We start from the raw sequence: 131,848 nt of genomic DNA on the forward strand, positions 1-131,848 counted from the left end.
CTTTTACCATGAAAATGTCCAATTTAACATACTCTTACCACCTCTCAGTGTGCCATTTTCCAACTGGCCTGGAAGCCAGACATAAAAGAGGGACTTTCCAACCAAGTTTTGGGCCACCTCAATTTCCCAAATTTGCAATTTCCGCATTTTGCAATTTCCAATTTCCGCAATTTGCAATTTCCTCAATTTCCGCAATTTGCAATTTCTCAAATTTGCAATTTCCGCAATTTTCAATTTCCGCAATTTGCAGTTTTTCATTGTCAAATTCATATAGTCACAGACTATTCTGTCAGATGATGGGCCAAAATGCATTGCTATTTCTTTTTAAAAGTTTGACCTAATTCTTATCTGTAAAACTTTAGGTGGACAGGGTTCTTTCAAACATAACCCCCAAATGCTACTTTTCAGGAAACAGGGGGAGAGAGCACCGTCTTCCGATGGTCCTCCAGCACCTTGATGTCATGACATGGGACTTGAACCGGCCAACTGACTGTAGCAGAGGCAACGGGCCAAGCGCTCCACACCATTACACCACGGCACCTTTGGACATTCAGCAGATGTCTCCGGGTGCTTTTGAGTTTTTATTTTTTATTCTAGCCTTGAAATGTTCAAATTACTGCAGCATTAGGCTGTAGGAGGAACTCCCGATGGTCCTCCAGCACCTTGATGTCATGACATGGGACTTGAACCGGCCAACTGACTGTAGCAGAGGCAACGGGCCAAGCGCTCCACACCATTACGCCACGGCACCTTTGGGCATTCAGCAGATGTCTCCGGGTGCTTTTGAGTTTCTATTTTTTATTCTAGCCTTGAAAAGTTCAAATTACTGCAGCATTGAGCTGTAGGAGGAACAGGCCTTGAACATGGAATGTCTGTACTGAAACCCTGATGATTAGACCACTGCACCATCAGTCAGACACTCTCAGGCAAAGTCTCCTGGTAATTTTGAAGTGATCTTTTGTTCGTTAGCCTTCAGTTAGTAAAGTTTAAATAACACAGCATCATATTAATCAGATCTTTCTTAGCGCTGTTGAGGTCTTCTTTTGTATGATAGTGTAACAGCCGGGAATCGAACCCTGGTCTCCCACGTGGAAAGCCAACATCTTAACCACTACTACAATTAGAGTTATCCTCGTTTCTCATCATTTTGGACCATGGGCTATAGCCCATATCGTACGGCATACTATAGCACGCCGTTTTTCATCATTTTTGAGGAGAAAATAATGAAAATATGAAAAAAACGATGGGTTATAGCCCATGTTTTTTGAAATTTAGAAAAAAATAGTTATCCTCGTTTCTCATCATTTTGGACCATGGGCTATAGCCCATATCGTACGGCATACTATAGCACGCCGTTTTTCATCATTTTTGAGGATTTGAAAAAAATGACGAAATGACAAAAACGATGGGTTATAGCCCATGTTTTTTGAAATTTTGAAAAAAAAAGTTAGCCTCTTTTTTCATCATTTTGGACCGTGGGCTATAGCCCATATCGTACGGCAAACTATAGCGCGCAGTTTTTCATCATTTTTGAAGATTCGAAAAAAATGACGAAATGACAAAAACGATGGGTTATAGCCCATGTTTTTTGAAATTTTGAAAAAAAAAGTTATCCTCGTTTCTCATCATTTTGGACCATGGGCTATAGCCCATATCGTACGGCATACTATAGCGCACCGTTTTTCATCCTTTTTGAGGATTTGAAAAAAATGACGAAATGACAAAAACGATGGGTTATAGCCCATGTTTTTTGAAATTTTGAAAAAAACAGTTAGCCTCGTTTCTCATCATTTTGGACCGTGGGCTATAGCCCATATCGTACGGCATACTATAGCGCGCAGTTTTTCATCATTTTTGAAGATTTGAAAAAAATGACGAAATGACAAAAACGATGGGTTATAGCCCATGTTTTTTGAAATTTTGAAAAAAAAGTTAGCCTCGTTTCTCATCATTTTGGACCATGGGCTATAGCCCATATCGTACGGCATACTATAGCGCACCGTTTTTCATCCTTTTTGAGGATTTCAAAAAAATGACGAAATGACAAAAACGATGGGTTATAGCCCATGTTTTTTGAAATTTTGAAAAAAAAAGTTAGCCTCGTTTCTCATCATTTTGGACCGTGGGCTATAGCCCATATCGTACGGCATACTATAGCGCGCAGTTTTTCATCATTTTTGAGGATTTGAAAAAAATGAAAAAATGAAAAAAACGATGGGTTATAGCCCATGTTTTTTGAAATTTTGAAAAAAAAATACGTATCCTCGTTTCTCATCATTTTGGACCATGGGCTATAGCCCATATCGTTCTAGTCAGGGTTCTCCTGAAGAACATTTTCACTGTCCATCTAAATTCTAAAAGGCTGGTTAAATGAGACATGGGCTATAACCCATCGTTTTTTTCATATTTTCATTATTTTCAAATCCTCAAAAACGATGAAAAGCGGCGTGCTATAGTATGCCGTACGATATGGGCTATAGCCCATGGTCCAAAATGATGAGAAATGAGGATAACTGAAATTGTCGTAGTGGTTAAGATGTTGGCTTTCCACGTGGGAGACCAGGGTTCGATTCCCGGCTGTTACACTATCATACAAAAGAAGACCTCAACAGCGCTAAGAAAGATCTGATTAATATGATGCTGTGTTATTTAAACTTTACTAACTGAAGGCTAACGAACAAAAGATCACTTCAAAATTACCAGGAGACTTTGCCTGAGAGTGTCTGACTGATGGTGCAGTGGTCTAATCATCAGGGTTTCAGTACAGACATTCCATGTTCAAGGCCTGTTCCTCCTACAGCTCAATGCTGCAGTAATTTGAACCTTTCAAGGCTAGAATAAAAAATAAAAACTCAAAAGCACCCGGAGACATCTGCTGAATGCCCAAAGGTGCCGTGGCGTAATGGTGTGGAGCGCTTGGCCCGATGCCTCGGCTACAGTCAGTTGGCCGGTTCAAGTCCCATGTCATGACATCAAGGTGCTGGAGGACCATCGGGAGTTCCTCCTACAGCTCAATGCTGCAGTAATTTGAACTTTTCAAGGCTAGAATAAAAAATAAAAACTCAAAAGCACCCGGAGACATCTGCTGAATGCCCAAAGGTGCCGTGGTGTAATGGTGTGGAGCGCTTGGCCCGTTGCCTCTGCTACAGTCAGTTGGCCGGTTCAAGTCCCATGTCATGACATCAAGGTGCTGGAGGACCATCGGGAGACGGTGCTCTCTCCCCCTGTTTCCTGAGATGTAACGGTTGGGGCTTATGTCTGAAAGAACCCTGTCCAGCTAATCTTTTACCATGAAAATGTCCAATTTAACATACTCTTACCACCTCTCAGTGTGCCATTTTCCAACTGGCCTGGAAGCCAGACATAAAAGAGGGACTTTCCAACCAAGTTTTGGGCCACCTCAATTTCCCAAATTTGCAATTTCCGCATTTTGCAATTTCCAATTTCCGCAATTTGCAATTTCCTCAATTTCCGCAATTTGCAATTTCTCAAATTTGCAATTTCCGCAATTTGCAATTTCCGCAATTTCCGCAATTTTCAATTTCCGCAATTTGCAGTTTTTCATTGTCAAATTCATATAGTCACAGACTATTCTGTCAGATGATGGGCCAAAATGCATTGCTATTTCTTTTTAAAAGTTTGACCTAATTCTTATCTGTAAAACTTTAGGTGGACAGGGTTCTTTCAAACATAACCCCCAAATGCTACTTTTCAGGAAACAGGGGGAGAGAGCACCGTCTCCCGATGGTCCTCCAGCACCTTGATGTCATGACATGGGACTTGAACCGGCCGACTGACTGTAGCAGAGGCAACGGGCCAAGCGCTCCACACCATTACACCACGGCACCTTTGGACATTCAGCAGATGTCTCCGGGTGCTTTTGAGTTTTTATTTTTTATTCTAGCCTTGAAAAGTTCAAATTACTGCAGCATTAGGCTGTAGGAGGAACTCCCGATGGTCCTCCAGCACCTTGATGTCATGACATGGGACTTGAACCGGCCAACTGACTGTAGCAGAGGCAACGGGCCAAGCGCTCCACACCATTACGCCACGGCACCTTTGGGCATTCAGCAGATGTCTCCGGGTGCTTTTGAGTTTCTATTTTTTATTCTAGCCTTGAAAAGTTCAAATTACTGCAGCATTGAGCTGTAGGAGGAACAGGCCTTGAACATGGAATGTCTGTACTGAAACCCTGATGATTAGACCACTGCACCATCAGTCAGACACTCTCAGGCAAAGTCTCCTGGTAATTTTGAAGTGATCTTTTGTTCGTTAGCCTTCAGTTAGTAAAGTTTAAATAACACAGCACACAGCGATAGTGTAACAGCCGGGAATCGAACCCTGGTCTCCCACGTGGAAAGCCAACATCTTAACCACTACTACAATTAGAGTTATCCTCATTTCTCATCATTTTGGACCATGGGCTATAGCCCATATCGTACGGCATACTATAGCACGCCGTTTTTCATCATTTTTGAGGAGAAAATAATGAAAATATGAAAAAAACGATGGGTTATAGCCCATGTTTTTTGAAATTTAGAAAAAAAGAGTTATCCTCGTTTCTCATCATTTTGGACCATGGGCTATAGCCCATATCGTACGGCATACTATAGCACGCCGTTTTTCATCATTTTTGAGGATTTGAAAAAAATGACGAAATGACAAAAACGATGGGTTATAGCCCATGTTTTTTGAAATTTTGAAAAAAAAAGTTAGCCTCTTTTTTCATCATTTTGGACCGTGGGCTATAGCCCATATCGTACGGCAAACTATAGCGCGCAGTTTTTCATCATTTTTGAAGATTCGAAAAAAATGACGAAATGACAAAAACGATGGGTTATAGCCCATGTTTTTGGAAATTTTGAAAAAAAAAGTTATCCTCGTTTCTCATCATTTTGGACCATGGGCTATAGCCCATATCGTACGGCATACTATAGCGCACCGTTTTTCATCCTTTTTGAGGATTTGAAAAAAATGACGAAATGACAAAAACGATGGGTTATAGCCCATGTTTTTTGAAATTTTGAAAAAAAAAGTTAGCCTCGTTTCTCATCATTTTGGACCGTGGGCTATAGCCCATATCGTACGGCATACTATAGCGCGCAGTTTTTCATCATTTTTGAAGATTTGAAAAAAATGACGAAATGACAAAAACGATGGGTTATAGCCCATGTTTTTTGAAATTTTGAAAAAAAAAGTTATCCTCGTTTCTCATTATTTTGGACCATGGGCTATAGCCCATATCGTACGGCATACTATAGCGCACCGTTTTTCATCCTTTTTGAGGATTTGAAAAAAATGACGAAATGACAAAAACGATGGGTTATAGCCCATGTTTTTTGAAATTTTGAAAAAAAAAGTTAGCCTCGTTTCTCATCATTTTGGACAGTGGGCTATAGCCCATATCGTACGGCATACTATAGCGCGCCGTTTTTCATCATTTTTGAAGATTTGAAAAAAATGACGAAATGACAAAAACGATGGGTTATAGCCCATGTTTTTTGAAATTTTGAAAAAAAAAGTTATCCTCGTTTCTCATTATTTTGGACCATGGGCTATAGCCCATATCGTACGGCATACTATAGCGCACCGTTTTTCATCCTTTTTGAGGATTTGAAAAAAATGACGAAATGACAAAAACGATGGGTTATAGCCCATGTTTTTTGAAATTTTGAAAAAAAAAGTTAGCCTCGTTTCTCATCATTTTGGACAGTGGGCTATAGCCCATATCGTACGGCATACTATAGCGCGCCGTTTTTCATCATTTTTGAAGATTTGAAAAAAATGACGAAATGACAAAAACGATGGGTTATAGCCCATGTTTTTTGAAATTTTGAAAAAAAAGTTAGCCTCGTTTCTCATCATTTTGGACCGTGGGCTATAGCCCATATCGTACGGCATACTATAGCGCGCAGTTTTTCATCATTTTTGAAGATTTGAAAAAAATGACGAAATGACAAAAACGATGGGTTATAGCCCATGTTTTTTGAAATTTTGAAAAAAAAAGTTATCCTCGTTTCTCATCATTTTGGACCATGGGCTATAGCCCATATCGTACGGCATACTATAGCGCACCGTTTTTCATCCTTTTTGAGGATTTGAAAAAAATGACGAAATGACAAAAACGATGGGTTATAGCCCATGTTTTTTGAAATTTTGAAAAAAAAAGTTATCCTCGTTTCTCATCATTTTGGACCATGGGCTATAGCCCATATCGTACGGCATACTATAGCGCACCGTTTTTCATCCTTTTTGAGGATTTCAAAAAAATGACGAAATGACAAAAACGATGGGTTATAGCCCATGTTTTTTGAAATTTTGAAAAAAAAAGTTAGCCTCGTTTCTCATCATTTTGGACCGTGGGCTATAGCCCATATCGTACGGCATACTATAGCGCGCAGTTTTTCATCATTTTTGAAGATTTGAAAAAAAATGACGAAATGACAAAAACGATGGGTTATAGCCCATGTTTTTTGAAATTTTGAAAAAAAAAGTTATCCTCGTTTCTCATCATTTTGGACCATGGGCTATAGCCCATATCGTACGGCATACTATAGCGCGCAGTTTTTCATCATTTTTGAAGATTTGAAAAAAATGACGAAATGACAAAAACGATGGGTTATAGCCCATGTTTTTTGAAATTTTGAAAAAAAAAGTTATCCTCGTTTCTCATCATTTTGGACCATGGGCTATAGCCCATATCGTACGGCATACTATAGCGCGCAGTTTTTCATCATTTTTGAGGATTTGAAAAAAATGACGAAATGACAAAAACGATGGGTTATAGCCCATGTTTTTTGAAATTTTGAAAAAAAAAGTTAGCCTCGTTTCTCATCATTTTGGACCGTGGGCTATAGCCCATATCGTACGGCATACTATAGCGCGCAGTTTTTCATCATTTTTGAAGATTTGAAAAAAATGACGAAATGACAAAAACGATGGGTTATAGCCCATGTTTTTTGAAATTTTGAAAAAAAAAGTTATCCTCGTTTCTCATCATTTTGGACCATGGGCTATAGCCCATATCGTACGGCATACTATAGCGCGCAGTTTTTCATCATTTTTGAAGATTTGAAAAAAATGACGAAATGACAAAAACGATGGGTTATAGCCCATGTTTTTTGAAATTTTGAAAAAAAAAGTTATCCTCGTTTCTCATCATTTTGGACCATGGGCTATAGCCCATATCGTACGGCATACTATAGCGCACCGTTTTTCATCCTTTTTGAGGATTTGAAAAAAATGACAAAATGACAAAAACGATGGGTTATAGCCCATGTTTTTTGAAATTTTGGAAAAAAAAGTTATCCTCGTTTCTCATCATTTTGGACCATGGGCTATAGCCCATATCGTACGGCATACTATAGCGCGCAGTTTTTCATCATTTTTGAGGATTTGAAAAAAATGACGAAATGACAAAAACGATGGGTTATAGCCCATGTTTTTTGAAATTTTGGAAAAAAAAGTTAGCCTCGTTTCTCATCATTTTGGACCATGGGCTATAGCCCATATCGTACGGCATACTATAGCGCGCAGTTTTTCATCATTTTTGAGGATTTGAAAAAAATGACGAAATGACAAAAACGATGGGTTATAGCCCATGTTTTTTGAAATTTTGAAAAAAAAAGTTAGCCTCGTTTCTCATCATTTTGGACCGTGGGCTATAGCCCATATCGTACGGCATACTATAGCGCGCAGTTTTTCATCATTTTTGAAGATTTGAAAAAAATGACGAAATGACAAAAACGATGGGTTATAGCCCATGTTTTTTGAAATTTTGAAAAAAAAAGTTATCCTCGTTTCTCATCATTTTGGACCATGGGCTTGTTACGAAACGGTTCAAGTCTAGGGGTTTTACTGCCCGTAACATGTATGAAAGAACAACACGGCTCATAAAAGAGTATTTGGTTTAATACTCACAGCAGAATAAATAACAAAGTGGCTTAGTGCATGACAAAATGGCGGACAGAATGATAACCAGAATGGCTCTGTGAGCCCAGAATTATAGAATGACTTACATGATGATGAACAAACGACACAACCTAACACACAGACAAATGGAACTACAACTAAACCTGACATGAAACACATAAGCAGTCGGATGGAGGGAAGGCCACACGCTGGAGTGCTCCCACACCACACGCAGCAGTGTTCCCACCCCGAAGTCCAGACAGAGAGTGAGCTTTATAGTCCAGGAAGCAAGGCCTGAGCTGCCACAGGACCAATCCGAGGGCTGATCAGGCTCCAAGCCAGGCCCTCCTCAGGACGGCAACACATTAGGGACAACAATGCTCAGCACCTGCAGGGGACAGAAGCAACAACCAGTACCATATAATAGGCGCTCCTCCTATAACCTAGTACCTGCTAAACAAGCATACTAATAAATATATAGAGTTATGATAGCATCAGCTCTATATATATTAAATAATCATTAATCAAACATAATCAAAACAGCCAACAGCTGTCACAGGGCTATAGCCCATATCGTACGGCATACTATAGCGCACTGTTTTTCATCCTTTTTGAGGATTTGAAAAAAATGACGAAATGACAAAAACGATGGGTTATAGCCCATGTTTTTTGAAATTTTGAAAAAAAAGTTAGCCTCGTTTCTCATCATTTTGGACCATGGGCTATAGCCCATATCGTACGGCATACTATAGCGCACCGTTTTTCATCCTTTTTGAGGATTTCAAAAAAATGACGAAATGACAAAAACGATGGGTTATAGCCCATGTTTTTTGAAATTTTGAAAAAAAAAGTTAGCCTCGTTTCTCATCATTTTGGACCGTGGGCTATAGCCCATATCGTACGGCATACTATAGCGCGCAGTTTTTCATCATTTTTGAGGATTTGAAAAAAATGAAAAAATGAAAAAAACGATGGGTTATAGCCCATGTTTTTTGAAATTTTGAAAAAAAAATACGTATCCTCGTTTCTCATCATTTTGGACCATGGGCTATAGCCCATATCGTTCTAGTCAGGGTTCTCCTGAAGAACATTTTCACTGTCCATCTAAATTCTAAAAGGCTGGTTAAATGAGACATGGGCTATAACCCATCGTTTTTTTCATATTTTCATTATTTTCAAATCCTCAAAAACGATGAAAAGCGGCGTGCTATAGTATGCCGTACGATATGGGCTATAGCCCATGGTCCAAAATGATGAGAAATGAGGATAACTGAAATTGTCGTAGTGGTTAAGATGTTGGCTTTCCACGTGGGAGACCAGGGTTCGATTCCCGGCTGTTACACTATCATACAAAAGAAGACCTCAACAGCGCTAAGAAAGATCTGATTAATATGATGCTGTGTTATTTAAACTTTACTAACTGAAGGCTAACGAACAAAAGATCACTTCAAAATTACCAGGAGACTTTGCCTGAGAGTGTCTGACTGATGGTGCAGTGGTCTAATCATCAGGGTTTCAGTACAGACATTCCATGTTCAAGGCCTGTTCCTCCTACAGCTCAATGCTGCAGTAATTTGAACCTTTCAAGGCTAGAATAAAAAATAAAAACTCAAAAGCACCCGGAGACATCTGCTGAATGCCCAAAGGTGCCGTGGCGTAATGGTGTGGAGCGCTTGGCCCGATGCCTCGGCTACAGTCAGTTGGCCGGTTCAAGTCCCATGTCATGACATCAAGGTGCTGGAGGACCATCGGGAGTTCCTCCTACAGCTCAATGCTGCAGTAATTTGAACTTTTCAAGGCTAGAATAAAAAATAAAAACTCAAAAGCACCCGGAGACATCTGCTGAATGCCCAAAGGTGCCGTGGTGTAATGGTGTGGAGCGCTTGGCCCGTTACCTCTGCTACAGTCAGTTGGCCGGTTCAAGTCCCATGTCATGACATCAAGGTGCTGGAGGACCATCGGGAGACGGTGCTCTCTCCCCCTGTTTCCTGAGATGTAACGGTTGGGGCTTATGTCTGAAAGAACCCTGTCCAGCTAATCTTTTACCATGAAAATGTCCAATTTAACATACTCTTACCACCTCTCAGTGTGCCATTTTCCAACTGGCCTGGAAGCCAGACATAAAAGAGGGACTTTCCAACCAAGTTTTGGGCCACCTCAATTTCCCAAATTTGCAATTTCCGCATTTTGCAATTTCCAATTTCCGCAATTTGCAATTTCCTCAATTTCCGCAATTTGCAATTTCTCAAATTTGCAATTTCCGCAATTTGCAATTTCCGCAATTTTCAATTTCCGCAATTTCCGCAATTTTCAATTTCCGCAATTTGCAGTTTTTCATTGTCAAATTCATATAGTCACAGACTATTCTGTCAGATGATGGGCCAAAATGCATTGCTATTTCTTTTTAAAAGTTTGACCTAATTCTTATCTGTAAAACTTTAGGTGGACAGGGTTCTTTCAAACATAACCCCCAAATGCTACTTTTCAGGAAACAGGGGGAGAGAGCACCGTCTCCCGATGGTCCTCCAGCACCTTGATGTCATGACATGGGACTTGAACCGGCCAACTGACTGTAGCAGAGGCAACGGGCCAAGCGCTCCACACCATTACACCACGGCACCTTTGGACATTCAGCAGATGTCTCCGGGTGCTTTTGAGTTTTTATTTTTTATTCTAGCCTTGAAAAGTTCAAATTACTGCAGCATTAGGCTGTAGGAGGAACTCCCGATGGTCCTCCAGCACCTTGATGTCATGACATGGGACTTGAACCGGCCAACTGACTGTAGCAGAGGCAACGGGCCAAGCGCTCCACACCATTACGCCACGGCACCTTTGGGCATTCAGCAGATGTCTCCGGGTGCTTTTGAGTTTCTATTTTTTATTCTAGCCTTGAAAAGTTCAAATTACTGCAGCATTGAGCTGTAGGAGGAACAGGCCTTGAACATGGAATGTCTGTACTGAAACCCTGATGATTAGACCACTGCACCATCAGTCAGACACTCTCAGGCAAAGTCTCCTGGTAATTTTGAAGTGATCTTTTGTTCGTTAGCCTTCAGTTAGTAAAGTTTAAATAACACAGCATCATATTAATCAGATCTTTCTTAGCGCTGTTGAGGTCTTCTTTTGTATGATAGTGTAACAGCCGGGAATCGAACCCTGGTCTCCCACGTGGAAAGCCAACATCTTAACCACTACTACAATTAGAGTTATCCTCGTTTCTCATCATTTTGGACCATGGGCTATAGCCCATATCGTACGGCATACTATAGCACGCCGTTTTTCATCATTTTTGAGGAGAAAATAATGAAAATATGAAAAAAACGATGGGTTATAGCCCATGTTTTTTGAAATTTAGAAAAAAATAGTTATCCTCGTTTCTCATCATTTTGGACCATGGGCTATAGCCCATATCGTACGGCATACTATAGCACGCCGTTTTTCATCATTTTTGAGGATTTGAAAAAAATGACGAAATGACAAAAACGATGGGTTATAGCCCATGTTTTTTGAAATTTTGAAAAAAAAAGTTAGCCTCTTTTTTCATCATTTTGGACCGTGGGCTATAGCCCATATCGTACGGCAAACTATAGCGCGCAGTTTTTCATCATTTTTGAAGATTCGAAAAAAATGACGAAATGACAAAAACGATGGGTTATAGCCCATGTTTTTTGAAATTTTGAAAAAAAAAGTTATCCTCGTTTCTCATCATTTTGGACCATGGGCTATAGCCCATATCGTACGGCATACTATAGCGCACCGTTTTTCATCCTTTTTGAGGATTTGAAAAAAATGACGAAATGACAAAAACGATGGGTTATAGCCCATGTTTTTTGAAATTTTGAAAAAAACAGTTAGCCTCGTTTCTCATCATTTTGGACCGTGGGCTATAGCCCATATCGTACGGCATACTATAGCGCGCAGTTTTTCATCATTTTTGAAGATTTGAAAAAAATGACGAAATGACAAAAACGATGGGTTATAGCCCATGTTTTTTGAAATTTTGAAAAAAAAGTTAGCCTCGTTTCTCATCATTTTGGACCATGGGCTATAGCCCATATCGTACGGCATACTATAGCGCACCGTTTTTCATCCTTTTTGAGGATTTCAAAAAAATGACGAAATGACAAAAACGATGGGTTATAGCCCATGTTTTTTGAAATTTTGAAAAAAAAAGTTAGCCTCGTTTCTCATCATTTTGGACCGTGGGCTATAGCCCATATCGTACGGCATACTATAGCGCGCAGTTTTTCATCATTTTTGAGGATTTGAAAAAAATGAAAAAATGAAAAAAACGATGGGTTATAGCCCATGTTTTTTGAAATTTTGAAAAAAAAATACGTATCCTCGTTTCTCATCATTTTGGACCATGGGCTATAGCCCATATCGTTCTAGTCAGGGTTCTCCTGAAGAACATTTTCACTGTCCATCTAAATTCTAAAAGGCTGGTTAAATGAGACATGGGCTATAACCCATCGTTTTTTTCATATTTTCATTATTTTCAAATCCTCAAAAACGATGAAAAGCGGCGTGCTATAGTATGCCGTACGATATGGGCTATAGCCCATGGTCCAAAATGATGAGAAATGAGGATAACTGAAATTGTCGTAGTGGTTAAGATGTTGGCTTTCCACGTGGGAGACCAGGGTTCGATTCCCGGCTGTTACACTATCATACAAAAGAAGACCTCAACAGCGCTAAGAAAGATCTGATTAATATGATGCTGTGTTATTTAAACTTTACTAACTGAAGGCTAACGAACAAAAGATCACTTCAAAATTACCAGGAGACTTTGCCTGAGAGTGTCTGACTGATGGTGCAGTGGTCTAATCATCAGGGTTTCAGTACAGACATTCCATGTTCAAGGCCTGTTCCTCCTACAGCTCAATGCTGCAGTAATTTGAACCTTTCAAGGCTAGAATAAAAAATAAAAACTCAAAAGCACCCGGAGACATCTGCTGAATGCCCAAAGGTGCCGTGGCGTAATGGTGTGGAGCGCTTGGCCCGATGCCTCGGCTACAGTCAGTTGGCCGGTTCAAGTCCCATGTCATGACATCAAGGTGCTGGAGGACCATCGGGAGTTCCTCCTACAGCTCAATGCTGCAGTAATTTGAACTTTTCAAGGCTAGAATAAAAAATAAAAACTCAAAAGCACCCGGAGACATCTGCTGAATGCCCAAAGGTGCCGTGGTGTAATGGTGTGGAGCGCTTGGCCCGTTGCCTCTGCTACAGTCAGTTGGCCGGTTCAAGTCCCATGTCATGACATCAAGGTGCTGGAGGACCATCGGGAGACGGTGCTCTCTCCCCCTGTTTCCTGAGATGTAACGGTTGGGGCTTATGTCTGAAAGAACCCTGTCCAGCTAATCTTTTACCATGAAAATGTCCAATTTAACATACTCTTACCACCTCTCAGTGTGCCATTTTCCAACTGGCCTGGAAGCCAGACATAAAAGAGGGACTTTCCAACCAAGTTTTGGGCCACCTCAATTTCCCAAATTTCCAATTTCCGCAATTTGCAATTTCCTCAATTTCCGCAATTTGCAATTTCTCAAATTTGCAATTTCCGCAATTTGCAATTTCCGCAATTTCCGCAATTTTCAATTTCCGCAATTTGCAGTTTTTCATTGTCAAATTCATATAGTCACAGACTATTCTGTCAGATGATGGGCCAAAATGCATTGCTATTTGTTTTTAAAAGTTTGACCTAATTCTTATCTGTAAAACTTTAGGTGGACAGGGTTCTTTCAAACATAACCCCCAAATGCTACTTTTCAGGAAACAGGGGGAGAGAGCACCGTCTCCCGATGGTCCTCCAGCACCTTGATGTCATGACATGGGACTTGAACCGGCCGACTGACTGTAGCAGAGGCAACGGGCCAAGCGCTCCACACCATTACACCACGGCACCTTTGGACATTCAGCAGATGTCTCCGGGTGCTTTTGAGTTTTTATTTTTTATTCTAGCCTTGAAAAGTTCAAATTACTGCAGCATTAGGCTGTAGGAGGAACTCCCGATGGTCCTCCAGCACCTTGATGTCATGACATGGGACTTGAACCGGCCAACTGACTGTAGCAGAGGCAACGGGCCAAGCGCTCCACACCATTACGCCACGGCACCTTTGGGCATTCAGCAGATGTCTCCGGGTGCTTTTGAGTTTCTATTTTTTATTCTAGCCTTGAAAAGTTCAAATTACTGCAGCATTGAGCTGTAGGAGGAACAGGCCTTGAACATGGAATGTCTGTACTGAAACCCTGATGATTAGACCACTGCACCATCAGTCAGACACTCTCAGGCAAAGTCTCCTGGTAATTTTGAAGTGATCTTTTGTTCGTTAGCCTTCAGTTAGTAAAGTTTAAATAACACAGCACACAGCGATAGTGTAACAGGCGGGAATCGAACCCTGGTCTCCCACGTGGAAAGCCAACATCTTAACCACTACTACAATTAGAGTTATCCTCATTTCTCATCATTTTGGACCATGGGCTATAGCCCATATCGTACGGCATACTATAGCACGCCGTTTTTCATCATTTTTGAGGAGAAAATAATGAAAATATGAAAAAAACGATGGGTTATAGCCCATGTTTTTTGAAATTTAGAAAAAAAGAGTTATCCTCGTTTCTCATCATTTTGGACCATGGGCTATAGCCCATATCGTACGGCATACTATAGCACGCCGTTTTTCATCATTTTTGAGGATTTGAAAAAAATGACGAAATGACAAAAACGATGGGTTATAGCCCATGTTTTTTGAAATTTTGAAAAAAAAAGTTAGCCTCTTTTTTCATCATTTTGGACCGTGGGCTATAGCCCATATCGTACGGCAAACTATAGCGCGCAGTTTTTCATCATTTTTGAAGATTCGAAAAAAATGACGAAATGACAAAAACGATGGGTTATAGCCCATGTTTTTTGAAATTTTGAAAAAAAAAGTTATCCTCGTTTCTCATCATTTTGGACCATGGGCTATAGCCCATATCGTACGGCATACTATAGCGCACCGTTTTTCATCCTTTTTGAGGATTTGAAAAAAATGACGAAATGACAAAAACGATGGGTTATAGCCCATGTTTTTTGAAATTTTGAAAAAAAAAGTTAGCCTCGTTTCTCATCATTTTGGACCGTGGGCTATAGCCCATATCGTACGGCATACTATAGCGCGCAGTTTTTCATCATTTTTGAAGATTTGAAAAAAATGACGAAATGACAAAAACGATGGGTTATAGCCCATGTTTTTTGAAATTTTGAAAAAAAAAGTTATCCTCGTTTCTCATTATTTTGGACCATGGGCTATAGCCCATATCGTACGGCATACTATAGCGCACCGTTTTTCATCCTTTTTGAGGATTTGAAAAAAATGACGAAATGACAAAAACGATGGGTTATAGCCCATGTTTTTTGAAATTTTGAAAAAAAAAGTTAGCCTCGTTTCTCATCATTTTGGACAGTGGGCTATAGCCCATATCGTACGGCATACTATAGCGCGCCGTTTTTCATCATTTTTGAAGATTTGAAAAAAATGACGAAATGACAAAAACGATGGGTTATAGCCCATGTTTTTTGAAATTTTGAAAAAAAAAGTTATCCTCGTTTCTCATTATTTTGGACCATGGGCTATAGCCCATATCGTACGGCATACTATAGCGCACCGTTTTTCATCCTTTTTGAGGATTTGAAAAAAATGACGAAATGACAAAAACGATGGGTTATAGCCCATGTTTTTTGAAATTTTGAAAAAAAAAGTTAGCCTCGTTTCTCATCATTTTGGACAGTGGGCTATAGCCCATATCGTACGGCATACTATAGCGCGCCGTTTTTCATCATTTTTGAAGATTTGAAAAAAATGACGAAATGACAAAAACGATGGGTTATAGCCCATGTTTTTTGAAATTTTGAAAAAAAAGTTAGCCTCGTTTCTCATCATTTTGGACCGTGGGCTATAGCCCATATCGTACGGCATACTATAGCGCGCAGTTTTTCATCATTTTTGAAGATTTGAAAAAAATGACGAAATGACAAAAACGATGGGTTATAGCCCATGTTTTTTGAAATTTTGAAAAAAAAAGTTATCCTCGTTTCTCATCATTTTGGACCATGGGCTATAGCCCATATCGTACGGCATACTATAGCGCACCGTTTTTCATCCTTTTTGAGGATTTGAAAAAAATGACGAAATGACAAAAACGATGGGTTATAGCCCATGTTTTTTGAAATTTTGAAAAAAAAAGTTATCCTCGTTTCTCATCATTTTGGACCATGGGCTATAGCCCATATCGTACGGCATACTATAGCGCACCGTTTTTCATCCTTTTTGAGGATTTCAAAAAAATGACGAAATGACAAAAACGATGGGTTATAGCCCATGTTTTTTGAAATTTTGAAAAAAAAAGTTAGCCTCGTTTCTCATCATTTTGGACCGTGGGCTATAGCCCATATCGTACGGCATACTATAGCGCGCAGTTTTTCATCATTTTTGAAGATTTGAAAAAAATGACGAAATGACAAAAACGATGGGTTATAGCCCATGTTTTTTGAAATTTTGAAAAAAAAAGTTATCCTCGTTTCTCATCATTTTGGACCATGGGCTATAGCCCATATCGTACGGCATACTATAGCGCGCAGTTTTTCATCATTTTTGAAGATTTGAAAAAAATGACGAAATGACAAAAACGATGGGTTATAGCCCATGTTTTTTGAAATTTTGAAAAAAAAAGTTATCCTCGTTTCTCATCATTTTGGACCATGGGCTATAGCCCATATCGTACGGCATACTATAGCGCGCAGTTTTTCATCATTTTTGAGGATTTGAAAAAAATGACGAAATGACAAAAACGATGGGTTATAGCCCATGTTTTTTGAAATTTTGAAAAAAAAAGTTAGCCTCGTTTCTCATCATTTTGGACCGTGGGCTATAGCCCATATCGTACGGCATACTATAGCGCGCAGTTTTTCATCATTTTTGAAGATTTGAAAAAAATGACGAAATGACAAAAACGATGGGTTATAGCCCATGTTTTTTGAAATTTTGAAAAAAAAAGTTATCCTCGTTTCTCATCATTTTGGACCATGGGCTATAGCCCATATCGTACGGCATACTATAGCGCGCAGTTTTTCATCATTTTTGAAGATTTGAAAAAAATGACGAAATGACAAAAACGATGGGTTATAGCCCATGTTTTTTGAAATTTTGAAAAAAAAAGTTATCCTCGTTTCTCATCATTTTGGACCATGGGCTATAGCCCATATCGTACGGCATACTATAGCGCACCGTTTTTCATCCTTTTTGAGGATTTGAAAAAAATGACAAAATGACAAAAACGATGGGTTATAGCCCATGTTTTTTGAAATTTTGGAAAAAAAAGTTATCCTCGTTTCTCATCATTTTGGACCATGGGCTATAGCCCATATCGTACGGCATACTATAGCGCGCAGTTTTTCATCATTTTTGAGGATTTGAAAAAAATGACGAAATGACAAAAACGATGGGTTATAGCCCATGTTTTTTGAAATTTTGAAAAAAAAAGTTAGCCTCGTTTCTCATCATTTTGGACCATGGGCTATAGCCCATATCGTACGGCATACTATAGCGCGCAGTTTTTCATCATTTTTGAGGATTTGAAAAAAATGACGAAATGACAAAAACGATGGGTTATAGCCCATGTTTTTTGAAATTTTGAAAAAAAAAGTTAGCCTCGTTTCTCATCATTTTGGACCGTGGGCTATAGCCCATATCGTACGGCATACTATAGCGCGCAGTTTTTCATCATTTTTGAAGATTTGAAAAAAATGACGAAATGACAAAAACGATGGGTTATAGCCCATGTTTTTTGAAATTTTGAAAAAAAAAGTTATCCTCGTTTCTCATCATTTTGGACCATGGGCTTGTTACGAAACGGTTCAAGTCTAGGGGTTTTACTGCCCGTAACATGTATGAAAGAACAACACGGCTCATAAAAGAGTATTTGGTTTAATACTCACAGCAGAATAAATAACAAAGTGGCTTAGTGCATGACAAAATGGCGGACAGAATGATAACCAGAATGGCTCTGTGAGCCCAGAATTATAGAATGACTTACATGATGATGAACAAACGACACAACCTAACACACAGACAAATGGAACTACAACTAAACCTGACATGAAACACATAAGCAGTCGGATGGAGGGAAGGCCACACGCTGGAGTGCTCCCACACCACACGCAGCAGTGTTCCCACCCCGAAGTCCAGACAGAGAGTGAGCTTTATAGTCCAGGAAGCAAGGCCTGAGCTGCCACAGGACCAATCCGAGGGCTGATCAGGCTCCAAGCCAGGCCCTCCTCAGGACGGCAACACATTAGGGACAACAATGCTCAGCACCTGCAGGGGACAGAAGCAACAACCAGTACCATATAATAGGCGCTCCTCCTATAACCTAGTACCTGCTAAACAAGCATACTAATAAATATATAGAGTTATGATAGCATCAGCTCTATATATATTAAATAATCATTAATCAAACATAATCAAAACAGCCAACAGCTGTCACAGGGCTATAGCCCATATCGTACGGCATACTATAGCGCACTGTTTTTCATCCTTTTTGAGGATTTGAAAAAAATGACGAAATGACAAAAACGATGGGTTATAGCCCATGTTTTTTGAAATTTTGAAAAAAAAAGTTAGCCTCGTTTCTCATCATTTTGGACCGTGGGCTATAGCCCATATCGTACGGCATACTATAGCGCGCAGTTTTTCATCATTTTTGAAGATTTGAAAAAAATGACGAAATGACAAAAACGATGGGTTATAGCCCATGTTTTTTGAAATTTTGAAAAAAAAAGTTATCCTCGTTTCTCATCATTTTGGACCATGGGCTATAGCCCATATCGTACGGCATACTATAGCGCACCGTTTTTCATCCTTTTTGAGGATTTGAAAAAAATGACGAAATGACAAAAACGATGGGTTATAGCCCATGTTTTTTGAAATTTTGAAAAAAAAAAGTTAGCCTCGTTTCTCATCATTTTGGACCGTGGGCTATAGCCCATATCGTACGGCATACTATAGCGTGCAGTTTTTCATCATTTTTGAAGATTTGAAAAAAATGACGAAATGACAAAAACGATGGGTTATAGCCCATGTTTTTTGAAATTTTGAAAAAAAAAGTTATCCTCGTTTCTCATCATTTTGGACCATGGGCTATAGCCCATATCGTACGGCATACTATAGCGCACCGTTTTTCATCCTTTTTGAGGATTTCAAAAAAATGACGAAATGACAAAAACGATGGGTTATAGCCCATGTTTTTTGAAATTTTGAAAAAAAAAGTTAGCCTCGTTTCTCATCATTTTGGACCGTGGGCTATAGCCCATATCGTACGGCATACTATAGCGCGCAGTTTTTCATAATTTTTGAAGATTTGAAAAAAATTACGAAATGACAAAAACGATGGGTTATAGCCCATGTTTTTTGAAATTTTGAAAAAAAAAGTTATCCTCGTTTCTCATCATTTTGGACCATGGGCTATAGCCCATATCGTACGGCATACTATAGCTAGCGCACCGTTTTTCATCCTTTTTGAGGATTTGAAAAAAATGACGAAATGACAAAAACGATGGGTTATAGCCCATGTTTTTCGAAATTTTGGAAAAAAAAAGTTAGCCTCGTTTCTCATCATTTTGGACCGTGGGCTATAGCCCATATCGTACGGCATACTATAGCGTGCAGTTTTTCATCATTTTTGAAGATTTGAAAAAAATGACGAAATGACAAAAACGATGGGTTATAGCCCATGTTTTTTGAAATTTTGAAAAAAAAAGTTAGCCTCATTTCTCATCATTTTGGACCGTGGGCTATAGCCCATATCGTACGGCATACTATAGCGCGCAGTTTTTCATCATTTTTGAAGATTTGAAAAAAATGACGAAATGACAAAAACGATGGGTTATAGCCCATGTTTTTTGAAATTTTGAAAAAAAAAGTTATCCTCGTTTCTCATCATTTTGGACCATGGGCTATAGCCCATATCGTACGGCATACTATAGCGCACCGTTTTTCATCCTTTTTGAGGATTTGAAAAAAATGACGAAATGACAAAAACGATGGGTTATAGCCCATGTTTTTTGAAATTTTGAAAAAAAAAGTTAGCCTCGTTTCTCATCATTTTGGACCGTGGGCTATAGCCCATATCGTACGGCATACTATAGCGCGCAGTTTTTCATCATTTTTGAAGATTTGAAAAAAATGACGAAATGACAAAAACGATGGGTTATAGCCCATGTTTTTTGAAATTTTGAAAAAAAAAGTTATCCTCGTTTCTCATCATTTTGGACCATGGGCTATAGCCCATATCGTACGGCATACTATAGCGCACCGTTTTTCATCCTTTTTGAGGATTTGAAAAAAATGACGAAATGACAAAAACGATGGGTTATAGCCCATGTTTTTTGAAATTTTGAAAAAAAAAGTTAGCCTCGTTTCTCATCATTTTGGACCGTGGGCTATAGCCCATATCGTACGGCATACTATAGCGTGCAGTTTTTCATCATTTTTGAAGATTTGAAAAAAATGACGAAATGACAAAAACGATGGGTTATAGCCCATGTTTTTTGAAATTTTGAAAAAAAAAGTTATCCTCGTTTCTCATCATTTTGGACCATGGGCTATAGCCCATATCGTACGGCATACTATAGCGCACCGTTTTTCATCCTTTTTGAGGATTTAAAAAAATGACGAAATGACAAAAACGATGGGTTATAGCCCATGTTTTTTGAAATTTTGAAAAAAAAGTTAGCCTCGTTTCTCATCATTTTGGACCGTGGGCTATAGCCCATATCGTACGGCATACTATAGCGCGCAGTTTTTCATAATTTTTGAAGATTTGAAAAAAATGACGAAATGACAAAAACGATGGGTTATAGCCCATGTTTTTTGAAATTTTGAAAAAAAAAGTTATCCTCGTTTCTCATCATTTTGGACCATGGGCTATAGCCCATATCGTACGGCATACTATAGCGCACCGTTTTTCATCCTTTTTGAGGATTTGAAAAAAATGACGAAATGACAAAAACGATGGGTTATAGCCCATGTTTTTTGAAATTTAAAAAAAAAAAGTTATCCTCGTTTCTCATCATTTTGGACCATGGGCTATAGCCCATATCGTACGGCATACTATAGCGCACCGTTTTTCATCCTTTTTGAGGATTTGAAAAAAATGACGAAATGACAAAAACGATGGGTTATAGCCCATGTTTTTTGAAATTTTGAAAAAAAAGGTTATCCTCGTTTCTCATCATTTTGTGTCTTCACCTAGACACATGAACACACGCACGTACTGCACACACACACACACACACACACACACACACACACACACACACACACACACACACACACACACACACACACACACGCACGCACACCATCCATCCACTCCACATCCCAGATTCCAGCTGACAGCAACATACGTGTCACAGCTGGCTCTGAGATCAGACTTGAACAAAGGTAGGATGAGGCCAAGTAGGTCACATGTGTCTTTAGGTGCACACAGTGGTTTCCCCGCGCACACTCTCTCTCTCTCACACACACACACACACACACACACACACACACAAGCGCGCGCGCACACACACACACACACACACACACACACACACACACACACACACACACACACACACACACACACACACACACACACACACACACGTTAACACGTTATTGTTATTTGTCTCATTAAAAGCATAGAGATATTGAATTCAAATATTATAATGTTCAATTGCGCACAAATTTGGACATTTTGCTCCTGTGGAAAATTTGTGTTTTTTAAAGAATAGGAATTTATATCATCGCACTAAAGTATTTTGCACTGGTTGTGGTGCATGGGCCAGTCTGGGCCAAATTCAGCAAAAATGCATGTCTGGGCCGAATTTTTGTCTCAGTCCAGCCCTGCAGACAGATCATCCTGCTACCCTAATAGACAGGGGGTACATGAGCACATGGCCGTTCATTCGTGCTCTATCTCCGACCAAACCACACTTCCACCACACATCTCTCTATGCAAAATAAAACCTGCACACTCCCACAAAACATATAGACTACATTGCATTCGCCAAAAATGTCTTATTTACTGTTTAAATATTACTTTTCTGACCTAATAGACAGGGGGTACATGAGCACATGGCCGTTCATTCGTGCTCTATCTCCGACCAAACCACACTTCCACCACACATCTCTCTATGCAAAATAAAACCTGCACACTCCCACAAAACATATAGACTACATTGCATTCGCCAAAAATGTCTTATTTACTGTTTAAATATTACTTTTCTGACCTAATAGACAGGGGGTACATGAGCACATGGCCGTTCATTCGTGCTCTATTTCCGACCAAACCACACTTCCACCACACATCTCTCTATGCAAAATAAAACCTGCACACTCCCACAAAACATATAGACTACATTGCATTCGCCAAAAATGTCTTATTTACTGTTTAAATATTACTTTTCTGACCTAATAGACAGGGGGTACATGAGCACATGGCCGTTCATTCGTGCTCTATCTCCGACCAAACCACACTTCCACCACACATCTCTCTATGCAAAATAAAACCTGCACACTCCCACAAAACATATAGACTACATTGCATTCGCCAAAAATGTCTTATTTACTGTTTAAATATTACTTTTCTGACCTAATAGACAGGGGGTACATGAGCACATGGCCGTTCATTCGTGCTCTATCTCCGACCAAACCACACTTCCACCACACATCTCTCTATGCAAAATAAAACCTGCACACTCCCACAAAACATATAGACTACATTGCATTCGCCAAAAATGTCTTATTTACTGTTTAAATATTACTTTTCTGAAACACGCTATTCTTGCTCAACCTCAACAGCCTACGTCAAAATCGTCATGTTGGCGTCTACTACGACAACTACGTTCACTTCATGGGGCCAGTCCTTCACAGTGACACACACGTTAGATCAACCACGCGACCGGGATGGTTTCTACCCCTCAATGTCGTGCCTACTCTACACTGCCATCCGAAGGCCCCTCCCCCTTTCACTGCTCCTGTGTCGCCAACTACGTTCACTTAATGGGGCCAGTCCTTCACAGTGACACACGCGTTAGATGAACCACGCGACCGGGATGGTTTCTATCCCCTAAATGTCGTGCCTACTCTACACTGCCATCCCAAGTCCCCTCCCCCTTTCACTGCTCCTGTGTGTGACCTGTGAACTACTCTCTGACTGCACTGTAGGCTACTCACTCCACCAACAAAATATACTCTGCCATCACCCCCCCAAAAACACAATATGCCACGAAGAAAACGCAGCGCACTTTCTCAATACACGCGTGCCTCCAAACATTTGCGAGCCAGTCGCGCAAAACAAACCCAAACAGGTAAATCACACAGCATGTTGCATCCTTCTCAATGTTGCTTGCTTAATCGTTCGTTTGTTTGATTTATCCATACATCGCCCTGTGTGTGTGTCGCGAACCGAAACAGGTAATCACACAGCATGTTGCATGCTTCTCAATGTTGCGTGCTTAATCATTTCATTTTTCCATACATCGCAATTGCGCGTGTGCGAGCATGTTGCATGCTTCTCAATGTTGCCTGCTTAATCATTTCATTTATCCATACATCGCAATTGCGCGTGTGCGCTGAACCTGCACACTCATGCACTATCCATTCCATGCACATTATTAGTCGCCTATATTTACTACAGTACACTATGCCTACACGCTGGCCCCAGTGTGTGTGTGTGTGTGTGTGTGCCCCTCCACCCTCCCCCATGGCGCTGGCGCTGTGGAATGTCCATCTAAAAAGGAACAGTGAACCTCAAGACGGCCATTTACACAAAGCACGCCAATTGTTGCAGCCTACACAGATCTATTCAGGCCCATTCAATTAATCAATCACTACATTAGTTGCCTGTTCAATCTATCATCTTTTGTTTTACTGCCCATTATATGAAGCATTAACACATGTATCACATGTATTATTTTATAAAATGACAACCATCTGTGCAGACTTTTTCTGGTTGGAGGACTATGAAAAACTGGAATTATGTTTTAGGAAAGGTACTTTTGCTTTGGCAGACTTTTTATGCAGGGCGTGGGAAATAAGGCAGAATGTTTTGTTTGTGTAAAAAAAAAGGGGAATATCAACAAAACATATCTGTTTATTGTACACAATGCAATATTGAATGCAATGATATGGTGTGTCCTGTAAGCCCATGTGGGCTGGGCGCCTTTGGTGCATGACACAAAAATAAAGAAATCTATCTATCTATCTATTCAGGCCCATTCAATTAATCTATCACTACATTAGTTGCCTGTTCAAAACTAAACTACACTTTATGAAATCATTGTTGCAGCCTACACACATATATTCAGGCCCATTCAGAACACATTTCCCAAATCTCAGTGATTTATCCACACATCGCTCTGTGTGTGTGTGTGTGTGTGTGTGTGTGTGTGTGTGTGTGTGTGTGTGTGTGTGTGTGTGTGTGTGTGTGGCGTGTTTTTCAAATCCTCAAAAATGATGAAAAACGGCGTGCTATAGTATGCCGTAAGATATGGGCTATAGCCCATCGTCCAAAATGATGAGAAACGAGGATAACCTTTTTTTCAAAATTTCCAAAAACATGGGCTATAACCCATCGTTTTTTTCATTTTTTCATTTTTTTCAAATCCTCAAAAATGATGAAAAACGGCGTGCTATAGTATGCCGTACGATGCCCATGGTCCAAAATGATCCAATTAAATAGAGGACATTTAACACAACAGTGTTGACCCAAAGTTGTGTTTGCAAAGAAACATAAGGGTGGGGTGGGGATTAATTTTATGGGGGCCAGGTTAGAATTGCAGCCGTCCGTAGGTGCCCTTTGAGAGTGGTACTAAACGTACTTACTTTCCACCACTGCATACTAGCATGTCATTTGATCATGGTTTTCATCAAGACACAACACTATACAAGAAATCATCAATACCAGGAGCAGAAGTATATTAATAGAAATGTGTGTGTGTGTGTGTGTGTGTGTGTGTGTGTGTGTGTGTGTTATATACACAAACATTTTCAAAGTGCGACAATCAAACAATAGACTGTCTGACACCACATAAGACAGGAACGCCCAAAAACGTCACATCGGGTTTTAGCCCGGGGTAAGAATTTTCTATGGCTGCCAATGCAACTTTTTCCAATCCTTAATCACATACGGACAAACATCTATGCCGATAATATCTAACTCGCGGCGGTAACGTGCCTTGTCCACGGGCAACAGATCTTTCAACGTATGGCATTGCAAATACGTTTGATAATCGCTACTCTGCGCAATATTGTTTTGGAAATGCCGCAAATTGCATTGCAGTGAACGAGAGCAAATCACAACTTTCCCCGGGGGTGGTGACTCCGCCCTGAATACGCGCTGTGGTGTCAGTCTATAATCAAGAAGAGTGTTTCCCACATTCTCCAGTGCATATAGATAAACTATTATGTAGCTTGTCTTCATCACGTCAACAATCGCATCCATCCTACTCAGTGTTGCCTAATTTCGTGAGAGAAATAAGCAAGCTAGGGCCTATTTCACTAAACTTGGATTAGGGATTAAGCTGGGATTTTCCTGGATCAGCAATTAATCGGTTTCATGAAAGCTATAATCATTTTCTCTTGCTTTATGTCGTGGCTTTCTGTCGCTGTCTCTATTCTTCCATTACATTGTTCTCTCTCCCCTCTCTCTGCTCTGTTTCTCGGTTTGTTTGCGCCTCTGCCTGCAAAACCAAGTGGACCGCCCACCCAACTTCTAGACCAATCAGTGAACGAGATGATAGGCCCAGAGTGAAAGGACTTGTCTGAAAGTAAAAACAGAGAGACGTATCGGGATCCGCGGTGATGGCTGATCACAGCTGCGAATGATGTAATGTTGTAGTTTTCTAACCATTAAAAAACTACACCGCAGTGATAAGCCATCACCTCAAACGGGAATATGAATGAATGCGTTACTCCTCAGGGTGAGTCTCCTCCTCTGCTCTGTCCTTATTGGCCAGGTCTCGTGAAGCGGCATCATCCGCCTTATTAGCGGGTTGGTCCCACTCGAACAGGACCTTCCTCTTCTTGAGAGTGTGTGTCAGCTGTTCTCTGGCCCGAGCACTGCTGATGCCCCAGCGCAGCATCGCCAGGCGGGCCAGGGCGGGTAGGCGGGGCAGGGCGGAGAGCAGGGCGGGGAGCCACGCCGCGGATGACGGGGTGGCAGAGGTCGAAGGTCGTAGGCTGAGGTCAACGTCCCGCAGTGAGCCCAGACCTCCTCCGGCTACTAGGGCTGTCACGATTAGAAACATACATTTAAGTTGACGATTAATTGTCATACGGATAATTGTGATTTAACGATTTAGTTGTGTTTTTGGCATTGGACATGAAAATTCCTTTGCTTTTTAGGATTCGTCATAAATAATTGCACAGGGCAGATAAGACTTGAATATCTCTGCCTCCGGGAAGAAACCACCCAACTCCAAAATGTTCATATATATATTTAAAACAAAGCAATACTGCCTCATCAAAGTTGGTATTGTGAATTTATATATTGTCAATTACTTACATGAGAGGGAGAGGTGGTTGTGTTAGCTGTTTAAGCAGACAGTTTGAGGGTGTAATGGAATTAAGGGGTTTTGTCCGAAGCGCTTTTTACTACTTCACAATGGGTTAATATATTTCAACTAACACACAGACGTAAAGTTGTAAACTGTTTGAAAATGTATGAACATCTTTCAACATGGAAATTAATATTAGGCAATTAGGCTATTATGCAATAATTATGACAGGCCTAGCCTACCTCCAGCAGCTCCGAACAGTGTGGCCCAGCCCTCGTCCCCCACCTGGCTGTTGTACGATAGATCCAGCACGTGCAGAGAAGAGAGGGAACCACGCTTACACACCGCAGCTAGAGAGGAAGGATCGTAAAGACATGATTGGATGAAATAAAGTCAAAGATAGCGAGCAGTGATACAAACAACTGTTTTTAGAATTAGCTTTAGGTATAAACTAGACCTGTATGTGCCCGTCGCAGTCGGCCACCGGCCTACTTGGGAAGGATGCAACTTGGGAACCTAATGATATACGTTGTCATAGCACCCGTTTTAACTGTCAGCCGGTGTCCCACATGGAGATCTGTGTATGTGCCTGTGTGTGATGACTGCAAACTGAAAAGTGTACTTGGCAATCAATTCAGCCCACTGACAGAGCCTGATTGGTTGAGCCTCAATTGGCTGAGGCAGAGGCTGGAAATTGCACAGGTGAAAGGAGTTGGCCTCATTAGGCCCACTGGCAGAGCCTGACCAGAGCCAGTGAAGTCGGTGGGTCAAACGGTTCTCGAGTTACGTGCATTTCATTTTCAACCGTACACACACGTACGCAGAGAGGTGGCGCATTTATAGTAGGATTAATCTGAGTTCCCAGAATTATTTTTCCCTTTTTTTTCTCCGCTACTAGGCGGGCGAGAAAAACTAGGTCTAAATGGGTCACGATGTGGAATAGATGTCTTCGTTGACAGTGTCTAAGCCAATGGTTTTCAGACTTTTTCCATGTCAAGGAGGACCCCCTATTCATATTTTTTTATAAGAAAATAATTTGGCAGCAGAAACCCAATCTGAAAATGTTTTGTGTCAGGGACCCCTAGAAGAGAAGATTTATGTAAATAATAAAAAGAAAGAAAACATATTGAAACGTTTTCGATATTTTCATAAATAGCAGATGTACAAGCTCATTACCCAGGTGACAGAGGTCATATGTAGTCAGCTGACAGCTGCTGAGTCTCAACTCCTGGACAACTCCTGGCTGCAAGGCATCCAATAGCAGCGCTAAGCGACCGCCTACCACTTTACACCAGGAAACATCCACACTCCTGAGGTATGGTACAGCCAGAGCTGAGAGAGAGAGAGAGAGAGAGAGAGAGAGAGACACACACACACACACACACAGTCAACATTTTAGGACCACAGTTTTATGAATGCTATTTTAGCATTTCTTTTTCCATTTATTACCGTAATTTCATAGACTAAAACTATGACGAAGCGTTATCGCTGACAGTTTTTTCACTGATGAAAACTAAATAAAAACTAAAGCTATAAGAACTAAATACACTGACAATTTCATCAACAAAGAACAACTAGGCTAAAGTGCACAAACACTATTGGAGAAAAGATCCAGTAGAACTAAGACAAGTCATTTTATGCTTGGCTGCGTGCGGAAGTCGCACTCCGGAAATAGAAGATATACAAGCACAAAACGCTTCACCCTGCGACGTGTTGTGAGCTTGGCATGCAGCCAAGTATAAATCAGGTATCACGATGCCATCACAGCCCCGCCAAAGTGCATTTAGTTGAGGTTTAGGAGGAGTTTTAAGTTTAAAGTTGTCGGCGAGTCATCAGTTCGTTATGTTGGCTATTTCACACTACAGGAGTCTTTTTTTAAATCGGCTGTCATTATATCTTTGTGGTTTTCACACTAAACGATTGATCGCTGATTAGGGATCACAAACTGCAAGAGTTCAAGATGCGATCCAGACCCGATACATATATAGGCTACATTTGTTTTTTATTTCAATTAATTTTGATGTCTCACGTATAGGTGCAGGAACCCGTGATACATGCACGATGCATCGGCAAGCGCCTTTATTACCGCTGGATCTTCTTGCAATTCCTTTCATACACAGCGAGCAAAACCTTGGCGATCAAAGCCCGATCTTGCATCAGATCGGGGTTTTGTCTGAAAGCACCAAAAAAGCTCCCCAGCAGCATAATCGGAACAAATATTGTGCAGTGTGTAGAGGGCATAAATCAACTGTAGATTTAGTTGATAGATATATCATGATGTCTATCTAGTTAACTAAAACTAAAACATTTCAGATGACTGAAATGTGACTAAAAGTAAAACTAAATGGAATTTTATTCAAAATACTTTGACTAAAACTAAATAAATATTTACTGTCAAAATTGACACTGTGTATTATTAGCAAAGCAGTAATTGTTGTAATAACAGTGGTAATAGTATTGTATGTATGGTATAGTAAGTATTGTTCATAGATAAGTACCTAATGCAGCGAATGACATTTGGTTCAGACTGCAGCTGTTGAGTGGCAGGCGTCTCATCTGTGCCAGTGGCAGGGCGGAGCATAGAGAATCGACCACGCCTCCAACCTCCTTATTGGACGACACATCCAACTCGGACAACTCGGCAAGAGAGGGGAGTGCCTGTACTGGACATAAAGTAAACAATAAGGGCTGTCACAAATGTAGTTTACTTCATGATTAATTTATTGTCGTACAAATAATTTAACAATTTCATTGTGGCTTTTAGGGCGATGAACATGTTGGTGCATTGCGTTGGTTGCCTCCGCCATAAGTGTGTGTAAATGGCCTATTGTACTGTAACACATAAAGTGCTTCTTTTAGATACAAGAATATAGAAATGCAGACCATATAATTGACTAATTTCCCTCCTTCTCAGAGCGCACACGCAAACACAACTCACTCAGCGCTTCCACATCGGCGTGCGTGAGAGAGCACAGGTGCAGGTCGAGGCTCTCCAGGTGCGTGAGGTGCACCAGGTGGAAGGTGAGGTGCGACAGTCCCCCGGCCATATTCCTGTTGCAGGACAGGTCCAGTTCGCGCAGTGACGGCAGGTAGTGGAGCGACCCACCTTCAGCGAGCACAGTAATCATTTATTGCACAGAAACTGAAGCAAGTGTTGTCAGCAGTGGTGGAAAAAGTACTCACATTTAGTTACTGAAGTAAAAGTATCAATACTTTGGTCTCAAAACTACCCATTTGACAAGTTCAAAATGTTCAAAATGTATAGAATGCATTCAGTTTTAACTAATTCAGATGGAATATGAAAGGAAATATAATTAAATTAATGTCATAAGAATACACAACTGTATTACATTTAACTTTGCAAGTGCTTTTATTTTTATGAATTAATTTATTTTTAACATAAATAAGGCTCTTATGTATGTTTTTTCCACTTTTGTCCCTCATCTCAGGAATGAGTGCTACATTTAGACGTCTGTATACATTACTTTATAATGTATGGCTGTTTGAATTTGTGACCACTTGCTGGGGACAGGCTAAATACAGGCATTTTTGGGTACAGAGCCTTTGTGAGCTTGTAGATCAAATGGCCCGAAATATGTACTGTATAGGGCTGAAGTGGGTAATGTATATTTAATAATAATCAAAATCTACAAAGTAACTATAGTAACTAAAGTTTTCAAACAACTGGTGGAGTAATAGTGGAGTAAAAGTAGAATATTTGGATCTGATATGTAGTGGAGTAGAAGTAAAGGTATTGGATATTGGAAATACTCAAGTAAAGTACAAATATGTAAATGTTGTTACTTTCCACCACTGGTTGTCAGGGTCATCGGTCAGAGCTGTTTACTGATTTGAGGTTTTTGATCAATCATGCGTGTATAGTTCCACACGGCATCCCACCCAGATCCTATACCCACTCTACTATAGTCACCCTCAGCACCAATAAGAAAAGACTCACTCATGCCAAATAACATGCATGGATTACAACAAAATAAAATCTCATGACTGAAAAATGCTGTATATGGCCAATTCCTAATGTGCAATTTGGAGCCCCCTAAACTAGCACTGTTTCCTAGACAATTAACCCAACATTTTGTTTTAGTAATATTGTTCCTGCATTTCTACATTGCCAATCAGCCCCAGGTGAAGAAATCACATAATGAGGCTTTAACCATGCTTTTATATGAAATGTCTGAGAACATTCAGGTTTTATGGAAGATGCTTCTGAACACATTGCTAGTTTGACCACTTCAATTGCTGTAATCTTGCTCTAATCTTACAATAGTAACCGAAACATGTTAAACCATATTGAGAGCTTGTGGATCGGCTATTTGTGCTGCTGTAACATCCTTCCAGCTGGCTTCCAAATGATTGAAATCAGTCATTATCGACTGAGAATCCATTAATCCATGAACATGGCTCATGTCAGATCAAACCACAAAGGATCAGTTCTCCTACCAAGAGAGTGGAGGCTGTTTGGCGTGAGTCTACAGGCCTGCAGTCGGAGTGTGGTGAGGGAGGTGGCATGGCAGAGGGAGGAAGACAGATCCCCCAGACTGCCCCCTGAAGACTCTGCCTCATCATGTGAGTCCTCTGACAACAGAGGGTTACAGGACAGATCCAACACACTCAGTCTGGGCAGAGCACTCACTATGCCTCCTGAGGGTGGGGGAGACAAGGAGCGGCCATTAAAGATGATCTATACTATAGCTATATAAAGCTATAATCTCACGAAGATCGACGCCCACCAATACATCTGGTTACATCTCTACATCTCATCTCGATATCTGTGTAGAGGCTAGAACAGCAGAGGAAATGGCTGAAACAGTTAGACAAGGACAAAACCCTCAGAGTAACCTCTCGAGTTGGAATAGTCGCTAGACTTGTTAATATAAAGTAAGGATATCTCTGTAAAAACACAAAATAGCATTTTCAAAACATATGCAATAAAATAAAATAAAACATCCATATATCAGAACAACCAGTATTGTATGTCTTACCCAGTGCAGTGGTATCAGCAGCAGTAAGCTGGCAAGCCACCAGGTGTAACTCCCTCAGCGTCGGACAAAGTTTTCCCAGGAGCCCTTGCAACGCCCCACCCCCAGCACCAACGTTCCAGGACAGGTCTAATATCTCCAGAAGGGGGACACACCCAAGAGCCTCGCCTTAAAAAGCACACATTAGAAACAGAGATTGTGTGAACAAACTCCAATTCATGAAAATATGAAAAGGGAATGTGCCGTCTCTCACCTAGTGCAACAACGTCATCTGTGTTCAGTCTACAGCTGCACAGTCTCAGGGTTCTGAGCCCACCCGCATGCTGGAGGTGAGAGGTCAACGCCCGCAGGGAGCCACCAATCAGCTCGTTCCACGATATGTCCATGTCCTCCAGTTGAGGAAGGTACTGGAGCAAAGTAGCTGACGGGGGAGAAAGGAGGTCTTATATACAGTAGTGTGCAGCACGTGAAGTAACTTTGTGTGACCTTTCCTTTGTGTGCCAGTTGGGTTAGTTTTGATGCTTAAGATGTTAGATTAAAAAAGGGGTTATCAAGTGGGTGCCTCCTATCACAGATATTTTAACTGAAATTATCTGGTCTTGGTCAAGGTCTTACTGTCCTGGCCAGGTCTCACTTGTAAAATAGCTTTTAAGCTCACAACCAGGTTTTCCACTAGTGTGTACAAATAAAAAGCTGCCAAGCACTCCAGTAGTTACAAAATCCACAGTACACCACTGCTCACAACAGTGAATGTTGGCATCTCAAAACTAGATGCTAAACTAATTGTTGCTGCTGGCACCTGTGCCTGTCGACCTACAGTACACGTGCCTTTAACAAGCCAGGGATCTGGTGGTGTCAAAGTATTTTATTTCTCCTGTGAAACAAAATCCAGGGAAACTGGAAAAAGCTGGCATACAGTCTGTTCTGTATGTGTGCGTGTGTGTGCGTCAACTAATTCAGATGGAATATGAAAAGAAATATAATGAAATTAATGTCGTAAGAATACACAACTGTATTACATATAACTTTGCAAGTGCTTTTATTTTTATGAATTAATGTATTTTTAACATAAATAAGGCTCTTATGCCTGTCCCCAGCAAGTGGTCACAATTTCAATTCAAACTGCCAAAAAATGGTCTAATACTGTCACAATGTAGATAGGATGGAGCCCGCACACCACAGGTAAAGGTAAGACGTTCTTTATTTAAATAAAGAACGTCTTACCTTTACCTGTGGTGTGCGGGCTCCATCCTATCTACATGAAGTTTCTTTTAGCCCAGCACCCAGCCTGTCGATGTGCGTATTCTACGTCTGCTCTAATACTGTCACAATCACACAAATATACATACTAAATGAAAGTAGATTGTCAACAACATGGCTAAATACAGGCATTTTTGGATACAGAGCCTGCTTTTACTGTGCGTGCGTGCGTGCGTTCACCTAGCTCTAATATATCTGTGGCAGTAAGATCACAGTGAGCTGCATTCAGGCTCCGGCTATCCGCCTTCTTTCCCAACTTCTGTAAGAACACACACATACGACCCCAGCCCAGGTCACACTCATTCTCAGCTGGCTCGACGACACCTAGGGCACAACGAAACAATTTGCATGAGAGAACATGCAGTATGTCTGGCATATTAAACAAAGTATCAAAAAAACATTTACAAAATTACCATTGTTTCCATATTGTAGTTAATAGGCAAAGGTTCACAACAGAAACAATTAAAGAAAAACAGTTTGCCCATTGTCTAGTACCTGAAGGACACTTCCATGAGTTCTGGCATTCTAATGCTTATATTGGTTAGTTAAGAGTAGAGTACATCATGTTATGGTCAGTGATGACTCATCTACTGTATATACGCTGGGGTGACCAGTGCTGCTAGGCTGGAGCTCTATTCTGATAGAAATCATTGCTTGTTCAGTAAACTTGTTCCATAACAGGGGTCTCTCCAGCTATCTATTAAATTAAATAAACAAATAAATCAAACAGAAGCTTCATTTTCAGGTTGGGATGTAGATAAATTACATTAGGGAATGCCATACGACAATGTCAAGTTAACTAGGTCATTTTCCAGTTACTTCCCAACTCCTTTCAACCTCATATCTTCAGCCGAATCTCACCGGAGCCATCTGTTCCATCTCTGTGGTCCCTGTCCTCTGTGTCTCTGTCCTCAGAGATCCCTCCTCCCCTGTCGGAGGTGCGAGACAGGAACCGGCTGGATGACGACCTCCGGTCTGCGGCTGAGCGCTTCCTGCGGATCTGATTCATGATGAGGTCCAGAGGAGACCGCCTCTGGCCCGCCACGTCCCGACCCCGCTGACCGTCTGACCAATAACAAAATTACTATCATGTGAAGTATTAAATGACATTTTGTCCAGAATTTGACTAGAGCAAGGGTTCCCAAACTTTTCAGGCCACCAATAATAATAATATTTGAACTGGGGACCGGGAGTTAAGGCATTACATTTTGTTTGACTCTGTTCCACAGATAAATATTGTGAAAATAGATTATCTACAAGCTCACAACGCCTCAAGTTGCGAGGCGTTGTGAGCTTGTAGATCGGCTATTTTCACAATTCTTGTCTCTTTCTAAAGGTAGTGAATTTTTTATGTTTTATAGTATAGAATAGATTGTTGGTTACTCTGGTTAACGACACCCAGTTGGGGAACCACTGGACTACTGTATGCCTGTTCTCAATCCCAAAAGCATTCACTTTACATAATGGGATGTTTGTTTTTCCCAGCAGCTGAATGCAGTTAATTACATGTACTGAAATTATTATTATCACATTATTGTCTGAAACAGTTTTTTGTAAAATGTCCATAATTTTAGTCTGTCAAAAAAGCAGAAATTGCAGATGTACAAGTTCACATCATGATGCAACTGCAATTTTTCTGACCTTGCTGGATCTCAACTCTGACAAAAACAGATCAAAACTAAATTGGAATTCACAAGTCATAATATAACTGCAAAGCATTAGTGATTGATTGAATAGCAATAGCATACTTTATTATTAAAAGTTTGCAGGTAAAGTATAGACTAGAGGTATAGTGCCACAATCATGCTAAAACGATAACAACATGGTCTAATCATGAACTAATCATCACTAAAATGAGGAAAATCACATCACATTTATTTTAACATAGAGAGGGGGGTGCACCGTTCCTGGAGATACTGCAATACCAGGTCGATGCGTGGAGTGGACGGAGCAAGCCCCTATTCCATCTCCCAGTTCCAAAAATCAATTTAATATATGGTCCCCGGGTAGGGGACGTATCAGATATTAAACTGATAAGAACAGATACTACACTTGATCTTAGCCAAAAGGCCGAGAAGCGATACCGATGGGGCTTTCGGAAAGGGTTAGTCAATCCCGGCAATAACAATGTCTGTTGTGGGGTTTTTTTTTAAACGTATATTTCAAACGTCACATCACATCATTCAAATGTTAGCAACGCTCTGAAATAAGCCATAAGTGTCATGTGTCAGCGCCAAGGAGTTGAATATGTATTATTAAAGAAAATAAAAACGAAGTACGCCTGAGTTGTACTTCGTCGTACGACGGTATACCAAAAATATCAGATCTACAAGCCCACCGTGCGTCGCATCCTCTAGCCATTGTGATCTTGTAGATTAGCCTTTTCGGTGCACAAGGGTGCATAAATTAGGCACTTCCTGGTCACGTGGTTCACCACACCAGGCAGAAACCAATAACAATTTGAGTAGATCCGGACGATCAAAGTGCTGTTTAAAGCAATGGCAGAAAGTTGTGTTTTATTCTCTGCTAAACAGAACTAGAAATTATCAATGCAGCTGCATATTAGAGTCGCTGTTGTTATAAAAAATAATAATCTGTACAACATCTTAAAGCGTTTGTTGGCGATCCATTTTCAACATGTATTTTTGCCACAAAAGAACTGTTGGCACCCCCAGGTGGACAATAACTAAATGGGGGGCAGGGGGTTGAAAGCATAGAGTATAAAGTTGAAAATCTGTCCCGTCTAATGAGTGAGCGGTCCTCAACCTTTCCTTGTCGAGTATGGGCTATTGTTTATCGAAATCTTGGTAAGCGACTGTGAGGAAATGATCTGCACAGTAAATGGCATTGCATTCCTAAAGGATGTCATGAAACTGCATTTAAAGACCATACCTGCAGACTCCATTTAAGACCAATACAAGCACCGACAGCAGTAGCGTTCAACCTACGAAATCAACCTGTTAGTCAGAAACAAAATGTCACTTTTAAAGGTTTGATCCATTCTCATTAGGCACATAAATGCACCTTCAAGACATTTTGTGCAATATCTGGACAAACTTTAATAGTTGCCCAGCGCCAACGACTGTGCGCATAACAAATGTAGCCAATATCAGAGTTCATTAAAATATATACCGTACATTCAATTATCATGCATAAAACTTTAGTTTACCTGCGAAACATACCCCTCCTCGTAGTGTAGTCAACGTTCTGTGGTGACGCTATGTCCCGTGTTTCTCAGGTGAGAAAATCCAATACTATAAAGAAGGAAAGGTCATATGCGTCACATGCATGATCTTAGGCATTGCAGGCACCAGTCACATATTCGGTGCAGGAAAATTATTTCTATATTATGACGGTGTTTACGTAGCCTGTCTAATAACAGGGTATTGGGTAAGGGTTTCATTATCCAACAGTGCACCATAGAACGTGTTGTGTGACCTCTCCTTCTACAATACTCTTTGGGACAATCACGGAAGTGAACACAGTTCAGTTACCGGTATTTAAATAATATCCTAGAAAAACAGCCTCAGGCTGCATAGTGCATACATATATTATAAATATCTAATTGTGAATTCCTGAAATTATTAATTTAACATCCATCTTGACAAAGATTCATTGTAATGACAAAAACACAAACGGCACCTTTCTTCCAAATGTATTTTATTAGATTCCAATGACAGCTGTAAGCCAGCACACATAACCCAGAATACTGATCTCCCCTCACTGTAAAACGTGTTTAAAACGTCACCAGAGGGCTCATCATAACGGCTTTAAACACCCGTCAACGCTCAAACAGCTAGCAAATATTCAAACATAAAATAGCCATAAACTGTCCTGTAGAATTGACTGGGAAACTGTAGTAGGTTCTTACGACTCCCTCTGGAATCCAACACAATGCTTCCTTCTGGAGGTCATCTTAATAGTCGAAATACCGGAAGCCCTCCTCTCCTCGTCTCCGGTGCTGGTCCTCTGCAGGATTTATACTTGGTTGCGTGCCGGTGTCGTTGATCAGTAAAATAGCAGATCTACAGATCCGTGAGCTTGTATATCTGCCACTTACGGCAGGAAAAGGTGTGTGCAACCAAGTATAAATCAGGCTTATTATGCATGTAACAGCGACCAATGTATGCAGGATTCAATTCCAACAAAACCAAAATCAGATCACCCAAATATTACTACACCTGCAACCACAGCAGACGGCTCTAATTTCTTCAATTTAACGTAGTATGTATGTATATACACATTCTGCCCTCCATGGCGTGGCAGATGTCCCGTTAACAGAATGTTGCAGAGGCAGGAGGAGACCGAGCAAGGAGGCGCACTATCGTTGGACTATTGAGATGACCTCTGTCTTGTTTCTTCCTCCCTTAAAACTCCCCCCCCCCCCCCCCCTCCCCCTCGGTCCATTTATATGAAGAGTGTGATGGTGGGTGTGGCTCGTCTTTTTGATGGGAGCGTCGCCACGGTGACGCAGGTCTCCTCAGTCGTCGTCCACTGTGGGCGTGATGGTCACGCCCCTCCTGATCTGACCCCAGCCAATCAGACTGAAGGGGGGAGAACAAATGAGACACACACACACACACACACACACACACACACACACAATATTCAGCCAAGTGCAATAATTCTGTCAAAAGGTCACTTTTTTTACTGTTCAACTCCCGGCCAAACGGTTAACGTCACTCAACAAATTACATTTCAACAATTGATATCAGTTTTTTATACTACTTATCTTTCTTTTTGATGAAACCATGTTTCATTCATTGTGTACTAGTTGGCAATATAATGCTTTCCGAAAGTGGATGTACACTCCGTTTGATATTTGATATGGAATTTAGGTGGTTTTCAGTGTTTTTCAGGTTGAAGTTCATGTGACATGCTGCATGCCTATGTATAGCAGTGCTATCATAGCACCATTACATAGTATGTAATGGTGCTATCATAGCACTGCTATGTATTTTACTGGACTATTTATTTAGATTTTGTGTTGCAGGACCAGATTGGAAACAAGTTTTTATTACACGTGTGTGTGTGTGTGTGTGTGTGTGTGTGTGTGTGTGTGTGTGTGTGTGTGTATATATCCTTTGTTTCTTAGATTGTGTTTAATCATATTTATTTTACCATAATCAAATCCAATAAATGAGAAAAGCATCTTGAGTCATCATAGACATAGAATTGGGAGGCTTTTCATTTCACTTTCAGCAGGTTAAAATTAACTCATTGCCCGTCAAGTACGTAATTTGAAGCACGTTCTTTCAGAACCCATTGGCGCATAATATATTTAATACACTGTCCTTACCGCCAATGTTTCTCCACACGGCGACTCAGGGCGATCTTCTCGCCCACCTCTGTGCAGACTGGGTTGGTCAGGACGATCTTGGCCAAATCGGCCTTGACGGCGCTCACACGGCCTCCTGTGGACAATGAACCGATGTTCACCATCAGCACCTCGTTCTTGGACAGCTTCTGGACCTGCAGGGACAAATATGTTGAAGGATGTGTTACATACCCTTTTAAAAATGGAGGCAAAAGGAGAAAATAAAAAGGACACAAATAATTTAACAAGCTCATAATTCAACATTATGTTACAGACTGCAGATATTATGTGGATGCCAATGCCACCATCTGCTGTTGGTAGCGTTTGCTTCGCAGACACACACACGCACTCACGCATGCATGCACGACTGGTCAAAGTTTCTATTTCATGGGGGAAATTCTTTTTTTGTGTGATGATTTTTCACCCGTTTGGCCTTTGTTTAGATCGTAACAGCATCTTCCAAACTATAGAATAGTAATACATCCACTTTGGTTCCGGGCTCAGCAAGAAAAAACTAGTATGTTTTGGTTCCACTTCCGACCAACTTTTAGGGTTCCGAACCAATTCATTTTAGTGGAAAACACTAAAGTCTAAAAATTCGGCAGGAAAAAACGGAAACAGTTAAACTCCGGTGGAGAAGGGGCCACAGTTCTGAGGAGTCAAGACTCAAAAGACTACGGATCCCAGAATGCTCAGCTAATGGCGCACCTTGGCTGCTTTCTTGTCTCCCTCTGTGCGGACTCCCAGCAGCCTCCGGAGGAGGAAGTAGGAGATTTCCAGCTCTGTGAAGATCTCTGGCAGCGCTCCGACGGCGCCCAGCACCTGACCCACCATACGGTCTGCTCTGCACAGCGTTGGGTCGATTTTAGTGCCCACACCTGCAACATTGCAACAAACACACAGAGATATGCTCATGCACTTGTTGGATGGATGGATTAAAGCAAAATCAAATCTGATGTTTGTATGGCCAAGTCCTAATGTGCAATTTGTGAAACAGTGTGAAAGGATAATCTCATCAGCGGACGTTTAGGGAAAATATAATTGAGCTGCACTGAGAGCACTTATAAACAAATAAAAGTGACAGTTTTACTGCTATTTTTTGCAAAGAACCCTTTGTAATAAGTTACCCGAATCAGTCTTCAAACTATTTCAAGAATATCGTGTTGTGTCTGTAATATAGTGATCATGTAAATGATTAAGACATTTGCAAAATTTTAGACCCCGGTTTACTATGATCAAAACACCCCATTTTTTTGTTTTACCTTCCAATTAATATTAACGTGGCCATGCGTTTGCATTATTAGTTACATTTTATTAAACAGAGACTGCTTTTACAGTCTACCGCCACAAGATGGTCCCTTTCGCTAAATGTACCTTCATGTTCGCCTGTCTTGTCCCTCTCTGCCTACCATAGTGTACTTCTCAGACTCCCAGGCTGACACACGTCTGATTTACTCGTAGAATAGATCTCAGTGATTTTACCCATTACATACAGTAAGTATCTTATGGTGTGACAGAAACCAGTGTCCATTTTAGGTTTGTTACCCCATTAACAAACCTAAAATGAATCCATAAACAATGCACGACAAGCTATTTTCTGCACGCGCTCCGCTGTATGGCGAGGTATAATTATCTCCAGATTGGGAGCACAGGAGAAGCCGTTCTTAGGAGTCACATCAGATTATTTCAGCATGATCCACTGAGTTCCGAGTTCTCTCAACTGCTTCCGCAAACAATAATCACGGGCACCCAACGCACATGTCAGGTGAAACGGTTTGGCCAGTTTAGCCGGCGAAACCGTAAAGATTATATGAAACCGTATCAAACGAAAAACCGCACAACCTTATCGTGGAGATCTGATTAGAGCATGTCATACCGATGAGGCCCCCGGGTGCGGCATACTGCAGGTCATTGTGTTCGGCAAATAGGGAGACTATCTTGGAGAAGATTGGCTTGCACATCAGCTTCCCTTCGTGGTCTTTGGACACGATGCCTGGACGCACTTCCAACTCCTGACCGACCTGAAGGTGGAGAAAAACAGTTGATCTTGAGCAAACATCGCCCAAAAAAAGAAAGACATGCCATCTCCAACTTACTTCCCGTATCTGTCTATTCGAGACAATTTGTACGCAATTTAAGTACCATTTTGCTTGGTACTTAGTGGCTCAAATTGGGATGGCGTATCTTTCTAAATCCACCATCTTTGGCATCGCAAACTGTTGTGAGCTTGTAGATTGTTTATTGTTGCAACTTGCAATGCAACGCCATAGTTTAAAATAGCTTCTAAAGAGAGATAAGACTTACTGGCGCGATGTAGCAATGGAAGATTTCGCTTCATGGTTTTGGGCATAAAGGGTGTTTTCAGAATAAAAGCACTCTAGCGTTAAAACCAAGCATGAAGGAAGGGCACAGGAGAACGTGGTTACCTTGAGCACACCCTTTAGGATACTGCCTCCAGCTACACCACCTTTCAGGTCATCCACCTCACAACCAGGCTTGTTGACGTCAAAAGATCTGATAACTGAAAATCATAACAGGTGACCCACACCACAGGTTATTAGTTGGAAGAAGCAGAGAAATAATATTGTCCATTTTATGTTTGTAATTTCCAATTTTGGGCATACTTACCAATGAGTCTGGGTTCTGAAGTGAAGTCTCTGATTGGTACTGGGATCTTTTTGACGATGTACTCACACACCACCTCTATGTTGTACTTCAGCTGGGCTGAGATGGGAATGATTGGGGCGCCCTCTGCCACTGTACCTGCAGGGCAGGACCATCACGGAAAAGATTACATGTCGTCTCTCAGGATTGTTTAAAAAAAGAAAAAGTAAAGTAGTAAAGATTTCCAAGCTCAAAACAAACTTGCAGATCTGCTACTTTTGATACTTTTGTGTGAGGCTGTAGTATGATCATCATTTAAAAAACAAAAATGTCCGACAGCAACAATAAGCAAACAACACCGACCAATAAACAAGGAGAACAGAATAGTCCCCACACAGACTCACCCTGTACGAAAGCGAGGATCTGCTCATACTGCTCTTTGGCCTGGCTCTCTTTCACCAGGTCGATCTTGTTCTGCAGGATAAGGATGTGTTTGAGCTTCATGATCTCTATGGCTGCAAGATGCTCTGACGTCTGTGGCTGGGGACACGACTCGTTACCCGCTGGCACAGAAAGAGAGAAAGACAGCAAGAGAGTGAGTAAGTCTGGTAGCTGGTATGTGGCATGATGGTAGCAGGTAGGTTTGTCTGATTAGTAGCAACTACAATATTAAGGCTGATTAGTAGTAACTAGGCCCATAACAATTATTACATAATCACCAAATCTATTTTGCATAATTTTCATGTTCATCATAAGCTTCATTAAAAGGACCACTTCACCTCACTAATAAATCATGAAAAAAAGGCACAATCTTTTTCTACTCTGTCTCATAGGAGGGCTGTGGGCAGTTCAGAAACCGACCTCCAGTGATATCAATGGGGAATACAAGCTAATAGAAACTGCAGGCTTTCTAGTCCTGAAAAGTTGCAATGTGAAAATGGAAGCCATCATTCTCACGATAATGAAAATCTAAACGGAGTCACTTGTAAAATGTTCTAAACATGTAGATCAGCTATTTGCCTTCTTTTTTTTTCTTTTTGAAATTGTCAGTAATTTCTCATAATTTACCCATATTGCACCCCTGTGCAATGTGGACAAAGAGGACAAAAAACATTTGTATTCATATGTTCCAATGCCAGAAACACAATTAAATCATTACTCACAAGTATTTGTGTGACAATTATTAATTGTCATGTTAGAATTTGGAATCGTGAGAGCCCTAGTTGCGACTACAATGTTTCTTGTTCAGTGTGCTTCTCTTTCTGTGAGCCGATTTGAGCAAGGCCCCCAGAGATGATAATCTCACCCTCTGAGTGACCCCTTTTATGAGATGCATATTTATACAAAGCCCTGTGTGTCTAGAAGGGCTATGTGAAAAGAACCACTTTAATTGTATAAGCAGAGAATACAAATACAAAAAAGAAATCTTAAAAAAAGACATTCCAGAGGATACATTTTTGGTTTCATTCCGAGGATCCTAAGGGTGCAGAATGGTAGTCCTGCATACAAATTAATTTTAGTCTTACCGATCAGTAGAAGGGCTGCATCCATGACAGCAGCTCCGTTCAACATGGTGGCCATCAGAATGTCGTGACCGGGACAGTCGACAAATGAGACGTGTCTAGGGAAAGGGATGGAAAGCAGCGAAAAAGGAAGGGACGCGGTCACTTCAAAATCCCAGGCAGGAATGCGTCTAAAATACCAGGTCGTTACATACAGATTATGACACACAGTATGGCAGAGAGCAGGGAAGAAGGCATCTTGGCTCAATTAGTTAAGCAGCATCCTGAAGCCATGTGAGAAAGGCTAATATGAAGTTATGAACACAACCTCCTGAACTACAACTCAAATAATCACGACCAAAAATGGACATATGCCCCGCCAAGATCATTTTCAACACTTTCAACCTAGCGTATCTTTCAGAAAAGGAGAGGGGTTCTTATTTTCTTCTCCATCCTTGTTAATTATTTGGGTATCATAGTATTGAGTCATAGTATTTCTCATCAGTTTCACAAAAAAAAAAGTACAATAGTCATGGAAAACAAACTGAAAATACCAATGAAGTATTAGAAATGTTCACACAAAAACAGCAGATCTACAAGCTCACAAGTCAAAAGCCAGCACAATTTGACGCTTGTACTACTTTGAAAGCATAAAGGTGCTTAGTGTGTAAGTCTGTTTGTAAATGAAAGCTCTGGTTATACAAAGTATATTCTGTCGGGTGGAAACCAAAACTGTTACTTTCCAGGATTCAAATTCAAGAATAGTAGATTGAGCTTGTAGATCTGCTACTTTGTGTTTGTGTGACGTTGTCGTACGTTTGTGATCCACCACAGCTCAGTCTCACCTAACCAGTTTGAAGTTGCCCTTGGTGCCAGGGATGTCTGTGGGGAACTCGTCTGGGGTACTGCTTCCACATGACCTGTAGCACTCTGGTCTTGGACAGTCATCCAGCTTATACACCTAGTATGGCCACAGGGCAGTGTGGAAGGTGATAGGAGAAGAGACAAGTAGAATTTTACTTTAGTTTTGCGGTTAAGTGATGAACAGAAAAAGAAAGGACATTTGTGGTGCAAAAAACAAAACAAAATAGGCGATATGTGAAACGAAGGTACACATTTGTGGTATGAAGGCAAGATAATGGTAATTGAGTAGAGAAGGAAGTCTTTATAATGATGAAGTCAAACAAAGATGGAAATATTCCATCTCTGAAAGAACTTCCTTTTTTCATTTCTGAATTTTACAAAAGTCAATTCATGCATTTTAATTGGGGCAGCATTTTAAGATGAATGCTGGCAGTTGAGGGCAATATCGTTGCTGGTTAGACCAATCCTATGCATTGACTTTTGGGAGGGCAGGTGCCCCCCAGGTGTGGACGCATAAATAAAAATAAAGATTCATCACTGTGGCAGTACTGTAGCAAATATATAAACCAGAGAAGCTAAGCAATCTAGACCGAGTCAAGTAAAAGTGTACATACTTAACATGCTTTTTTCCCTCTTTTTAAAAAACCAATGTCTGCTCCCCCTTTGGTTTTAGTATTTTTAATCCCTTGGCGCTTTTTAATATCTGTTGTTTTTAAAGGCGACAAGCGGATACATTTATTGTTTTGATCCCATGTATGCCGAGTCACGAGTGTGTATTATGGAAGTAACAATAAAACAGATTCCGATTTTCTGTTTGTAATATCAGTATTATTAAAATATCCATATACAAAATATGGATAATAATTCACAGATGAGCCATAAAAATGTTAACCGATTAAAACGTTACACAGCCTATTAAAAGGAAGTCATTCATGTTCACACTTCTGGGTGTGATATGCTTGAGAATGATGGACGTGCTAGCCTCCTAAAACTAGACTTCATACATGTATGCACAATTGCACCCGAAATTAAAGATATGGGGTGAATGACAGAAAAAAAAATGGCACAATTGATTTCAAGACCTTGGAAATTATCACATTTTAATTAATTCTCCATGCTTCCAGTCCTTGTGTGGGAGGACTGAAGCACAAAAGGATTAGAACACATGATGCAACAAAAGCGTAACCACATTATAGGCCACATTATAAATGTAGCCGTAGTAGCTCAGAGCCTTATGACCAAAAGCCTAATATCTCCCCGGCTAAGAGGGGAATTCCCCCGTTAGTGGTTAAGATGTTGGCTTTCCACACGGGAAAACAGAGTTCAATTCCTGGGTGTTACATTCGTGACAAGGATCGGGTATTCCGGTGGGGAGGTCAAAAAGCCCAATATTAAGATGAGATAACATGTTGACTTTCCAAAATATATCCTTCACTGTCCGTTGTCTTTAAAGGTGTTGTGTAGACAGCTATCAAATTGAGATAGGACGATCTTGAAAAATATCTTTACTTATAATAGTTATAGAGCTTAGTGTGGATAGGCCATTAACCCTTGTGTCCCTTTTTTGCCCACCAAAAATCTTATATCGTATGTACATTTTTAATGTTTTAAGATTTTTATTCCAAGATAGCTATCTTCAAGCTTGTAGATCACCTAATTAGCTATTGGTTGTAGTTATCGACTCTGTAGGGTGGAAACGTAATATGTTCAAAACTGTTATTTTTCAGGATTCAAATTCAAAAGTATCAAAAGTTTCAAGCTTGTGGATTTGCTACTTTTGATTATTTTGTGTGACACTGTAGTATGAACAAGTAGGGCATTGATTTATGAAAAAACACAAAAAGTTAGAATATGGATATAGGAGGTTTCTGCCCGACAGCGATGATTTACCGTAGTAATTCAGTGCAACTAAACAACCATGTCTGGGAATAACAACCTCCGCCCTCTGTCTCCGCCCTCAGACAGAGGAACCTCCATGGTGCTTACCTTGGCGTTGGCATATCCAAGCTTGATAGTAATGTTCCTTTCCAACTCATTCTTGAACCTGACTGTGTGCACACCGGAGATGGCCTTCACCACGGTTGACTTGCCATGGGCCACATGACCAATGGTTCCTGGAGGAAAGAAGAGATCGTCAGGAGAAGATCTGGGATGTCAACAGGTTTCGTGGAGTGCTCGCCCTCGGCGGTGGAACACTCGCCCTGTTAACACTGGTCTCCAGCGAGGCAGAACACTTAGGCCACTTGGTGAAACTACAGGAAGGGCGATTACAGTTTAAGTTGACGATTAATTCTCATACATACAATTTAATTGTGCTTTTGGCATTGAACATAATAAAAACTACATTTCTGTTTGGCCTTTTAAGCTTTGCAATAAAAAAAAAATCACAGAGCAGATATGACAAATAAGTACTCGTACAAATAAATTACACACACACACACACACACACACACACACTTACATTTTTTAATCCAATTAATTAGAAGCTTTGTAATTAATTAATCTTGATTAATCTTGATCTGTGTTGCCTAGAACTGGAGGTCTGAAAAAACAGTAACAAGTACATCTCAGTGACATCACAAAGCTGTACTTCATAATGTTAGTTTTTTGTCAGACCTCCAGTTCTAGGCAGCACAACATGGGGTGACTTTTTATTATTTCCAGTTTTCCACACAACTCCATAGAAAAATGTTGAAAATGAGTGGTATTCCCCTCTAAGCAATAAAACTTTTTTTCAACAGATAAACAAGTGCAGCAAGTGCCTATATAAAGTGTCTATGAATACTCAAATGTGTTTTACATGGCGGGGCATGAGAAAACAAATAAAAACAATTGAATTTTTCAAAATTCAAAATTTCAAATTTTAAAGTCCCATTGGCTGCATGCGGCCCCTCCCTGCTTAATGTATCTGCCACCCGTCATGGTCATAACAAATTAGTTATTTTCATTGTTTTTAACAAGCTTGTAGGTATTGTACGGTTTACTTTGTTCCAAGACAAAGTGATATGGCCTGATTATTAACCACTGATTATTAACCACTTACTTATATTTTCACCTGTGATCATCTGTTCATTATAATGAGCAGTTGAGACGAATAACAGGCTAAATCCATAATTTATTCTGACCCCTCCCCGAAAAGACCTAGATGTCCTGACCCCTTATCCATAATTTATACATTATGGATAATTAGTGTGTGTGAATGAAGACTCATTTTGTAACTTCATCATTAATCACAATGTTTTTGTTCGTTGAGGTTTGGCCTCAACAAACAAACCATGGAAATGTGGTTTTTACTCTGTTTCCTTAATTTTTAGACTAGTCGTAGCATGACACTCATTCATTTCGTTTCACTTGAATCGCCAGAACATATTTTCGTAATGGGCGTGGCTAGCGATTCAGGGCTGGAGCCAGGCTTGACTAGTAGTCGTGTAGTCTGTTACAAAATACATTTGTAAATACTGCCATTTTTAGTTTGCGGCCCTTGGACTTTTGCCGAGTGGCCCCTGAGCCAGCAAAAGTAGAGTAGCCCTGATCTACATGCTTACAACATGCATTGATTATAACAGTAGGGTAACTAGATGTCACTGGGCCCTGATGCAGGCTGATCAGCGAGTGCCCCCGACAGCACCAACCCCCCGTGAATGCAACGCAGCGGGGCACTGTACAGCAGTTCTGATGGTAGCTATCGCGATTGTAATCAGAGCAACAGCTACAGCCTGTAAAAAGAAGCCCAAACTGCGTATTGGTTTATAAACAGCGGGGCACTGTACAGTTGTAGTTGTGATTTGTGCACGTACCTGGCTGTCGGGACTCGAGACTGGGAAAGCCCACTGCACAATCTCTGACTTCCATCATGTTATTAGCCTACAGCCTGGAACCCTCTACTAGACTAGTACACTCTACTAGAGGAGAGCTGTTGGGAGGGAGGCGGGGCACATGTGTGCTATGCGCATAATGGTATGGAATGGTGTGTGGCTGTGTGTGCAGCAGCCACCACCAGGCCCCACCAAACTTTGTTCAACTCAACTGTCATTGCATCTCTGTATGGGTTTATAATTTTATTTTAGACAGCACGGGTGGGCGGCCGTGTGCCCCCCTTGCCTATGGGCCCGCGTTGTCTGCGTCGCTCAAGTAACGCCCCTGGATTATAAACTTGTAGATTTGCTATTTTTGGAAAATATCTACATGGTAACAAATATGCAAAAATAATTGCAATTATCTCAAATAATTGTGAATAGGCGATGCCCAACTACAGGCCCTAATATTAAGTTAGGAAGGAGTTAGGCAAAAACAGTTAAAACGACGGAGGCACGCCGTTTGAAGCAGACTTTAGCCACGGGATGCATACATGTTTGACCGGTCTAGATATAGAAGATGGCGGATTGATTTCCTTACCGATATTGATGGTGGCCTGCCTGCTGATGATCTCAGGAGAGAGTGGGGTCAGTGATGACACATCCTGAATGATGAGAGAGACATACATTAGAGGGATACAGAACAGACCAGAGGATTTGCTTCTTTGTTAACTGGACAATGCTGCCTTTCATCATAGTACCTAGCAATCCATGGCTCTGTCCTGAATATGATGTTGAAAATGTATTAAATTGATGACCTACCCATTCTTTTTTAAATCCCTTGGGTCAATTAGTCTAGAGAACTAAGAGTGTACACATTTGTTCTTAAATTGTGGGTCCATTTGGTCATCTTTGTACACTTCCCTGAGGATTTTACAGTGTAGGCGGATATGGTTTGACTATCAAATGTGATATAAATGATGAAATAGGGCTCATAAGACACAAACAGAATGATCTACATTTAATAGCTCGCATTTACTCAGTAGCCTTACTAGCGTACACTTCCTGTAGCCGCCTAACTTGCATTTATTGAGACAGTTAGCTGGTACTGATCAAATAGCCGATAAAACCACAAGAACTTTTGAAAGAACTCTGTTGTTTTTAATTTGGTCATCATTTGCAGATATTGTATTTAGCTACAGTACATTCACATATGGTCAGCACAAAACCCATGCCTCCCAGCGCCGGGCCCATCACACAGACAGTAGTAGGCTAGTGTCATGTGCCATTGTGCCGGCTGGTAAGGCGAGGAGGACATATAAGCTCCTAATTCATGGTCGAGTTTATGGAAACTGAACGACTATTACGAACAAAGAGCGAACGTGCCGATAAAACAGACACTCACCAGAGTATTTAGATCTTGTCTGGATAGATGAGGCTGCCCCAGCGTTATTCCAGACTCGTCACCCGCCATCTTGAACGAAAAAGGAACTGAGGAGGCCACGGCGGGTGCCTGAATTACTATAAATCAGCGTTTTAAAAATGTACCAGCAATTTATTTGATGGGAGGGGGAGCTAATCGGGCTATTTACAGTGAATATTGTCACGGTAATTATTTTTAGATGTTTGACAGGCAAGTGATATTTGTTTTTGTCACTCAAAACACCAGTTGAAAGGGGTCCTTCCACAAGGGATGATGCAACATTTTCATTCTAAAGCACACAATTTATACACTGAATACACTTTGCTGCTTATATACGTTGTAATGTTTTTCTCCAATAATATAAATAATGTCTCATAGAACGCTATTTTTGCTCAAGTGGTTTAAAGCCAAATGAGTGAAGAACAATTTTCTCATCCATGTGTTGGGTCCGTCGGCGTTTTAATGACGTCATTGATTCAAGTTTACGCTATTTTGTAGTTCATCACTGGGGAGATGCTCTACGAACTACAATGCCCCACAGCCTCACCCCAGCCATGGAAAATAAATCATGACCAAGAAACTTATAGAAAGAATCTAGGCTTTTGTTATTTTTTTTTCCCAATACAGAAAACGTTAGTTTCTTCAGCTTAAAGGACAACTTTAGTTTTTTTCAACCAAGAGAAAGTAAAAGTTGAGTGAAATAATGATCACTAATGTCCTGAAAATATTTGAAAAGGAGAAATCTGTTGGCAATATTATATTTTGATGTGGTGTCATAATAAGTTGTTATGGCACACTAACTATCAAGAAAATTTATTAAAATAGTTTTTATTAAGTTTCTAGGTTTGTTTTACTTTTATTCCATGATCCTTTCACACCTGTAAAACTCTTAATTACAAGCATCCAAATGTTATCAGATCATCATGAAATTTAAATGCTATTATTGTTCCCTTTCACACACGTGATAACAGAAGATATAGGAAAATAGCATATCTACAAGCTCAAAACATATGTTGCAACATGCAGGCAAATCATTGACTAATCTTTGATTGGTCATGATTCACCTCCATTCATAGGCTGACCTCTGCACTCACTTGTTTACCCCTCCCAGGGAGTTTACCTGAGGATAGAAACTTTTGGATTTGTTCAGACTTGCTTCAGAGAGAAGAGACGTAGCTGAGCGATGGACTCCCTGCCGTTTTTCTCTGCCGAGACATGGACTCTCATGGTCGCCGCGGTCACTCTGCTTCTAGTGTAGGAGTCTCCCTTTCTGATATTTTACAGAAAATGTGTGTGTGGCATGAGTGTATATTGGTGTGTTTATTCTACTCCTTGAACTCAAAGTGGAGAGCTCTCTCTTTCTCTCTCTGTGCGTGTGTGTGTGTGTGTTTTTCCTTTTTTAAAGTTGAAGTAATAACTTTTAAAGGATCTAATAATTATTATTCTTTGCACGCAGGTACTTATATTGGCCCTATGGGACGTTTAAGAGGCTGGGGGTTCCGGGTCCTACTCCGATCCCTTTATTTGGCACCATGCTGGCATATAGAAAGGTTGGAGACTCCACTGTCCATTTAGCTTTTTATTTTTTGTGTATCAGCTCACATTCCCTTTTGTGCACATGCAAATCAAATGACCTGCGTAGTTCATACATCATATTCCACATGAGTCATGACTACATGTTCTAAGTGTTAACAATTACAATTGCTACAGCCTACATTAGCCATTCAACTGACAACCATATTATGATTTATGATATTGTTCACAATAGGGATTCACTACTTATGATATGGACTGCTTCAACAAGTATGGGAAAACATGGGGGTGAGTAACTGTCCACCTCTTACTTTCACTGACAACAAAAACAAACATGCTGCTGTCTTTATATCTGTGTTTCTATGCTGAACAGGCTGTGAAAAGAAATATCCCTTTGGGACAGTACGAGTTAATATTATACCGTTTGCATGTAATGTTTGGGATTTAGTGCAACTGAAGTGTTTCTTCTGTGTGTCCATGCAGCATCTATGACGGCCGCCAGCCAGTGCTGTGTATCACAGATCCTGCCATGGTGAAGGCAGTCCTAGTCAAGGAGTGCTACTCTATATTCACCAATCGCAGGGTAATGTATAGCCACAACTTCCACAAGACAAGTTACAACTTGCAACACTAGATTTGTTTTAATATGCTGAATCTAGAGTTGCAACACCAACCACTGACAGCCCATATACATCCAAACAGAAAAGTACTATCTCATCTAACTATAAATGCACCAAGTCTCTGTACGTACGTACGTCTGTACATCTGTAATCCACGTAACTTGAGAACCGTTTGCCCCACCGACTTCAAATTCGACACACGCGTTGTCGAATTTGCACCCCCACAGGGTCCCTGGAAAATCTAGTCTATTTTCTCTTTTAGGTCTTGAGCTAAAAAGTTTGGGAACCAATCTGAACCATTGGTGTCCGGTACTATGCATACATGCCTATTTTAGAACACAACATGGCTCTGACTGGCTTGTTTGTCGCTCACAGTGTCTAAACATAAAAGGTAACATTCTCAACTTTATTATGCTCTCAAAACTCGTTTAAAGTCTGACGCAGCCACAACAGCTCTGCCAATGGAGCTCAGCTATTGACATACAGTATGGTACTGTAGGTTGTGCGTCGGTTTGCCGAGCTAGAGATTGTGGTACGATCCCAGCTCGGGTCTAAATCCCTACAGACAGACAGACAGATCCTGCAGGGGAAATTCAGTTGTTTATTCCTATACCACAATGTGTTATAGAACTTCCATTTGAACGGGCAACTTTATGATGCTGTGACCATCGCTGAGGATGACCAGTGGAGGAAAATCCGTGGGATCCTGTCTCCCACATTCACCTCTGGACGACTTAAGGAGGTACGGTACAGTGTCTTCATTCTTCAACCTGTCCTGTACAGGAACTAAATATGAAGGAACAGTGTAACAGAATTGTGTTGCTCCTCTGTGCCTCAGATGTTTGTCATAATGAAACACCACTCAGCTAACCTGCTCAGCAGTGTGACGAAGAAAGCAGACAAGGGTGAAGCCTTAGAACTGAAGGAGTAAGAATCCCACTCACAGTGCATCATGTACATGAACAATGTCTAATTAATACAACCTCATGTTTTCAAGCCTGAAGCCTTGTGTGTGTGTGTGTGTGTGTGTGTGTGTGTGTGTGTGTGTGTGTGTGTGTGTGTTTTCTCAAGGTTTTTTGGAGCCTACAGTATGGACGTGGTGGCCAGCACATCGTTTAGTGTAGACATTGACTCACTTAACAACCCAAAGGATCCCTTTGTCACCAACATCAAGAAGATGCTGAAATTCAACCTGTTTGACCCGCTCTTCCTAGCAGTTTGTAGGAAACGTTTATTTTTTCTAGTTCTTGTCATTCAGTGTCATTCTCACACTGTCAGAGGACCAACCATTTTTACCTCTAATATCCATTTTCAGCTTTTTTCCCCTTCCTGGGTCCGATCTTTGAGAAGATGGAGTTTTCTTTCTTCCCCGCCTCTACCACTGACTTTTTCTACGCTGCACTGCAGAAGATCAAGTCCAACCGAGAGGCCACTGCACACAATGTACAGTTAGCTTTATTTTAGTTTATTTTGACAAAGTGAGTGTGTGTGTGTGTGTGAGCGTACTAGTATAATAAAACCAAATGTTAATGTTTCAGAGTCGGGTAGACTTCCTTCAGTTGATGATTGACTCCCAAAAGGGCAACAACCCCAAGGAACAGGAACCAATTAAAGGTGACTATTGCTCTTCCGCTGCATGGTATTGGTTCGACTTGACTTGTTTCGACTCAACTTGACTCATTGTGTGACTCATCAACAGCAGCTCCTCAATGTAGTTAGTTGTCAAAGCTAACTACGAAGTTGTCAAAGTTGTTTGCTAATTCTTGTCTCTTCAGGTTTGAGCGACCATGAGATTCTTTCTCAGGCAATGATCTTCATCTTTGCTGGCTATGAAACTACAAGCAGTACTCTCACTTTCTTGGCCTATAACTTGGCAACAAACCCTCACATCATGAAACGTCTGCAGGAGGAGATAGATACCACCTTCCCTAACCAGGTATATGCAAACAGTAAGACACATCTACAACTGGTGGTCTTCAACCACTTCCCATCCCCAGCTGTCACTGCGATGTGTCTATGCAGGGTGCAAAGGGCTGACCTTGACTAAACAAATTCTTATTCGGTTAATACTCAGAACTAAAGTTTTGCTGCATACATTTGTGCAGGGAACAAGAAATTCTAATATCATAATAGCTAATTGCTATTATAGACTGGCACAATAAAATGGTTATATATAGAGTTTACAATTGATGTGTCTGTGTAAAAAAGCATACAAATCATCAAATCACTAATCAACAAAGTCTGCATCGACTAAGCCCAAACCGAGGACAGCCCTAGTAGAAATGCCATGTATCATAAGGGATGGAGCTCGATAACAAGCTTATCGAGTACCCGTCAATAAGCTTTAGGCTTATCAAGCCGGTTATCGAGCATAGCTCCAGCCAACCAGCGGTGTCCGGGGAAACAGAATTACGATTTTAAAGTGACTAATTTGACAAATTTGTCTGACCTTGATAAGTTGACTATAGACAACATTTGGCCAATCATAGTCAACTATACAAATCCATAGTCAGGGACATCCCTAGAGTGTTGTATTGCACACACAACCCAGTGCTTGTTGTCCTGCAGGCTCCAGTCCAGTACGAGGCACTGATGCAAATGGCGTACTTGGACAGTGTGATCAACGAGTCTCTCCGGTTGTACCCCATCGTCGTGCGCCTGGAACGTGTTGCCAAGGCATCTGTGAATATCAATGGCTTAACGATTCCACAAGATACGGTTGTCATGGTACCCGTATGGCCCCTACACAGGGACCCTGCGCTGTGGCCCAACCCAGACGAGTTTAAACCTGAGAGGTGTGTGCCTGTTGTATTTATATGTGCAACCAATAGATTATCCACATGAAACGAACCAACACTGCAAGAAACCTTCACTGCCTTGCTATTGTTGTTTATCGTCAGGTTCAGCAAGGAAAACAAGGTCACGATCGACCCGTACACCTACATGCCTTTTGGTGCGGGGCCGAGGAACTGTATTGGAATGCGTTTTGCTCTGGTGTCGGTAAAACTGGCAATAGTACAGATCCTGCAGAAGTTTAGCTTCTCTGCGTGCAAAGAGACAGAGGTGAGACTGGGAATGTTCATTTTTCATAAACTGTAAAGGTTTAAAAAATGTTTGTTAAAGAATACAGCTCTATATTCTGGTTGTAATCCTTGCTATTAAGTAGTAGGAGTCTCCCATGGTCTCTCCAGTTCTTTAGTAAACAGGATACATTGTCAGTATGGGTTGCCAATTTTTTGTAAGTAGTTTAATTTGTTCTCATCCTATCTCTGCTGTGTCATTTGCTTATAGATTCCTATGGAGATGGATATCCAGATGATGCTGATGCCAAAACGTCCAGTTAAACTGAAGTTGGTGCCGCGTACGCCCTGCTAATGCCAAAATCACCAATTAAACTGAAGCTGGTACCTGCATGCAGCATGCACACCAGCCACCAGGGGGTGTGCGTGTGTCTGTGGACAGTAACAGGAATTACTTATACCTTCTGAAACACTAAGAAATATCGAAATAGAAACACAAGATCAAACATATCAAAGACTTTCTTGCTTAGAAATCAAATTTTCCCCACTGGTCTTCATTCATGTTTAACCCTTTTGATATGAATTTAATTCATTTAAGTACCCTGATTTTACACCTGCCCTCTCCTTTTTTGAGGGGCCCCCTATATACAGGTTTAATGTTTGTTTTTAGATCAATTTTGTTTTAAAAACGCCATTGACAAGGAAGTCATCTTGTCCCTAACACAAACATTAAATGCCATTAACACTAAGAAAATGTAATGTTTGTTTTGTCACCGTTTACTTTACATCACCGTCCTAAATCAACAGGACTTCAAACTACATTTGGGACCGTCTGCATAATGAGTACTTTTACTTTTGGTAGGCTACTTTAAATATGTTTGGAACATAGTATGTAATACCCGTTGATCTCTGAATCTGTCTGTCTGCCTGTGTCTGAAGAGTGCAAACTGACTGTGAAAAGTGGACTGGTTAAGTAATAAAATGGCAGGTGGGGGGTTGCCATGGCAATCAATTGGCTGAGGCAGAAGCTGGGAATTCTACAGGTGAAGGGACATAGGCTCATTAGGTCCACTGGCAGAGCCTGATGAGAGCCTTTTGTGGTGGTTCTGGACAACCGTGTATCTGACCGACAACACCAGGCACTGCACTCCCCGTGGCGGTGTGGAATGTGTGTGTAAAATTTGAAGTCGGTGGGGCAAACTGTTCTCGAGTTACGTGGATTACAGACGTACGTACAAACGTACAGAGAGACGTACACATACGTACAGAGACGTACACACACATACAGAGACGTGGTGCATACCGTGCATTTATAGTAGGATGGTGTGTAAACAAACAAAAACATATGACTGATGATAGTGCTTGCTTGAATGATTGATTGACTGATTAATTAAATACTTTATTAGACAGAAATGTAAACGGCACGAATCACAGTCATACATTTAGGACTTGTTTCCATTGTGGTCCAATGTATTCAATTAATCTACATAGCAAACAAATAACACCTAAATGCATATAATTAACAAATATAAAACACTATATGTACAAAGTAGGAAAAAGGCAGTGAATGCCATCTCCTTTCTATGGGAAAAGTGAGTTTAGGTTTAGCTCTCCTCTGTGGTCTCCTGAATGATGGATTTTCAGGCCCATTTTGAAAGAAGCCAGAGATCCACATTGTTTAAGGGATGGTGTCAGGGCTTTTCACATGTTGGTGGCAGAGTAATAGGATGAAACATGTTCCCATGTTTGTTCTATAGATGGGTGGCACCAGAACATTGATGCTCCCTCTAATATTGTGGCTGTGGTTGTCACTCACTTTGCAGAAGTACTTAGATATGAGGAGGATATTGAGAGGGCATTGATGCCATTGCCCCTTTGACCTTTGATCTTGAAAACCAATCCTATTTTGAATTGCTTAACTCTGTCTTCTAACCTGAGGAATCCCAGACTATAAAAAATAGTTTATTAGGTGGGTCATGGGCTTTAGGCAGAGATGTACAGTAGTAGATTTAGTTTGTTGGGAGGTCTGAAGCTTAGTTATTAGTGAAATTGGGACATTGGGGGATGCTGTCAAACAAGTCTATGAAGCTTTCTCATAGAAATCTATGTAAATGTTTCATCTGCTACACAGTTTTATACAGTATGTCCCACTATGAGTGCTTCATCTCTGTCTCAGCTAAGGGGTCCTTGGCCTGGAAAAAGTTGAAGACCCCATATTTTAGATGGTACATGGAAACAGGGAAAATAAGGTTCAGAGCAAAACACTGTAGATGGTAAAGAATAAATAAAGTAAAAAGTAAATAGCGGGTACAAATGGTAAATATAAGGAACAGTGTAAGTAGAGAATTCTAATCTGCTTAAATAAAACACACCAAAAATGTAATAAAACATTAACAAAAAGGTAATTGAAAACACAGCAAGCGTCCGGCAAGGAGGTAATCATAATGGACGTGTCTAAAGCAAGGACTACCTTTGATTTTGTCCTACAGTATAGAGCGTCGCAGCCCCCTCAGAACGACGAGGGCACCAGGAAATAATTCCCCATTCATGTGTGTGTATGTGTGTGTTAATAATACTACTACTAATTAAATAATAATTAGATTTCATCCCACAGGGGAAATTCCGTTTTCAGATTCACCCAACTGAGTGCTTCTCAGGTGAGCACAGGGGGGGTCTACCCATTCAGCTATACCCACCACTGTGGCTGTGTGCGTGTGTACAGAAACCTGTGTCTTTGTGCTGTTACAGCAAACGTGCATTGCCACTAGAGTCAGAGTAGTCGTGCATGTCTCCTTCAAAGGGCAGGGAAGGAGGATGGTTGGTGAGACCCATGCAGAAGATGACGATGGTTCCCAGCGTCATGATCGGCGTGATCACGAACAGACACAGGCGGTCCACTGTGCGGGCTATACCGCTCCAGTTGTCCTTTTCCTGCAGGCAAGGTAAAGGACAGCACGGAGAAAGAGAGAGGTTATATGAGAGATGTTTTCAAAGAAAGTGTAGGGCCTACACTTTCTTTGAAAACATCTGCGTTGCTGCTTGCTATTGAGCCTGGCTCTTTAGCCCAGAGGTTCCCAACCACTGGTACTTGTGCACCACTTGAGCCCCCCCCCTGGTGGTACACAAAAGTGGAATGGAATGAAAATGTTATATTACTACAGGTAGTTCTTCTGACCGAGCAATTGGTTGAAATAGGCTATCCAGCCGTGCTGAAATGGGCATGACAGCACACCTAGCTGTTAATAGAATATTTGAGAACGGATTAATCACATTAGAAATATCATCAGTTGTGATGATTAGTGATTACTGATTAGACTGAGTTTTGTCAGAGCAGCAGCATTATTGGCTTAGGAATGGGTAGGTATGCGCTCTTTTATTATAACTAAATAAATAAATAATAAATGTTATTTATTATGGTGATACATTATTTATACGGGTTCGCTTCCCAGCCGAGGCTACATTTGTGGCAGCGGTGGGATAGGTTCCTCTGTGTTTCAGACCTAATGCTGCGTAGTCGACAGCCCTTTACTTGCCTGGTTGTGGAGGTCCCCCCAGTCGAGGCTACAATAGATTCAGGTTTTAGCTAAATCTGACATTAAATAACATATATCAGATGTCATTTGATGTCAGATATTCCTTGGGCGTTGCCAGTGACAATATACCATGAGCTAGAGCTAGATTGAATTACTAGATTTATAAAACAGTTACTACAAACAAGGCTATCCCTTATATATGAATATTGTTAACCAAACGTTTTAATTAGCCATTGAAAATGTAGGCCTAAAATTAATTAGTGTGCAGTAAGGTTTCCAGACAAGGCGCCATTATGTTTTTTAAAAGCTGTCCTCCTAAGCCGACTTCATCAACATTACATTAGCAATGCCCACAAAGTGGCTGAAATATTGTTGCTGCCAGTGTGAGCACAGGTTATCTTTTTTCTCTTTGCATAGAATAAAATATCATGACTGAAAAAAAATTGTTAGCCAAGTCCTAATCTGCGATTTGTGAAACAGTGTGTTTCAGAAACAATTAGCACAAAGTGTATAGAATTTGAATGTTTTGGTAGCCATGCAGTCAACCAGTTGAAGAAATGAGGTTGAGGTTTTAACCTTTGCTTACATGAAATATCCGAAGATCATTATCAGGATTGAACATGCGTGTTACTAGAACTGATATACAGTAGTCAGACTTCATAGCCATGGTACAGTACGTGGTTCTTACACCACACCTATCAACCAATCAGATTTTACCAACCTGTTTTATAATACCCGTTTTAGGATGGGTCTCCACTGCACACACATTTATAGCATTGTATTAAGTGATCTATATGTACCAGTAGCGTCAATTTGGTTTAACCCATTTTTGGTGTTTCAAGCATTCTGTTATACTTTAGCTATTGAAAAATAGCAGATCTACAAGCTCATACGAGCTTGTAGGTCTGCTATTTATTTTTTTAATCGTGAAAATGTGATGTTCTCACCGTGTTATAGTCATTCTTGTTGGTCATGTGTTTGATGATGTAGTTGGCTCCATCTACTGCAGGCTTCATCTCACCATATAGCTGGTCTGTGACGCTCTCGCTCTCTGGGGCTTTCATCTCTACGCACGCACACGCACACACACACACACACACACACACACACACACACACACACACACACACACACACACACACACACACACACACTAAGTCTATGTTGGTGTGTTCTGTTCAAGCCTCATGTTATTATTGAATCATCCGGCATCATATCGTCTGTGTCGAGTGGAAACTGTTACTTTTGAAGATTCAAATTAAAAAATAGCAAAAGTAGCAGATCAAGCTCAAAATGCGACGCTTCGCACTGCAATTCGAGCTCGTGGGTCTGCTGCCTTTGTTGCTTTTGTGTGACGATGTCTGGTAGTATGACCAAGTAGGAGATTCATTTACCAAGAAACACATAAAGTTAGAATATGGAGATAAGAGGTTTCTGCCCGACAGTGTGTGTGCATGCAGGAGCACACACTGTATATGTGATGTGATTTTCCACGAGAATAGCTGAGAATAAATAGACATTGTGCAGACCATTTTCCTGGTCCTCAAAAAGAGGTGGTCGAAAAAAGATTTTTATGGTTATGCTTACAATTAGAAAAAGATTTTGTGTGTGTGTGTGTGTGTGTGTGTGTGTGTGTGTGTGTGTGTGTGTGTGAGAGAGAGAGTGTGCGAGCATGCATGTGCGGCCAGTAGCGTACCAACAGCAGGAGTAGCTCTGGTGGTCAGCCCATGTCTCACAGACTGTTTCTCAAACATCAGCTCGCTGCGAGACTTGATGCTGAAGTATTCCTCTGCCTTGGCGATGTAGCCCACCGAGCTGGATCTCCGCGGTAACGCCCCCTCCCAATTTGGCTCCGCCTCGTCAGGGTGGGACATGCGCAGGAGGCGTGGCAACCGCTCCAGGAAGATCTGGAGGAGGAGAGACGGCGATAAATCAGACGCTACGGTGCAGCCACAACGTAAGTTATTCAGCATAAACACACAGCTCTAATGGTTTTTGGGTCCATGGGTGAATGAATGCTACAGCTAATGTCAGCTAATGCGATGAAAAAACGTTCCAAGTGTCTTTTCCTCATTTCAATTGAGGTAACAATTTTGGCATTTAGCATACGCTCTAACTCCAGAGCGACTTACAATAAGCATAAGGTATACGCATACATCAAATGCATAGGTACACCAAGAACCTAGAATCAAGCTAAACAGTGTAATATGAAAAAAAAATATGTGATCTGTACATTGAAACTAGAAGCCAGAAATGGTGGAAGGTTGGGCTTGGGGCTAGCAACCCCAACTCGTAAAACCTGCATAAGCTACAGAAACCACAAGAACACTACCCCAGCGGTGGGGTGTGATTGTGGCCCTATGCTCCATCTAGGAGCCTACAGGAATAAGTAAGTCAAGTCAAGACATTTGAAACTATACAAACTATAGGATGCCAGGGCAGCAAATTAACCTGACACTTGCCTAAATAACCTGCTATCTAGATTACATTTAAACCTTTGCATAAGACTGCATGATCGTCAAGGCAAGTGCAAGTGCTAAGGCAAGGTGGAGTCTGAATAGGTGAATCTTCAGATTGCGGTGGAAAAGTGGGAGTGAGTCTGCAGTTCTGACTGTAATGGGGTGTTTGTTCCACAGTTTGGGAGCCAGAAAAGAAAAGAGTCTGGGACGTATGGGGAAAAGGTTCATACCACCATGTTACATAATGTACCTGAATAATTGCATAAATATTGGCTAAACATCACTGAACCGACATGGACATGTGATCAATATTTTTTGACTTTATGAATCAATTCGCATTTGAAAACGGCAGACTTTTATAGTAAAAGTAGAAATAAACTTAGCAGTATAACCATTTTATTCTCCATCATTCAATGTTACCACATCCACAGTGATCATATGGTACTAAATACAAAGTGCCATCTCTTTCTTGCCTGTGTATTTTTGCTTTCCCATTTTAAGCTAGCATGCTTTCCTGGCAAACGAGTGAATAGGAACAGACTGGACACCTGACTTTTCCAGATCATTATATTACATTGGCTTAATATCAAATTGTGTTGCTCAAACCATGAAAGGTATTAAAAAAGAAGGTAGAACTAATTAATATACCGTATCTACAGTATGTAGTCCATGTACTGTATGTTTTTGCGGCTAATCTGTCTCTGTTACACACGATGTTTGTTGTGAAGAAGTTTTTATTAGGCTATTAAGACATGCCACAATTTCCATTCGGCAAAGGAAACAGGCAGGTAGAGAGGAAGTGCTTTCCTGAGATCGCATACAAGTGGGCAGTGAAAAAGTCAAAAATATTACTAATGAGCTGTTGGATGTCCACAGAAATACATCTTTTTTATAGTTCATATTTATTAAAGATTCAAGATTTCTTTGTCATTCTTGTTCCTTCTGCAAGCAGCATCAGAAAAAAGAGTTTATGTTTCTCCTACAGAAATTCTCCAGCAGAAATTCAGAAAAGTAAATCCTAAAACTAGAATAATTCATGTAATAAAAATCACACCCCTGTGAAGTGAGTTCCAGACCCACAGGAACACGCACAGGGTGCCCAGGGTGCCAGCCAGGTTCCGGCGAAGTGTGTGTGTGTTTGTGTTAGGCTGCACATACTTGGTGGCGAAAACCAACCAAATGCTATTTTCGTGCTCGGACACAGCCAGCCAGAGAAACACAAAGCTAGGCATGGAAGTGTGTGTGTGTGTGTGTGTGTGTGTGTGTGTGTGTGTGTGTGTGTGTGCATGAGTGCGTGCATGAGTGTGTGCACCATACCCTCTTTGTCCAATCTGTCATGACGTGAGTGCTAGGAGTCCTAAAGTGCAAATTTAGAACGACCACACAGTTCAACACCACTATCGTCACCAACACCATGATGAACATCAGGTACCTGACAAAAAACACACAGCATTCACAGTGGGAATCATCAATTATCAGGCAGGCTCTTTGTGTACATGTATGTGTGTGTGTGTGTGTGTGTGTGTGTGTGTGTGTGTGTGTGTGTGTGTGTGTGTGTGTGTGTGTGTGTGTGTGTGTGTGTGAGAGAGAGAGAGACGTACTTGACAATGAGTGGTATGGACATGGAGGTCTCCGGTAGCCTTTGTGAAATCAGCAGCAGGAACACAGACTGAGCCAGCAGCACAGAGATGGACAGAGTCATCTTCTCACCACCTACACGCACACGCACACGCACACGCACACACACACACACACACACACACACACACACACACACACACACAATTGCTTTTTGAAAAAATATATCAATTGGCAGGCCTTAGCACGAAAAGGTTTGAGAACAAATGATTTAGTGAGTTAGTAGTAGTAGGCATTCGTAGAATCCGCCTCAGGTCTTAATGGGTCAATATTAAGCTCTACAAATCACGCATTAAAGTAATAACTAAAAGCACGAATCTTTTTACCAGCTGTTGTGTAAGCACAGCTGGTCAATGTTCTCTCTGCAGTGCTTTCACACCCACTTGCTGTAGTTGAGACCTATGTTTCTTATTGGCTGTACTGACAACCTATCGTCCTGATTAGATGCCTCGTCTCTAGGCAACCACACACTTTTTGCCTCTAGCCAACTTCTCAGTCATGGGATATACTGTAAGGCAGAAGCTGGTAATTAATTGATGTCATCAATTCTTATTTTAAGTTTTTTAAGATATTCTTTTGGCTTTTTTCTGTCTTTATTGATAGGATGAAAGTAGTCTGACAGGAAATGGGGCGAGAGATGGGGGGAAGACACGCGGCAATGGCCGTCGGGATCGGGAGTTGAACCAGACGGCCTTACGTCGTCAGGCTGGCTCAGCAGCCTAGGTGCCCAGACGGTTGAGCCAGCACAAATCTTTTAAGTAGAAAAAGTGGTACTGACTGTCAGCGGGCAGATAGTAGCACAGCGAGGCGAGGAAAGAGATGAGCACGCAGGGGATGATGATGTTGATGATGTAGAAGAGGGGCTTCCGCTTGATGATGAGGTAGAAGGTGATGTCCTGGTGCTTGTTGCTCTCCATGGGGATGTGCTTGTAGGTGTTCCTCCTGGCCGGCCGGTGGATGACCTCCCACTCGCCGTTCTCTGGTCGAGAAGAGGACACAGGGGTATGAAGAAGAGAAAATAGAAAAGCCTTTTCTACCTCCTCTCCTGAACTAATGTTTATGTGTTGACCTGGCACTCTCCTACCGGTATTCACTTTTTTCAATTGGTTATTTTAGGGTGAGGCCTTAGTCATGGGAAGCGTTAAGCATTTTCAATCTGGCTTCCATATTCTGTCCGTATCAATATAGGCAATTATTTAAAATTAAAATTAAAAAGACCTTCAAATATTGTGAAAGTAGTCTGATAATAGCTCAGTCATAACCCATTGTGTTGTGAGGTTGTAGGTTGGCTATTTGTGCAGTGCAATACCATCGTACAACAAAGTATAAAATAGGGTGTAAGTTAAGGCTGTCACTGATGAAAGTCAGTGAAATATCAATGTCTGCATGTGTGTTGTGGTTGGGGATCTACTGTACCTGTCCAGCTGGCAGGGTCAATGATGATCCACTCCACTGTATAATCATCTTTAGGATCATCTTCTTCGCCCGCCTCCTCCTTCAGATGCATGGTGATCTCTTTGGCGTTGTAGGTCAGAGAGCTGCAATGCACAATGGGTAATGTTGTTTAGGTTTATGTTTATTAACAATTAAAAGGATCGGGATGGGCTTCCAGTGTTCCTGCGGTCCTGAACAAAGCAAATGCAATACAGACATACAAGTAAAAAATACAAATTAAGCCATTAAAACTGGGATGGCATCTGTGTCATTTTAGATTTTAGCGTTTTAGCGTTTTTTAACACTTTTGAAATTTGTTGAAAGAACTACTGGTTTAGAAGGCATTTGTAGAAACGGCCTCAGGTCTTAATGGGTATAAAAATAATTACAAAACATGAACACTAAAAGACAAATTAAGATTGTAAAAATCTAATCAAAAAGTCGAGTCAAATTAAACCAATACACAAATGACAGTTACATATACATTAAGATATCTCTTAAAGGACAACTTTAGTTTTTCTCAACCAAGGTTCATGTTTTAGGTTGTTATTAGAGAAACTAAAAGGTGTGTTAATTTTCTTTCATTTGCTGCTTTCTTTTGTTTTGGGGATTTTAGCTGTTTTTGACAGGGGGGAGGGGGCATTCGAGCATGGGGCTAAATATGTATTTTTTTACAAAATATTTTGCCGATTCATTTTTTTATTATTTACTATAGTCCTAATAAACCCCAAGAAATTACATCTGACCACAAAAGATCACGGGATCTATTGAATGTGACAAACTGACATATTGAGCCTATACACACAGTATAAGCCTTCCCCCAGTAGGCTACCTTCACATTCAGTAGATCCTGTGATCTGCTGTGGCCAGATGTAATTTCCTGGGGTTTAATAGGACTATAGTAAATAATACAAAAATAAATCACCATAAAATGTTGTAAAAAAATACATATTTAGCCCCATGCTCGAATGCCCCCGCCCCCCTGTCAAAAAGAGCTAAAATCCCTAAAACGAAAGAGCAGCAAATGAAAAAAAATGAAGACTCATCTTTTACTTTCTCTAATAACAACCTAAAACATGAACCTTGGTTGAAAAAAACTAAAGTTGTCCTTTAATGTATTATTATTATTTCAAATCAATGTGGACCATGTGCATTTACTGTACCACTGCAGGGCTTAAAAGTTAACACCATCAGGTCTTACGTGAATTTGAGGGTGCAGTTCTGCCAGTCGAAGGGGAAGAAGTTGACATTGATGGCGCAGGAGGACCTGAAGATGGCCGGAGGCAGCCAGTACATATAACCCGAGGGGTAGATCAGCACGTTGCAGTAGTAAGCCACCTGGAACTGGGCGTCATTACTGAAACGCAGGATTATTACACATTTTCTTATTTTTATATTACCTTGAAGTCGCTCTCATTGAGATCAGAAATCTCTTTTACAAGCTAGCAGCCATATATAAACAGTTAAACACACGAGAAAACACATTAAAAACACAATGTATCGTTGCTCCCAGGTGCAAACCTCTAATCTCCATGTTTGATTTTATTTTGTGTTTGTTTTTTTCGTACATAAATGCCCTGCTTCATCATACTACAGCAGTCGCAAGTATCAGAAATAGCAGATTTGCAAGCTTGGGCTATTTTAGGTATTTTTTTCATTTGAATCCTGAAAAGTACGTTTTCAACATACAGTATGAGGTTTCCACCCGACAGAGACGATATGCTATGCAACATACATACTAAATCCACAATAAGAAAGCTATTGGCAGTGGCAAGCAATCAACGTTATAAACCAACAGTTCTGTCATTTTGTAGAAAAAAACATTTGCTAGTAGCAACAGAGTAAACAATTTACTTGAGTTAGACAGATTCACTTTTCAAGTGAAATAGGTATGTATGCTGCTGTCTGAAGCCGAAAATAGGATGGAGAGGTCGCACAGCTTGAAGTCACGATGAAAAAAACTTTTTATTGGGTTACCAACATTTCGGCAACAAAATGCCTTCTTCAGGGTATATGTCTGAAGGCGGACACAGAGACAGACGGTCCATGTGGCAAGACGCATTGTCATTGAAGAGCACACGGCGAAACAGCTGGTTGGCGTATCACCGCCACAGACCAGCCTACACAGGTGTAAATGGTTCTGTTGTTTTACTTTGATGGTTGTTTTAAACGTGATTTATAAATAATATTGCGTTAGTCCGACAAAACCAATAATCCGACATTACAAACCCCTAACCGCATGCGGAAGCCACAGGTGAGTCTTAACACGTATGTCAGACTATTGGACACATCGGACTAACGTATGCCCCCCAAGTTGAGTGAGCCCAACAATGTTGCACCCAAGCCTCTATTTTGCCAGCGTACAGATTGTTTGTTGTGCTGGCAATCTTATATACAAATAAGAGGAATGAAGAGAATCTCACTTATTCTCCAGAACAATCTCTGGCAGCCACACCATGCTGGGCGGGAGGCGAAGCACATCGATGTCATCGAACAGCGATGGTTCCCATGACAACCTGTAGTCACTCCAAGTCTTTACACACACACACACATGCGCGCGCACACACACACACACACACACACACACACACACACACACACACACACACACTTTACTGTATGTTTTGTAATAATAATCAACATCTACAAAGTAACTAAAGTTTTTAAATAAATGTATTGAAGTAAAAGTACAATATTTGGATCATCCGAGTGGAAATAAAAGTATTGGAAGTGAAAGTGGAACAAATGTATCATTGACTTACATGTTCACACCAGACATTGGTCAGCAGAGTCTCGTCTACTTCTTTCTAGAGGAAGAAGGGAAAGAAAAGCAGTTAGCAATTATTTTACTACGGTAGGTCTGTTTATCGATCAGTGTCAATCAGCCATTGTCACTGGGTCAGAGTCAGACTGAGACAATGGCTCACCTGCCCTGCCAGTGAAGAGCCCCCACCAGGAGGACGTAGCGCCTCTGACCTACTCCCCACACAGTAGACCTGTGTCACTAGGCAGTGACAAAGATCAACATCCCCACTCAGATTCCCTCCCCCGAACACAGACAATTGTGTTTGTATAGATCAGTGGTTCCCGTATGTGGTTCCCGTATGTTTTCTCATGCCAATAAGGCTCATTTGAATTGAATTGGTTCCCAACTGATAGACCCAAAATAGAAATTAGACGATTTCCCGGGACGATTTACTGTGCGGACAGTAACTGGGAGCCAATGATGGGAGCCGAGAAGGGGGAGACATCTGAAGCTGGTTAAGACGTGTACTGCGACATTCTGAATCATTTGGAGAAGCTTAAGTGCACATGCCAAAAGGCCAGTAAGGAGAGTTACAATAGTTACGTTTTGATATGACTGATATCAGGATAAGGAGCTGGGCTGACTCCTGTGTGAGGAAGGGTTTGATCCTTTGAATTTTATAGTGTACTGTAAACCAACAGGACCGAGTAACCGCTGTGATGTGTTAGACTGGTCCCAGATGACCAGAGACTTCTTGAGGGTTCATAAATGAAAAAGCAAGTCAGAGATAGATGTTGGCAGATTTAAAGACTAGAAACCATTTATTTAAATTATCAATTATATGCATCGCAGGCATCTGATGTAAATGTGTTAATCTTTTTTAGTTCTAGTTCGATCTCTAGCAGCTGCATTCTGATGGAGCCAGCTCTGTGAGACCTGAGAGAAGTAGCCTGGTGCAGCCAGACTTCATCCGCCCTTATTGCATATGCATATGCCCCATTACAGACCATTACAGTATTCTGACTGGAGATATAAAACTATGAACATGTTTTTCTAAGTCTTGTTTGACATGAATGTTTTAATCACTTTTAATAACTGTTTTGTTATCGACTTGATTAAGATTTAGATCTGAGTTCTGGCTTGCTTGGAGACAAACAGGGGAGTCAAGGTTAGTACCAAGTTAACTGTCACAAGACTCACAACTGTCTGCTTTCTTCATTGACAATTTGACACCACACGAAAGTTCTGTGTTGTTTCTGAATAACAAAATATTAGGCCTACTGCACCATCGCCTCAGACCATCTCGTGACTCTGAGCCTACCCAAGTGATGGACATGGCCGGCCGCTGTCCATCACGCAAGCACGCACATCATGCGCGCGCGCACACACACACACACACACACACACACACACACACACACACACACACACACACACACACACACACACACACACACCCTACCAGTGAGATGAGATTGGAGAGAGTCAGAGCTAGGTACACATCTACAGATGTATGTTGATGCTCCACAGGCCGTAGGTCTTTGTTGTAGCCTTTCTCTTTGAACAGGTAGTTGATCAAACGCTCTTCCTCGTTCCTGCCCCAGCACTCTTGAAACACAGAGAGAGAGAGAGAGAGAGAGAGAGAGACATACAATCATTCAGATGGTAACATGCACACTGCTGAATAGGAGTGAATTCTTGGCTCATATTTCATACTATGCCTGCCCGATTTATGTTTGCGCGGCGGTGGTGTCGCGCAGTGCGCACAAAAATAAGACTATTTACAAGCTCACAGCGCGTTGTGATGCCACATATTGTGAGCTTGTAGATCGGCTATCCGTCAGGCGTAACATGGCCACTGCTCCTGTGTCAAGTGATTCTGTCTGTGGGAGGATTAAAACTGTAGCTGCTAGGCACTTTTGGGAAGGCAAAATCATTTCATCATTTCATTAATAGACGCATATAGGCTATAGCCTACTGCTGTCATGCATCTTAAATTGAGTCAACTTTAGGCTTGCTGACTTATCCAATGTTGACACTCAGAGACTGTCACAGAGTAAAGTTAGATATCAGTTTGAATTTGACAAAATATTCCTATAATTCCATTAAATTACCAAGTTATTGTCACATTTCAAAAGAATAATGCGTAGTTTGCTTTTAGTTTGTTTTAGCCAAAGAAACGTACGCCTACCCATTAACAGCATAACGAGGCATACAAACACTAGGCTATACCTGATACATGAACATCAAATATAACATGAATAACTTTCAGACATACCAGATGACAGGAAAACGAGCAGGAACGCCGTGACCTGTCCGACGATCTTACAGTCCATGCTTGTTGTGTTGTGGACCTTACGGTCTGTCTGTCCGTCCGTCCGCAGTTCTTATGGCCCCTTGGCCCGACCTCTCTGCTTGGTGACTGACAGCAGCAGGTGCGGCGGCGACAGCCGCCGGCGGTGACAAAATACGAGCCGTTAGATCCGCCGGTATGCCGGTGCGACACCGACACTGGTGACTTATCGAAATTGGTGACTACGTCGACGCATGCTGTAATGTTTTTTGTTTCTTTCAACGATAGGGGCGGGGCACTGGCAGCACCACTAGCCTAGTAAGATTTAGACTCTCGTAGTATCCAATTGATAAATACATCTAAGTCTAAATCTTAGGCTATGGCAGCACGACAATAAGAAAGAATGGGAATTCATACGATAAAAGTAACCTCGCCTCACCAGGCTTTCCACCACCTCGGAAGAAACGATAAGTGTGCGTGAAATAGGCCTAATTCTAGATTCACTGATGCCGAATGAAATGCCCATGTGATTCATGCCTAAAGAAAAAAAAACTTAGTTTTTGTACTTTTCAGCTCACCTCAAACTTTTTTCGGGCCATATGATCGGCGGGGGGGGGGGTCACATACTTTGATGAGTCACCAACAGTGATGCAAGGCCGTATCTAAGGAGTGAGGAGGACACATGTCAGGAGAAGTGGCGGAGGACAGCTGTTGCTCAAAAACATCCCAAAGACCAGACACATCACCTTCAAACGTTTGTTATTTCACCTCACTGCACCACATGTGGTAAATTAATGTGGAAGCCGATCCCACTGGCCACTAATGTGGCACGATCAGCAGATTCAGCACCTATCTTCAAAATCCTGCTATGTGGCTGGCCAAGCCAGGCTACCTTGAACTGCCATCAAGATGTTGTAGGCACAGGACAGCCAGATTACCATTTCTACTTACTAGTTGGGCTACAAATACTAGCCTATAACTAATTAATAGGCCAGTGGTTATCAAACTGTGGGTCAGGACCCCCAGGGCATGGATGGTCCCCCCAAAAAGGCCAAACATTGGTCAAATACGATTTTGAAAATAGCCTATCTACAAGCTCTGGCCTGCTGCCTACAGTGCCTGGCAATATTTGGATTTATCTGTGGCACCAAGTCAAACAAAATGTAATGCTTTTCCAAGTGCTAATCAGGGTGGGCCAGTTCAAATACGGTTATTCTGGGGGGGTTGCTGGGGTGGATCAGGATGTGAGTTTTTGCCCGTCTTTATTTCCGGATCCTGTGGTCCTGCGACAAAATGGTTGACATTGCTGACATTAAAAATACACAAAAAAAGAAAGTCGTCCTTGGCAGAAAACGCCATTGGGGAAAAAAGTATGCAGAGTCATCCATGGCAGTGAATGAGTTTGCACACAAAAACAATCAGTATACAGTATAACAGGTATAGGAATTACACGCTGTAGTATCTAAAAAATAATTACGTGGTATCTTTCTCATGTTATATTATCCTCCATACACACACCAAAACCAGACACTATTACACATACAAAATGTATTTACCAGACATTACCACATAGCATTAAATCAAAGTAAAAATCAGATTTATTTATTATAATGAAGACAATACAATTAATTTACAGTAAATATAGTTTAAAATCATTTTATTATGTCAATGTCATCCTCCATCTTTGTGTAGGTGTGTGTTATTCGTATGACTTGTTGCTGGTGTTAGTGTGTGAGTGTGTCCGTCAGAGTGAGAGGTTGGCCTCTTCCTGCTTGGCCCTGCCGCTGCTCAGGCTGTGAATCATGGCGATCATGGCAGAGTGTTTGTTGAGCTCATCCTCTTTCTGCTTCAGCTTGACCTCTACCTGGCTTTTCTGCAGCTCCAGAGACGACGCCTGTCGATGGCCAAGAGATGTTAACAGACACCTGGGCTCGAGCCCTGGCTGCATGGGGCGTATAGCTGGACCAAACACTACCGGCATTATTGCACCGTTATATCTGTGCCTCTCCGTTGCTTTAAAACTAGAAACTCAAATTGCACTGGAACTCGGTTGGCAATGTTCTAATCTAAACACAAGCCTGTCACAACAATCTTGTGTTGTGTTCAAGTTCCGGGGATCCAGACTGACACAAACTTGCAACACTGGTGACTTGTAGTTTGCAAGAGGCTACACTTTAGATCTGAGGCAGATTTAAAAAAAAAACACCTTCTATATCCTGGCTATAACCTAAGTTTTCAGAAAATCTTCTATTTTCTCTCTATAAAAAAGAAAATGACACAGATGCTTTACTGGTTTTAAAGGTATAACAACGTAATGGGTTAAAGGTAGCTACTAGCTGCATAGTTCTCCTTTCAACACCTTAAAACAGTCTTTATTTCTAGTAGCGAACATATATAGTTTATTTTGACTGAAGTGTAAACATTGTGCAGCCGTTACAATGAGGAAACCACATGACATACAGTCACATTGCGCTAAGGAGAATCCTAACGCTATGAACCAGAGTCTGAGTGTATACTACAGCCAGCACTGCTGGAACAGGTGGTTAAATTATTACCTGGATATTGTGAGGAAATTGGGACGAAGGTATGGTTTTGCATAGCAATAGGTTGTGTTTATGAATGGTCACTAGAGAGATTTCAGGTGTACCTCGTGGCATGTGTGTGTGTGTGTGTGTGTGTGTGTGTGTGTGTGTGTGTGTGTGTGTGTGTGTGTGTGTGTGTGTGTGTGTTACCCTGATGCTGGCGTCCTTCCTCGCCTGCTCCGTTTTGTTCAGTTCCTTCCTCAGAACGTCCCCAGTTTCTTCCAGCTCTCTCTTCTCCCTCTCCTTTTCCTTTCCTCTGTCCTCCTCCGCTTGCAGTTCCTGCTTCAGACCTGACAGCCGCGGAGGAAGAAGGAGCGGGATTAGATACGCCGCATCAACAGACAACAGCACAGCGCTCAGCCAAAGATGGAAGAGTATGTATACAAGTAACAGTAGAGACAGTTAACCCATTGAGCTTGTAGATCTGCTAATTTTAAGGTTGTGAACATTTGTGCAAATCTTTGAATAAAACTTTGAACAAACATTTTTAACTCAAATCTTTGCTTCTAATATTTTGAGATTGGGGTCCACAGCCAAACACATATAATTATAGTGGTCCTTGACATGAACAAGTTTGAGAACCACTGACAGAAACAAAAGGTTTTTCAGGAAACCGATTTGGAAGACATATTGTAGAATCGGCCTCAGGTTTTAAGACAGATATCTATATACTGAATTGTCACTGCATTGAATATTGAATTTACAGTACAAAATAAAAAGGGAGACACAGAACCATAACCCAACCCTGACAACACACAGCTGACCACACTGTTGGTGTCACGACTGACCTGCAATGTCACCGTCTCTCTGCTGCAGGTCAGACTGGAGGACCTCGATCTTCTTCTGTCTGTCCTCCAACGCAGACACCGTCCTGAGGGAGAGACGTGTCAAACAGGAAGAGACGAGAACAATAAAACAGTAATGTCAGAGATTGAGCACAGATTTCATGCTCAAATGATTTAAGAGTGTGTGTGTGTGTGTGTGTGTGTGTGTGTGTGTGTGTGTGTGTGTGTGTGTGTGTGTGTGTGTGTGTGTGTGACTGTGTGTGTGTGTGTGTGTGTGTGTGTGTGTTGTCTTCACTTGTCGTGTTGCTTCCGCAGAGTCTCATGGTTCTTCTTCAGCGTGTCGTTCTGTTTGGTGAGGGAGATGTGAGCTGCCTGCAGCTCCTTCAACCGACACTCGCTGTCATTAAATCTGCAAAGACCACATCAAAACCTTATTTTTACAGCTGCAATACATAATAGTGTGTGTGTGTGTGTGTGTGTGTGTGTGTGTGTGTGTGTTTGTGTGAGACACTGAAAATTACAATGAAATGTATTTGGTAAATACTGTTATTTTCCGCTTCATTACAAACGGGTCAGTGTAGAGCACTGGTTCTCAAAATGGGGGTCCCCAGGGGTTTGACAAATCTTATCATTGTACATGGGGCCCCACTGCCAAATACATATGAATGTGAGGCTCCTTGCTAAAGCACCACCGGCGTAGAGAGAGAGAGATAGAGGCTGACCTGGTTAACAGGGTGCTGTATGCTCCTTTGAGGGCCTGGAGTTCCTGGGAGTCCCGCTGCAGTCTGCTGTTGTGCTGCAGCAGGTCCTCCATGTCGGCCTTGGCGCGCTCCACGTCCACTACCTGGGCCGCCACCACTGCCTGCAGGTCCTCCCGACCACGCTCCGCCTCCTTCAGCAGGCCGCCCAGCTTACGAGCCTGGAAGATGTGTCGGGGCAGAAACCACTTATCTCCATGTTCTTGACTTTTTGTGTTTTTCTTCTCTTTTTTCGTAAATTAACGGCCTACTTGATCATACTACAGCGTCACACAAAGTAACACAAGCAGCCATATGGCAGTTCCCTATTGCAACATCCATTGTCCTGCCTCTGAGATGCACCAGACTGGCCTGCTAGAGGCACTGTTGGAACTGCCTTCTGATCCATTTCGGTGTGTTATTGTCTTAATAATATCCCACCCGAGAGCAGGCGTGTGTGTGTGTGTGTGTGTGTGTGTGTGTGTTACCTCAGCTTCGGCCTGTGCCCGCTGAAAGCGGTTCTGAGCAATGAGCCGGTCAGCCTGAGAGAGGGCCATGGCCTTGGCCTCCAACAGGTCCTGCAGACGACTCTCTTTCGACTGAAAGGAGAGAGAGAGAGAGAGAGAGAGAGAGAGAGAGAGAGAGAGAGAGAGATGGAAAAAGAAAGAGAGGGACATTTAAAAAAAAAAAAAGGTGAGAGGATGATGATGAGAGGAAGACAGACAGACAGTGATTAGTTAATGGTTAACCACACACACACACACACACACACACACACACACACACACACAGTTTAGAACTGCACTCCACCTACCGCCATAGAAGAGAGCTTCTCCTCATACATATCGATGATCTGGGACACGTGCACGTCTTCCTGCAGCTGCAGAAGAACATTAGCAGAGAGCAGACAAAATGCATTACACTATGAGCAGATGCATGATTCAAGGGCCATCTTCTGTCTATCCCCACATGGAAACAGATTAGATTGGGTGATGGAATAACATACTAGTTCTTCAGCTCTGATAGAATTGTGTGAATGTAGTTTACGTTACCACTGAGCACATCCGCTCAGAATCACTTTTCCTGAATTTGCATTTCATTCCCACATTATTTCCAGGCAGGCCTACAGTATATACCTGCATCCAAAATGCACATTATCGTCCAACACACCTCCATGCCATTCTGGATTCTCTCAATGAGGCTGTTGACACTTTTGTTGTAATTCTTGGGTGAATCCGACATGCTTGTATTTGTCCAGACGGGCGAGACGTCCTGCACAGCGACGCGCTTCATGGACCCCTCAGCATCCCTCTGGCAATAAGCATTGTTGGCAGCCATGCTTTCCCCTAGACTTCAACAGAAACACTTTGTTGCTATTGGGTGACTGAATGGAATACAGAGGTAACGCGCCAAATTTAAATAATGGCATTGTGTATGACCATGTGTATGCACAGGGCATGTCTAATGTCTCACTTACACCAGCAAGGGGAAATCTGGCAAAGGTGTGGCTTCAAACAACAAAGATAGGCCACATTGTACTCGCTCCCTGTGATTGGACGTCAGGGCCAGAGATAAAGGGGTCACCATCCTTTGGTCCTGTTCAGAGAGAGACACATAGAGAGAGACCGAGATGAAGAAATATAACACTTTGGCCTGGGCCATGGCTCAGTGGTCCAGGCACCTTAGCTGGTAATCCAGTCTGGCAGTGTGCCGCGGGTTCGACTCCTGATCCCGACGGCCTTTACTGCATGTCTTCCCCCATCTCTCTCAGGTTACTGTCTGTCCCTCCATAAATAAATAAATAAAAGGCGAAAGCCACAAAACATTAAAAAAAAAAGAAAACGTTGTTTACCCAGGAATTAGAGAACAGGAGGTCCTCCTACAGGCCTCTAACACCCAAGGTAGCCTTTGTAATTATTTTGTTAAGTTAATCTGTCTTTATATTTTGCGATATCTTGTGTGCAAGTGAAGATTTTGACCTTGGTGGTGCTAGAGGAAAGAACCACTGTGGGACCACAAAAATCTGTGGTTCATGCCTTGGGAAATGATCACATTAAATAAAAGATGAGGAACAGTTACTAGCTAGGGATGAACTGGTAAGAAATCAATCATCATTTCCCAAACACATGTATGCTATTGCTCTGTTTTCTACCTGTCCTCAAAACGAGCATGACAGTGTAATCAAAATAATAATGGTCAGATCGAGTCTGACCATGACAAGCAAAGTTCACCATAGACTGGACCACCACGACGTCATGCCATGCTCGTTTGAGCATAGCCACCTAGCCACAGGCTAACAACACTGAGAATTGTTTTGACGTGAGGGGAGGGGAGGCGGCTATCAGATCAGACGACCCAAACATTTTCTAACAGCGAATAATAATAATATCACCGTCAATCCAGAGCTGTAGAGTAGGAGAGTTGTGACAAGTCAAAGAGAAGTGCAAAAGAAGTGTTAAGACACACAAAATAGGGCCCAGAGAGTCTAGTGTAAACCTACCTGCAGGATTTTGTAGAAGCTAGTCTCCATGTCTTTCACCTGCTGTTTCATTTTGCTCATCAACTCCAGAGTCTTCAGGATAGCCTCAGCACACACCTGGCTGAAACACAAAAATTACAGTTCATCTAATCCTGTGTTGTTGCCACACTATTGAGTAGTGGTAGTATAGTGATTCACATTAGGAGAGACAAGGAGGGACAAGATCAGGAATGTACTTTTTTTTCTGGGGAACTCCTGGAACCCCCCGAAGACCCCACTTTGAGAAGCACTTCCCTAAAGAATCGTGGAGTTAGCTATCTCTAAACATGAAAAAACTACACTAAGAAATGTGTGTTTTCTGGAGTTTCTTTGATGTTGTCTAGGTATTAAGTTATCTCTGATATACATTTGAACAAGTTTGTGGCCAAAGCTTCGGTCAGCGTGGTGCAGCAAGCTGTTAAGCAGACTTGTTTTTTATACACTATGTGGGTGACATGACTGGATAAAGGAGTTTAAAATAAATTAAAAAAATTAATTGAACCCTCATTTTAATGAGGGTTCAATTTATTGTTCATCTTGAACTCAACAGTAAACAAAAATGGATGCTCTGAATCACTGACAGTGTTGAATATGTATTTTTAAATTCTCCACCTGCAATTAAAATAATAATTTGAAACATCATGTTGTTGGCATCGTTTTGAGTCACTCAGCACCGATATGCTAGTTAACACATAGAATGTAGAGAACATGGAATGAATCCAAGAACACAGCTGTGAGAAGAACATCACCTGAGGTCATCGCCTGTACCAGGAGAGGGACCGCTGAACGGGCTGCTGTTTTGGCTGCACGAGAGCAGCGATTCAACCAGTGATAGGCAGAGCGGAGCACTCAACTGGTGCGCAACCAGACACCTGGTGGAGTCCTCATCACACAGGAGTGGAGCAGTTAAGGCTTTAAGACACGTGGGCGGACACACACGCACACACCCAAAATGACCAACACAAGGAAACACAGACAGATCAGATGCATGGTCATTGGTCAGTTGGTCACACATCATGTACCACTGAAAAGTGGTAAGCTACAAACACACAGTGGAGTGAAAATCAGGTGAGTGGACACGTAAAGGATATCCAGCAGTAGGTCAATAACGCGGGAGAAGAGTGTGCAGCATTTCCTCATCTGAACATCTCCCTGTGAGGAGTCAACGCCGAGTTTCAATAGACCCAACACCACAGGGACCAGCATCTCCACAAAGCTTAACACACACGCTGACACACTCTCTGCTTCAAGTGCTTCCTAGGGAGAGAGAGATACAGTACAAACAGATGGGATAGAGAGAAAAGAGGGAAGAGAGAGACAGGGGAGAAAAATAAACAGAATAACTTAAGGTAGGGACAGAAGTTGACAATTATTGAATTACCGCATTACAGTTACAATGTTCAATTGAGAGAGGACTGAAAACAAAGGAATTTGTCATTTCACGTTTTAGCTGTCTAGTCACTAGTTGGTGTTTGCATACAGTTAACAGGCAGGGATTCCATATTTTACTGGAGGACATTATGATAGGACACAGCTGTTGTAGGGTCGGAACCTCTCAGACCTTTCACACGATGCTTTCTCCAACCGGATGACTTATAGGGGATTTAGGGGAGTTTTAGCATGGTGTCGTCTTTCCATTCCACCAAGGGACATTTAGGTGTGACATCAATGAGTTCAAGTCAAGTGATTTCAACAGGTCAACAGGTTTTTGACAATATGCATTACAGCCAGTAGTACGTTTTTAATCGAGAATATATGAAAGTTTAACTTTTTGAATTTGTTGAGTCAAAACTCAGAAGTGGACGGGAGCTTTGGCTAGGTATCTTCCGTATACTTATGGTCAACATGACACCTCAAATAATAACTCCCAGAGTGCAGCAGCAAGATGGATGCTCATTTACCCCAGTAGGAACACCTGAAAAGGTTTGAAGGAGTGTTCAGTCAAACAAAACACCAGAGAGAAGAAGCAAAAACTTGTCTTGGGTTCCAATTCCAAAGATGCCAATGGTTGGTGATTGTTTTGTTTATTTACAGTCATGATGTTTGCATGCTGCTTGTGTTTAAGAGTCTTGCCGTATTAATAGACTGGGTGGCGGTCCTAGAGTACCTTTTTCAGACACCAGATGAGGGTGTCGGCGATTAATGAGTTAATCTTAGTTTTTTTTGTCTTTGAAGGTTTACAACCTGATAATTGACTGACCAATAAACAGAGAAAGCAAACATATCACAAAGTTGTAAAAATTTAAAGTTGATTGGCCAGAAGATCGAGTTGTTTCCTTATGTCCTTTGGAGGTGAACTGAAGTAGAACTTGACAGTTATAAGCCACTGTGACTGGACTCGAGGATAAACGGCTTCAGATCCAGAAACAAGCTGTTGACGCAGAGAAGATGTCCTGGGGGCTGTTCACACCTGAGACACAGCTGTCTCTTCTGTATGTCACACAGCTCGCAATGCATTTCCAATGGGAGTCACATGCAACAAGGTTGTGTCATCAAACCACATGACTCCCATTGGAAATGCATTGCGAGCTGTGCGACACACAGAAGAGACAGGACACACCCGAGGAGACAGCTGTGTCTCAGGTGTGAACTGAACGGCCCCCTGGGGAAGTAAGTCGGTCAAGCAAAAAGGAGGTCCACTTATCCAACCACATTTCAAGAGGAGCAAACAGCATGCTTCAATAGGAGTTAAAGGAGTTCACTAAAGAAAATGAACTTTTCCCACGATATTTTCTTTTTTTTAAAGAATGATCTGTACTGTATGTAGGTCCCTGTCATACCTCTAGTAGCTCATTCAATAGTTGCAGGGCCTGGAGACGGCAGCTTTCTGCTCCTTCCACAGGTGAGCTCAGCCACTGGACTAGAGCTAGCCCAGGCTCCGCCTTCTGTCCAGTGTCCGGCCCCACCCCCTGTCTCCGACCGGCAGCTCTGAGTTTAGGCCCCACTGGTTTGAACATCACTTCACATAGAAGAGAGCGGAGTCCTGACACACTGCACACAGCCAAGAGCAGCTCCAACACCTAGTGACACAATCACATGTATCTCAATTAAAGGCACCCAAATTATGATGGATTGATAATACAAAAAATTATAATTAAGACGCATTAATAATTATAAATATAATACTAATCAAATATAGCAATACTACTTTTTGTCTTGATTCTCACCTTGGCTGCAGAGTCTGGGTCATTTCCATGCAGCAGGCCCAAAACTTGAGACACACATGCAGTGAAATGTTCATACCTAGAGAGACAGAAATGTTATATATATATAATATATATAAAGCATAACAATAAAGACAATGAATGCATATGTTTTAGCTGTGCATGTGTACCTGGTGAGATAATCAGCTATCTTGTGATTCTTTAGTAGGTCAACCAAGAGGTCAACTGCATACTTCCGTGTCAGAGTGCCATCGCCGTTGATGATGATGTTGAAAACAAGCTGGAAAGTCTGGTGGATGTTCTTTGCATCAAATAGCTAAAAGCCAAACACAAAAAATATTTATTACAATGTTAAAAACGAATAAGTCAACCTACTGTACTTAGCAATAAGTGTTTTAGCACCCAGAAATGGAAGCTGAAAACTAGCTTCAGTGGTTGTCATAGTTTGTTTATGGTGCTTTTCTATAGCAGATTTCACCATGTTTGTGACCGAGTGTTTGCTCCGAGAGTAAAGAAATAGAAACAAATGGAACCTTACAGCATGCCATAGTTTCTTTTGAATATTGTTAATCTATTGCAATCATAAATAATATAGCAGTAGGTGGTGAAAAGTTTGGATTTGGACTACAATTTGTTTGTCTAGTCTATCAACATAGGTTTAGTGAATTATTTGAGTTTCAGTCCACGTACAGTAGCATGTTTCCACACAGGGCTAGTTTGGGTATTTGTTATTTTAGCCATGTTCATCCTGGCATTGAATGTTGCTATTATTATGAATACAAATGTCACTATTATTTAGGGTTAGGGTTAACAACAATGTAACATTTTATTGCATTAATTTAATTCTGAGTCTTTGTTGTACCATAATCAGACCCAAAGCAAACTGCTGAAATGAGGCAAGCCGATACCACATGTTGAAAAGTGCCATTAGAGACTAATAAATTGCCCAATCTAAACAATAATGAGAAATCACCAAAAATGTGGTTCAGATAAATCCCTTGGTGTGTGTCACCCACCTTTTCTCCAACCTTTTCATTGAGTGTGAGGCTGCCCAGTATAGACAGAGTGAACACCACCACAGTCAGACGTTTGTGATCGAGAAAGTTGATCAAAGTACGGTAGAACTGCTTCACATTGTCCTGCAAAGTACATACATACACATAAAGTACATACATACACATAAACAACGAGATGAGAAATTAATCCTGACAGCCGACAACGAATCGCTATAGTCAGATGACCGGATAGCTCCGCCTACCAATCGCCTGGATACATTTCAATTCATTGTATGGACGGAACCAGTGTCAAAGCTACGCCCACTGTTTCTTTTTTTAGGACACTGACCTCTGCTCAGATTAGGAAGGACTACCCTCAGTCCTTCGAATTTTCTCTGCAAGGCAGGGATTTTATTAAATCTCCAAATTATTACCACCCACCTCTAGCCCATGAAGAATGCCAACGACACCAAACCTATCAGTAGGCAGAGATCATTGAATGTCAGGCTACAATGCGAGACAGGTGATGCGGCTAATTGTTCTCATACCAGACAGTGATTCCACAACAAACAACGCATTAGGAAGAGGTTCCAGTCTAAAAAAAAAACATCTAGCCTATCAAATAGAAAGTGGCAGATTTAGGAAATGTGCCAGCCACTTGGCCTCTAGACGAGGTTAGTGTCGTGTCATTTATTAGTTCCTATTCCTATGCTGCTACTAACATCTATGCATGATTATATTCATGCCATCAAGATTATTTAGTACGTTGTACGCTTGTGTTCAATGACAAAATGAAATCATTCAGCCATTCGTCATATCCAAAGACACAGTGACAGTGACACACACACACACAGCTTCAGAATTGTCTTTGTGAAGCTGCATCTTATATTAGGTGGTACTAGAGACTCACCAGGGACTTGATCTGATTCTGTATTGAGGGGTTGTAGCGACACAGGTTGGCCATGAGTCCCAGGCATGGCAAAATGATGTCATCGTTGGATTGACTGGATTGACTGTGGTAAGGAACATAAAGCAATCGTGTGTGTAACAAACAGTACAGGCCAACATCCACTTGGCAATCAATGACACATTAATCTCATCTTGCCATCAAGATAACGTATTAGGAGTAGAGATGTAGTGATACAATTATTTCCTTCCCAATACCGATTCCGATTCCCATAACTTGCACATCGGTCAATAGAGCGTCTCAGTCCCTCCCCCTTTCAGAACGACGAGTGGCCCAGGAAATGAAATGCAATGCATTTCTCCCATAGGATTTTCTTTAAGTATTTATTTAAAGACGGTTACGCCACGGACAAAGCCAACTCGGATCGTGACAAATCATGACAATGAACACAATATTTTGGGCCGATCAAATCATTAGAAAGAAGAAAATAAAGGCAGGAGACAACACTATTTGTTTTGTTTTTCTTCTTATAAATTATTTGATCGGCCCAAAACATTGTGTTCATTGTCATGATTTGTCATGATCCGAGTTGGCTTTGTCCGCGACGTAACCGTCTTTAAATAAATACTTAAAGAAAATCCTATGGGAGAAATGCATTGCCTTTCATTTCCTGGGCCACTCGTTGTTCTGAAAGGGGGAGGGTCTGCGACGCTCTATACCACTGTAATTTTTTATTATTTATAGTTATTTATAACTTCAGAGTATTATTGACAATGATAATAAGTAATTCAGTTATATAAAATGAAAAATAATGTCAGGTAATGTAAATTCCACATACAATACATAATAAAAAAGATATATAAATGTGATAAACACGGGGGAAAAAAACAGTTAAACAATGACAAATGTGAACAGACAAACAAAACAAAGACAACAGGACAGACACTCTTGCTCTCAAACTTTTCCAACATGTTGTTGTAAATTAAGTAAATTACAGACATTCTTTTTTAAATAAGAAAAAATAAAATAAAGAAAAAACACTCAGTTCCTTTTTTTCCTTTTCTTTCTTTCTATTGTGCTATCTATTGTGTAGGAGGGGTTAGTGTGCACCTATTGAAATATTCAATGAAGGGTTGCCATGTCTGGTAGAATCTATCTTCACTCCCTCTCAATTCAAACTTAATATTTTCCAATTGTAAGTAGTGCATAACATCTCTCATAAGTGAAGTGTGAGTCGGAGATTTATACCACTGTAATTTAAACAAATCCAGGAAAGTGGTTCTCAAAGTGGGTTCCTTGAGTGGGTTCAAAATGGACCTTAAATGGAACCAAATGGGTCCTTACGGGTCCATTTGGTTCCATTTGTACTGTAGGTTTGAGAACCACTGATCTAGGAATAAATCCAAATTAAATTCATAATTGTTAGTGCAGCTACAAGTTGGTAAAATAATAACCTAAATAGTAATAGTATAAAACAGTCATGCAAGTGAATATGACTAAATGAAAAGTGAAAAAAGACGTATCGTAATGGCATAGACTGGCATACTCGCCGATTCTGCAATCAATGACATTTTAATCTCATCTCGTCATCAATATATTGTTATTAGGAGGAGGCTTGTTACTTACATGTTTGTCATCAGAAAAGATATAAGCTCATGGATGTAATTTGTAGAGTGGAATATCCGTGTGTTGTAGGTCAGTTTCTGCAGCAACTGCAAACACTGAAAATCGCAAAAAAAACAAACATATTGTGATATGTCTATTATAAATCAATAGACGTGTGTAACGTCTACATTGGCAGCACAGAGATCAAATAATAACTGAAGCTTTTTAGTAGGGGGAATTAAGCTCAACAAATTGTCAAATCGTTACGTGGCGGATACAAGCACCAAATTTGGTACACACATTCTTTAGGGTGTATCTCACCAATTCAGACCTATGAAAGGCTTTTAAAAATGGAAAATCCAAAATGACCTACAGAAATGACCCACGATTCGCAAAAGATTCTGACTGATTGTGCGAATTATCTCTTTTACATTTTTTTTTATTTTTTTTATAAAGTATATTTATTGGGTTTTTTTTTTTTTTTAAGACAAACAGACATTATACAACAAGAACATAACAAATAAAAGAAAATAAAGACAAAAACAAAAACAGCTCAGGCACAACAGTGTTATAAATAAAAGGATGAGTATACAAAGACATGACAAGGACAAGGACAATGAACCATAATGACAAGTGGCTTTTGAATTCAGGAAATACAGTACAAATATTAAAAAGGCAGACAACAGTTATCATAGGCACAAAGTAACTAGGGTTGGTACGGAAAACCTCCAAGTATCGTGGCAGACAGTGTGGTTCCAATATGATTCAAATAAGGGTCCCAAATTTTGTAGAAAGTGTCCAATTTAGAATGCAGCATGCAAGTAATGTATTCACAAGGAATACAGTCCATTATAATGTTATGCCATGATTTCTTTGATGGAGCAAGATCCAAAACAAAAGAATATTTTTTCTAGCAGCAAACGTTAATAAGTTGAACAACCTCTTATGTTTGTCATCAATGACATGATCATCCGGAAGACCAAGTAAAAGACACAACGGATCTAAATCGATCGAGACACCAAAAATAACAGAGAGTTCTGACACAATGTCATACCAATAGTTCTGAAGCTTCACACAGGACCAAAGACAGTGAACATAATTACCAATCTCTGTCTTGCACTTAAAGCAAAATGGGGACGCACTGACATCCATTTTGTTCTTGAGAGCAGGAGTTATATGTATACGATGTAATATTCTGAACTGGATGGATTTAGTTCGGTTACAAACTGAAATCTGTTTCGCATAGGCCCACATATTTGCCCAGCCCTCATCATGAATAGAGACATCCAGATCTTTTTCCCAGGACTGCTTAGTGGTCTGAGAGGATATAGATGAGTGGGAATTCAATACGTCACTACATTTTTTGGAATAGACTAATAGTAAAGGGGGAAACTGAAAGAAAGAAACTCATGACACTTACTTGCAGTACGAGCGGTTGTGTAGGTGTGGCGCTGTGGCAGTGAATGACGGAGGACAGACTGCTGGTTAGATTGTAGCTGCTGTGGAGCATCAATCTGCTCTCATCATCACAAGCTGAGGGAAACACAACCAGGGTCACAAACTAGCACGACACACACACACACACACACACACACATAACACAAACCAATAATTATATTTTACGTTTTTTTATTTTAAGGTGCAATCTGTTTTGATAGTGTGTTGTCATGTGAAGATGATTGTGGGCACTACTTAATGACGTATCGTGTGACACTGTCATTACTAGTGGACCCTGATGAAGGCCTCTGGCACAAAACTCATTGGTCACCTGTGGGTTTTTTTTAAACGTCCTTGCTTTTTCTATGGAATAAATAAATGTCTACTTTAACTGAACAGTACACGCCTCACCACCTTATTCTTTTCCACTGTGATGCCTACAAAGGAAAAATGTACTCAGAACTCTTGTTCTGAAACTAATCCCTTTTCAAAGAGTACCCATGCAGCATTTATTCATAGTTCATCCATTTATCATTCCTGAATAAGCCAATAATTGTTGACTTCATGTTCCTGGTCAGCTCGTCTACCGACTCTACCAGCTGTATTGATAAAAAGTAAACCCATGATCTTCCTTTGTATTCATACATATCGTTGCCATTGTTGGGTGGCAAACCTTGTATGTCCAAAACCGTTCGTTTTTTTAGAACACAAGTTAATCAGAGAACTAGATGAGGTATAGCAGACAATCCAAGTTAAAGGGATAGTTCATCCACCAAATTACCTTTGTCCCCTATCGATTACTCAACCCATGGAGACTTGAACCAGCAGTGGTTCCCTACAGAGACACAAAGGAGACTCTTTGGCCCCTTTTCCAGTTCCACCGGAGATGAACCAGTTTGTTCTTTTGTCTCCATAGGGAATCACTGTTAAATAAGTAATCGATAGGAAAAAGGGTATTTTTGGGGGATGAACTATCCCGTAAGGATGTAAACGGTACCTAGTTGTGCCAACAGGAAGATGATGGTGCCTGTGAGGGCTGGACTGCAGTTCGGGTCCCCCGCCACCTCCACCAAGCCACTCACACACTCACTGGGCAGCACCTGGCCTGAGGACAGCAGATGCTGACATTTCAGCTCTGACAGCTCCTGCAAATGAACACACACACACACACACACACACACACACACACACACACACACACACACACACACACACAAATTACAATAGGCCTACTGATTTTTAATTCCGTGACCCAGGTAAAGCCTACTACAACTAGGACATCGTCTATAGAGAAGACAGGGAGACTCACCTCCACTTGCTTCTGGAGTTGGCTGGTGCTTTGTGTTGACTTGTTGTCTCTGTACTGCTGGATGGCCAGCAGCAGAGACTTTAAACAAGTCCTTACGTCCATCACAACTGTGTGTGTCAAGAACAGCCGATCTAAACACAACAAAACAAAAATGGATGGCTGTGGTTTTCTCTTATATTAATTACTCGACCTGCATGTGCGTGAGCCGTGAGACGGATATCATCCAGTGTTAACTGTTAAGCAAGCACGCAGCTGCTTCTGATAGTCAGGAAGAATGGAATAGAACAAAAATGGATGGCTACTGTGGTTCTCTCTTGAAAAAAAAACAACTAAAAACGTCAAATGGAAATGGTGCTCTAAATAATGATCAATCGTTCCCTAGCTATACCCAATTTCACTTCATAAGCACCTAGATATAACATGAAATGAGTTTGGTTTGTTGACAAATTTCTGTTGTTCCTGTCAAAAGCTAAAGGTGCCGGATACAGACTAGTCCGCCCTCGTCATGTACCATGGCTAGATACAGACATACAGATACAGTTGTGCCGGCTAACCGTTAGCTGTTTTGTCTGTCCTGATTATCAGGCGTTGTTACAAAAGTTTAATGCCATGTTATATACCTTGGCTTTAGTGAGTCGTGCAACCTTACGTTACTTTTCTTCGTCCACTGCCTTTTTAAACAGTATGAGAGAATGAAGTGAAAACAAAACAAATAGCAGCGACTTCCTCCCGCTTCCAATTCGAACGTGAAGGAAGTTGGAACGGTCCATGATGTCCCAGAGCAGGGGGGTGCACCGGTGCACAGCAGAGCCATAAAACAGAGTTACGACATTGAGGGGGGAGAAAACCTTAGAGTATATATAACTCTATGGAGAAAACAGCCCGGTCACGTGGTTCAACTTCTATTCGCCAATAAAAGTCTATGTAGAAGAGCCGCCATTGGCATTGGACTGGCCCCATGATTGATTGATTGATTGATGGATTGACAGTTTGCAGAATTACAGTACATTTCAACTAAGTACAACTCAATACAAAAACTGTTAACAGTGAGTGGACGACACCATAAAGCATTACACTTGTTTACATTAGGGCCCACCATTTTCAATTCATCAAAACATTTACAGAGGTACGAATATACACAACTGTATAGTCAAAAATAAATCATCATAGGAGGTAAAAAGGGAAAAGAAACATATACAGTGAGGGGAAACGGGTAGGTGGGGATTCAGATTTTACGGGGGCCAGTTTCGAATTGCAGCCGTCCGTAGGTGCCCTTTGAGAGCAGTTTTGAAGGAGTCATGGGATTTGCATGATCCCTTGTTTGTGCCGAATCTGGGTTGCACATGGTTTGTTGAACTCTCTCTGGTGCTTGACTCCTTCAAAACCGTTCTCAAAGGGCACCTATTGACGGCTGCAATTCGAGCTCCCAGAGGTAGTTTTAATTTAAAGTTTAATTAGAAGTAGGATGACAACAAAGTAGGCACGTACACAGCATAGGGGCCAGTTGACAACAATGAACAAGCCGTTTTTGCAATGAGGATAATTAAACTGACACTCAGACCACATCTACAGAGTAAGGCTGAGTAGAGTACTGTCAAGCCAAGAACTCCTAGAATAGAGCTAATAGTGGCACTAAGGCCCATAGACATAAGGCCAACTGTTAAAATTAAAATAATTTAAGGAAGTCGAGGGTAAGGTGGTACAGAGGTGCAGGAAAATGGATAATTTACTGCAAACCAAGCACAATATAACATTGCAAAAAGGGTAAATAAATCTAAACACAGCCTACAGGAAGTGACCAGAACAAAGAAAATATATAATATAGTAAGGTACTGTCAATTACAATACAAAATAAAAAGGACACAGCATATGGACAAAAATGATGGCTCCTCACAGGCTCAATGAGGAATTTTATATACGGTAAAACCATTTCTGGGTTATATTACTTTGCTTTTATTCTTTCAACCTTGTCTATCTCGTGTGTAATAGTATATATTGTGTTTTCATCCCATCATTTATGTCCTTTTTTATTTGGTACTGTAATTGACAGTACCTTACTATTATATATATATTTTTGTCACTTGTTTTTTTGTCATTTTTTGTTCTTGTCACTTCCTGTAGGCTGTTTAGATTAGTTTACCAACCCATATGTTGTATAGGCCTATTGTGTTTGGCTTGCAGTAAATTATCCATTTTCCTGCACCTCTGTACCACCTTACACGTATTTTAACTTAATAGTTGGCCTTTGTGCCACTATTAGCTCAATTCTAGGAGTTATTGGCTTGACAGTACGTACTCTACTCAGCCTTACTCTGTAGATGTGGTGGGTGTGTCAGTTTATCCTCATTGCAAAAACGGCCTGTGTGTGTGTGTGTGTGTGTGTGTGTTGTCTTTACTTGTCGTGTTGATTCTGTTTGGTGAGCTTGCTGTCGTTGCTGTCGTTATTACTCGTTAAAAGCTGTGAAAACCACATTTGTTCATCATGTGTTGTTGTTTGTCAACATATAATTACTAGTAAATCTAATTAGTATTATTATTAAAGCCTCATTCAATAGAGAATTTTCATTTTGAAAAAAAGTATTGGTTTATTTTCAGAAGCAAAATGTAACCACAATTCTGCAATGACCCCCCCTTCACCCGTACAGCAATGCGGGGGTTGTCAGATATCCTGTGTTTGCGGCCAGCGCAGAATTGATGAGAAAAGGATAACTGCATGTGGTCTGAGAAGTCAGCACAACAGAACAAACAGCACAACAGAACAAACCCCTCTGTCAGTTAGTCTCGTTAGTTTCGTAACACCAAGCTAGCTGCAAAAGACCTGAACTGAACTGGAACCTGAAGACTTGGCGGTGTCAGGGATGTCGTCACGCCTACCTAGTTGTGACGTCATTCCCTCCTTTTATAAGGCATCTTGCCAGCACCAATCTCCGTCCGATTATTAATTGTCAACCTTGTCTGTATGAGATCCTAAAACTAACCTTGCAATTTAAGCATTCTTAATTTGCTCCCAAAACTGAAGAACATCCAAGACCAAAGGTCAGCACTTTCCGCGCTTGTGACCAAGAACCCTCTCCATCCTTACAGGCGGTGTAAGGGGTATTACCACTGTGTATGTCATGAAATGGAATCTTGGGGGTTGGGTACTATTTGGCACCTTAGGCCATTTGGAAACAGCATGTCAACAACAGACAAATAAACACTTCCAAAGAACTGCAGCAGCTGTAATTCACTTAGTCTACTGTATTGTCAACCGATTTGAAAAGTAAAGACCATTGACAGTCAGTCCAGTAAATATGGTCAACCAAAGACATATAGTTCCATAATTTGCTTAAACGTGTTTTCCAACTTTTGTCTCCTTTGGAAGCGTCCTTTTGTTAATACTAAAAGTCTGACGCATTTCCTCATCAATGGTGACGATAACACCTCAGCCACACCAAGTGATGAATCAGAGGTCAGCAATGGGCTGCTGGGTCAGGGGGGCAGGATATCAACATAATCCTCTGGGCCAGGAACATCTACACAGGACAGAAAGACAGAGCTGACTGGGAGAAACAGATAAAGATACAACATAACAAACATGATAACTGAAAGGTCCACACACTAAATGTGCAATGTTCCACGTTACATTTGTGCATGCACACACACGCACATGAACACACGGACACACAGGCAAAAACATAGTCTTGGGCCATCCAGCCTGGCAGAGACAATAAAAGCTAGCGTGCCTTCCTATTCAGTAAGTAAAGGAATGCCAACTTGTCAAGCCATAATATGTGTATAAATAGGTGACATACTTTGATAATCTCCAGAATCGCCGTCCACCAGAGGCTGTAGTTGTCCTAGCTGCTGCCGTGTCTTCTCTACGTCATCTACATCTACGGGACAGAGAGACAGAGTATGGGCCGTGGGCTCTTTGTTTTCATACACATCACTGACTGGGAGAAACAAGATAAACATACAACATAACAATAACAAACATGAAAACTGAAATGACCACATACACTAAATGTGGAATGTTCCATTTGTACATGTGTGAACTGTGAATGCACACACAGACACTCACGGACACACACCGCACACCGACACACACGGACACAGAAACACTGACAGGGACGAAAACGTAGTCTCCTGCCATCCGGTGTTCGGACCATCCAGCCTGGCAGAGACAATAAAAGCTTGCGCCTTCCTATTCAGAAGGGAATGTCATGCTATAATATGCGCCGAAATAGGTGACATACTTGCATATAGTCCACACTCATCGTCAACTAGAGGCTGTAGTTGTCCGAGCTGCTGCCGTGTCTTCTCTACGTCATCTACATCTACGGGACAGAGAGACAGAGCATGGGCCGTGGGCTCTTTGTTTCTTACACATCACTGACTGGGAGAAACAAGATAAACATACAACATAACAAACATGAAAACTGAAATGACCACATACACTAAATGTGGAATGTTCCATTTGTACATGTGTGAACTGTGAATGCACACACAGACACTCACGGACACACACCGCACACGGACACACACGGACACAGAAACACTGACAGGGACGAAAACGTAGTCTCCTGCCATCCGGTGTTCGGACCATCCAGCCTGGCAGAGACAATAAAAGCTTGCGACTTCCTATTCAGTGAAGGGAATGTCATGCTATAATATGTGCCGAAATAGGTGACATACTTGCATATAGTTCACACTCATCGTCAACCAGAGGCTGTAGTTGTCCGGGCTGCAACCGTGTCTTCTCTACATATTCCTCAACTAATTTGTGTAGGGACTCTTGTATTGTGGATGGGGGCTCTTCTATTCTGGGTTGGCGGATCAGCAGTGCAGTCTTTCTTTTGATAGAATGGCGCAGATGCATGGTCAGGCCCTGATCCTTTCTCTTGAAGTGGTGGATCAGATCGTCCAAGGTTTTAAAGAATTTCTCCTCCACACCTGCTGATGTCTACAAAGAGAAGAAAATAATTGCATGGAAAGGTTTGTTGGCCAGCTGTTACACGCACGGCAGTGCTACAACATCGTCTCTCAAGTAGTGTGTATGTGTTGGCATGCATACAGTGTAAGGTCCAATATGTTGACATGCTTATAGGTTAGGTCAGTGGTTCGCAAACTGGGGGGTCCCCAAATTAGCCCAAATTAGGGTAATATGATTCTTTTGTGGGGTCACAGGCTGAAAGGTTTGGGAACCCTTGGGTTAGGTTAGGTATAGTATCAAACAAGTACTGTTTCAGTAGCCTACAGATTTTACACATCATTTCACTGCACATAAATAAAACTAAGACATATTTTGTGAAGATTACGTGTTGGAATAATGAGCTAAGCATTTGTGTGTGTGTGTGTGTGTGTGTGTGTGTGTGTGTGTGTGTGTGTGTGTGTGTGTGTGTGCGTGCGTGCGTGCGTGCGTGCGTGCGTGCGTGTGTGTGTGTGTGTACCTGAACAGTGTAGTTTCCAGAGTGTGTCCGGAGCACTCTGTAGGTATACACCAACTTCTTTTTGCTGCAGACAGGCATACATACATTACATAGGGAAACAAATTGTGCAGAAGAGTCAAGGCCTGGAGGTTAGGGTTCAGTTAAACTGTGTGATCTCTGCAATTCTGTTAAAATCGCATTCCTCATCTTCAGTTATCGGATTGGAGTGAAAAGATACACCCTCAGGTGACCCAGCCAGGGTTGATCAAGCCCCGGCTTGTGTCCCAGTAGCATTGGCCCACAGATCGCACCTCCTGATTCAATTAAAAACTCTATTAAACACTTCCTTGAAGTGTTCTGTCCATCTCAATTTAATTGCATCTCTTCCACTAATGAGGCTACCATTCCTACCCACTACTGCTGTACTACTCTGGGTCTCTCGTTGCACTGCAGTGTCTTTGTGATTCCATAATAGTGTCTTATGTGTTGTTTTCTGGCAGCAACTTTGGCTTCACTTGCAATGTTCTCTATCCATTTCCTTTTGTCTGCTTTTATACATCTCTTCACCTCTTTCATATTCTCTGCATACTTTTATTTAATTGCTTCTTGATTATTTCGGAACGTGTAACCCAGTGTAAACTTTTTCAGCAGATTTTGATTCAGTCTTTTAAATAACAGTCTTAGTCTAAGTACTATTCAGTCTAAATTGTTTAGTATTTTGTTCTACGAGGCTCCGTGATCCATAGCTTCTTCTTATTTTCATGGTCTACCCAACCCTAAATAGTTTAAAAAGCAGGTGGCTTGCGCACATCCAGTTCTTTGCTGTTGCTGGACAAAAGGTAGATACATACATTCATATCACCTGATGAAGGCCGTTCACGGCCGAAACGTTGCATCTTGAGTTAATGTATCTACCCAACCCTAACCTCACACTAACCAAATGGCTCGGAATAATGGGATATCATGTTGGCATAATAAAGGTGCACAGTAAAATCATCAGTGTTGTTTACTCTCTGAGAATGTAATGATGATGTTAACTGTGTGCAAAAAAGATAGAGTTAAAAGAGATCTGGGGTGTATAATATATATACTCACTAGACACACAGACACATGGCTCCCTGGATGGTCTCGCTGTCTCTGATAAGATAGGCTCCGTCTTTGTTCTTCTTACTGAGCATCTCCTCTCCCTCCTGCATGGTGAGGGCACCATGGTAGCACAGTGGCATAGATGCTGCCATGACTACCAGAGTAAAGTGTAACACACACACACACACACACACACACACACACACACACACACACACACACACACACACACGTTCACACACAAACGTGCCTTTCAACTTGCATAAGGATCTCTCTGCATTGTTGAAGACAGTGTTATAAATAATCCTCGTTCCAATGCACGTCTTGGTTGTTTATTTTGTCCACTCCTTCGTCTTTGCTTCCCCTATAAGGCCAGGAAAACAAAGGCAAATGAGCAAACTATAGTGGCAGATTTGCAGACACTCTGGTTTCCTGCACTAAACAGAAACAAACCAAAAAGTGAAGAGTTGATATAGCCACAGTTCCACAGGAAGTGTGTGTGTGTGTGTGTGTGTGTGTGTGTGTGTGTGTGTGTGTGTGTGTGTGAGTGTGAGAACTATTAACTTAACCACTTCACGACAACAGGTCAATAGGATAACAAGAAAGCAAACTAAGATAAAAAGGAGTCTGCATTTTGACCACAAATTTGGTCTTTATACCCATAAGACTCTTTTACCAACTACTCTTTTATCAAGAACTACTGCTTTAGGGCATGCAAAGCTTTTTGCAAATGTTAATTTAAAAGTATTTGCTAAAGTGAACCTTAGTTATTAAAATGGTGATTATTTCCTTCCTGCCCATAAGGTGCTGACTGCAGATCTAGTGCCACTGAGTGTGGATCCCGATCTTTATCATTAACTGTCTGAAATAAAAAATAAAAAGCGAATAAATGTCGGAAAAAACACTTTCAATGGCAGATCTACAAGCTCAATTGAGATGCTTACTTTGCATCTCAAGTGAGCTTGTAGATCTGCTATTTTCACTAGCCTGGCTGATATTTTTTGAAAATGTCTGGAATATATTAAATCTCCAAATTTTAATGCAGCAATGCATTGATAATATTACATAGGCCCAATTGATTAAAACGACTAGGCCAGTTCTTCAACTCAACTACAAATTTGAGTACAAGCTGGCCTACTGGTGTGTTGAGTACTCCTATGTCGACCACTGTACCATACCATCAGGAGGACACACATAAAGTTGTACAAACGACCATTTAAAATAGGAACAGATCATGTAACTGTAACACATTCGAAGACTTAATTTAAATTTAAATGAACATCTTGCATGTGTGAATTAAAACATTTAATGGGGGTGCGGCGCCCCCTTAAGGCCCGCTCAAGCACCAACTCATCAATTTCAAACCGAGACACAAGCTACTGCAGTTCTTCTGTCAGAAGAAATAAACAACAACACGTGGTCGTAAATGAGACGCCGTTGCTAAGCAACGTGACGCGGAAGTAATTAGGCCAGATTTCAGATTAGCCTGGAGTGGAGTTGTTGGATCCACAGTGTGGTGTCATAAATATGGTGAAAAACAAACACATTTAATCTTCTTCAAAGATGAATTTGATGACACGCGGCAATCGAGTTAGCGATGTCGACGAATTTGACGAAGGGGGAGCCGCCAAAGGTATTTGAATTTCTCGTGAAGTGACTCGGTGACTTTTCATTCATCCATTCCGTTCTGTACCGTTATGCTAGCCCACTGCGCGTTAATGTGGTGGTCGCTTAATGAATGGCCAGTTAATCCACTTTGTTTTCAATAGATGTAAGGAAAGGGCCCAGTCAGCGTGCAGCAGACGTGTTGGTGACCATCTTGACCACGTTTTCTATCCTCTTCATCATTGTTACCTTCCCCTTCACTGTCTGGGACTGTCTCAAGGTGAGACTTAGACTTGATGTCGGAAAACCTACCTGTTGAGGAGTTTCTGATTCTGAGCCGAAATGTAATAGTCCATTCATGGACTAGTTACTAGTAAATATGTCACACATTAGTCAGTACAGTAGCCTGGGCCTATCATATTTTCTAAATGTCATCATCATGCCTCACTTAAAAAGAAACATCTCCTTTTCTGGAGAACAGAACACAGTATTGCTAAAGCCCTATAGCTCACCAGTTTGATATAAACTTTTCCACGAATTTGAGTTGATGCATGCATTTAAATCATATTGAGGACACTCAGGACACACCCCACTCAAACAAATATAACTTAATTTTAATTAATTATAAACTAGTTAATTCGTTTTACAGTCAGGGGTAGTGGGGGACAAGGGAGTGGCAGTCCCCTTTTCATAGTAGGCTATAGGCCAGGCCTACTCCTGCGTGTGTGTGTGTGTGTGTGTGTGTGTGTGTGTGTGTGTGTGTGTGTGTGTGTGTGCGTGTGTGTGTGTGTGTGTGTGTGTGTGTGTGTGCGCGTGTTTGCAGGTGTACCGATATGCGCATGAATGAACCACACTGCATGGTCTCACTCTCCATGACAGCAAATGTAGGTATAGGTATACATTGAGAAGTCGTGGTCCTCTCTTCAACAGGTGGTGCAGGAGTATGAGAGGGCTGTTATCTTCCGCCTGGGTCGGATCCTTAAAGGACGTGCCAAAGGACCAGGTATAAATCCATGAAGGTTTAATCTCCTCCATCAGCTCTCTGGACTCCTGCAGTGTGGCAGGTTCAATGGTGGTGGTCACAGCATTTGACTTAAAAAGCTACTCTATTGTCCCGCACGATACAGAATTATTCTGTGCTGTTTGACATGCTGTGGTATTAAGTGTTGGAAGTAGAAACTGTATCGGTACATTATGACGTACATTTTCCCTTCATTGTCAATGTGTTTACAAAACAAACTTTGAACTAAAGACAAACATTAAACCTGTGTATAGGAGGGGCTAGCTCCCCTCAAAAATTGTATATGTATTACTAAAGCAAACATTTTTAACTCAAATCTTTGCTTCTGGGAGTCCCTGGAACCAAATCTTTTCAGATGCAGCAGGTCCGTGGCCAAACATATAATTTTGGGAAGTGACATGAAAAAAGTTGAGCACCATCAAGATCCGTTTTTCGGAAAACTGACATTTGTAGAATTGGCCTCCGGTCTTAGTGGGTTGAAGTAAACTTGAAGTAAAGGAAGCGTTCTATGCCTGGCATGCGCCATATTGATGCAGCTGATGGAAAAGTTGTGTGTGTGTGTGTGTGTGTGTGTGTGTGTGTGTGTGTGTGTGTGTGTGTGTGTGTTCGTGTGTGTTTCAACTCGGATGGGCTCTTGTCATTTCTGCAGGTCTGTTCTGGGTCATCCCCTGGCTGGATGACATCCAGATAGTGGATCTGAGAACTATTTCCTTCACCACTTCACGACAACAGGTCAATAATATAACAAGAAAGCAAACTAAGATAAAAAGAAGTCTGCATTTTGACCACAAACTTGGTCTTTTACCAATGAAAAAGTTTGAGAACTACTAAGTATTTGCTAAAGTGAACCTTAGTTATTAAAATGATGATTATTTCCTTCCCGCCCATAAGGTGCTGACTGCAGATCTAGTGCCACTGAGAGTGGATGCCGTCGTGTTCTATCGAGTATTAGACCCAGGCCTCTGGGTGACGCGGTTGGCTGACAGCCACCTGGCCACACACACTCTGGCAGAGACCACCCTAAGGACCACCCTAGGCATGTACTCACTGGCAGACATTCTCGCACGAAGGAAGGCTGTCGCACAGAGAATGGAAGTGAGTGATACGTGGACTCATGAGGACGCCGCTTGATGTTTTGTTGTCAGTCTTAATTTCTCATTTGCCCCACAGGAGATTCTGTATGCCACGGCCATGGGGTGGGGCTTACAGGTGGAGAGGGTGGAGCTTAAAGACGTGAGCCTTCCCCTCAGCCTGCAGCGCTGCATGGCTTTAGAGGCTGAGGCTGCCCGGGAGGCTAGAGCCAAGGTACACTGTACATGCCGCACGCATTCACACACACGCACGCACGCACACACACACACACACACACACACACACACACACACACACACACACACACACACACACACACACACACACACACACACACACACACACACACACACACACTCAATAGAGTAAACAAATAGTCTTTCTAAATGTGTGTGCATGGCTAAATGCATTGAGCTGCTGCTGTGCCATTGTCTGATAAAAGTGCAAAGTGCATTAATGTGCAGTTGGACAAGTCAAGTGTGACTAATAAAGTGGCTGAGAGTATAGTTTCACCCCTGTGTGCGAGATGAACAGAGAGGAAACACAAAAGGGGCTAATATAAGGACCTTTTCAAGTCAAGGACCCCCAAATTGATATGTATTTGGCCACGGACCTCCATCTGAAAAGGTTATTAAAAGACTATTAAAACTTTTCCAAATATATTCGATATTTTTCTAAAATGTTCCAAAATAGCAGATGTACAATCTCGCAGTGCGGCACAAAGTGACATGTTGTGAGCTTGTAGTTCTGCTATATTTGAATAGCCAACATATAAATGCATAATGTGGTTAAAATGATTGTGATACTAGTGATTAACCACTTTTGCTGGAGACCCCCTGGAAGAACCTATCCTCAGTCTAACAGTATAATATCAAGGGGGGGAAAAAATCAATAATCTGTAATGTACACACACTATATAGGATGCCAGGACTATATGGACCTGGCATCTGTCTACACAACATTGCTATCTAAGTTACCGTACATTTTAACCGTTGCAATGCATAAGCCTGCAAGGTCGTCAAGACAGTGCTACGGGCTAAGGTGGAGTCGGAAGATCTGCGTCCAAAGCTTAATCTAGGCTCGTCTAGACATAATCTTTCTCCGTGTCTGTCCGTGTGTCAGATAATAATGGCGGAGGGCGAGGTGAAGGCGTCCCGGGCCCTCAAGGAGGCGGCGTCGGGCATGTCTTCCGTGGCCCTCCAGCTGCGCTACCTCCAGACGCTGACCTCCAGCGCTTCGGACCACACCTCCACCGTGGTGTTCCCCTTGCCCATAGACCTCCTGGAGGCCTTCCTATAGCCAGGGAGAATGTTAGGGGTGGATTTCTTTTTTTTTTAAACGCAGTGTTTTCTCAACATTTTCGGGCCACCTGACAAGCACTTGGAATTGTGAGAGTTGAGGCATTACATTTTGTTTGACTCTGTTCTACAGATGAATATAGCAGGTCTACAAGCTCACAACGCCTGCAATTTGTTTTGCCTCTTTCTTATATTATTTGACAATTTGGTCAATGTTTGACCAGTTTTTATAGTTGATTACTTTTAATGTAGTAATGGTGTTTATCCTTTTCTTTCTTTCTTTTTTTTGTATTAAAAAGGTCTTAAAAGTCACTTCACTGTTATCTGGGGACCCACCCCCCACAAAATGTTGTATAATCTCCAAATATATATTTTTAAAGAGTACATTAAAGCATACATTTTTAAATAAAATCTTTGCTTCTGGGGGTCGCTGGAACAAAATATTTTTAGATGGGGGTCCGCGGCCAAATACATCTCATTTCGGGGGTCCTTGACATGGAAAAAGTTTGAGAACCACTGACATAGCAACATACGAGAATCGGCCTCAGGTCTTAAAGGGTTAAGTCAGTTCGCAGACGATCTGTTGGGTTCATCATTACCTAATGCCTCCAGTTCCTTGCGTAGAAAGATTAATATTTTCAAGTCCACTGGTTTAGCGCTGATTACCTAATCAGGTAGCTTTACGCTTTACTACATAACAGAGCAGCATCACCCTCTGACCTTCCATGGCCCAGGAGAACAAGGCGCTGCATCTGTGAACAACTTGGTGGCAAGTACTTCTTTGTATAGGTAACTACTATTATTATATTGGCAGTACAGGAGAGATCTTGGGCTTTGTAGGGCAGCATTGCAAGACAGTAGATACTGAAACATCCCAACGCTTCCTCACACTCCATCCCATTGGCCTCTCCTCTGCAATAATTATGTTATCCAACCACCGGGTCAGATGATGAGAGGCCACCGAGTTAAGCTCTTTAACATTACTAGAACATAGTGACCTCAGGTGGCCTTTCACCTGGTCAACACTGTGAGACCTCTGGCCTGAACACACATTATAAAGTGTGTAAATGCAGCAGAATGAACTGCAGAAACTGACCTGCACTAGGAGGTTATTATATAGTGGCTTATAGTCAGTATTGGAAGAGAAAGAGAAGGAGGACATCTAATAGGCTATCCCCTTTTCAGTTCTAGACCAGTGGTTCTCAACCTAATGACTGTACAGTCTTAAATTACTCTATTTCACAAGAAATAGAGTATCAAGTAAGCAAAGCAAAGTTCTTTGTTTACCCAGGGAAGTGGACTAAGCTCGAGATGCTTGTTTACAGCCACACCCTGCTCATAGAACATTTCATGGTGGGGGTTCAATGCCTTGCTCAAGGGACACAGCAGTGGTAATTTTTAACGTGCCGGTCCGGGGATTCGAACTGGCGACCTTCCGGTATCAAGACCGCTCCGCAAACCGTTCGGCCACCGCTGCCCCTGAGTAAGTAATTAGAATTCATAACCCTCACCATACATACAAATAACTATGACACATTATGAAACATGTTTACAATTACTTACAAACAGGTCAAGTACTGTAAATGTATCACAAGTTCAACCAAATAAAACAATCTAGAAAATCTGTATGAATTAGTAAAAGCTGAATAAAAAGACAAAGAACCTACCGGTAAATACTGTATGATGTGAATTTCGTGAAAGCCTTTCTGTGTGGGTGTTTTCAGGCAAAATTCCAAACTCTGTTGGAATTGTTGGCAAAGGCCTTGGCAAATATCCATAGTACATAATATACTGTACATTATTATTCAATTTCAGCCTATAGTTTCATCACTTTACATGTTTTTGAGGCCCTTGTCTCTTGATGTAAATGACATGTATTTATCTCTGTACAGTACGTTTAATGTAGTCAGTTACAGGGCAGGGCAGGGCTGGGTGCAGCTTGCGGTCAGACCCAGCGTGGAGCTATTATAAACCAAAGCTAGTGTGGTTGCCATGTTTGCCAGTGAAACTAAACCCACAATCAAACCTTTTACTCTCAATATTCAGTGATTACGACTCCTGCTGCATATGTGCCAGCTGCCACCTACTACTTATAGTTGTGCTATTCTGGTCTTTGTAAACATGCAGTACCAATAGTCATATAGTAGGTCTGTCATATGTAACTAACCGTGGATGGACATTAGGGTTTCACGCTTAAATTAAATTCTATCAGGCGGTAACTTAACTGAGGTGACGGTAGGTGGTCTTTTCACCCTCTCACCTTCCTATCCACAGAAAGGGAGAGGTTGCCTCTTGCCTGGGTTTCATTGAGCTGGAATAGATGGCAGTGTATTGGTTTTCTTTTTTAGCTCTATAAACGACTACTGTAGCATGCAGTTAGTTGCAGCAGGTTCCTTCCTCAGCTAAGTGGGCCTAACATGAAATCTGAGTTGCGGCGATACTATATATAACTATACTACAGGCCACAAGACAACAATGGAACGAGCCGAACATTGAGCACAGAGGCTGTGGGTGAGGGTATAGGAAGTGTGTGGGTACGGACGTTTCTGGCACATGATAGTTGGGAACTTGGGAGCATTCAATCCGTTTGATTTAAGCCTATGGTAGCATGGGTCCACAGCCATGATGACTGGATGACCAGAGCAGTTTAAGATATAGTAATCTGTACTGATTCCACAACTATACAGCACGTACACACTTATTTATTATAACAGCGGTTCTCAAAGTGGATTCCAGGAACTCTCTAGGTTCCTGGAACCAAATGGAACCATTTGGTTCCATTTGTATAATGCCAAAGTTAAGAGGAGAACTTGAAATGTAAATGTTTGAGAACCACAATCCTCAGTGTTAATCTAACTGAGACTTTATGGGTCCATGTTTACAGTACACATTCAAAGTTAAGTAACACAGAGGATTGTACGGCATCGGAATTACTGTGGTATCCTGAGGGCTAATGTCCGAGGTCTGTTCTCTCTGCTTCCACAAATGAACAGCTCACTTCCATTTCTTACTTTACCATATTTGCTATATCTCCTCACCTTAATCTCTCCGTTTCCAGCTCTATTTAAATCTCTCCCCCTTCTATGAATCTCTCCATCCTTCTCGACATTATCCTTACTGTAACTGCAGCTCTAGTCTGTCCCTCCCCCCTCTCTCTCTCCCTCCCTCCCTCCCTCCCTCTCTCTGCATGGCTTGAGAGTCCCTAGCCTGTCAGACTATGCTTGCACTGGTCTAGTTTCCCCACTCTCTCTCTCTCTCTTGTCTTCCCTCGTGGTGGAGTTGTTGGAAGGATGTTCCCCTGGCGACTCCTGTGTCTGGTAGCCCTGCTCATGCTCTGCAAAGGTAAAGCAATTTGGAAAAGTTGTCTTCAATGCTTCTCTCGCCTACAGATTATAGGATCTGTCTTTGTTGTTGTTGGATGTTCTTGTTGTTGATGAGATTGAAAGTCCTGAGCCAATCATCCCTGCTGCTGGTGCCTCCGTTTATTATACTATATAATAGCGAAGTGGAGCTTATTTTGGTACATTTTATGTGAGTGAAGGTTACAGTGGTAAAATGTTAACCCTGCCGGGTTAAGAGATATATATATATGTAAGTGTTTCCCCCAAAGACTCTTGGTGTACTGAGACAAATACAGCTGTCAGTCTAATGTTGGAGCGTGTGTGTCTGTGTGTAAGGGCTCGTTGATGTCTAGGGCAGTGGTTCCCAAACGTTTTAGCTCAAGACCCAAAAGAGAAATTAGATGTTTGCCTGGGACTCAAACCAGTGAAATCAAATTAGTATATATATTTTTCTTTTATTTAAAGAAAAAATATATATTTTTAGTGTAAGAAGCAAAAAAGGGGGAAGACCTCGTCCTGTGTGTGACAAACTGTCAGGACCCTTGTGGGGCCAAAACAAGACTAAATCTGTTTAGATTTACAGACAGACACACAGACACAGACACACACACAGACGCAACGGGATGAGCCGTCTTTTTTTATAGCTGCATGATCCAATTGAGTGCAGAATGGGGCCTGTGTGTGTGCTAATTACAGTTCACTGATCACCTCTTACAGTATATAGCTCGGTAGACCGGGACAGTAACATTAAAACTGGGAAAGCATTTTTAGCTTTATATATATTGTGCACATTGGTTGGCTATTCAAAAATAGCAGATGTACAAGCTCACTTCGTGCCACACTACACTATGAGCTTGTAGTTCTGCTATCTTTTTTTCAAACTAAATATTTCAAGATGGGGGTCCAGACCAGAAAATACAAATACAATTTTGGGGGTCCTTTACATTTAAAAAAATCCAGAAAAAGTATTTAGTAGATTTGTAGAATCCGCGTCAGGCCTTAATTTCTTTACCCATGCATTTGTTTGAAATGAAGAAATCACACCTGTGTGAACTGAGCGGTGCAACTATACATTCATTGTTATAGTTACTGTACTGTACTGTGCTCTGTACTGTATTGCAGTGTACTGTGCTCTGTACTGTACTTTGATTATATTTGGAAAAAAGTATTTGAGAAATGACAGAGTTACCGCGTGGGGGTCCCCAGAACATGCAGACCCCCAGGAACGTGCCGAGGGGGCCGGCCCAGTTCCCGCGAGCCTTCCCGTGTCCAAAAGAAATTACAGTTACGGTGTTGCAGCTTTCCGTGCTCGGACAGACACAGGGACACGCATACATACATACGTAGGGACACACATAGCTGCGTAATGGAGCGGAGGTACTGCACAAAAACCATGTAGATATTAAGACACGCAAACCCACTATTGCAAATGCTGCAGCACATCATACAGAGTGCAGACTGTCTTGACCCATTTCAGTGGAGGCTCCCTTTCATTAAAAATGTCACTGAACTTTCCTTGGGATCAATAAAGGTCTATCTATCTACAAGTATTATGCTAGCTATGTTTAGAGGAAGGGTAAACAGCACAAAATATTCTGCTGAGATAAACAGAATCCAGATAATTGCACAGACGACCTGACGAGATTATGCTTCAGTGAACTTTGCATGTCACTCTACATTTAGTTTTTGTTTGATTTTTGAGTGAGCTGAATAGTTGACTGTTGTTGATCAAGGTCAAGATGTCAATGAGCTGTTCCTTATTTAAAATGACATACAGCTTCTGTCATGAGGGGGCGGCCATCATAGTTTTGATTCATCGATTGAATAGTTTGCAAATACTGACGGCTTGTTTCCATTGTAGTCGACAACAATTAAAGTAATAGAACATCATCATGAATTAATAACTCCAACTATTTCTCTAAGACCAAAATGTATGTGTCCAGCCCAGGGGGAAAGCTGTGAAACGTGATTCATTCTGTCTTAGTTGAGTGCCAGTATCACAAAGCTGATCTACAAGCTCAGTGATCTTTGTATAGAGCTTTTCCAAACATATACAAAGTGATTTACGAAACAAGGTAAAAGAGCAGCATGATACTGTAGACTATACACTACAACATATAAGATCAGTGAATAGAATAGCACAATAACAACAGACCACACAGTGTAAAATAAACACGCATAAAATCAAAACACCCCAAAAAGTGAGATTTAAGAAAAGGACTTAACATAGAGGTGAGTTTTTAAAAGATGCACATCCTGACACATCCGCTGGACGACGGCAGATGCAGGATCAATTAACAGTGGATCAAGGAAGGATAAACAATACTTTTCAGGCAGCGGTGGCCGAGTGGATTGCGGAGCGGTCTAGATACCGGAAGGTCGCCAGTTCGAATCAGCGATCCGACACGTTAAAATTACCACCGTTGAAGTGCCCTTGGACAAGGCATTGAACCTCTACCATGAAATGCTCCATGTGGGCCTTGCTGTAAACAAGTATCTGATGCTTAGTCGAGTTACCCTTGGTAAACATGATTTACCAGAACGCATTTCTTCTTCTTCTTCAAAAGCTCAATCAAGCCTTGATTGGGATTTTTAAAAGACTACATTGATTTTGCATGCAGCATGTCCATTCACAGCTTTAAAAGACATGTTTAATGCATTTTTTCCTCTCGCTTGTTGTTTAGGCCAGGAGGAGAGCGGGTCGGGCGAGCCCTGTGACAACTTCACAGACCTGGACTTATCCCACTGCCTAATGGGAACCAGCCTCTATGTGCGCCTGCTGCTCTACACCCGCCAAAACCTCGACTGCGGCCGCGAGCTCAAGCACCACCACCTGTCCTCCCAGCCCCTCCTCAAGCTCTCCCGGCCCACCGCCTTCGTCATCCACGGCTACCGGCCCACCGGCGCGCCCCCCATCTGGATAGACCACATCGTGCGGCTGCTGGCACAGCAGGAGGACATGAACGTGATCGTGGTGGACTGGAACCGCGGCGCGGCCAACCTCAACTACTTCACCACCGTGGCTAACACGCGGCAGGCCGCGCAGAACCTGACCGGGTTCATAATGACCATGCAGGTGAGGAAGGGAGTGTGCGAGTCGGGACGCCTGGGGATTTCATCTTTGTTTTAGGGGCAAGGCCACTTGGCCTTTTTGGTCGTGTGAATGTTTTGAGGGCACAAAGGCCAAATGCCAGTACAGGCAAGGCCATCGAATAAAACACTGATATTAAGTCCATTGATACTGATAATTAATTGAATAGTCCTAACATGCAAAATACTGAAAACTGGGAGAGCACTCGGAGAAATGCATTTGCCGAGTACAGAATGCAGATCAGCTCTCCTGCGGCCCTCCGGCCTGGGAGAGTGACACACACTACAGTACATTTCATTGGGTCTTAAACAGCAAACAGGACAGAGACAACAAAGGGAAAGATGGTCTCAACACCCCTGTACCAAATCTCAACAACATCTCCATATAGCCTATGGTATGGTGAGGAATGGCTATTTAACAAGCCAGATCTATTTAGCATACAGAGACCTCTGCAGCTGCCCCAACTCGATCTGTTTATCAGAGCAGGAGACAACTATATACACTTTAGTTCTAAACAGTTACTTATGCTATATTAATGAATTGTGGTTCCTCTAGATACCACAGGGTTAATGCTTTTGTATGAAAAACCATCAGTGAGATAAATAAATGATTGGCTGGTATTTACAAATGACCAATATTTGTACAAACTCCTGAAAATGAGTTCAAAAGTTCATACTCAAGTCACTGGACTGGTTTGAAGATGGGAACTGAGAGACTCAGGAGGAGTTAAGACAGTAGACAGTGATGTCCAGTAAAAAACACTTTGACAGTGAAATAGATGGAACTGTAATTCTGGACCTTATGTTGTAACAGCGTGATTAGTGCATGTGACATGTTTTGTTTGTCACAGACGTGGTGTCTCAGAAGTCACATAGACCATCTGAGTTGCCTTCACATCCAGCATGACCTTTTCGGCAATCTACGCTCTTGTATAAGGGCAAGTTAGTTCAGTTGTGGGTGTTCTTCTCCAACCACAAACGTCCTGTTCTACAGAAGCAGGATGTAGTCTGTTAAGACTGCAGGAAAGACAGAGAAACGCTGAAATAAGTTGAGGCTACGGTTTGTGATAGAGAGGGTTGTAGAATAGAATGACAGAAAAATGAGAGAGAGGTTGCGGGTTAAGTTATAATTTATAAAAAAAAGTGAAAGTGAGTTTTGGGCAGTACCTATTGACAGTATAGAGTAACTATAGTCTTTCTATTGTGAGTACTAGGTTGTGTCCACCGAAGCGTTGTTTCCCAGCTGAAAACGCAAAGTGCTCCAATCCAAATGGCCAGAGTTTAATTTTTTTTTAACAGGATTGTTTGTTTTTTTAAACTTTATGCTGGAAAAACTATAGCAGAGTGATGAGTGCCGAGTGTCTATTCGTGTTCATGTCTGCCGTTTTTAAATGCTCAGCGTTTGGTACTGACTCAGGTCTACTGTTTGACAGCAACTATAAACCTTCTATTGTCAGTAGTGTGTTTGACAGTAACTAAATTATAAGCGTTCTATTGTCTGCATCCAGGAAGAGGGAGCCAGTCTGAGCTCCGTCCACTTAATCGGTGTGAGTCTGGGTGCTCACCTGGCCGGCTTCGTGGGAGCTTATCTGAAGGGAAAGATTGGACGCATAACAGGTGTGTGGGGAGATGTGAACCAAGGGGTCGGGGGAAATAACAAAATTGTAAAATACTAAAAGGACCATTATAACATTGTAGAGTTCTTTAAGAAAGCAAATAAGAGTTGAAATAATGCTCCATGCTCTCCCTCCTCTAGGTTTGGACCCTGCTGGGCCCATGTTCACCTGGGCTACGACAGATGAGAGGCTGGACCCCTCGGATGCCATGTTTGTGGATGTGCTGCACACCGACATGAACTGTAAGCACCAAGATCGTAGCCTTTTGAATAAATTGGTTTTAATCTAGTTTTAGTCGACTAAATCTACAGTTTATTTAGTTGACTAAGATCTGCTATATTCGGAGTGCGACACCCACACGCAACCAAGCATAAAACGTCTTGTCTTAGTTCTACATCATCACTTCTACACTAGCTAGTAGTCCTTCCCTAACATTTTAGTATAGTTTATATTTGTTGACGAATGTATTTATTTTAGTTGTAGTCATCATAGCTGTGGTATACACTACAGCAGAGGTTCCCAACCACTGGTACTAGTACCACTGGTGATACTTTCTGGTGGTACTCAGAGGAGTCGCCCCAAAAACGGGGAAAAAAGACAAAAGTGGAACGAAATATTTATATTACTACAGCTAGTAGTTCTGACCAATCACATTAGAAATATCATCAGTTGTGCTGCTTAGTGATTAGACAGAGTTTTGTCAGATTAGCAGCATTATTGATTATTGATAAGAATGGAACAAAAAGGGCAGGTCTACGCTCCTGTATTTTAACATCAGTTATTATGGTGGACACAAATATTTTCTGAGGTGGTACTTCAGTATAAAAAGGTTGGGAACCAATGCACTACAGGACACGAGAGCTCCTTCAAGTTATGTGTGCGCCAAAGCCATATACAATGAAAACGGATCGATTCAACACTGCATGCATAGTGATTCCACCTTTTGACAATGTAGCATTCCACCACACCACGCACAATGTGTGTTCTCCGTTTCTTGTGTGTAGCATTTGGACTCAACGGGGCACATGGCCATATTGACTACTATGCAAACGGTGGGTTTGACCAGCCAGGCTGCCCCAAAACCATCTTCTCAGGTGAGGACACACTTTCTCCTGATTGTCTGAAATTGTGTTACCTAGTGAGACCTCCGTTACTGAACACTCAGTCTATAGCAATGATTACTATCAGAATATTGCTTTAACAAAAAACGTTGTTTTAGCCAAAAAAATATCGGTCCCAAGGAGAGGACTTTTTTCTGTTACACTTTTAGCCCTGATGTCTTATACTGTACCATGTGCTGTTTACATTTCTGACTAATAAAGCATTCAATCATTCCAATCCGACAGGGAAGTCGTATTTCGTGTGTGACCACCAGCGGTCCGTGTTCCTGTACTTGTGTGCTCTCAACCACACCTGCAGCATCACAGGCTACCCCTGTGCATCCTACAGTGACTTCATTGATGGGCGCTGCCTGCAGTGCGAGGCCTTCAAGCCGGCCCCCTGCCCCATGCTCGGTGAGTGACATACAAGCACTGTTTTCTAAACAGTTGGTCGGGACCCTTTTGTGGGTCGCGGACGCACAAGGGGATTTTTGAGTGTTGCAACCACTCCCTTACGGTGTGTGGGTGGATGGGCAGCTGGCTGGGTGGGTATGAGTACGAAAACAGCATTGTTTTTTTTTCACCACCTGTGCGCAACCTAACACACATACTAACTGTATATATGATTTTGGGTGTGCCAGTACAGTACAGTGACAGTATAGTACATTTCAGGATCAAAAACAGCATACCGTAGTTTAGTGAGTGAACACTGAACTGAAGCTAATCATTGCTATTTTGCTAATGTGGTTTTATCTGCAGGATATGATCAGAGCAGGTGGAAGGACACTCTGCAGCGACTAGGCCAGACTAAAGTGTTCTTCAGCACCACTGCCACACTGCCCTATAAAAGTAAGTCAATGCCATTTTACTCGACGACTGTCATACAAATAATCACGATTAACCATTATTATTGTGTATGGCATTGAACATTAAAAATACATATATTCATCTTTGTTCTGCTTTTTGGAAATGTATAAAGGAAAAATATTTGCGATTATCGATTTGTGATCATGTAATAATTGCATACAGACTTATTAACTAAATAGACTATTACGCAGAAAATCTTTTAGTGTCAAAGTACATAAATAATCTTAAAAACTATTCACACTCGAAGGTGAGGCAACAATGAGGTGCAGCTGAGTTCAAGAGTCTCGAAGGAGGAGGGAAACATTGTACTTTAAAATAAACAGTCCGATATTATTCACTTCAGCATCAACATCTTAATTGTAATTCATGCCTTTGGAGGAAGTGAAATACTTGGGCCAAATACATATTTATATGGTCTGTACTCTGTGTTGCCGTTTGTTGAGTGTACTACCTTGTGTGCCCTGTGTGTGGCAGGGCCGACCTACAGAGTGGACATGGTGACTTGGAACCAGTACCTTCGCTGGGGGGTCATCTACATCAGACTGCACAGTGGACGCAGCTATACAGAGACACGCATAGACCAGTGAGTCTCACACCCAACTAAAACACACACTTTATTGGAACTCTAACGCGGTAGTTCAGTTCTTCTTGAATAGGACGTCTGTCGGGTGGAAACCTCATATGTCCAAAACTAGTACTTTTCACGATTAAAAAATAATATATATATATAGCAAAAGTAGCAGATCTACAAGTTCAAAACGTGTTTCGAGCTTGTGGATCTGCTACTTTTGATGCCATTGTGTGAGGCCGTAGTATGATCAAGCAAGCAGTTCAAATATGGAGAGGTTTCTGCCCGACAACAAAAATGAGTGACATGTTCTTCTAATCTACGCCAACTCGCCAACACTTTTATGCCAAAGCAGTTTAGAGCTTGCTTACATTTTGGCCCAGATTTTTACAAACCATGTCAGTGATTCAGAATAGTTATATTTTTATATCTTAATTCCGTGTTTCTCTGTCCCAGTAAAATGTTCAGGTTTGAGCAGTACACATCCACACGTCTGCTGGCTCAGTTTGACGAAGACCTGCAGCCTGTGCAGAAAATCTCTGTGCGCATCATTACCGGCAATGTGATCGGCCCTCGCTACAAGATCAGACTTCTACAAATACGCTTCACTCCCCTAGAACAGCCTGACAGGTGTGTTCATTTCCCTTGATAGTTTTTCTTTATCTAGTTTCATGTTTTAATAATACTGAGTGGAAAGAGTCATTCTTGTTTGAGCTTACTTGAAAAGATAGGCTACGGTAATCTGCTGTCATCTCACAATGGTAAACCCTCACTCATGATGTACAGTTCATTGACAACAACAAATTTGTTCTTATTGTTTTTCCACTGTCACTCTAGGCCTTTGATGTGCCGGTATGACATCATAATGGAGGAGAACATGGAGGTTGTCTTCCGCCCACTGCCCTGTAGCTCTAACCTTTGAGGCCCCTTTTCAAACATTTCCAACATACCCACTGCTACCAGAGGTTGCCCTCGCCACAGGAACAGAGTGACCAACCATCTCATGAGTTCTATAGAGGGCATTGTGGCGCTTCAAGCTGACTGCACTGGGTTCAAGTCTACAGCATTTGACAGCAGAGGGTGATGCAACAGGGACAACCTCAAGAGCTGTACCCGTCTTAAAATGCCTTCTCTGTGAATGACTTAATTCTGGTTAATACCTGTTCAGAAGAGGATTGCGTCACAGGATGGGGAGATCTGTCGTCTAGTTCCATCTGGATTTATGTTTCACTCTAGCAAAGGCAGGGGGAATGCATTCCACTTTAAATGTGACTACAAAACAATCCTAACATGAAAGAGAAACAAGGGAAATAAAATGCATGGGCAAACTTTCAAGGACCACTCCTCCCAGCATTTTACTGATGTTGTGAGTTGTTTCAAAGGAAGTACATCGAGATACTGTTTAATTTGCACTTGCCAATATAACGTTACTTCTAAAAAGAACATACTGTACAAGGTCGATTTCAGTATCGGACAAATTTCAGTGCCAGCCTCGGTCACTGTGCCTTACACTACTGTATGATGTCAAAACCAGTCCATAAGCTGTGATTATCCAACATACTGTAACTGTATCAAGACTGTTTTTTACTTGACATAAACTGGCAGCTCCTGAAAAGATAACACAGATAATATATATACATAAAGTATATATATACACACACACACACACACACACACACACGTTATGATGTAAAACCTGTTTATCACAAAAATGCATTTTTTTTCTCACATTTGATTTAATTGATTATATGTCGTTTGGAAATAAAAGCTTCAACTCAAATAAAGCTTTAACGCTAATTGTTATTTCCTGTTTCCAAATACATACCAGTAGACATATTCTGCCCTGTTGAAAATGAAATATGTGAAGGAAGGTGCCGGCTGAAACACTTGACCCGAGGGACTTTAGCCTGAATGTATATCGCAATCGCAATGTGTAATCCGTCACGCTTTATTTGATCTAACCACTTTTCAATATGCCTAACACCCACTCAAAGCACGGACTAATCCAGGTTGAACAAGTCAAGTTATTTATTTTGGACAATGATATATATATACAGCTCTGTAGAGCACTTAAGTCATAAGTACTTCAAGCGAGATCTACTTCAACAAAAGACAGCAATGTTAAGGCTGGCACAATAGGGATAAAACAATACAGAAATTAAAAGAATATAACACAACATGTATTGGTAATTGTATTGTATTGTATGGGGGAAAGCATACATAAACTTTCTTCAACGTCAAAATAACACAATACCATAATTGGTAACGATTTAAATGCTGAATGAAAAATTGTCAGGGATTACTAGTTCCTTGTTATGCAGATGGATGGATAGATTAATGATTGGCGGTGGGGATATTGACAGAATAGCCAATTGGTGATGATGTAGAACATGTGATTTACAGTAACAGATATCTGCTCTTCTTCAAACAATAAGTGGGGGCAACAACAGAGACAGAGTTGCACATAAGTGTTTGAACTTTGAAGTGAATTGGCATAACGAATTAAGTGTGCAGAAAAATAGAAAGAAAATAAATTGATTTAAAAAAACAAATCATGAAAACAAAATGCAAAATTGCAAATTATCGTGCTACATATTATGATTACGGTTGCTAAAATAAAAATCTAAGAGATACGTATACAATAACTTCTGCAGGAACTACTGGAATACAAGTGGATTTCAATAGACACCATCCTCCCTCAGTAGCCCAATTATCTCCCTGGCCTGGACACTTTCTTCCCTTATGTCAACCATGTGCCGAGTCCGCTCACCTGAGAGAGCCATCAGTAGTCATTCTGTCTCCTATTTGGTCAGTTTTCAAATTGGATTGATCTCAGCCAATCAGTAGCATTGTAGGGGAGTTCTGAGCGTAGATCTTTCTTCATGTTGTCCAATCACCAGTTTGCACCTACAAGACAGAATGGCAGACAAAGAGTTCATCAAGGAGAGTCGTTTGTGTGCATGTGAGGTGAGGGAGAGAAGAGAGAAAATGAGAGTCTATACTAGTATAAAAGCAAAATGTGTGATGCAACAAAAATAATCTCTCATAAATGTAATGTAATGTAATTATTTTAGCCAGGTGCTTGAAAAACGCCTGGACTAGATTTGCTACTTCTCTACCAGTGACCGTAAGGACGACCTTAGTACACTTTCATGATTGGCTGCCTTTAAGCAAATTGGAGACTTATCCATAAAACCCATAGTATGACCAGCTCCTGTTGTGTTAGGGGTTTGTAGAGAACGCAAGTGGTAAGTGGAACACAAGTGGCAACAGAAGCTAATCTTATGAGCCAACTGAGGCAGTTATGACATTCTTGTTTGATACACAGTCATTCTTGTTTGATATTTACCAGCATGCATATTTACATTGTTGCGGTTATTCTGGAATCTCATTTGCCCAGGACGGTTGCCAGGGCGATGGGTCCTCCTCTGGGGTCCCGAGTTCTGTCTGTGAGGAGCCCCTCTTCTAGGGCCCGGGGGAGAGCTCTGTCTGTGAGGAGCCCCTCTTCTTGGGGCCTGGGGAGAGTTCTGTCTGTGAGGAGCCCCTCTTCTTGGGGCCTGGGGAGAGTTCTGTCTGTGAGGAGCCCCTCTTCTTGGGCCCTGGGGAGAGGAGGGAAAAGGACACTGGAACTTTAGACTCCCGATATGTTTACTCACATGATTGTGTGCGCGCATGTGCGTGCATACCAGTGTGTGTATTACAATTTAGGCATTCAGCAGTCGCTCTTAATTCAGAGCGATTTACAGTAAGCAAGGACAACACAAGGTCATCAAATGCATAAATAGTTACCTAACCCATCATCAATCTAAACAGTAGAATATCCAAAGAAAATCAATAAGCTGTACATTGAAAATATAAACACTATAGGATGCCCAGTCAATTATGCTAAATAGACATTGTGAGGACCAACTTCCTGCCTGAGGATTATTGAAGCCATAGAAAATCCAATCTGGTATTGCAAGACTTCCACTAAAAAAAAATCTACTGTGCATGCTTCTAAAATCATTCTGAAACGCTAGTACGCCTGCACTATTGGCTCCAACGTTGGAGCCATTGAAATGAATAGATATAACTCTGGGTATACAATCTGGAGCAAGAGTAAAGGCTAAACATGTCTAACGTGTACACGTAAAAGAAAATCCAAAATACATATTTGTAGTTGTAAAACAACAATCTATCTTATACTGGGGGGAACATTACAGTATTTTAATTGAATTTCAACATGTCAAAATTGTGCAATTTTCAATACTGGAGGCATTGTAAAAATCATACTATATAAATTAGCAGTGTTCTGGAACTTCTGCTACTAACCATGTTTCCTCTCCATCTCCTCTGTTGCTGCCCCTGCCCTGACCATCTCCCCTGTTGCTGCACCTCCCCTGACCAGCTCCCCTCTTGCGGCTCCTCCCCTGGCGGCTCCTCCCCTGACCAGCTCGGCTCTAGCTGCTCCTCCGCTGACCAGCCAGAAAGTCCTCCTCCCTCACCCCGATCATTGGATTCTTGGTCATCATACTCAGCATTCTGATCACTGACGAGAGAGACGGGAGCGAGGGTAGCAGAATTAACACAGGTCAGACATCATCGCGTACCTTTTGTATTTGTCCTACTTCGATCATACTACGGCGTCACACAAAAGTATCAAAAGTAGCACATCCACAAGCTAGAAATGTTGTGCTGCGAGCTTGCACATTTGACAAATGTGGGGAAAATACAGAAGAGTTTTAGAAAAGATTTTTAACATAATTCTTCTCTTCTGGCACAAAACATTTTCAGATGGGGGCCTTTAGACAAATTCATATAAATTTGGAAATCCTTGACTTGAAGATGTTTGAGAACATTGAAAATAACGGAGGCGGCTGTTTTGACGGGCGGCGTTCGCAGACGGTGTGTGAGGCCCTTGACATATTCCTGCAGTCTTACCTCCTGACCCCCAGTGTGTGCTGTTTTGGACCTCCTCCAGGTATGGTCACCTTAACCCCCTCCAGCCTCTCCTGCCTCCGGCGATCCAGGTCGTACCTCAGGTCCCCGGGGTCTCTGACCATCTGCTGCTGCTGCCTGGGGGGCTGTCCACACACACACACACACACACACACACACACACACACACACAAACCAATCAAAACTATACACATCATCCTCACAGACCAATCCAACCAATGGACGAAGTGGTTCATTCTACATTACAAGCTGTATCCAAGACAGACATTTTTAACTGGCTAGTCAAGAAAAGGGAAACATTTTAAATCACATTGCATCTCCATATTTAAAATGTGTTTATGTTTGTAAATTACTGCCTTAATTGATCATACTACAGCATCACATAAAAGTAGCAGATCCACAAGCTACTGTAGAAACAAAAAATTCAAAATGACATGTTTTGAGCTTGTACATTGTCATTTATTTCATTTGAACCCTGCAAAGTAACAGTCTTGGACATGTGAGGTTTTCACCCGACAGAGATGATAAACATATTCAGGAAATATAGGGTTATTTTGAGGTATATGTGTCAAATAGATTGAGCTGATGATATAGCTTACCTGCATGTCTCCCAATCTGGAAAACAGAGAATCATTGTGCATGTCTCCCAATCTGGGAAACAGGGGTTCGTCGTCTTCAGGTAATACAGTCTTATTCATATTGAAGCGTCTGAGGGAGGAAAAAGGAATTGCACACAGCAAACCTTTTAAATTACCTTTATTGTTGTCCGTATAATATCTTATTGTATCGTTTGGTTAAAGTGCATTCACTGTGACGAAATGCTTTCGTTCACTACTTCTTTTCACTGACGAAAACTAAATAAAACTGTGATGACAAAAACTATGACTACTTTCTACAAATAAAAACTAGATGAAAATGTTATGCTTGGTTGGTGTCACGGTCCAAAATAGACGATCTACAAGCGCATGAGCTTGTAGATCTGCAATTTTCCGCACACAGCCGAGTAGGAATCGGGCATTACGACGCCATCATGGCACGCCAAAATACATTTCAGTCGACTAAATCAACTGTAGTTAGTAGACTAATATATTTAGTCAACTAAAACCAGATGACTAAAATATGACTAAAACTAAACTGGGATTAAATTCAAAAGACTACAACTAAAACTAAATAAACATTTGCTGAAACTTGGCACTGGCTGGAGACATACCTGTTCAGAGTAAGCTGCTCCTCCACGGCATGCTCCTTCTCTGGGTGGCCGCCCTCCTTGAGAACCGCAAAACGCTCAGTCAGTGTGGTTCCATAACCTCCGAAATACAGCTCTGTCCAGAAGAAGGAAAGAATGGGCAAAAGATTAAGTCCACAGACAGAATAAACGGGTACTTTCAACATAATCTATCCCTTATTGGGATCCCTGGTAGCTATAACTATTATCAATAGCTAAAGTAACATAATGCTAAAAACACCAAAAGGGGTTTCCGTCCTGAATGGGTTAACCATGTCCAGTCTGCCAACTGAATGTTTATACACAGCGCGCGCACACACCTTTAACCTGATGCACCAGTGTGATGATCTCCTGGGCAAAGGTCCCAGAGTGCATGGAGCTCTCGCGGTAGGTTCCAGAATGCTCCAGCATGGGCAGGAAGTCGAGACGCTGGCGACCCACATTGACCAGGTCCAGAGACAGCTGTCTGTCTGAGGAAAAACACTGCTGGCTGCAGGAGGAGGAAACGGGACTCAAGACCAGTGATAACAGTGACAGGGGGGGTATACTGCTCGGTTGATGAGCCAAAATGGTATAAAGAATGTGCAACAACACACTCACTGGATTGTGATTATAAACATGCTCTGATGAGCAAAGACTTAAGGGCAGTCCATACTGTCTCCGACCACCAAACCTTTCGTCAGAAACAGACTTTAATAATTTAATAAAGAGTCACAACATCTGGGAGTGCAGCTTTCAGAACAAAAATTCGGAGGAATGCGTTTCAGAAGTTGCGAGTGACGTCATGTTGTAGTTGTACCAGAGCTTTCCGACGAAAGGTTCGATGGTCGGAGACAGTATGGACTGCCCTTTAAGGCAAGCAATCAAATTTTGTCAAAATGCTCGGCTGCATAATTTTAATTTTCTGCATTTCATATCTGAATGAATTTGAAACAGAAGTGACTTAATTACCTTACCACAGAAACTTACCTGCCACACAACCTCATTGGTAGAACAGCCTGCCTATACATCCTAACTACATGCTATTCCAAAAAACAAACAAAAACACTATATAGCTTCTAAATGAAGCAAATAAATTAAAACAATTCTGAATATGGTTTTCTTTTTAAGTGAAAAGGTTTGAAATTTCAGCCGTAAATTGGAAAGATCCCTTTCTGCAACTGTGGCAGGTCAGTGTAAAGGGCCGGGTGAAAGTTCACACTTCTTTCCCTTTCATTGCTCGTCTCCATGTCCTTCTTGAACTTCTTGTTTTTTCAGAGCTGGATGATGTTTCAAATGGACAGAATGAAATCACCACTCAAACTTCTCATCCCGTTCACAGCACTTCAAACATCTTCTTCTATTGAGACCCACTGGAATGCCAGTTGTTCATGCCACCAGTCTTTAAGCCACAGTTGAGCTGTCAAGGAGACATCTTGCCCGCTTGTTTCATCATGACGGATTCAAGGTTTCTCCAGCCTGATGGGTCTTCTTCAGAGCAGTAGTAAGCCAGGTCTGTCGATCTTCAGAATACAGAAACGTAGCACCAATTACATAACTCAATGATTTGTGGATCTTCAAACATTTTCATCACTGGTCTTCTCATCTTCCAATCATCATCATCCATGTAGCAGAGTGATTCCATAAGCAATCAGTAACCTGAAGATCAGCCCCATCTCCACAACAGGTACATACATGAACAGCCATGAGTTTTCTTTTCCGTCAGGTATTTGAGGAAGATCTCACACCTGCTCAATCATTGTCGTCTGCTCTGGTAAATGTTGTATTGTATATATTTTCTCTTCCTCTTTTTAGTTTCCATGAGAACGTTCTTGCCGTGCGCGGCTAACATCCCCATGTTTTCCCTCGGGATGAGAAAGCACTTGAATGAGTCTTGTTAAGCCATTATTGCACCACAGCTGAAGTGGACCTCCTTGATGAAGTGATATAGCTGTACAGCACCACCTGGCCCTGGGCGCACAAATATTTGGTGACAAGAGCCATAATGGGAAAGGTTCTCAGGCAAAGCCAGTCTTCTTTTATGCAATTAAAGATGGGCAAGTAATTCCAAATCCGATTTCTCCATGTGGACAATTGTTGGCTTTTGGCATATCACATTTCTCTGTGTTGCTCCGGCATCCTGAACAATGGTGGTGGTCTCAATGCTTCAAATGGCAAGCAAAGAATACATGATCATGGCTAAGTCAGTTCAACCTCAGCCAGATGGTGTAGTATCAATTACAAAGCCGTTGGACTCACATTAGTCTTCAAAGTGAGTGGTTTAATACATACGGTCTATCCAGTGTGTCTTATCATGAGATGAAGATGTCAAAGGAGCACTCCTGTTCTTTAAGTATGAGAGGTTTTTTTAAATCCATTATGGTGTGAGATAGATGTTTACACCCCATTGTTTTGCTCTCCTAGCCTCGGTACCTAGGATTTTATTTTCGTTCGCATTTGGCTCAAAAAGAAAGGCCTGGGGAAACAAGACACATTTCCTGGTCTAGGAGTGGGAGTGAACTACAGTGTAGAGCGTCGCTCCAAATTTGGCGACGTCAATGTTGTCCGCCGTTTTCTACCTGGGAGGGGAGGGGTGGAGTCGGGCGGGCACTAACCAATAGGATCCAACGCTGTAATCTTGGCGCCATCTGCCCCTCTATACCAGAAATCACGGTGGCTGGGCCAGGCTATTGTTCTCCAAAAACAGAAGATGGCTACGGACAGGTCATTTCTATATTCTTCTTACCAAGTAGCCTTTATTACTTAGGGGGGAGTGGTCTTCAGTCAAACAAATGAGTGTTGATTAAAGTTGATTTCTTCAGAGGAACAAGAATGTTCTTGTGTTGAAAATTCAGCAATTCAGATTTTTTTCTTCACCAAAACATCATCAGTGCTACAGTTTTCCTCTGTGAAAATGTCAGGCCATTTGTCATGCATTGACATTGCCCAGTTTTCCAAATGAACAGTTCTATCTTGGAATTTTGGTTTGTTTGTTGTTGGTTGGGGGGGGGGGGGGGGGGGGGAATGTGAGCCTCCCTGCTCTTTTCGTGGTGGTCTCTCCTTCTGTGATCTTCTAATATACAGCATGTATGGATGTGACATGTGCCATTGCCCAGTTGTCCTCATGAACAGTTCTAGCTTGGAATGATTTTTTGTTTGTCGTTGGTTTGTTGTTGTTTGGGGGTGGGAGGCTATTTCTTCTCATTTCCTCCATGCATAAAACCACTTATGGCTGCTTCAGAATATGCCTTCCACCTCTTACCTTTCTCTGTGATCTTCTATAGCATGTAGGGATGTGAGGAACTTATGTCGCTTCAATCATTTCGTTATTTGACTCCCTTCATTTCTAGTTGTCTATTCTGTCTTGAGGTCTGAATTTAGCGCTCTGTAGTTCATCATCTTCTTCCCTGTTCAAGTTGCACATCCATCCATCTGTCAGCTTAATACCAACGGTCTGGTGGCATGTCTCACAACAATCTCTCAATGTAGGTGGATGGCGTTTCCAGGTTTGATGTTGATAACAAGCCGACACAAATCAGCAATTCGAATTACTGATTATTCCTCCACATTTTCTTCTTGTATTCAAGAGGAATGTCTTTGTGAAGCATTGCCATTAGTGTAATCTTCTTTTGACAAAATGTTTGAGCATAAACCTGTCCATTACCTTGGGGGGCGAATGGAATGTGGCAAACCATGGTCACCATGTTTTCAGCAAGGTGATATTTTAAAGTCTTTTGGCATTTTTTCTTCATATTCTTTTCCTCGTGAGGAAAAAGGGCAAGGGCTGGGGTACTTCCAAAAGCCTGTGAAATGTAAGAGATACCCCTTTACAGAAGATGAGTAGTTTACAATTCAGAGGCACTGGTGATGTCTACAGCCGTGCTGTCTCATGAAGTAATCTGTAGGGCGAGGTCGCGTGCACACATCCACCTGGGTGATGGCAGACTGCTGGGCGAGTGCTGGCGCTTCGGCATGGGGGGTCAGATCAACATATGGAATTAATTCTGTACTAAATATGGAGCATGTCTTGAGTGTACAGTGTTTGATGAGGTCAGTCGGGTCAGATCAACATATGGAATGTCAGAAAAGATCAGCTCCATATAAGGAGATCTAATGGTGGCAGCGGGGGCAGTGTCTTGTGTACAAGGGTTTGATGAGGTCTGACCATATATGGAGCGTGTCTTGAGTGTACAGGGTTTGATGAGGTCAGATCAACATATGGAATGTCAGAGCAGGTCAGCTCCATATATGGAGATCTAAGGGTGGCAGCGGGGGAAGTGTCTTGAGTGAACAGGGTTTGATGAGGGCCCACGTAGGGCCTGGCCTTCATTTTCAGGCCTGTTGAGAATTGTAGCCTGTTGTTTTCTCCAGTTGCCGGGCATGGCTGCACTAATAACTTTGGGGCGGGCTCGTCTACAGATTGAATGGACAGATATCAGTCAAAATGGAGACATCGAAGAGGAAGGACGGGTGGGGTAGGATCAACATCTGGCATGTCAGAACAGGTCGGATCCATATATGGAGATCTAAGGGTTTGAGGTCAGATGTAGAGGTGCTGGCCGGCTCCATATATGCAGATCTAGGTGATGATCCAGTCTTCTCCATGAGTCCATGTATGGCTATTCAGGGTTTGATGAGGTCAGTGTCGTGATCTTCATATATGAAGCCTGACTGACAGGTGTTGAGGTTTTCATAGTATTCTGCGGTCAGGTTTTCATAGTAATATGCGTCGCAATGAGTTTTTTTCCAACTCTATCTGATCTTCATTGGTTTTCTTCTAAACTCTTCTTGCATCATCGTTCAGTGAGCTCTGGGAAAAAAGCATGAACTTCCACCCTTCTCCTTATTTTATTGATAATATACTCTACCTGTTTTGGTTCACGGGCCGACTCATGTCCACTTTGATGGTCAGCGTCTCCTCAGTTACAACGGTCATTTCCTTGGGCTTTTGCTGGCTGTTCCATTTATGCTCCCGCCCACGGGGCATTTTAGGCTCCATGTCCTCTTCTGTCCAGCCGGGATCCTCTTCCCTGGAGCCAATGTAGAAGTCTCCCGCACCAGCAGAGCGGTTCTCCCGCCTTTGGGGTTGCTGTGGAGGACCTTGCCGCTCCTGAGGAGGGTGATGTACGGGAGCGTGGTTCCTAGGGGGACCAGTTCCCATCCTTCGGCCCCAGCTGGGATTCATCCTCCCCCTTCCTCGATCAGGAGGGCTTCTGTCTCCGTAGCTCGGAGAACCACCTCTGTCAGGAAAGCCTGTGGGACTGGTTCGGCCTCGTCGCACAGGGCTCCTACTTTGTTCACGATCATGACCAGGGTCTGCATCTTCATCGTGAAGGGGCCGATACCCCAATTCTTCCCTGGGGTTGGCTCTGTTCACACGACCAGGTTCTCCATTGTCATCGTGAAGCGGTCGATGATGCCTCAATTCTTCTCTGGCGTTGGATCTGTTCATCTTCCTGAACTGCTCATGCAAGGAGCCTTTTTGTAGGGGGCGACTCTCTCCATCCAAGTCCAGGTCACGTGGCTCCCATTGCGATGGTCCACTGTTTATGATGCCGTGGTCGTGTTCAACGATAACTGGTCGTGCACCCCGATCCTCCCTGTGGGAGAAGGCTTTCTGGGGACCCCTGAGTTCTCGATCACCTCCTCCAAACCCATCTCTAGACTTCTCTGGTGAACTAAACTCCTCTTCTTTCCCGTACCTGTGTTGACATAAGAGCAGGTGAAACTGTTCAATGATATACAAGAACAGTGATGTAATTTGCCTCACTCGATTTATTTATTCTAATTCAAAAGTACTTAACTATCTCAACAAATGTTTTTCTTCCAAGAATTACCTTTAAGATTAAAATTGGCAAAAATGTGGATTGTTAATTAACATCTATGTTCAACACACAGAGACAATTTACAAAGGTTAGAATATAAGAAGAAATAAATAATGGTTCTAAAGAATGTGACAATAGTGAACGACGGAGGTGGTCAAGTTTCCCCGTTTCCCTGGAAAGCAGGAAAGATGGCAGCTCCTCTGCATTCTTCTTTTCTGTTTTTCCCCTTGATAGCAGCATGAACCACTCTTAATTAGAACTTTACCCATGGTTCAAAGCATCATCCATCTCTCTCCTGTGCCTGTTTGATATGGCTGGGCTTCTTTCATGGTGTGGTTCTGCTCGTCGTCGTTCCTTGTACGGACCCTGTGGGTCTTTCCTTCCCTCTCTTTGTCCATGGTCATGCAATGTTGACCGGGCACCGCTGTCCCTTGACCTCCCGCGATTCTCTCTCGCCAAGTTTATCGCAGGCTCTCTCTGTTGTTGGTGGTTGTGATGTGACGGAGCTGTGGGGTTAGGCAAGAATCTCTCCCTAGGCAGCTTCTGAGGAGACTGGTGTTGCCTTTCGTCATTTTCAAAGACCCTCAAGTGTCCTCTTCCTCTGCCACCACCTTCATGTCTGTACAAAGGCTGCTTTGGAGACAGCCTCCTACGCTCAACATAGCCTGGCTCCCGAGGCTGGGAAGGTGGTGTCCTCCGGCCATACTCCTCTGGGTGGGGGTGAGGATGGAGAGTTGGTAACCAAAGAAGGGAGGGAGGCGTCCGTTTCTTCGCATGGGGAGTGTAGTTCCAATGTTCTCCAGCATCGTCTCTAGGGTGTTTGTTACGCTCATCCGTTTCTGTCAGCCCCGTGTGAGATTCCACGTAGTCGTCAATATTCCAAGGGGGCCTCCGTGAATGGCTTCCTGCGCCTTCATGCCTTGGTGGACTCGTTCTGCATAGGGAACATTTTACAAGGCAATTAATAAAACCCATCTCTTTATTTAAATCTATTTATTAGAGTCAATTTACAATTAAGGCATTTAGCAGACGCTCTTGATCCAGAGCGACTTACATTTAAGCAAAAACAAAAGCATGTCATACATCACATATATAAAAAGTAGTTATCATGAATCATGTATAAACTAAGAACGTAACAGTGGAGTATCTATGTCAACTATACATACTATACTATATTATATATTATACAATATACATGTGTACTATAAAGTGCTATGACTACATGAAATGCAATTCTAGTGCTGTCTACATAACGAGCTATAAGTCTGTCTAAAATAAAATGCTATCTAAGGGGCTAGGCTAGGGCAAGTGCTACGGGCCATGGTGGAGTCGGAAGAGGTGGGTTTTCAGACTACGGCGGAAGATTGGGAGTGAGGCTGCAGTTCTGACTGTGATGGGAAGTGCATTGATGCATTCCATAGTTTTGGAGCCAGAAGGGAGAAGAGTTTGGGACGTGTGGAGCGTTGTCCCGGTATACTAGTCCCGGTATACTAGTTGTCCAAGTATACTAGTTGAAATTACAGTTATGCAGATCAGCATGATGAAAATTAATTCACCTGTAGCGTGGCGATCGCGACCTCTGTCTTGACATTATCCACCTTGGATGGAGAAAAAAAACAATGGTATATTGGTATTATAAAAGAAAATCACACACAGCAAATATGTTGTTGTATGCATGACAATCCGAGCAGCTGAACATGAAAGAAATGTTTAGTATTTATGCAGAAACTATAGATTACGGATGTAACCCTGGTGAATTAAATAAACAAGCGAGGAAGCTTGCATTTGTAGATTGCACCTCCTGGCGTGATCACAGAAGCATTACATGATACACTCTCAGGCAATTGATTGACTGGGTTTTAGACCAACGGGCGCCTAGACCGACCCCCTCCAGCCACCCAGCAATTGTCTTCACTTAGATATCGTGGAAACTTCTCATGAGGCATTGCTTGTCTTATTAAGTCACCAGAAAAAACTGACAGACACTAGATCATTCATATGCTTAGTGTAAGTATAGGAGTAAGAATCCTCCGGCCCGAAGGAACAACAGGATCTGTCCCTCACCTGGAGGCCATGCCAAGGACTGCATGCACCACCGGCACAGCTGTCACATCCAGTTTGTAAAAGCTGGCAAAAGTTGAGGACACCCAGCTTAGTTGCAGCGGTGCACACTTCCAGGAAACGCCGGCAATGATGTGTTGTCTTTTAATTTCCAGAAGAGATCATTTTACAATGGTCTCGATCATTCAGAAATAGTGTTCGTTCATATGCTCAATTGACACCAGAGTTTTGGCAGCAGTTTGCCACAGAGTTACGCAAACTCTGTTCACTTCATGGGGCCAGTCCAATGGCGGCTCTTCTACATAGACTTCTATTGGTATTTGAAGGCTTCAAATAGGGACAATCGGAAGTTTACAGAATGCATTGGAGTCTATAGAAGGTACCAAAATCTCCTTGAGTGGGCATCAACATATGTGTCACATGGTAGCGGCCGCCATACTTCTGGGATTGTCTGGTTTGTTTACAAAGTGAGCGACTATCAGCGTGCGTTCTTTTTTTAAACACCACCAGAGGGAGTTCAACAAACGATGTGCAACCATTCTAAACTGACATCTCACAATGGTGCTTGTGAGCCAACACCAGAATGGAAAGAAAAAAGGTCGTTATGTGCTCAACATATGTTGAGCACGACCTTCACTGTGTTGTCGCCAGGAACAAGCTCAATGTTTACAAAACCTTGCGCCGTGGGTGGAGCTTCTTTTCCATCCACCAGCTGTCCGGAAAAGAAGCTCCTCACAGGTCAACAAAAACACCTTGAAGACCATAACAGGGGCCCTCGTACAAGGTTTATTTGACTATGCATGCAGCCATGCACCTCTTGGTACCACAGCACCTCAAAAGGCCCTTAAAACAAGGCTCCAGACCTCCCAAAACAGACTGGTTAGGCTCCTACTTGGCCTCACCCCCCGAACCCACCTCACCCCTGCCCACTTTGACAGGCTGGAATGGCTTAGGGTCGACGACAGAGTACAGCATCTTGCAATGGGTCTGGTCCACAAGATTCGATACACCACATGTACCTGTCTAAATACTTCCTTAATGTTAACGAAGTCCACACCCACAACACCAGAGGGAGTGCAACAAACCATGTACAACAAAGATTCGGCACAAACAAGGGACTAAATTATTTTCGCTCCTATGCCACCAAAATGTGGAACGCCCTACCAACAGTCATTAAGACATGTGAATCGCTTGACTCCTTCAAAACCGCTCTCAAAGGGCACCTACGGTTGAACATGGTGGACCCTCTTAAACAAGTGTAATGGTCGTCCACTCACAGTTAACAGTCTTTGTATTGAGTTTGTGCTGGAAATGTACTGTAATTCTGCAAACTGTTAATACATATATTTCAATCAATTAGTGATTTTTCCGCAAGCTAACTTGTGACACCGTCGTACTTCTGAGTATAAACGAGGCTTAGCATAATAGTTACTACAGCAACACACTCACAGCTATAGCAACAACAAGCAGTTTAACAACCAAGACAACTCTCCCAAGTGCCATAACGCCTTTACCAAACTGTTATGAGGTGTAAATTAATCTAATGGAAAATGTTGCAGACAATAATATTGTCTGCAGACATAATGTCTGCGACACACATGATGTGCCACACGAAGCTAATAAGCTAATGTTAGCCGACATGCAAGTGCTAAAGACTCGTAAATACTATCGTCGCGTGAATAGTGGACACATTTTCAGTTGTAAAAACGTCATTTCTGTCGGTGTAATGAATTGATAAGATTAATAATATTAATTTTTAACGCTAAAGCGTTTCTCTTACCTCAGTGCACGTCCCTGTGGTCAGTGACTACTAGCTAAACTAATAAATGTCTATCTACAGGATGTACGACGACAAAAACACATTGAACAACCACAACTAGCAATAGGATGTAAGGATAATGGTAAATATTGTGCTATAATGTGTACGTAGTCTTTAAACATAATATAATGTAGTCGTGTTGTTGATGTGGATGGAGGTCCTTCCTTTTCCGCCTTGCACAGCATGCAATGTTGAATGTTGCACACCACAGACGCTGCAGGCAGCAGCAGCACCCGCGAACTCTTGGAACGAGAACTGGAGGTTGCCAGAATTCGGTCTATGGAAAAATCCCAAAATACATCATCGAAAATAGCTGATTTACACTCTCGGCTCGGATATGCGACGCGTTGTGCTCTTGTAGATCTGCGATTAAAACAATCTTGAAAAGTGACAAATGTGCATGTGGAACAGTGGAATATTGCAACCACCAATATTTTCAAAATTCAATCAACTTTACAGAAAAAGTAAGCCCACAAGTCGCTTATAATAAGCGGACATGGCATCCCTGGTTGCAACAACCAACCAACAACGTGCATGCAAATACCACCACCTACTGTACTGGAGTAATCCTACTACTACTTCACATATTGCATAATGCATAACAATAGGCAAATATAATTATTTGTAACTTTATATTATTGAATACAAATTTGACCAATCTGGATGGTATGTTAATAGGCTACAATATAACTTATAGTTTATACCCTGTCCCTGTTGTATTTGGTCTCCCTGCTCTTCTATTGATACATAAAATCATGTTACAGGTTTAGTTTGACACAAATCTGTACCTGAATGTCAACATGTATTTCTCTCCAGAGCAGGCAAGCTCTTAGCTCAGTAGAAATGTCAGAACTTGCATAGGAGCCGCGCTAGGCTATGAGCTAAAGGCCAAAGTTTGAGCATCACTGATTTAGAAGATATTTGTATAGAATCTGTCTCAGGTCTTAATTGTTAACTGTTCTATTCCAACACTTTAAGTAAGCGTAAAGGTGGGTGATTTATGCTTACTTAGGCCCCAGTGTCGTATCAGGCCTACTGTCACAAAATGGTGTAAAAGCAAAAAAGAATGCTTAACATTAACATTATATGTATGTATTATTAGGTTTTTATGTATAAAGTATCTCCCTTTTGCGTGGTCATCTGTATTTGAAAAGCTGACAGACTTTGTGACCTGACTATTTCAGACGTTGGTCGTGGTGTTGTGTGAATTCATCCATTTCACTGACACAAATGGCTTGATGAATTTTTATTGTTCTTTTTCAGCAATTATCCATGCACCACATCTACAACATTATATTCCACCAAGCTGCAGTGACATAGAATTATGTAATATTGTTTGTTAAACATTCTGTTCCTTATTTTTTATCTGTATACAAGGGAACCCTTACAACCAAAATGACCCAGAAAACCTTTACACCATGAACATCAATAGAATCTGAAAAATAATGATCAAATATGGAAGGACTACTGACACACACACATGGTAACAAAAAAACCCAATAGATTTAGGATTAGTGTGACTAACACTTAATTCTTCTCCAATAATGACCATCCCTTGAAGTAACATCTTACAGCAGTACTAGAATAGCAAGCACCCATGCTGTGCGACGCAGACCCTGAGAGCAAAGCAAAGTCGAACAGGTGTAACGGAAAGATGTTTGCAGCAACAGAAAGCAAAAGAGTGACTCATCCGATAGTCACAGCAGGGAGTGAAGTCCCGGCCAAGTGAGATCTTTGAGAGGTTTAAGGCCTCAAGGTAATGACTTATAGTATGTATGTGGTGATGGCTATTGTTAAACGTTGCAGACTGGGTTTTTAATCTGTGAGGTACAGTAGGCCTTTTAATAGTAATTGTTTGAGTTTAGAATGAGAAATCCGGACAATGTGGAGCAGAGGTATACGCATCTTCAGAGCAGTGACACACATCAAAGTGCGAGCTAAGCTACATGTAGCACAGACAGTTGCAGTGAGTCTTAAGCCTGGTTCATACTCAAGTAGCATGACGTTGTGTTTTCACTGCGCGACACTGGCACTCACTCTAGTATAAATCAGACTTTAATTAAACAAAGAGAATGCACAGTGTCAGTACAGTATATCTTCCACCCTGCACATAAAGATACAGGGCATTCAAAAAACCCTACCCAGTCGTTGTTGATCTCCCCCAACCCCTGATTGATATTTTGTATTCTAATGGAATGTTATTCCTCTCCTCTACCCTTGCTTCGGTTCCAATAGATCAAAGGACGAGCAGCAGAGAAACTCAAGCTATAGACAATGTTTTAAGGATTAACAGCAGGATTATAATATCAGTGGTCAATAGATTTTCTCCAGTCTTCAGGATGATAGCATATCTATTATCTACAGTAGTACAACTGGTTAGCCGGATTTGAATATAGGTCATGGTAAGGTGGTTCAGTAGACCTCAATGTCAATGGAACAGCAGGTCTGTGGTGGCAATGACCACAAATCAACCACCAGAAACACTGACAAAAACAGTCAGAGAGAAATTCCCAGACATAGTTTAGCTACACAGCCACAACTACAGCCTAAAACAGACGCCCCATTTCAGTGTGCGTATCCGTATATGGTATAAACAGGAAATGTATCTAGTCGCCAACTAAAGATGCTACACAGAAACCACCGTTTGCCACTAGACAAAATGCTACCCTATACCCCACCCAAAGACACAGTTCATATCATCAGGTTCCAACACATCGAGACAGATCTATATACAGAGTGTTACATAGGCGGAGATGAGAGTGAAAGCTTTACACTTAAGAGAGCATCACTATAAATGTGTGTGTGTGTGTGTGTGTGTGTGTGTGTGTGTGTGTGTGTGTGTGTGTGTGTGTGTGTGTGTGTGTGTGTGTGTGTGTGTGTGTGTGTTTGTGTGCGTGTGCGTGTGTGTGTGTGTGTGTGTGTTTGTGTCTCTCCAGGGTATTGCGCAAACGTGTGAGTAATATAGATGAAGAACCAGACGTTCAGCAGCAGTTCTGTCCTTCTTTCAAATTGCTTGGAGGGGTAGAGACAGAAGGGCAGATCGTGATGGTCTCTCACCCTCCATTTCCCTGCACTCAACCTAAAAGTCCCAGCAACGCTGTGATCCTGGAGGGAGAGGAGATGACGGATGAGAAAAAGAAATGCAGTACAAGGATAATTAATAGCTTATTGATATCAGGCAGAAATGTATCTCCGTATTTCAACTTTTAGTGTTTTTAACGCCCTACTTGATCGAAACATGGCTCGAAGTAACGTGTTTTGATCTTGTCGATCTGCTACTTTTGCTATTTTTGAATTTGAATCCTGAAAAGTAACCGCTTTGGACATGTAGGATGTTTGCACCCGACAGAGATGATATGCAATAAAAACATACTGTCTGTGAAAACATCAACATCATCCTGTCCTGTTTTGAGTCGAGACTTTGTTTAAAGGCCACTCGTCGTGTTCTCAATATTAACAAATTTCCTTTTTCTAGTGTTTGGTATTATATAACAGTTTGTTGCAAACTCTTATTGTGATTTGCTGAGAGGCATTGCAATTAGTGCCAATATCTCGACAACAAGCACTCCGAATGTCACCTTGTTTACCGTACCTCTACCTAGCAACGGCCGCCGCCAGCTGTATGTATATGGCTATAGTATTGATAATTAAACTGTGGTATAATCACAATAATACACTCAAGGTTGTGCTATACCATGATATTGGGTTAGGGTAGGGTAGGGTATCTATGTGTGTGTGTGTTCCTCTACCTGGCTACTGGACGTCCAGTTTGCCAGGACTGATGCTGTGGATGAGCTGAGAGGATTCGGAGGCGGCGGCATTGCAGGCCTGTATCAGCAGGTTCTTGTTGAGGTCCCCCAGCTTGGGGTACGGAGGCATTTCCTCACCCTGCCCTGGGCCCCGCCCCTGGGCAGCAAGGTCCAGCAAGTGCTCCAGGGTGCGGGCGTTGCTCATGTCGGCCTCTATTCCCTCAATGACCGGCGAGAAGTCCTGAGCGCTGGCTTGCTCGTCCCTGGATACCGGGCTGCATGGAGACACAAACCTGTGTTTACACTCCAATGCTTAAGCATTACATAAAGTAAATTGCCGGCGTAGGCAAGAGGGGGTGGGGGGTGAACGGTCGTTCACACATCATGCTCCTTACTGCCACGTGACTGTTCTCGCTAGAGATTAATGTTTCCGGTGCAGTATGTACAGTACTCACTGTACTCACATACATACTCACGCAGCGGCAAGAGGTGTCATAAGCATTTGAGACTAGGCTTTTGGGGATGATAAAATATGTAGGATTAACATAAACAATAAATATACATCTGCAGTCATCCATCCGCACGCACGCACGCACGCACACACACACACACACACACACACACACACACACACACACATAAATAGTGATAGTAGTACAGATATCCCACCTGACATCCATGGACTGTACTCCGTCAGAGAGTTCGTCCATACATCTCTTAGTCTCCAGGGGTCCCAGTGAGATGACGGGGGGCTCGGCAGGAATCAAGGCCTCCTCCTCTAAAACCACGTCAGCTTCGCTCCTCACCTCAGGCACTGGAGGAACACACAGGGTTGTACCAAAGATGGAAAGATCTACAAGCTTGTACATTTGCTTATTCTTTTTAACATAAATCTTCTCTTCTGAGGGTCCCTGGCACAAAATACTTTTCCGCAGCCAAATACATATAATTGTGGGGGACCTTGACATGAAAAAGTTGGGGGACCTTGACATGAAAAAGTTTGAGAACCACTGTTGTAGACCTTTGGTAAAACGTCATGCTCTTTCTGACCATGGGAGGGAGCTGCAGTCCAGCTTTACAAGACACTGCTGAGTCACACTGCAGCCACAGAGAACCCATCATAAAGAAACAGCTATTTTCCTTGAATTTGACAGAGTCAACAGTCTGCCTAGACTACACTGCAGCTGACTCACATCACATCACATCACATGTGTGTGTGCGACTGTGCGAGCATGCGTGTGCGTAAGGTATTGAGGATATATACAGTAATATGTACACCTCACAGTACCTGCAGCAGGAGAAGGCATGTCTACTTCACTCTTCCGTGTCCTCTTCATAATCTCCTCAATTCTCTGCAGGGTTGGGTGAGACACGAGAAAACAGCACAAACAAAACAAACATATTAGAAAGGCAGTGTTTTGAGGTACTTTTCCTTCTACTAGACTATCTCAAGAGGCAAATATTGTACCTTTTACTCCACTACAATTAATTGAAAACTTTAGTTACTATTTACTTTGTAGATGTTTTCTTTTTTCTATTTCTGCACAAGACTGGACGAAAATGTAATGAAAGATCACGTTGCATGGACAGGTTTCTTAGTCTGTCTGTCTCTCTCTCTTTCCTTTGTCCTTGGCCTGAAAAACTCCTGCTGTATACTATAGTATAATAGTACTGTAAATATAGATATACAGTAGATAGCAGACAGTTGGATCGGATGAAATATAGCCTTTCCTAGTCCAAAAACGAATTAATCCCACAAGAAAAAAAAGAAAGAAAAGAAAAGCCAAAACCGTATGGTCCGGTGGATTAAATATGTCCTGTGTCCATGCATGTCCATATATTTGCTTTCCAAATCCAATGCAGGGCAGGGAATTAATCACCCCAGTAATCAATAGGGACGGAGTTTTAATATAGCATTTGGTCGTGTGATGAACTGCAGAGACCCGCCTGTTAAAATTAACTCTACAAGCTCATCGCGGTTGTATAACTTGATCTGTGCAGGCTATGATGACGTATTTCGATATTTCCTGTTGCCTTATATGCTGTGGAATGGGTGTGGATGTTCCATCAAACCAGGCAACACCAGGCGAATCGCTTGGGAAAGAGGCGGAAAAGGTACACCGGGCGATCCGCACAAATTAAGTGATTACACCACCTTTACACCACCTTCGCTGAATAACACGGGAGCTAATCGCAGCTTGATCGGACGGATAAATACGATATCATTACGCATCTCCTTTACACCTGTGCGTACATTTTCGTTGTGAATGAGGACCTATGAGTGTATTGTGTGTGTGTGTGTGTGTGTACCTTCTTCCTCTGTAGTCTCTCCTGTTCCTCCTGTATGTGCAGTAGCTCTCGTTCCTGCCTCTTTCTCTCTGCCTCCCGCTGAGCACGCAGAAAAGCCTCCTCTCTCTGAAAAGCAGTGTATTTGATTCAATCGTTACGAGAGAGTTATGATATTGCTGATCACTCTTTTCATGGGTTCGCTACTGGCTGGTGCCCCCGAAGTGAGCGTAGCTGACACCCGGTGTGGTGTATCAGCAACAGCCTGATTAAATGGTTACTGAAGATAGGCCAACATTTGCACTAACAAGCTAAACTATACTCGGATAAACACAATATCGTTCCTGTCAAGTGACAATGCATCTGGACTTGTAAGAGAGGTTACCATACAGATAGTAAAAGATACAAACACAAACACAGTAGTAATTGAAGTTAGTACACAGTACACAGAGTGTGTTGAATAATTTATTTCAAAATACTGCTGTTAAGGTGGTTGCACACCGGCCGCGTTTTTCGGAAAACCGAACACACAGAAACGCCGCTTAAAAATCCGAATTCACACCCGGTGTGTGGAGACCTTTAGTCTATAAAGCTTTAAGGCCAAAATACATTTCTGTGCGATATTATGAACCATTTCAGATCTAGTCTCAGGTCATCCCTAAAACCAAAAATAAACGTGGGGAAGTAGAATTTATGCACCATGCACATACAGTATCTTATTTATTTTAAATCACAACTAAAGACCTTTCTGTTTGCCACTGCCTTTGATTGTGTTCTTTTTCTTTTTGTTTTGTTATTTTTACTTAATTAGTTTTATTGCATCCTAGTGGCATTTTATAATTCTGTTTTCTTTGCTTGATGTTTTTTGTAAAGCACATTGAATTGAGTTATTGTTGAAATGAAACAAATAAAATTGCCTTGCCTTGCCTTACACATATGAAATCTCTGTTGGGTGGAAACCTCATATATGAAAAACTGATACTTTTCAGGATTCAAATAAAAATAATGGCAAAAGTCAAAGTCAAAGTCAAGCTCAAAACGCATTCATTCGTGCCGCGTTTTGAGCTTGCAGATCTGCTACTTTTGAAAACTTTGTGTGATGCTGTAGTATGATTAAGTAGATGGAGATAAGAGATTTCTGCCTGACAGCAACGATATGAAGACTGAATCAAATTCACGTCTACACTTGATTAGGCCTGTAACAATTATTACATAATCGCAATAATTTGAGATAATCGCAATTCAATTTGCATAATCGTCAATCGTATCCATGTTGAAAAATGTCAAAAATAGCAGAAATAGCAGATATTTTTTTGTTCATAAAAAATTATTAAATGTGTCAGTGATTTCTTTGTATAGTTGTCATATCTGCCCTGTGCAATTTGTGATTACGAAGGCTAAAAAGCATACAGAAATACAAAGTATTAATGTTCCAATGTTCCAGTGAAACACTGACCTCTCTGTCCAGCTGGTCCTGCATGTCCTTCCATCGTTGCTCCTTCTGTCTCCGCTCCTCCTCCTCCCTGGTCCTCCTCTCCTCCTCGCGCCTCACCTTGTCCTCCTCTGCTTGTAGTGCGGCTCTCTCTTGGCGCTCTCGCTCCTCTTCCTGTCTCCTCTGCTCCTCCTCGGCCCTCAGTCTTTATGGAGGAGGCGGAGAGAGAGAGACGCAAGCAGCGAATGAGACGCAACAATGCGATGCGACACATTGTGAGCTTTTGGATCTGCTATTTTCAAAAGACTTAAGTATACATTTTGAAGACTTGAAATGGGACATCCTGTGTAATGAGTCCGCTTACTTTTGGTACATTTTGATTTGTAATTCTACATTAAAGTATTGACACTTATACCAAAGTAACAAATGTGAGTGCTCTTTCCACCAGTGCGCACACACACACACACACACACACACACACACACACACCTCTCTTCCTCCTGCCGTTGTCTCTCCTCCTGCTCCTTCTGCACCCTGGCGAAACGGCGCCTTTCGGCCAGCAGTCTGGACGCCTCCTCTGCGTCCGTTGTTCCGCCGAAACTCCTGCCTCCCGTAGGTGTGCCTGGAGACTCTGTGGGTCATTCAATTAATGACCTGACGTTAGGACAAGCGAACTGGTAGACAAACAGAAATGTTTGTTCTTTTATATTGCTCTGTTTTTCTTTAACATGCTATTTATATATATTAAAAATCCCATATACTTGGCTGCCATATAAAGCTTCAAAAGCCATGCACGAGGGGATAGCACCACAAAAAAGGACAAAAAACCCCCACCATTACTGCATCAAAAGCAACCAACCAGGTCAAACGTTGGTCAAATTGTCCAATTAAATAAGAAAGAAGCCATATTCTTTTTTAAATGGCCTATCTGCAAGCTCACAAGACCTCACCTTTGTAGATCTGTTATTTTCTGTTGAACCGAGTCAAACAAAATGTTATGCCTTTACTCTTACAATTCCAAGTGCTTGTCAGGGTGCGGGGTCCCCAGCTCCAATATGATTATTTTTGGGTGTTGCGGTTTGAAAAGGTTGAGAACTACTAGTGTACACATGTTCTGTTCAGTAGACACTTGAACAGAAAGGTCCTCAGACAGGCAGAGCTAGAGACCGGCATCAAGAGACATATTGCATAGCACAGTCTATCAAAGTATACGATACATAGATATAACAGCACATACTGTATATAGATTAAATGTAGACCAGAAAGAGAAAGAGAGAGAGAGAGAGAGAGAGATATGTTCTATCCCACAGGGTAGTTCAAATTACACTGCCTCTTCTCTCTGTCTCTCACTTTCACTCTGATTCACTCTCTCTCTCTCTCTCTCTCTTCAAGGACAGAATATCATTCTGAGGCAGCGGGTTCTGAAGTGCAAACATTGTCATAATTCAGCTCATTGGCCTCTCTGAGATTAAACGGTGATGCCAGTGCTTACAGTAAGTGCTCCGTCAAATGGGCTCTATGTACACATTTTACTCTTTATGTGACCACTGCACTCTGACTGTAGGTGCGCTACCCGTTCAAAACACACACGCACGCACGCACACGCACACACACACACACACACACACACACACACACACACACACACACACACACACACACACACACACACACACACACACACACACACACACACACACACACACACACACACACACACACACACACACACACACACACACACACACACACACACACACACACACACACACACACACACACAGAAGCATTCACAGCTTGCTGCCTCACCTGCAGCCAGTTCTCTACTGGTGGACTTGGGGATCTTCTTCTCTGACGTTTCCGACTTGGAGATCTTCCTCTCCAGGCTCGCGTGACCTTTGCCCTCGACGTGGCCCCTGTCATCGGTGCCGGGGGTGGAGGCCCGCTGTCGGAGAGGGGAGGGAGGGTACTGTCCCGGGGAGCACGGAGACTGTGGTCGGTTCTTGGCCGACCTCACCCTGGAGACCACGACGTTAAGACAGTAAAACGCTCCGCAGAAGCTACTGTACAGCTACTGTGTTCAAGTCAAGACTATAGAGTTTAGTCAGTCAGTCACAAAAACGGTGAGAAATGGGATTCCAAACGGACCCAAAGCAATGAGAAATAATTACGTTGGGAGCTCTTCAAATGCAGCAAATATTGTATTAGCGCTTTTTAAAGTACTGCAGTATGTTACTGTCAGATTTGACATCCCCATTGGCCAATACCCAATTATGTCATGACTTGATGCCATTCCCATTAACCTATTGCCTGTTGCCTACAGGGAAATGGAGCCACTTATTGGAGAGGGTTGACAGCTGCCCAGCTGTGACCACATGGAACGTATTTCATAGGTTCTGGAGTTGTTTCCATATGCTATGGCTCTCTTTTATCCTAACCATCATCTCCTTCTGGCTCCCACAGATACTGGTAAACCCAGACTCTCCCCTTATGTGTGCGGTTCTGACCCCTTAGGCTCTGCTCGTCTCCCTTCCTCACTCCGATTCTTCCTCGTAGCCATCTTATTCCTTTTATTTGACCTTGAAATTGCACTACTCCTCCCCCTGCCACGAGGAGACTGTGAGCCACCACTGTACTTTGACTCCTTATTCTTGGCCTAGTTTATGAATGAACGCAAGACGGCCTTGAAAGAAGATTTTAAACTTTTTATAAAGTGATTGAAAGCATAAAGAATTTATGACAATGTTTACTAAGGTAAAGTCGTGTCAAAGGCCATAATGAGAACTGCCGCATTTTAATGACTTCCTTATTGGCTTCATATCCAGTACCGGATGCTTGCCACCTGGTGCTTATTGATAAGTTATTAATGACA

General features: G+C 41.8%; 9 protein-coding genes across 13 annotated transcripts in view; 2 read left to right on the forward strand and 7 right to left on the reverse strand.

The window, feature by feature from the left end:
- Positions 1-24,812: 24,812 nt before the first annotated feature.
- Positions 24,813-35,653, reverse strand: lrrc31 (leucine rich repeat containing 31; the record flags this gene model as incomplete). Its single annotated transcript, XM_080793775.1, has 11 exons — positions 24,813-26,223; positions 26,734-26,841; positions 27,668-27,823; positions 28,990-29,154; positions 29,430-29,597; positions 30,950-31,150; positions 31,492-31,656; positions 31,742-31,909; positions 32,929-33,072; positions 33,610-33,813; positions 35,641-35,653. The coding sequence occupies 11 exons, from the start codon at positions 35,651-35,653 to the stop codon at positions 25,904-25,906; spliced, it is 1,812 nt and encodes a 603-aa protein (XP_080649901.1). The 3' UTR covers positions 24,813-25,903.
- A 738-nt stretch (positions 35,654-36,391) lies between these two features.
- On the reverse strand, positions 36,392-48,314 carry eif2s3 (eukaryotic translation initiation factor 2, subunit 3 gamma). Its single transcript, XM_080793338.1, has 12 exons — positions 48,235-48,314; positions 47,431-47,494; positions 45,022-45,149; positions 43,017-43,132; positions 42,196-42,290; positions 41,074-41,232; positions 40,694-40,828; positions 40,492-40,586; positions 39,942-40,086; positions 38,774-38,943; positions 38,048-38,220; positions 36,392-37,292 (listed from the first exon to the last, which is right to left on the reverse strand). Exons 1-12 carry the CDS (start codon positions 48,301-48,303, stop codon positions 37,229-37,231), a joined length of 1,413 nt encoding a protein of 470 aa, XP_080649464.1. The 5' UTR covers positions 48,304-48,314; the 3' UTR covers positions 36,392-37,228.
- Positions 48,315-49,435: 1,121 nt separating this feature from the next.
- LOC308336413 (cytochrome P450 3A40-like) lies at positions 49,436-53,780 on the forward strand (the record flags this gene model as incomplete). Its single annotated transcript, XM_080793776.1, has 11 exons — positions 49,436-49,506; positions 50,269-50,368; positions 51,034-51,147; positions 51,244-51,332; positions 51,477-51,625; positions 51,721-51,848; positions 51,944-52,019; positions 52,181-52,341; positions 52,974-53,200; positions 53,306-53,468; positions 53,697-53,780. The coding sequence occupies 11 exons, from the start codon at positions 49,436-49,438 to the stop codon at positions 53,778-53,780; spliced, it is 1,362 nt and encodes a 453-aa protein (XP_080649902.1).
- A 1,030-nt stretch (positions 53,781-54,810) lies between these two features.
- chrnd (cholinergic receptor, nicotinic, delta (muscle)) lies at positions 54,811-67,661 on the reverse strand. The gene is made up of 12 exons (XM_080794195.1): positions 67,514-67,661; positions 66,698-66,843; positions 65,252-65,296; positions 64,913-65,022; positions 63,691-63,846; positions 62,472-62,593; positions 61,834-62,034; positions 61,019-61,130; positions 60,735-60,849; positions 58,655-58,865; positions 57,906-58,024; positions 54,811-56,356 (listed from the first exon to the last, which is right to left on the reverse strand). The coding sequence occupies exons 1-12, from the start codon at positions 67,569-67,571 to the stop codon at positions 56,168-56,170; spliced, it is 1,584 nt and encodes a 527-aa protein (XP_080650321.1). The 5' UTR covers positions 67,572-67,661; the 3' UTR covers positions 54,811-56,167.
- Positions 67,662-68,971: 1,310 nt separating this feature from the next.
- On the reverse strand, positions 68,972-84,324 carry cip2a (cellular inhibitor of PP2A). Its single transcript, XM_080793462.1, has 22 exons — positions 84,188-84,324; positions 83,568-83,698; positions 83,256-83,403; positions 82,242-82,354; positions 80,843-80,937; positions 79,220-79,322; positions 78,331-78,453; positions 77,485-77,630; positions 77,318-77,393; positions 76,931-77,170; positions 75,242-75,407; positions 74,900-75,047; positions 74,133-74,232; positions 73,110-73,228; positions 72,803-72,983; positions 72,447-72,512; positions 72,121-72,231; positions 71,618-71,814; positions 71,191-71,304; positions 70,899-70,981; positions 70,261-70,400; positions 68,972-69,422 (listed from the first exon to the last, which is right to left on the reverse strand). Exons 2-22 carry the CDS (start codon positions 83,667-83,669, stop codon positions 69,273-69,275), a joined length of 2,721 nt encoding a protein of 906 aa, XP_080649588.1. The 5' UTR covers positions 83,670-83,698; positions 84,188-84,324; the 3' UTR covers positions 68,972-69,272.
- Positions 84,325-86,953: 2,629 nt separating this feature from the next.
- Positions 86,954-106,886, reverse strand: LOC308336386 (uncharacterized protein). 2 transcript variants are annotated; one of them, XM_080793750.1, is made up of 7 exons: positions 106,823-106,886; positions 90,074-90,218; positions 89,000-89,063; positions 88,245-88,512; positions 87,806-87,886; positions 87,362-87,442; positions 86,954-87,082 (listed from the first exon to the last, which is right to left on the reverse strand). In XM_080793750.1, exons 2-7 carry the CDS (start codon positions 90,214-90,216, stop codon positions 87,039-87,041), a joined length of 681 nt encoding a protein of 226 aa, XP_080649876.1. In that variant the 5' UTR covers positions 90,217-90,218; positions 106,823-106,886; the 3' UTR covers positions 86,954-87,038. The 2 variants fall into 2 exon arrangements, with proteins under 2 accessions (XP_080649876.1, XP_080649877.1); XM_080793751.1 differs by lacking the exon at positions 106,823-106,886 and having other exon boundaries at positions 90,074-90,238.
- On the forward strand, positions 98,325-106,628 carry lipib (lipase, member Ib). Its single transcript, XM_080793749.1, has 10 exons — positions 98,325-98,422; positions 101,106-101,497; positions 103,020-103,128; positions 103,268-103,369; positions 104,132-104,221; positions 104,474-104,641; positions 104,987-105,076; positions 105,569-105,677; positions 106,119-106,292; positions 106,500-106,628. Exons 1-10 carry the CDS (start codon positions 98,371-98,373, stop codon positions 106,582-106,584), a joined length of 1,371 nt encoding a protein of 456 aa, XP_080649875.1. The 5' UTR covers positions 98,325-98,370; the 3' UTR covers positions 106,585-106,628.
- Positions 106,621-121,675, reverse strand: LOC308336384 (uncharacterized protein). 4 transcript variants are annotated; one of them, XR_013966155.1, is made up of 12 exons: positions 121,471-121,675; positions 119,186-119,227; positions 117,895-118,563; positions 116,673-117,506; positions 112,146-112,315; positions 111,811-111,922; positions 111,200-111,308; positions 110,583-110,725; positions 109,974-110,190; positions 109,012-109,261; positions 108,433-108,569; positions 106,621-106,894 (listed from the first exon to the last, which is right to left on the reverse strand). XR_013966155.1 is itself a non-coding variant. In XM_080793747.1 (11 exons), the coding sequence occupies exons 2-11, from the start codon at positions 119,218-119,220 to the stop codon at positions 108,556-108,558; spliced, it is 2,553 nt and encodes an 850-aa protein (XP_080649873.1). In that variant the 5' UTR covers positions 119,221-119,227; positions 121,471-121,675; the 3' UTR covers positions 107,674-108,555. The 4 variants fall into 4 exon arrangements, 2 of the variants coding, with proteins under 2 accessions (XP_080649873.1, XP_080649874.1); XR_013966156.1 differs by having other exon boundaries at positions 106,623-106,894; positions 109,028-109,261; XM_080793747.1 differs by lacking the exon at positions 106,621-106,894 and having other exon boundaries at positions 107,674-108,569.
- Positions 121,676-124,481: 2,806 nt separating this feature from the next.
- map7d2b (MAP7 domain containing 2b) overlaps positions 124,482-131,848 on the reverse strand; it is a 17,871-nt gene continuing 10,504 nt past the window's right edge. Inside the window, 8 exon segments of the mRNA XM_080794028.1 lie at positions 124,482-124,614; positions 125,259-125,533; positions 125,928-126,072; positions 126,547-126,610; positions 127,569-127,673; positions 129,001-129,181; positions 129,466-129,607; positions 130,786-130,994. Coding sequence (XP_080650154.1) covers positions 125,263-125,533; positions 125,928-126,072; positions 126,547-126,610; positions 127,569-127,673; positions 129,001-129,181; positions 129,466-129,607; positions 130,786-130,994 — 1,117 coding nt within the window. The 3' untranslated portion in view covers positions 124,482-124,614; positions 125,259-125,262.

Source organism: Protomyctophum bolini (assembly GCF_963924005.1).
Source record: "Protomyctophum bolini genome assembly, chromosome: 21".
Lineage (NCBI taxonomy): Eukaryota > Metazoa > Chordata > Actinopteri > Myctophiformes > Myctophidae > Protomyctophum > Protomyctophum bolini.

Excerpts from the sequence above, each read along its gene's own strand:
- eif2s3 (XM_080793338.1), bottom strand. The coding sequence starts at position 48,303 with ATGGCGGGTGACGAGTCTGGAATAACGCTGGGGCAGCCTCATCTATCC. Across the intron at positions 40,087-40,491 it reads TCCTAAAGGGTGTGCTCAAG|GTCGGTCAGGAGTTGGAAGT; the intron begins GTAACCACGTTC and ends CTCCACCTTCAG. Across the intron at positions 37,293-38,047 it reads CGTGTGGAGAAACATTGGCG|TCTGATTGGCTGGGGTCAGA; the intron begins GTAAGGACAGTG and ends TCCCCCCTTCAG.
- chrnd (XM_080794195.1), bottom strand. The coding sequence starts at position 67,571 with ATGGACTGTAAGATCGTCGGACAGGTCACGGCGTTCCTGCTCGTTTTC. Across the intron at positions 65,297-66,697 it reads TCTCCAATCTCATCTCACTG|AAAGAAGTAGACGAGACTCT; the intron begins GTAGGGTGTGTG and ends TTCTTCCTCTAG. Across the intron at positions 62,594-63,690 it reads AACTGCACCCTCAAATTCAC|CTCTCTGACCTACAACGCCA; the intron begins GTAAGACCTGAT and ends TGTGCATTGCAG.
- cip2a (XM_080793462.1), bottom strand. The coding sequence starts at position 83,669 with ATGGACGTAAGGACTTGTTTAAAGTCTCTGCTGCTGGCCATCCAGCAG. Across the intron at positions 83,404-83,567 it reads AACTCCAGAAGCAAGTGGAG|GAGCTGTCAGAGCTGAAATG; the intron begins GTGAGTCTCCCT and ends GTTCATTTGCAG. Across the intron at positions 82,355-83,255 it reads CTTCCTGTTGGCACAACTAG|CTTGTGATGATGAGAGCAGA; the intron begins GTACCGTTTACA and ends TGTTTCCCTCAG.
- LOC308336386 (XM_080793750.1), bottom strand. The coding sequence starts at position 90,216 with ATGGCAGCATCTATGCCACTGTGCTACCATGGTGCCCTCACCATGCAG. Across the intron at positions 89,064-90,073 it reads GCCATGTGTCTGTGTGTCTA|CAAAAAGAAGTTGGTGTATA; the intron begins GTGAGTATATAT and ends GCCTGTCTGCAG. Across the intron at positions 87,083-87,361 it reads CGATTCTGGAGATTATCAAA|ATGTTCCTGGCCCAGAGGAT; the intron begins GTATGTCACCTA and ends TGTCCTGTGTAG.
- lipib (XM_080793749.1), top strand. The coding sequence starts at position 98,371 with ATGTTCCCCTGGCGACTCCTGTGTCTGGTAGCCCTGCTCATGCTCTGC. Across the intron at positions 98,423-101,105 it reads CCTGCTCATGCTCTGCAAAG|GCCAGGAGGAGAGCGGGTCG; the intron begins GTAAAGCAATTT and ends CTTGTTGTTTAG. Across the intron at positions 106,293-106,499 it reads CCCCTAGAACAGCCTGACAG|GCCTTTGATGTGCCGGTATG; the intron begins GTGTGTTCATTT and ends CTGTCACTCTAG.
- LOC308336384 (XM_080793747.1), bottom strand. The coding sequence starts at position 119,220 with ATGTCAAGACAGAGGTCGCGATCGCCACGCTACAG. Across the intron at positions 111,309-111,810 it reads GAGCAGCTTACTCTGAACAG|ACGCTTCAATATGAATAAGA; the intron begins GTATGTCTCCAG and ends TTCCTCCCTCAG. Across the intron at positions 110,191-110,582 it reads CACACACTGGGGGTCAGGAG|TGATCAGAATGCTGAGTATG; the intron begins GTAAGACTGCAG and ends CTCTCTCGTCAG.